Here is a 114,431-nt window from a genome sequence, read left to right as displayed (position 1 = left end):
AGAGTTCATTGTACTATAAAAATTTTAAAAAACATGTCTGCCAAACATCTTGAGTGATCCAAACATCATCTGCAGCCTGAAACTGAACTTTTGGTCAGATTTTAGGAATGAATGCTCTTAGCTGCATAGAAAGCAATAGTATATCCCCTTGTTCCTTGCTCGCTATTTAGTGAATGACTTAACCTCCAGTGTACTGTCTGTCTGTCTGCACTGGTCACAGAAAGCCTCTGGAAGCAACATTTTTCAGCATTTGGATGAACCCATTAACTCTCAGTGTGAAAATGCATAGTAAATATATAAGAATGCATGTACTAATGTTAATAAATAGAACCGTATAGTACAAAAATAACAAAATAAAATATAACAAAAATGATATTGACATGAAACAAAATGACCCACAGATGTGTTAATGCTGAAAGTTATTAAAAATAATTTATATATTTTTTCAACTTTTGAGGGAATAAGATCCCATTTTCCTTATATGTGGAATAATGCGCAGAAAATGAATGAAAATGAAAATTTTTTAAAGTGGCATATCAAATGAAACTAGAGATGCTACTCTTTACAACCAAACTGGTTTCAATCAAAAAACGTAAAGAGGTTTCTTACCAGAGGCACTTTTGTTGGCGCTGCACACATAGATAATGACATAGACTTCAATGACAGTGTAGTGACAGTGTAGTGTTGTGAACAGTATTTAGTCGGTTTTCATCAAGTTAGTCAATCAGAACAGTGGGTGTTTACATTGAAGTCTTGGGCCAGAGAGTTTAAAACTGAATATTTCAGACAGAGGGCCAGAGACAGGGTGGAAAATTATCATATATTATTATTAAATTATTACTGTTTTGGTGCAACAAAAAAAAAACTTTACTGACAATAAAAGTGGACCTCAGGGAAGATAATAAAATGATTAAAAAAAATTTTTTTTTAAAAGAGTATGTCATGACCCCTTTAAAAATACTGTTCTTGTCTCTTGTTGTTTTCCCTACTGTAACAGACAGATATTTAAAGGGGAAGTTCACACAAATATGAAAATTCTCTCAACATTTACTCACCCTCATGCCATCCCAAATGTGAATGAGTTCCTTCTGTAGAACACAAATAAAGGTTTTTATAAAAATATCTTAACTCTGTAGATCCATAAGAATCCAGTGATTAAATCCATGTCTTCAGAAGTGATATGATGGGTGAGAAACAGATCAATATTTAAGTCCTTTTTTCTTATAAATTCTCCTCCCAGCCTAGTAGGTTGCGATATGGATGAAGAATGTGAATTGCCAAAAACAATATAAGGAGAACACTTAGGAGAGAAGAGCGCTTCTTAGGCTGTTTGAAAGTGGATATTTATAGTAAAAAAGGGACTTAAATATTTATCTGTTTCTCACTCACACCTATCCTATCGCTTCTGAAGACATGGATTTAACCAATAAAGTTTTGAGCTTCAAAGCTTTGGACCCTACTGACTGGCATTGTATGGACCTACAGAGCTGAAATATTCTTCTAAAAATATATGTTTGTTATCAGCAGATGAAAGAAAGTCATACACATCTGGGATGGCATGAGGGTGAGTAAATGATGAGAGAGTTTTAATTTTTTAGGTGAACTATTCCTTTAAAGGTGCGTTTAACTAGACTAGTTGTAATTCTGACACTCAAATGTACTGCATTGGTTGCGTAGGACAATCATCATGCAAGAATAAGATTTAACCATATTTAAAGGCCTTTTAGAACAATGCAGACTGAAATCAAGTCTCTGATGGACTAAAATGCCAACCTAATGAAGTCTATCCACTGGATTTTTGCTGACCATGCATACAATCTCATCTGCTCAACCAATGACCATTAGGTTCTTCATTCCATAATAGTATTATCGGTATGTGGTGGGGTGGGTTTTGTGGTGGTTTTTAAGTGTTATTGTATGCCTGCTCATTGAGAGTACTTTGCTTTTGTCCATTTTAATGTTGTATAAGTGCATACTCTGAACCGAGCGTGACATAAGAAGTTACATTCTTGAGCTGTGTACTACTGGGTTAAAGGTTTTTTGTTAAATCCAGCCACATACAATGTACACTGGAGCAAAATGTCTTTTCAATGCCTTGTGATGCATAAAAATGCTTATCTGATACTGTAGATAAATAGATAATTAAAATCTGAAAACTCTGGTGGTATCTATTAGATCCTTTCTGTTAATATCAGACATTACATACATCTTACATTATAGACATTTGTTCATTCCATAGTCAATTACAGGAAATGCAGTCTTAATTGTACTGATCTGTGGGAGTCCTAATGCTGACAGCGACAGTATTGCGCAATATGCCTGACTGTTTTGCAGAAAACAGATTAGAAAAGTTTAAAATGCTAAGTTGAGTGTGTAATCAAACTGTGAAATCTGATTAACTGGGCTACACAGCACTTTAGATCTCATTAAGCTTCTCTGTGTTGCGGATAATTCGAAAATAGAGGAAGGGGGAGAAAGAAGAGAGAAAATGTGGGTCTGAGGACAGAGGAGAAAGAGTGGATTTTGAGGAAGAAGAAGCAGAGTTTGTTACACTGAAGTTATTATGAAAAAAACAATGTCTAAATAATAAAATGATGGGTGGAATTAATACACAGAAATGAGGACAAAGCATGTACTGCTTTTTATTTTATAATAAAGCCATATTAGGCAGTTGTCATAACTCATGTCCAATCATAACTACATTATAAACATTTAAAAAAAAAAAAAACATTCCAGAATGCATTAAGTCAATAAGTCAGTCCAAAACCACAACAGTAGTCATTTGATATTCACAGTTGCCTAAATGAGCATCGCAGCAGTTTAGCTGGTCAATATGCCTCCATTCTTCAATCAATATGACAAGACTCTTTGACCACAGGGAGCATATGTTGTATATGTGCCTGACACTAAAGCTAATATTTTGATTATACAGCCAATTGGTGTTCCTCACAAGCAGATTGCATCAATGCACTTCAGTATGGATTTAAGACATGTTTTGACACTGCCTTGAGAACCCTTTAACTTTTTTATTCTTTCAGCATCAATCCTATTGAATAAAAACACTAATACCTTTGTGCTAGTAAGTAAAGTCTGGAAATAGTTAATTGATCAAAAAATATCTGGCAGGTTGATTGACATCTAATTGTGTTTGTTTGTTTGTTGTTGTTGTGTGTGCGGGGTGGTGGTGGGGGGGGTTAGAGGGCATAATTTATGGACTTCTATAAACAAAGATTTTAGGTTAAAATGTATATGAATGTACAGTATAAGGGGTAGTGTATATCTTGTAGGTCCTGTAACTGGTCAAGTTCGTCACAATTTCTAATAGTCTTTTTGCCTTCACTAGTTCATTTTAAATGGCCCTATTGTGTGACATATGAATATTTAGAAGTACAAATATTTCGTGTAGTCTCTCAATTAATATAAGCTCATAAAAGCTGCATGTATAAATAATTTTAAAACAATTTATCGCTTTTATGCATACCTCGGGTCTTTAGGGACGCGGGACCTCATTCCACCCCCTGCACCTCATCCATTTTTGGAGGTGTGCCCACACCTCTTTAGTCGTCCTAAACCTTGCTCTTCGGAATAGTGTCACAAAGAAATACAAAATAATAATACAAATAATAGTAACAATAATAATAATGTTATAACTGCTTAGTTACCAAAAGTGTATAGGGTCATTAAAGACCCGATATGTGTAATAGTATTGCACTTTTTGGCTACCATAAATCATATTTTTGTGATTATTTCATATCTATATACTGTAAGTTTACCATGACAGGATAAACTGTATATTTCTTTGTTTATTTCAAGACAAATGAGTACTATATTTATACAAATGACTATCAAGTTGATTTTTTGTGTGACAATGTTGAATTACCAGTATCTCATATGCATGTACACATACATATTATACTGTAAATGCTATTTCTTACTCAGTCTGGAGCTGAGGTTTCTGTGATTGACTTGATTTACATTTGAGTTTGCTATTTGACAAAGAAACAACATGGAAGTCAACTACAGCAAGTGTAACAGCATGAACAGCATGATTTGACTATTGTCATTTGGGTGTACTACTGAAATTTTGTAAGTTGTACATCTATTTAGAACTCAATAAGTGCCTAAAAAAATATGTGTAGCTAACGTGTTTGTGTAGCTCAAAATGTGTTTTACAGCCAGTTGCATCTCATGAAATTTCATTGTGGAAGTAATAAATCCTGTTCTACACTGGCGGCCAAAAGTTTGGAATAATGTACAGATTTTGCTCTTATGGAAATAAATTGGTACTTCTATTCACCAAAGTGGCATTCAACTGATCACAATATATAGTCAGGACATTAATAACGTGAAAAATTACTATTACAATTTGGAAAAAATGTTCAGAACTTCTAAAACAACTTCAAAGAGTTCTCATCAAAAAATCCTCCACGTGCAGCAATGACAGCTTTGCAGATCCTTGGCACCTCTAGCTGTCAGTTTGTCCAGATACTCAGGTGACATTTCACCCCACACTTCCAGAAGCACTTGCCTTGCACCTTACAGTCTAGCTGATCTCACAAAAGCTCAATGGGGTTAAGATCCATAACACTCTTTTCCAATTATCTGTTGTGCAATGTCTGTGTTTCTTTGCCCACTCTAACCTTTTCTTTTTGTTTTTCTGTTTCAAAAGTGGCTTTTTTTTGCAATTCTTCCCATAAGGCCTGCACCCGAGTCTTCTCTTTACTGTTGTACATGAAACTGGTGTTGAGCGGGTAGAATTCAATGAAGCTGTCAGCTGAGGACATGTGAGGCGTCTATTTCTCAAACTAGAGACTCTGATGTACTTATCCTCTTGTTTAGTTGTACATCTGGCCTTCCACATCTCTTTCTGTCCTTGTTAGAGCCAGTTGTCCTTTGTCTTTGAAGACTGTAGTGTACACCTTTGTATGAAATCTTCAGTTTTTTGGCAATTTCAAGCATTGTTATAGCCTTCACTCCTCAAAACAATGATTGACTGAAGAGTTTCTAGAGAAAGCTGTTTCTTTTTTGCCATTTTTGACCTAATATTGACCTTAAGACATGCCAGTCTATTGCATACTGTGGCAACTCAAAAACAAACACAAACACAAAGACAATGTTAAGCTTCATTTAACGAACCAAACAGCTTTCAGCAGTGTTTGATATAATGGCAAGTGATTTTCTAGTACTAAATTAGCAATTTATCATGATTACTCAAGGATAAAGTGTTGGAGTGATGGCTGCTGTCTAGATTTGATCAAAAATGACTTTTTTCAAATAGTGATGGTGCTGTTTTTTACATCAGTAATGTCCTGACTATACTTTGTGATCAGTTGAATGCCACTTTGGTGAATTAAAGTACCAATTTCCTTCCAAAATCTGTACATTATATCTGTGCATTATTTTTTTTTTATTTTTTTTTTTTTGCAACATCTCTTTGATATATGAAAAATAAAAACATCAAAATATATTAGAATATATTCTATTATATTATTTTCTAATTGTCTTGAGTGTGTTTTGAAAATTTGACTCTATCAGGGAATTTTGTAGATCCATATATTTGTCATAGATATCTGTGCCAGGTTGCTAAAGACCAGAGGTATGTAATAATGTTTGGTGAAACATCCTTGCATTGAAGGGTTCAACAATTTAAAACAGTTTTATGATGAAGTAACGCATGTCACACCACAGAACTTTCCAAAAGTATTTCATGTCATCTATCCATATTTGCAGTATATAAAGACAAAAATGTTACTATTCGTACAATTTTAAATCATGATTTGAGCAATTGCATATTCTAAGCATCATAGGGCTTTGTTCCTTGTTCAAGTAAGATGTCTCCCTCTAGTTGCAGAGATTGGTACTGCAAACAGTGAATCATGTACAACACTTGACAAATTTTCTACTGTTTTTCTAACTAAATTGGTCTGTTATGAATCTGGTGAACTTTCATAATCGCTAGAGCAGTTGTGCTTGTGTTGGATGGAAATGGATTCAGCTGCTATCCATGGTTCTGAACCAAATGAAGTTTGGTAGAATCGCTGTCCATGGTGCTGAAGTCGGTTTCACGTTGGGTCTTCTTAAATAAGTAACGAGACCGACTGATATTTTTAAGACATTAGTCCATTTAAAGCTAACTGAAGTGACTTTAATAGTCAATATCCAACCCTCCACTATACGTTTTTCATGTAAATGAGGAGCAATTGGTCTTTGATCAAATTCAGCAAAGGGCATCCAATAAAAAGCCTTGTTACTGCCAACCGCGCGCAATAAAACAAGCGAAGGCAAGTAAACTGTATAAGGTTTCGTTAGGTGGTAAAGGAGATCCACTTGACCGCTTTATATCCGGTTTCCTTCTCTTTCCCTCTTCGCCGTGTGTCTCGCGTTCCTTCGGTTTATCGTTGTGGTGATCTGTTAGGCTCATTTAAGCTCATGTTTGTGCAAATGAACAGCATAGGCTACCGGTAGGCTTTTTGTGATGAGATTGGAATTCAGCTTACTTCGCGTCTTACTTTATATGAAGGAATGGGGCGAGTAAAGCGGGGTGAGTAGTGAAATGCCAACTTTGTGGAAACGGATCGTGTTCTCCTTCGCTTCTATACTCAACATCGGTTCTGTGGTACTTCTGGTTGTGGCACTCTCCACCGAGCGCTGGATCACCGGGACCATCTTGTGTCAGACAGGAGTGGATCTGGTGAACGCGTCTAACCCAGAGCTCGAGCAGTTCACAGGATACATTTACTACGGGCTCTTTCAGGGCGGGAAAACGCGGAGATGCGGGCTCGGGACCCGACGCTCCAAAATATATAGTAAGTCGGGCTATATATGAATATGTGTAGGGTACAAGTTCACTGGCTTAAAATGCACGTTTGAAATATTTTCCCTCCTATATATATATATATATATATATATATATATATATATATATATATATATATAGTATAGATAGATAGATAGATAGATAGATAGATAGATAAAAATAAAAAAGTATATATATATATATATATATATATATATATATATATATATATATATATATATTATATATTTGTTTTTTATTTCATATATATATATGAATGTACAACTAATATATATATATATATATATATATATATATATATATATATATATATATATATATATTATTTTTTTTTTTTTTTTTTTTTTTCAAAATAGCAAATAGCAACAAAAAACTACCACAGCACTTTTCTAAACACCTTTTTCATTATGCACTGCAAAAATGTTCCTGATCCATGAGGTCATCACGTTTACTGTCTAGGGTGACTCTGAGGTCATTTTATCAAATAACTTTTAAAACGTTGCCATTTTTTGTAGCTAATGAGAATCCCTGAAATTACCACATTTATTTGAGGACAAAATGCTTATTTGTCTATTTTCAAGTTTTGTGTTCATGTGGTTAATTTCTTCTAAAGAGATACGATCATTTTTGGTGCGAAAAAGATCAATATTTAAATACTTTTTTAACTATAAACCATCACTTCCGGTAAGCTTCACAAGAGGACTGAGTTCACGCGTTCTCTTCTGTGACGTATTCGCGTTGGCATGTTACGGACGTAATCTCACGTTCTTCTCTTGGTTGAGACATCCAGGATAAGCACATAAACGCACCATTGTGAGTAAAGAAACAGATCAATACAGATCTAAACCAAAACCAACTAAGCTGTACAGCATTCCTCCTACTCAGTTGTAAACAGCGCTGCTCTTCCAGATGTGTCAGTTCTCGCGTGAACATGCCAACACGATTACGTCACACGCGCATACCACTGCTGACCAGAAGTGATCATTTAGAGTTTAAAAAAGTACTTCAATATTAATCTTTCTCACACCAGAATTGATCGTATTGCTTTAGAAGACATTAATTTAACTGCTGGTGTCATATGGATGACATTTATGCTAACTGTCTGTGATTTTTGGAGCTTCAATAGTCTGATCACCATCGCATTTTAAAGAATTACTGAGTTAAGATATGCTGTTCAAAATGGGCTCACTTTGACTAATCCAATCACAATGGAGATCCATTTTTATTTATGGAATACTTGAGATGTTGACTTGCTAGATGTGATTAGAACTAACAGGAAATGGTGTAGATGTGGTTTAACTGAATACGTTTCTTAATTTGTTACTTAAAAAGCATCTTGCTGTCTCAAAAGTATTTGACAAATTTTGACCTATAACTATTGCCCATATATCTATACTATATCGCTATATAAAGCCCACTTGTTGAAAAGGCTAAAGGCCCCCCACTAAATCTAAAAATGACACCAGAAACAGAAGGGAGATGCAGAATAACTATTTGTTTTCCACAGGGGGACTGAATTTGTAAAGTTTGCATGTGCAAAGTGGACCCACATTGATGTGGACCAATGTGGACCTGCTCTGAAATATGTCTATTAACACTGTAGCTCCTGTAAGAGCTCTTTTAAAGAGTTCTTATAAAATACAGTACTTTCACTTGGGAGGTTATGAAATGTCAAAAGTAATAAATTAAACAGTACTCAAATATCTTGCTATATCAAAAGTAGTTGCATTTGGTGACAAATTTGGTCATATCACTTTTGCCCCTATATCTACAATATATCACTATAGCGTGTATTTATGTTTACAAACTTGATGACTGTATGGCTATGTCTGTAATGTATAGAAACTTTTAAAAGTGTAAATCCAACAGCAGAATTTCTTTGTGAAATTGATCTCTTGCTTTTTTATTTTTTTTATTTTTTTTTTTTTTTTGGTCTCTCTCTTTCTCAAATTCAGTGTTCCCAAAGCTCATTAAAAAAATCAATGGTGGACTTCACATGATCATTATCTTCTTCATTTTCATCGCTATTGGCTTTGCAGTGGTCAGTTTAGCTTTCTGTATATATAATGCCAGAAAAGTTCCATACCAATCTATCAAAGGACCTTTTGGCCTCTACCTCTGGAATTTCATTGCAGGTAAGTCAGCAAAATTTACCCAAAAATGTAAATTCTGTAATAATTTACTCTCCTTCATGTTGGTCCAAACCCGTGTGACTGTCTTTCTTCAATGGAACACAAAAGGAGATGTTAGGCCGAATGTGAAAGTTGCAGTTCACCCAAAAATGAAAAATTCTCTCATCATTTACTCACCCTCATGCCATCCCAGATGTGTATGACTTTCTTTCTTTAGCAGAACACAAATGAAGATTTTTAGAAGAATATGTCAGCTTTCTAGGTCCATACAATGCAAGTGAATGGGTGCCAAAATTTTGAAGCTTCAAAATCCACATAAGGGCAACATGAAAGTACTCCAGACGACACTGGTGGTTAAATCCATGTCTTCTGAAGCGATATGTTAGGTGTGGGTGAGAAACAGATCAATATTTGGTCCTTTTTCCTTCACTTTCTCTTTCTTCTGTTTTTGGTGATTCACATTCTTCATGCATATCGCCCCCTACTAGGTAGGGTGAAGAAAATGTATGATGAAAAATGATGAAATATTGATCTGTTTCTCACCCACACCTTTCATGTCTGAACAGATGGATTTAACCACTGGAGTCTTATGTATGCTTCCTTTATGTGGAGTTTGGAAATTCAAATTTTTGGCACCCATTCATTGCATTGTATGGACCTAGAGAGCTAACTTATTCTTCTAAAAATCTTCATTTGTGTTCTGCTAAAGAAAGAAAGTCATACACATCTGGGATGCCAGGAGGGTGAGTAAATCATGAGAGAACTTTCATTTTTGGGTAAACTATCCATTTAACCTTAGTCACCATTCATTTTCATTGCATATTTTTTTATTATTATTATTCATTGACAGTGAATGTTGACATTCTGCCTAACATTTCTTTTCATGTTCCTTGGAAGAAGAAAAAAAAATCATATAGATTTGGAAAAACATGATTGTGAGTAAATGATGACAAAATTATAATTTTGAACTATCCCTTTAAGATACAGTGTGTGGCCTACACCCTATTTGTGTCATTGAACAATCAACCCTAAATCAACACTAACAAATTATGGTTTGTGACTTCTTTTCTTTTACTAATTCACACATTTCTTTCCATCTTTGTCTCTCAGCTCTGTTCAGTGCAATGGGCTTTGCATGTTTCCTTGCATCAGTTCAGTGCCATCAGCTCACGGAACATGTGGCCAACTTCCGTGAGAGTCTATTTAGCCTGGTGGTCCTTGAGGAGAGTCTTGGCTTCTCCTTCTGGTTATGCGTTGCCAGTGCGGTTACACATGGAGCTAACATACTTGTAGTCGCCTCCAGTAAAATTCACCTGCCTAAAATACAAACTAAGAAACCAGAGGAACCCACAGCCACAGGCGATGACTTCCTCTATTAAGAAACAAAGACAAGTTGAATAATGTGACTGTAACAGAGGAAGCTATGCGGAGTAGCCAAACAAAAGGGTCATATGCACTGACGACCACTGAACCTGAGGTGATCTATTGGGTTTGGCTGCTGATTACTGGTAAACGCTCTCTGGACACATTACTGTTAAAGCAAAGTTATTTTGACTTACACAGGTTACAGACATCTGCAGGGTTTCCACACTGAAATGTGACATTGTATGTGTCATTGTACATATTTTTCACTAATTCATTAAGTGAAGTTAAATACTGATGTTATATCTCCTATCATTTCAGCACTATTGTGAAATGTGTACAGTATGTCAAAATGCATAATTGCTGTATGATATATAAAAATAGATAAGATTTCTTATCTTTGAAACTAATTTATGACTCAATTAACTTATTATATTGTCTTTTTGACAATGACACACCCTAAACATGCTGATAAGCCATTATCAAAACAGAATAATAATTAAAATCTGCAATGAATGCAATTCCATGTGTAACAATTCATATTACAAGCAGCTGTTAAACAGTTTCCATTAGAGATGTTTATCAACAAATAGGGAGGAGCCATTTGGATAAAATAAGAGCTATAGTTTGTTCTTTTCGATTTGACTATAATAAAATTTTTCTAAACTATAAGCACTAAACTTTGATTGCCTGATTAGGTAAAGTATATTTTACTTAAAGAAAATATTTATAAATGCAGTCATGGAATGATAATGTAACTAAGCTGACATATAGTATAATAAGAAACATGTGCATAAAATTAATAAAAATGTAGGCTACATTTTACCAATATTTTATTTATATTTAATAAGTTTGAGCAATGAAAATCTTTTGTCATTACAGACATTGAAGGAATCACTAATGTATAGACCTGCTAATTTACACATTATTCATCCAGGTCCTATCCATTTCAAATTTGTAAAAAATAAAAAAATAAAAAAATACTGCAGGTAAATTGCTTTATTTACATATAAATATTGTGAGGATCAAAAAAGTATCAAGAAAGTTGACGCATCTATGTGTCTCACACAGCTACCTTGCAAGTATACACCAAATTTCACCACATCAAGACCAATGACTGCATTCCCAATTAGGCTACTCTGTGCCCACTCTGTTTGTGATGGTCGAGTCTTGAATAGAAGGTATCCCCAAAATCTGAGATGGTACTACTAAGAGTAGGGGTAGGTTTAAAGGAAAGGTTAAGTTTACGGTTAGCTTTAGGGGTATAAGTAGGTGTAGGGTTTCTGTGGACCCCAAATAAACAGTAATCACAGTGAATGAATGTCGCCTGTGACTCTCGCGAGACTTTTACAAATCGTGGGTTCCCCTCTATTCACGACCCTAAGCGCCCCCTAGAGGAAGTTTATATTTTGTTTCAGAGTTTGCTGTCGATATGTACTTCACGTGTTTGAACAACAGAGTGCGTCATTGTAGCGATGTAACCCATAGAAATTATTCAATATTTGCTAACGTGGAGGGCGTGAAATGAAACGATTAAATAGGCCTAACAACTACGATAAACCACGCAACGGTAAAAAGGTAAAGCACTTCAAAAGTGGCTTAAAGTTTCTCATGTTTACGGGCAATTCATGATTGAAGAAGTCACAACTGTGGTCAATTTGGCCACCAATGTCACCAAAACAGATAATAATGAAAATGTAAAAAAAAAATAAAGGAAAGAAAGATTAATTTTGATGTAAACTGCGGTTGCCATGAAAATGTTGCCTTTTTAAGCTCTTATTTTATTTTATTTTATTTTTTTTTTTTTTCAGACATTGAGGTGTTTTTTCATCAATACACATTTTATCTAACCAACTCTTACCTACTCTGGTTAAATTAATAAAAATGAGAAAAGAACAAATCACCCCAAAATGAAAACTGTCTCATCATTCACTCACCTTCATGCCATTGGTTTATGACTCTCTTTCTTCTGCAGAACACAAATGAAGATATTCTAAGAGGAATATCTCAGCTCTGTAGGTCCATTCAAAGAAAGTGAATGTGGGCCAGAACTTTGAAGCTCCAAAAAACAATAAAGGCAGCATAAAATGAATCCAAAAAGCACCACTCACAAATTTTATAATATGCGACTATGCGCGTTTACATGCACGCTCTTACACCGATCATGTTTAATGAGCCTTCAACATATGTGATCATATAAACACATTAAACGGCTTTCCTTTATCGTTGTAAGGTCATAAACAGTTTAAGAATAAACCGATCGTCACGGGTAGATTTTGGCCTTTCGCATTGCATGTAAACACCTTTACCGGCGTTCTTATGACGTCAAAAGCAGAGAATAACTTGGTTCCCAAATTTCACGTAAACACAGTTTTCTTGCTTTTTTGGATTTTTTAAATAAGATAATCTTTTGGGAGTTATCAGAGTATTGGTGTGCATGTAAATGCAAATGTGTAAAAACTTTCCCTTGGCAATCGAGGGGAGAATTTCTGTGGGGAGAAATGTATTTTTTGCAGCCTATAGCCTACTGTGTGGGCGAAACACAGGATAACCCACAGCACTTAACCATTAGCATCACACCCACTTTAACATGGTAAATCTAATACCACTGTTTTCTATGACATGAAGTCCCTTTTTGTTTGCTATTGACTGCTGCTCGCTGGAAATTATTGATCACTTTCCACATCTTTTCCTGAGAAAGACAGAGGGAGAGCAAGAGTTAATCTGAGTGTGAGTAAATTTCAGTCACAGACATTGTGAACATCAAATAAAAACTGCAATATCTATAAAAGTGTAAGTAGCGTCTCTCCATTGGTCAGAAAGATTCTAAAGATTTTTGGGGGACCTTCATCCTCCTAACTATTCACACGCATTTTGATGTCACAAAGATAACCTCAATACATAAAATGGTCCTAAACAATTCTGTATAGTTAACTTAAAGACATGACTAGAAGTCACAAAAACACCTTATATTGTGATATTTATTATCCTTTGTTGAACCTGTTGTTTTTTATAGGATATTCAGCCTTTTGGTGTTTGGAAATGATTGGTAGACTTGTTGGACTGTGAGCTTTTGAGCATCTAGGAAATTTCTGTTAGGCTAAACACTGCTTGTGTACTACTAATGTAGACAATATAAAATCTTATTTGATGGACCAAAGTGCTTAAATGTGATGATGGCATAAATGAAGGAAATACAAATGTAGAAACTTCCGTCTGATGCAGTTTTTAAGGTCTGGGCCAACGAAACTGCATTTTGCTTCTCTATATGGTTGGGTGAGCTCTCAAATAGGTGATACCTCGCAAAACAAATGTCCAGTCATTTAAACGCTGATGTAGGCTACATGAATGACAATGTTTGAAATTTAAAAACACAACCACACACATGTTCTGAGATGGAGACACAGCTGCAGTCTGTTACACCCGCAGTGCCTGCCATCTCCCCCGAACACAGCCAGAGGTCGCCATCACCTGAGTTTTAACATTTCACGAACTACATTTCCCATAATCCTCCAGTCAGACTGATTACTCTTCCACCTGTATCACATTTAACACTGTCTATTTAAGTTCCCAGTTGCCACGCATTCAATGCCAAGTCTTGTTTGCCTAGTCTACAATTCTGAGCGTTATTACTATCATTGATTACCCCTGTGTTTGACTCCTGCCTGTTCTCTGAATTCCCCAGCCTTCTTGTGAGTGTTTTGGATTTACTGCCTGTTTATTGGATTACCCCTCTGCCTATTGGACTTACTTTGTTTGCCTTTCTGGACTGCCTATCTGTGTACCGATCCCTTGCCTGCCTTTTGTTTTTGCTCTTTGTTTTGTTACTTTTTTTACTATTTATTTGCCTTATTAAACTGCACATGGATCTTAACACTACTGCCCTGGAGTCTTCGCTACAGAAGACTTCGCCCAACCTAGATCCAGCAGCTATTCAACAGTTACAGGAGCTTGTTTCAGCGCAAGCAGCCATGCTGACTAGTCACCATCAGCAGCTGTGCAAGCTCCTATCCATAACAGAAGAACTCTTCAAATCTGCAACCCAACCCATGTGTATCTCTGAAGGGGGTTTCCACTAGCAGTTCCGCCTGCAGCCCAACACCCTCTACAGCTGTTGTTAATCCTTGACTCTCCCTTCCAGAGAAGTTTGACGGATAACCCAGTAAGTGTCAAGGATTTCTGTTACAATGTGAACTCTTCCTGTTGGAGCTACCTCACATGTATCCCAACGATGAAGCTTGTGTTTCCTTCATTATATCTCTGCTGTCAGGCAAAGATCTAGACTGGGTTACAGCAGTTTGGAGTCAAGAAAACATCTTAAAGCATTCTTTGTCTCACTTCCTAACTCGCTTGCGGGAAGTTTTGAGCACTCCGAGGGTGGTAAGGACCCTGGAGAACTTCTGTGTCTAAAGCAGAATAAGTCAGCCGCTGAATTTGCTTTATCATTCCGCACTCTAGCAGCACAAACCGTGTGGGTGGAGGATACGTTAAAACGGTTCCGTAAAGGACTAAACCCTGACCTTCAAACGGAACTAGTATGTTGTGATGAGGGAAGATCTCTGGATGAATTCATCAAACTCGCCATTCGCCTGGACAACCTGATCAAAGCCCGTCGTCTAGTCCGCTCTCTACAATCACTTCCCTCTGACATCGCTGCTACCAGTCTTCACGAGCCCATGCAAGTAGGTCATTCCTCCCTCACCACCGAAGAGCGACAACACTGTCTCCGAGACTTTGTATCTACTGCGTACAGTCGGGACATTTACTGGCTGCCTGCCCTACTCGCCTCCCCCCCTCTCCCCAGGAAGGGGGGTGCAACAGTGAGTTTTGAATTCTCTAATTTGATTCCTATTGATCAGTTTCAATTGTCTGTCATATTACATGTTCAGAATAGTGAATAGCAGATGTCAGCCATCTTAGATTCTGGGGCTGCTGGTAATTTCATTGACCTGGCCCTCGCCATGAATCTAAGATTGTCTTTTGTCCCTTGTGTCCCATTACAGGTCGCAGCACTAGACGGACGACCCCTGGGCTCTGGCAAGATTCAGCAGATAACTCAACCCATTCATCTCCAAGTTGGACTCTTTCATCATGAGAATTCCATTCCTGGTCACTCGCATTCCAAAACCTGATTGTTCTTGGCTTACCATAGCTGAGACTTCACAACCCTGAGATCTCATGGAGAGATGGACAAATTACTGAGTACCTCCTGTTTCCAGTCTTGCCTCAACCTCACTGAACCCAGCTCTCTCACTCCGGTATGTACCATGAATATTCTCCCAGAAAAGGAGATGTTGACCCTGCCACAATGTTATTCGGATCTCCGGGAGGCATTCAGTAAAGCTAAAGCTACACAACTTCCTCCTCACCGTTCCTGTGACCTGTGCTATTGACCTTTTGCCAGGCTCCTCTCCTCCACGTGGATGAATTTACCCCTTATCTGAGCCAGCAGAATCCCTAGAAAGGGATTTCATTTGACCCTCCACCTCCAGCTTTGGCGGCTTTCTTCTTCGTAGGAAGAAAGGATGGGGGTTTTTGTCCATGCATTGACTATCGAGGCCTGAACTCTGTCACCAAGTATCGTTACCCCTTTCCTCTGGTACCACCTGCACTAGAGCAGTTAAGAAACACCAAAATCTACACTAAGCTGGATCTTCATAATGCCTACAATTTGATCTGCATCCGGGAGGGGGATGAATGGAAAACGGCCTTCTACACACACTGGCCACTATGAATATCAGGTGATGCCTTTCGGACCTTCCAACAGTCCTGTCTTCCAAGCCTTCATGAATGACATTTTCCGTGACATTATTGGCAAGTGGGTTCTAGTCTACATCGATGACATCCTTATTCTCATCTTCCCTCGAACACGTTCAACATGTCAGAGTGGTACTCAACCATCTTATTCAACATTAGCTTTACGCCAAGATGGAGAAATGTGAGGTCTACCATCTCCTTCCTGAGGTATATCATCTCCCCTGAGGGGGTTGCCATGGACTCTTCCAAAGTACAAGCGGTACTGCAGTGGCCCTTACTGGTGTGTATTAAGGAACTACAATGTTTCCTGAGCTTTGCCAACTTCCAACGTTTCATTCGAGGTTTCCGCTTTGTAGCTGCCCCACTCACTTCTCTGCTCCGTGGTAAAGCCCAAAAATTAAACTGGACAACTTCCGCCCGTCAAGCCTTCGATCTCAAGCGTCGCTTCACTACTGCCCCTATTGTCCATCCTGATCCCTCTCGACCCTTCGTGCTAGAAGTAGATGCTTCTGACTCTGGAGTAGGCGCGGTACTCTCCCAGCGACAAGGATCTCCCACTAAACTCATCCCTGTGCATTCTACTCGCGTAAGTTATCTTCAGCCAAGAGAAACTAATGTCGGGACTCGAGAACTCTTGGCCATGAAAACTGCTTTCAAGGAGTGGAGACACTGGCTAGAGGGAGCTCACCATCCATTTCTGGTGATTACAGATCATCGTAACCTAGAATATATTCAAACGGCCAAGCACCTAAATCCTCGCCAAGCCCAATGGTGAAATCGAATCTGGAGAAGAGACCATCCCCTTTCCACCTGGGTCTAAGAACACCAAGGCTGACGCTCTGTCCCGCATTTATGATTCCTCCAGTGACAACTCTGTGACTTCCATCATCCCACCTACTCATTGTTGCTCCCGTACAGTGGGATATCATTGCTGATATTGCCCAAGCTCAGAACCAAGAATCCACTCCTGCTGGCTGCCCTCCTGACAATGTCTTTGTCCCCAGTTCCTTACTGAACAGGGTTCTTCAGTGGGTTCATGATTCGGCCTGCTCGGGACATCCAGGACCTCAAACTACATGCAGGTTAGTGCAAAACCGGTTTTGGTGGGAAAACCTAGCCATTGAAGTAGCTGACACTGTTAAAAACTGCAATGTGTGTGCCACCACAATCTCTTCGACAGCTCCCGTCTGGTCTCCTTCAGCCGTTTCCTGCCCCTCGACGTCCTTTGTCCCATATCGCAGTGGACTTCGTCACAGATCTACCCAACTCGCAGGGTTTCACTACCATCCTAACCGTGGTGGATCGATTCTCTAAAGCCTGTAGATTCATCCCTCTGCCCAAACTGCCTTCATCCATGGAATGTGCAGAGATCCTGTTTCATTATGTCTTCCGCCTTTTATGGCCATCCTGAAGATTGTCTCCGACCGTGGTCCCCAGTTCACCTCAAGAGTCTGGTCCACATTCTTCAAATTAATCAATGTCAATGAGAGTCTAACTTCTGGTTATCACCCTCAATCTAATGGTCAAGTCGAATGGTTAAACCAGGACCTGGGTAAATTCCTCTGAGCCTACTGTCAAGTCAACCAACACGACTGGAACAGTTTCCTACCCTGGGCTGAATATGCTCAGAACTCACCGGAACCACACTGTTCAAATGCATCTTAGGGTTTCAACCACCACTCTTTCCCCGGTCCGGGGAACCTTCCGATGCATCCAGTCGTCGACAGCAGGACCAACGCAGCAAGGCTATCTGGGACCAAGCTCATGTCCACCTACTACATGCCATTCGTCGACAAAGTGAACAAGCCAATCTCCATCGCCGCCCATGTCCCAACTATGCTCCTGGACAATAGGTCTGGCTATCAACCGGAGATCTTCGTCTGCGGCTCCAGTGCAAGAAACTAAGTCCCATGTATGTTGGCCCTTTCAAGTCTCTGTCAAATTAACCCTGTATCATTTAAACTTCAGCTCCCTGCTAACTACCATATTTCCCCTACATTTCATGTGTCTTTGCTCAAACCTGCGGCACCTCCGAGAGAGGTTCTCGAGACCCTCAGAGACTCCTTCCATTCCTCACTGATGGAGAAGAAGCCTTTCGGGTACACAAGCTCCTGGAATCTCGACGCCGGGGTCGGACACTTCAATATTTGGTGGACGTTCCTGGACTAATTCTGAGGACATTCTGGACCCTAATCTCATCACTGAGTTTCACCGCACTTTCCCTCATCGACCCGCTCCCAGAGGTCGAGGTAGACCCCGACATAGACAACTTCCTCACTTCAGGAGCCGTTCGCGGGGGGGCTCTGTTACACCCGCAGCGCCTGCCATCTCCCTCGAATGCCGCCAGAGGTCGCCATCACGAGTTTTAACATTTCACGAACTACATTTCCCATAATCCTCCAGTCAGACTGATTACTCTTCCACCTGTATCACATTTAACCCTGTCTATTTAAGTTTGCAGTTTCCATGCATTCAACACGAAGTCTTCTTTGCCTAGTCTACAATTCTGAGCGTTATTACTATCATTGATTACTCTGTGTTTGTCTCCTGCCTGTTCTCCAAATTCCTCAGCCTTCTTGTGAGTTTTGTATTTACTGCCTGTTTATTGGATTATCCCAATCCCCGAGACTTTGTCTGCCTTTTCTGGACTGCCTATCTGTGTACCGATCCCTTGCCTGCCTTTGTTTTTGCTCTTTGTTTTGTTACTTTTGTTTTTACTATTTATTTGCCTTATTAAACTGCACATGGATCTTAACACTACTGCGTAGCACCTAGCGTCTTCGCTACACAGTCAGTCATAACACATTTAATATTAAACAGTTCTGAGCACAAGTAGTTTCAGTGTTTAATAGTAGTTTAAGAAGCTGCTTGTGGGAGCACCATTGGAAACAATAAAATAGATCTGAGTGCACCTTTTGCCAGTGTTAAATGATCTCCATGCTTACTCACTTTTTGAAAAGCACAAGTCACCACTGTTACATTGTCTATTTGGACATCTTTGGTCTTGTTCCCAGCACCATTTAATGCACATGCCCAAATCAACAGAGTAAACGCTGGAGTACTCCAGGGCTTACTATTCTCTTCCCTCAGATTCACTTGGCAGAATAAAGACAATTTGTCTTTCCAAATCACTGGCAATGGTGTGCAAGTCTCCATATTTCTCCAGTTCACAAAGATGTTCATGTTCACATTTGGTCTCAAGCTACAGCCCCACAACGTGTGCCTAGAAGTCCTGTAAGGGAAGTTATTCTCTGCCAACATGATCAAATGGGAAATCAGCATTTTGGTTCAGAGTTTTTTCTATCCAAATTCAGCCACGATCTGTCGCATTTCAGACAAGCTCCACCATGCAGTGAATATTCAAGTGCCAATATCAACCACACAGTGCCTTTGACGTCACATCCATTTTCATCTCCGGCAAGTGAGATACTACATTTGAAAGTGAAAGAATGCTTTTTTTTTTTTTTAAAAAGGGTTTGAGGTAAATTAATGCAATTATTTCTCAGATGTTTCTGGGAAGTGGATGTGCTGTGCCTTTCACACATCCATTCAAAGGAGACCAGTGAAAGAACAGAGTTGTGAAGGTGCACTTGTGCATGACTTTTTTTTTTTTTTTTTTTTTTTTAGCAGACAAAAATGTCAACCTTTTGTTGCCGATGTTGCATGTGACCAAGGGCACATGGTGTCAGTTCAACAACCTTTTAAGGGTTTTAACTTAGGCTACAACCTTTTAGTTTCTAGCCCAAATCTTTGACCAGCAACCCACACTATTCCAGACTGAAGCGTAGGACTGTTTTAGTTTCATCTGCCAAACTTCCAAAAGTGTTGCTATTGTGACCCAAGGATTTCTAATCTATTATTTATCTCAATGGCAGTTGCTCAGCTGGTGCATACACCTGCAAAAGTATATGACCTAAATGCTAATATCTTTGCTTATTGGGCACTTGCCATTTGCACCTTAGGTGTACATGGCATACGATTAATCACTTTTTGAATTCTTTGCTGCAGAAATGGAAAAACAAGTTTATTACACTGTTAAACACCCTCTAATCAATCGCTCACTGTTGAAAAGTCTACTATAATATATTGACATTTTAGCGATTTATTTGTTGATTCAAAAAAGGTCTAGCTGGTGGACCAGATTGTTCACCAATAAAACTTGGTGAAGCTGGTTGACCAGTGTGCGTTGTTGTTGTTTGTTGTTTTTTTGTAATGCTGGTTATCCAAGGAAGTCTTGCTGGTTAAGTTTATCAAAAAGCCTGGTTGGAGCACCACCACACTAAGTTGTGAACCAGCATTCAGAACACATTTGCTGGTGACCAGCTATGCTGGTTTTATCAGGTATTAGAAGAACACGTATGTATGAAAGTGTTCTGTAGCTATAAATTATGCATCTCTAGATCCGCTGGATATCAAATCTTTAAAAGGTTGATGGACCACAGTCAATACCAGGGCTGTCCCTGCAGAGATTATAATTAGAATGGCCCAGTTAGAAGCCAATGATGATGGAGATTTAAGAGGAAAATGTGTTTTAATAACTAATGATGTATTTTCCCCAGAGCCATTTTAGTACAATCAATCAGACATCTATAAGCTCTTCTAAATGTCAAAGAAGGAAGTGAGTTTGTGTGTACAGTAGGTGTGTACTGTATGTGTGTACAGGTTATGAGCACACTATAAGAATTCACATACTACTAGGTTGAGGGTAAAGAGAAAAGGGGAGAATTGAACCAATTAAGATATGTAAAAAAAGGAGGGGGAAAGGACAGCATGAACACATGGGAAATCAGTGTGCTAGTTCGGAATTATTTTCCACCCAAATTCGGACCAGATGTGCCGAACTGTGATCAAACATTACCAAGGATTTTCCTGTGAAATCAGAAAGAGAAGGAGGCAACCATTCATAAGACATGATATACATGGAAAAATACAGTTGCAAAAGGTGCGCATGTGCACAACTGTAGTTCAAGCTTCAGCCACTGGGGGCAGTTCGGAAATTCGGAAAGCATACACCGAATTTAGCAAACAAAACATTCAACCTACTGTTACTGATTTTCCCGTAAGATCCAAAAGCGAATGAGGGAACGATTCATAAGACATTATACATATGGGAAAATACCTATATGATACTTTTTTTGATAACCTGATAATAAGTCATATAATCTTAAAAGCTGCTGTAAATCAAAACATTACATGAGTTTGGCGCATTGGAGTACTGTTGTTTCTGTGTTTGAACTGATTGTAACATAGTTTGCCTATATGGTACAAATAAGCAATTCCATATTATTTGAGGGATGAAACTTCTCAAATTTGAACAGGAATTCCAATGTAGAGACACAAAGGACATAGAAACACATCTGCTAATTTATTTGTTGGTATGTTTCTGATTTCACCATAAGATATCATAGTCCAAAAACATATTATCTGCTCTTTTTTATTTTATTTATTTATTTATTTTTTATTTAGATGTATACCCACTTTGATGTTGTTATTTAATGAACAAGAACAAAAACATTTGCATGATTTGGAGGTGGTTGTTCTATGATTACTATCTCATAATGTACATTAAGTGATTACTTATTCTTGATATACATCCACAAAAAGTGTCATACAAATACATTTCCATCAAGGTAACATTTATAAACAGTTTTTGAAGATAAAAAAGTATCGCACATATACTTGTATGAACTTAATGACATTTCCATTCTTCGACCAGCTATCTGTTTAGAGAGACCCAATTGTGTTTGGGTTATTCACCATATACATTACTATTATATTAGGTGAAACCTACGAGCAAACCTCTTTTTAACTGTCAATTTGATTTTAGGAATACACAGTAGACAACTCAGACTAAAAGGAAGAAAGAGAGAAAGAGGTTGTGTGTGTGTGTGTGTGTGCGTGTGTGTGTGTGTGTGTGTGTGTGTGTGTGTGTGTAAAAGAGAGACAGAGGGAGGGAGATAAACCCTGCAAACCAGATCCACCTCTGCAAAACATTTTATCCCTCACTTTGCTCTTGCACTCTCTCACATTTAAATTAATTTTCTCTCATTTTGGCACCTGAGATGTCGTCTCTGCTAAGGGAGGAGATGGACAGAGTCTTGTTCAGGCCAGTGGGGCAGAAGCTGGAAGAATTTATAGAAATAGAGGAGCAACAACAGGGACGACATTTCCTCTGTGTTTCTAGTAAGAGACATCTGTGTTTGTGTGCATGATTATTTGAGGATGCATGGTTAACTTCTTTTTTTAAAAAAACACTCTTGGAAGACAATTGGATATAGTTTGTAAAGGAATAAGATTTCTACTGAAAAAAAAAATAGCACAATTTTTCTTTTAGATTTTATTGATAGGACAAGAGGAAGGGATGTAATAAGAAAAAACTTTAACTAATGGAACTAATGTGTGTGTTGGGTAGCTAAGGATAAAGTAGTTCAGATCTCAGTCGTCCGTTGTCGGAGAGCAAAGCAATCACGGAGCAAGAAGCTGAAGCACTATGGGCTGGAGGACAGCTATGAGCGAACAGAGACATGGGCCCTGGAAGATCTGACGATTCTGGATGGTAGAGATCCTGATACGGTGAGCTGAGTTATAAATTCACTCTTCGTGTTTATGATTATACATTACATTCTTTTATGCTAATCAGAAACTTTACTTAATCCTCAGAGACCCTTTACAACAAGTGTAGCATAATTGTTTAAAGCATTTAAAATGATAGTTCACCCAAAAATCATGTTTTTCCAAACCTGTATGTTTTTTTTTTTTTTTTATTCTTTCAAAAGGAGATGTTATGCAGAATGTTAGGGACTGGCAGCCTCATTCCACTTAAACTGTAGGCAAAAAATAGCATTGTCAAATTTGGTTAGTAAATGACAAGATAATTTTCATTTTTGGAAAACGAGCCCTTTTTACATAACACTGATTCTTGGGATAAGGGACAAAACATGTTTAAAATCATGTTTTTATTTTATTTTTTTATTACTAAATTAATTTGAAATGGATATATTTGTAGACAAAGGTGTCAGCTAACAGACCATGTAAGGGAACAGGTTTTTATAAAAAAAACTTTTTTTCTGACAATTGACATTTATTTATTTCATAATTTAACATCATACTGTTATTTGAGTCAACTCCGTTATTTTAAAAAAGCATGCTATTTTAATTTGATCCATCCAAAAAGAGTGTAAAGTTTTTAATTATGTAATAACACCGTGTAACAATTTTTTTATTTTATTTTATTTTTTTGTTCCTGGGTAGTAAGTGTTATTTCCTAATTGCTTATGCCTCAAAAGTATAGAAAATGGCTATTATTCCCCACAAACTTTGCTTTTGTGACCAGGACAGTGATATTTAAAAATTTACCTATTTTCCAGAACATTCCAGATAGATTCAGTGCTGAGTAAACTTGGAGTAACTTCTAGAACTTTCTAGAAATTTCCAGTAATATAAATAGTAGTATAAATACAGGGGCCTTAAGCCCACCAGTTCAGTTTAGTTCCAGCTGCCTAAGTGGATACATATCTGCATTTTTCTGAGATGGCATCAACAGGCTGCAAGCATCCGTCAGACTCATTTTGCTATGTCTGCGGCCAATTTATCAAGATAAGAGCGAAAAAGTACTCCGTGGAAGAATCTGCTAAGATGCGTGAGGCCTACAAGGCATATTTCGGCATGACTGTCGGGAATCAAGACAAACCCTGGGCACCTCATTTCACCTGCGAGCACTGCAAAAAAACTCTGGAAGGTAAGATGGACAAGTGTTGATCGGAATTTTATGTTATAAAATATGTTAATTTTTACAATTGTAGAAGTTTTTAATTTTAAAATGTTTTACAATTTTCAATGTTATTGAAAAAATATATCATATATGAAAAATGTTGCGAGAATCTCTTACACATTAGTAATGGGTGAAATAAATGTATTTTTGTAGGAAGGTACAGAGGCGAAAAGAGAGCCATGAAGTTCCCAAGAATTTTGCGGGAACCCACTGACCACTCAAGCAACTGCTACTTCTGCATGGTGGACCCTTCCAAACGTCGGACTGGCAAGAATGCACCTGCTATCACGTATCCGGACCTTCCTTCATCCATCGCCCCAGTGCCACACTGCCATGAGCTCCCCGTACCCACTCCTCCGGAGAGAGAGAAGCCGTCTTCAGAAGAGTGCGAGGAAGACGTTGTAGACCCAGATGACAATTTCAGAGGTGGAGCTGAGGAGAGAATCCCATACTACCCCAACCAAAAAGACCTCAACGACTTGATTAGAGATCTTGGTCTCACCAAGTCCAGTGCCGCGCTTTTGACATCTAGGCTCAAGCAATGGAACTTGTTGGATGAAAGTGTGCAAGTCGCAGATCAGAGGAAGCGTCACCAACCTTTTTCCAGCTTCTTCACCCGTCAAGATGGGCTCTGCTTCTGCCACAATGTGACCAGTCTGTTCGAGGCAATCGGAATCGCCAGAATGAGTGGCGCCTCTTCATTGACAGCTCATCCTGGAGCCCCAAAGCTGTGCTGCTCCATAATGGTAACAAGTACCCGTCTCTTCCCCTGGCTCACTCGGTGCACCTCAAAGAGGATTACAACAGCATAAAGACCTTGCTGGACGCCTTGAAGTATGATGAGTACATTTGGGGGCTGATTCTTTAAAGTGATTTACAGTATAATCGTAAATCTAAAAAAACTACTCACTTCTAAATCTTTTGTATCATTTTTGTATTACTTTAGTATAAATACATGTTCATTTGGATTCATATGTTGTTTTTGTTTGACTTTATGTGAACGAAAAGACACAGATTCACCCATTTTCTCATTGGAAATAGGTACATTTCAAAATATGACTGTCCTGGTCACAAAAGCAAAGTTTGTGGGGAATAATAGCCATTTTCTATACTTTTGAGGCATAAGCAATTAGGAAATAACACTTACTACCCAGGAACAAAAATTGGGTTACATCATATTCACTAAAGGAGTTAAGTGTTGAAGAAATTGGATATTTTTCATCTTAACCATGTGTTGTACACTGGAGCCTTTTTGTTTTTTTTCCTCAGTTGAAGCTGCCTCTATAAACTAAAATTTCAACATTACTTTACAGTTCTTAACAGAAATTATCATAATGGGATGACAGGGATGTCATGTTGAAGCTTTGACCACAGAGACATAAACATTGTTTGTTTAAAATATGAAAAAATATTCGACTTCCCAGACCACGTGTCCTACTGTTGCATCCACCATGAGCAGGAAGTGGGAAAGGGGTCCTCAGAGTTATAGCTGACCATGACATTGTCTGATTTATTTGGGATTATAAAGAAATCTGACGGAGTTGACACAAAGTGAGGACACAACATTGATAGGCAGTTTTTTTTTATTTTTTTTTTATGGAAAATACCATTTAAAGTTTACTTTATGTATTGTTTGATATCTTACAGATCCCTACATTTCATTTGATATTTATATTTATGAATTTGAAGCATTTTTAAACACTTTGTTTGGCAGTGTAATGTTGTGACCTCTTGTTGAGGACAGGTTAAGTTACATGTGTTTCCAAGTATAGAGCATGCATTTTAAAAAAGTACACATTTCCTTTAGATTGAACTTTTCCAGTATTTTTATTATTATGAATTGCTTGATTTTTAACATAAGGATGACTTTTGTATGTTAGACATGTTTCTTCCCTTATCTCAAGAATCAGTGTTTATTCTCAAGTTTTTCTTTTTTCTTTTTAACCAGATATGGGTTAAAACTACATACAACAACAGTCCCCACCCTGAAATGCATCATAGCAATGAGTATGTCTGGAAAATATTTAACACTTGCAACTCCCGGCATGCCAAAGTCACACAACATGGTCACTGCCAACTGACACCATTGCTGACAGTTTTGCATTCAATTTTAGCAATCTTTGACCTGTAATATTTTTCTCCATATGTTTTCCTAACAGTGGTAACATTTTTGGAGGCTTAAAAACCCAGAGTTGCAATTTTGCAACATTTTCCCCAAATTAAAATATGCAAAAATATCATGATTTTAATAACCAGTGGCTTTCTAAAAACACTGTAAAGGCCGTAAAAAGAAAATACATCCATATCAATGATTGGGTCTCTAAGGGTTTAAAACCACATTTACCATTTTTCAAGATAATCAGACAAATCTGATGTCGATGTGACATAAAAGGTTGTGTTATATTAGGAAACATTATGATGTGCAATTACTGTTTTGCAGTGATATCTCTTTCTTTCCATTGCGTGATACTAATGTTCAGTTTCCTCCCACGCTGCGGTTTCCATCTCTCTGCTGTTTTAGGATGATCCCAGTTTTTTAATGCATTTTGACACTGTACGGACCATCACAGCAGTGAGCTGTGCTGCGAAATACATCCTGGCCCGCTGTCTACTTTCCCTCAGCAGGAAGTATCACCACACAGCACTTAAGCTGCGGAATTTTGACCTGACATACATTCAACCCACCTCTATGTACTCAGACCGTGGTGACTGTATGGTCCTTTCGCAGGTCTGTTTCTATGCCTTTAATCTGGTGTGTCTCTCTCTGTGCCCTGTGCCTCTGCCATAGAAAAAGTGTAACAAAGTGCAAGAATGTGTCAGGATACATATTCATATAACTTTAAACCTTAAATCTTGATGTTTGATGTTGTTGACTAAAGGTTAATGTTAATTACAGAACACTCGCTTGTTAAAAATAATAAACTAAAGTTCAGCTTTCAAGCACTCAGACCTAACTGTAACATAACTCTACAGTGTGGCAGAAATCTAATTTGTGTTGTGCAAATGCACACAAAAGGTGTCTCTGATGCGGTACTCAGTAATGTGGTGAATTTTAATCTTGATACTTTATATTTATTTAGTGTTGTAAATGTAATGTGTGATGGTAAGTGTAACAGTCAACACAGAGCTTAAATGTATGCACAATTATATTGCTTTCTCTTAAAGTGTTTATGTGTAAGTATCAACAAATATGTGAATAACTGCCTTAACAAGAATCAGGATTACTTGAACCTTTGTAAAATATTTTCGGGCAACTTTGCATATGTATGGGTTAATTTATAAAGCAAGAAAGGCCTGCTGTATGTTTGTGTGTTTAGCATAGTATTATTTTTGCCCATATCAAGAAGTGAAACTGTGAGACAAACTGTGCTTATTTCAGCATACTGTTTTATTACTCTTGTGCAAGTTCACTTGATGAAACACCTGTAAATCACATCTCAATGCTATTGTTCTTCAATTGCAATGTACTGTTTATGTGTACTTGCATTTGTAAATTATTAAAATACTAACCAGACAAAGCTATCTATGCCCAATTGTATTAAATTAAACATGAAAGTGACATTTGAAAAATTACAAAATGTTTGCAATGCTTGTTTGAGCTAAATGTGTAAGAGCAATTTCAATCTCACCATGCAGTATTTTAATTTTGGGTCCCCAAAGTGTTACCTCCCAATAAGTGCAGACCAGACCACTAAAAATAAAATGATAAAATCTCAGTTTTATCATGTGATAATATTTCCTGGCAGATTAAAGGAATATTTTGGGTTCAATACAAGTTAAGATCAATCAGCTTTTGTGGCATAATGCTGATTAAAATTATTTCAACTCGTCCGTCCTTTTCTTCGAGGTTGCAGTGAGCCACTTACAATCAGTGTTGGGTAAGTTACACTAAAAAAGTAATTAATTACCAACTACTAATTACATCTTCTACAGTGTAATTAGATTACTGTACTAATTACTCTGTCTGAAAAGTAATTGCATTACTTATTACTAATTACTTTCTAAAACCCTTATCAACCTCGACCAGATGAAAAATACAAGGATAAGACATGAAACTGTTCTTTTAATTCTTTCAAATAAATCATATAAAATCAAATAAATTATTCATGAACTGGCCAAAGAATTTAAGGGGGAAGCATTAAATTAGAAAACATACATTTGATTTTAAATTCACTATTGTATTTATTAGAATTGTTCTATAGTCTATAGCATGTAATAATAATAATAATACCTTTTATTTATAGGCACCTTTCAAGACACTCAAGGACACCTTACAATATAGAGGCAAATTAATAAAATACAAAAGCAAACATACAAACATAAAAAAATAAAAAAACACAACACAAACAATCAATCAATCAAAAAGCTATATAAGTTTTAATCTGAGTTTTAAACTGGGAAATAGAATCCATGGCTAATATGCAGTGGTAAAGAATTCCATAATTTCGGCGCAGAACAACTAAAAGCCCTAGCTTTTAGGGACTTAATTTAAAATTTGGAACAGTCAATAAGTCTGCAGAAGATGATCTTAAAGAACATGAAGAAATGTACAGTATAGTTGAAGAAAGTCTGATAGATAAAGAGGAGCCAAATTATGAGGAGCTTTGTAGGTGAGCAACAAAATTTTGTAATGGACACGATAACGAACAGGAAGCCAGTGTACGTGTACGGCTAACAATCCTTGCAGCTGAGTTCTGAATTAACTGCAGTTGGTGAAGTTGTTTTTCAGGAACACCAAATAAAAGAGAATTACAGTAATCAAACCGTGATTTTACTAGAGCATGTATAAGGACTTCAGTACTGTGTTGAGAAAGTGAAGAACGGAGTCTAGCAATATTACGTAAATGAAAAAATGCAATACGTGAAATATTATTAATATGAGAGCCAAAAGAAAGCAAACCATCAAATATAACACAAAGGCTTTTCACTTGGGTGGAAATACTAACTGGGCAGTTGTCAATAAGCAGAGTAAAAGACTGTATTTTAGATAAGGTAGACCTAGACCCAATAAGAAGAACTTCACTTTTGTTAGTATTAAGCTTTAAAAAATTATTAGTCATCCATATGTTAACATCCTGCAAACATTTAGTAAGTTCAAAAGGAAGAGAGGAAATATTAGGTTTTGTAAATACGTACAACTGTGTAACATCTGCGTAAAAATGGAAATTAATGCCATAAGTGCGAAAAATATTAAAAAGAGGTAAAAATATAAATGATAAATATAAGCGGACCCAAAACTGACCCCTGTGGAACACCGTGAGTAACTGATACTGGCTCTGACTGAACATTCTTAATCTGTACAAACTGTTTTCTATCATTTAAATAGGATGAAAACCAAAGAAGTGCATTATCAGTTACCCCAACACAAGCCAATCGATCTAATAATACTGAATAACTAATGGTATCAAAGGCAGCACTAATATCTAGAAGAATAAAAATAGTGAGCAGGCCAGAGTCCACTGCAAGGAGATCATTTGTGATGTTAACAAGAGCTGTTTCAGTACTTTGTTTAGATCTAAAGCCCGAATGAAAAGGTTCGTAAATGTCATTACATTGCAAATGTGATTCAAGTTGGGTTGCTACTGTTCTTTCAAGAATTTTTGAAATAAAAGGAAGATTGGAAATGGGACAATAATAATTTAGATCACTAGGATCCGCACTGGTATTTTTAAGAATTGGAGTGATAGAAGCCAATTTTAATGATGAAGAAACAGTAGCAGTAGATAGTGAATAATTCATTATAGCTGTAATAATAGGAGAAATTGAATGAATACAAGATTACAGTATATAACACAATTACATCAGAAGTAACTAATTAAATTACTGAAAAATTAAGAGTAATCCCTTACTTTACCCCAATGAAAAAGTAATTGAATTACAGTAATTAATTACTTAGTAATGCATTGCACCCAACACTGTTACAAAGGAAGTGAATTGGAGGGTTTAAAGGCAGAAAGTTTAAGCTTATAATTTTATAAAAGTGCTTACATTAATTCTTCTGTTAAAACTCATGTATTATTTGAGCTGTAAAGTTGTTTAAATCATAATTTTTATAGTCGTTTTAGGATTTGTTGACATCATTGCAACGATGTTGTAAAATTAGTTAGAACTTTACACAGAAAATGTAAGCGATTTTATCACACTAAAATAATGTTTACACATATTGTTTACTACAACTTTTACGGATTGGCCCCATTCACTTCCAAGTGCCTCACTGGAACACAGATTTTTGCTTTAATTTTAAGAAACGTAAGGGCGAGTCAAAATGTTTATTGTAATTAATATTATGCCACAAATGCTGTCAACTGAGCTTAACATGTATTGAAGAACTCTTCGTGCAAAATCGAAATGACATTCAAAGATCCAACAACCTCCGTGTTTTCACCACTGTTAGGAGCGTGACGGTCAACTAGCGTGTTACAACAGTAAGTCACAGTTTGCGGATACCATGCAAATGAATGGGGAGAGCCGTAAACTGACGCCAACCTGTCGCAAAATTGTTCGTGTTTTCTCTTATAAAACAGCAACTTTACCGAAGTAAACTCCACACGTAGTTCATTAAAAAATTATTGTTTAGTGTAAAACATGCTGAAGATTAGTGGACAGGCGGTCAATTCATTAACTGATGAGCTGTTTTCTCACAAACGCAGTTTATTCAGCACACTCAAACACCTCATCCATAGACATCTATTAAAAATGGCCTCTGTTCTCCTCGCCAGTGTACAGCCCACTACTTTATGCATTTACAAGGTAGAACGTCTCTGATTTCAGACCAACCGCCCTTGACGTCAATTGTTTGGGTCCATCAAGGCGGCAGCTAAAAAAATAGCCTGAACTAAAAATAATTGTTAAATTTCTGTTCTTATGCCAGTGTTTTGTTTGTAGCGTTCTTGATATTTCACACAATAAATAAAATAAATAAAAATTCAGAATATATCGAGGACTCTGGTGAATTAGTGTGTTTGTTTTAACTGGTAACTGAAGTCTGTTGATGTTTTTGAACGGCGGAGCGGAAATGCGCCTGGCGCCAAAATTCAAGCTTGGCTGGTAGAAGCGAAAGCAGCGCTGAGGTCTATACAGGTTATTTACCACACAGACTTTAGCGGTTTATAGCGTTGTTATTCAATTTCGCTGTTACGGTGTCTGATCAAAATGTACATAAAGTCTATTGTACTAGAGGGCTTTAAGTCCTACGCCGAGAGGACAGAGATTAACGGATTTGATCCGTATTTTAACGCCATCACTGGGCTGAACGGCAGTGGAAAGTCAAATATACTGGACTCTATCTGCTTTCTGCTGGGGATAACTAACCTATCACAGGCCAGTACTACGCAAATATGTAATCTACATGTCTGTCTATCTACAGTGCATCCGGAAAGTATTCACAGCGCTTCACTTTTTCCACATTTTGTTATGTTACAGCCTTATTCCAAAATGGATTAAATTCATTATTTCCCTCAAAATTCTACAAACAATACCCCATAATGACAACGTGAAAGCAATTTGTTTGAAATCTTAGCAAAAAAATAAAAATAAATAAATAAATAAATAAAATCACATGAACATAAGTATTCACAGCCTTTGCTCAATACTTTGTTGAAGCACCTTTGGCACCAATTACAGCCTCAAGTCTTTTTGAGTATGATGCTACAAGCCTGGCACACCTATTTTTGGGCAGTTTCTCCCATTCTTCTTTGCAGGACCTCTCAAGCTCCATCAGGTTGGATGGGGAGCGTTGGTGCACAGACATTTTCAGAGCTCTCCAGAGATGTTCAATCGGGTTCAAGTCTGGGCTCTGGCTGGGCCACTCAAGGACATTCACAGAGATGTCCCGGAGCCACTCCTTTGTTATCTTGGCTGTGTGCTTAGGGTCGTTGTCCTGTTGGAAGATGAACCTTTGCCCCAGTCTGAGGTCCAGAGCGCTCTGGAGCAGGTTTTCATCAAGAATGTCTCTGTACATTGCTGCATTCATCTTTCCCTCGATCCTGACTAGTCTCCCAGTTCCTGCCGCTGAAAAACATCCCCACAGCGTGATGCTGCCACCACCATGCTTCACTGTAGGGATGATATTGGCCAGGTGATGAGCGGTGCCTGGTTTCCTCCAGACGTGACCCTTGCCATTCAGGCCAAAGAGTTCAATCTTTGTTTCTCATGGTCTGGGAGTCCTTCAGGTGCCTTTTGGCAAACTCCAGGCGGGCTGTCATGTGCCTTTTACTGAGGAGTGGCTTCCGTCTGGCCACTCTACCATACAGGCCTGATTGGTGGAGTGCTGCAAAGATGGTTGTTCTTCTGGAAGGTTCTCCTCTCTCCACAGAGAAACGCTGGAGCTCTGTCAGAGTGACCATCGGATTCTTGGTCACCTCCCTGACTAAGGCCCTTCTCCCCAGTTCGCTCAGTTTGGCTGGGCGGCCAGCTCTAGGAAGAGTCCTGGTGGTTCCAAACTTCTTCCGTTTACGGATGATGGAGGCCACTGTGCTCATTGGGACCTTAAATGCTGCAGAAAGTTTTCTGTACCCTTCCCCAGATCTGTGCCTCAATACAATCCTGTCTCAGATGTCTACAGACAATTCCTTGAACTTTATGGCTTGGTTTGTGCTCTGACATGCACCGTTAACTGTGGGACCTTATATAGACAGGTGTGTGCCTTTCCAAATCATGTCCAATCAACTGAATTTACCACAGGTGGACTCCAATCAAGTTGTAGAAACATCTCAAGGATGATCAGTGGAAACAGGATGCACCTGAGCTCAATTTTGAGTGTCATGGCAAAGGCTGTGAATACTTATGTACATGATTTTTTTTGTTTTTTATGTTTAATAAATTTGCAAATATTTCAAACAAACTTCTTTCACATTGTCATTATGGGGTATTGTTTGTAGAATTTTGAGGAAAATAATGAATTTAATCCATTTTGGAATAAGGCTGTAACATAACAAAATGTGGAAAAAGTGAAGCGCTGTGAATGCTTTCCGGATGCACTGTATGTATCTATCTGTCTGTCTATCTATCATGTCTGTCTGTCTGTCTATCTATCTATATCTATCTATCTAGTCTGTCTATCTATCTACATCTGTCTGTTTATCTATCTATCTACGTCTGTCTGTCTATCTATCTATCTATCTATCTACCTGTCTGTCTGTCTATCTATCTACATGTCTGTCTATCTATCTACATGTCTGTCTATCTATCTACATGTCTGTCTATCTATCTACATGTCTGTCTGTCTGTCTATCTATCTACATGTCTGTCTGTCTGTCTATCTATCTACATGTCTCTGTCTGTCTATCTATCTACATGTCTGTCTGTCTATGTATCTGCATGTCTATCTATCTATCTATCTACATGTCTGTCTGTCTATCTATCTACATGTTTGTCTGTCTACCTACATGTCTGTCTGTCTGTCTATCTATCTATCTATCTATCTATCTATCTACATGTCTGTCTATCTATCTATCTACATGTCTGTCTGTCTATCTATCTACATGTCTGTCTGTCTAGTCTAATCTATCTATCTATCTACATGTCTGTCTATCTGTCTATCTACATGTCTATCTATCTACATGTCTGTCTATCTGTCTATCTATTAGAGCCTGACCGATATGGGATTTTTGAGACCGATACCGATTTTAGAAGGGGAAAATTCACCGATTACTGATATGGTGGCTGATATAGGTCATTTTTGAGCTGGAATGAAAACAGACCTTTTCTATGTGGATTGTGCATCCGATTTTGCACAAATATCACTATGCAAAGGTACTCAGAAGGCTGCTTTCTTAAATATTTTTATCAAAGAATATTTGACATTATTATTATACATTGTCAACAAATTCTAGAAATGAACACTGAGAAAATAAAGAATAAATAAAAATACAATAAATAGCTAAATAAACATCAGTACTGTATGTTTAGTATCAGTCAGTTGCTGACCATTTAAATAAAGAATAAATAAAAATACAGTAAATAGCTAAATAAACATCAGTACTGTATGTTTAGTATCAGTCAATTGCTGACCATTAAAATAAAGAATAAATTAAAATAAAATAAATAGCTAAATAAACATCAGTATTACTGTTTAGTATCAGTCAAATGCTGACTATTTTAATACTGCCAGTCAGTTAGGGGCAGGATGTAAAACAAGAAGCATTTACACCTGCCGAATCAAGAGATAAACAGCGGCAGTGGTGTTACACCGTATTCTGCTATACAAGTTCAGGGGAAACTTTCAACGGTGGAAAACCAGACTTTTAAATATTACATTTTATAAATGCAAGGAATGGAATTGTTTGGTTGAAGGGGGTACCAAACTGAATTCTGAACAAAACAGTTTGGTGAATACATCTCTACACATTAGCTTCCACTCAGCTGACAAGATATCAAAGTAGCAACATTGTTAGCTAGTTAGCTATAAGCTTGTTGTCATGGAGAGAAAAAGATGGACCAGCATTGCGTCTCACCAACTAGGTAACAACGTAGCGTGAAATCAACACTCAACAGACACAATCCACCACCGCACCGTTGTCTGCTGAGCTGCAAAAAGATGCTCTGATGCTAACCTTTCAATCTGCTACATTACTGACTGCACTGACAATCTATAGCTGGCGAACATCAAACAGATGTGATAAACATGAGTGACATGGTTGTCAGGGACAGGGTTAACGTTATATTAGTTATAATGAAAAGGGAAAATGATGGGGTCTTTGTTTATTAACTTTCCAGTATGTATTTCACAAACTAGTTTGCAACTTACCGAGAAGACACCACTTAACACTGCAACGATTAACTCCGCCCTGTCTGCAGAGCCACCGTCATCTCTGCTCTGTAAACAGTGGAGTTGGAGCGTGCTCTGCTGGACAAACTACGTTATGACACCAATTCTAAAGCATTGTTTTCGGCATTATATGTTCTGAAAAAAGTTTTCATATCTGCGCATATCGGTAAACATATACGCCAATATATCGGTGAAAGGCTAATATCGGCTGACCGATATATTGGTCGGGCACTACTATCTCTATCTATCTATCTATCTATCTACATGTTTGTCTATCTATCTTTTTACATGTCTGTCTATCTATCTATCTATCTGTCTACATGTCTGTCTGTCTATCTGTCTATCTACCTACCTGTCTGTCTGTCTATCTACCTACCTGTCTGTCTGTCTATCTATCTACCTGTCTGTCTGTCTGTCTGTCTGTCTATCTACCTGTCTGTCTATCTATCTGTCTACATGTCTGTCTATCTATCTGTCTACATGTCTGTCTGTCTGTCTATCTATCTATCTACCTACCTACCTGTCTGTCTGTCTATCTACCTACCTGTCTGTCTATCTATCTATCTATCTATCTACATGTCTGTCTATCTATCTATCTAACTATGTATGTATCTACATGTCTGTCTATCTATGTATCTACATGTCTGTCTGTCCGTCTATCTATCTGTCTACATGTCTGTCTGTCTGTCTATCTATCTATCTATCTATCTGTCTGTCTGTCTATCTACATGTCTGTCTGTCTATGTATCTGCATGTCTGTCTATCTATCTATCTACATTTCTATCTATCTACATGTCTGTCTATCTATGTATCTACATGTCTGTCTGTCTGTCTATCTATCTATCTACATGTCTGTCTGTCTGTTTATCTATCTATCTACCTACCTGTCTGTCTACATGTCTGTCTGTCTATCTATCTATCTATCTATCTATATCTATCTATCTATCTACCTACCTGTCTGTCTATCTATCTGTCTACATGTCTGTCTGTCTGTCTATCTATCTACCTACCTATCTGTCTGTCTACATGTCTGTCTGACTGTCTATCTATCTATCTACCTACCTGTCTGTCTATCTATCTGTCTACATGTCTGTCTATCTATCTACATGTCTGTCTGTCTGTGTATCTGCATGTCTGTCTATCTATCTATCTACATTTCTATCTATCTACATGTCTGTCTCTCTGTCTATCTATATATCTATCTATGTATGTATGTATCTACATGTCTGTCTGTCTATCTATCTACATGTCTGTCTGTCTGTCTGTCTGTCTATCTCTCTATCTGCATGCACACACAGCCATATTTATACAGCTTTTTTATGGGAATTTAAGTTATCTTTTTTAAACCAAAAATAGTAATAAACTTGTCAAACAAGTTATGAAATGAAACTATTAAAGTAAAGAATAGCATCAAACAACAACAGAGACATATAGCTGTAATGAGATGCTGTGTTTTTTTTTTTGTTTGTTTACTTTGCAGGTTCGTGCCACTAATCTCCAAGATCTGGTGTACAAAAATGGCCTGGCAGGGATCACCAAAGCCACAGTGTCCATCACTTTCGACAACTCCAACAAGAAACAGAGTCCACTTGGGTTCGAGACACACGATGAGATTACCATCACACGACAGGTATTCGGCCTGAGATCAGAGTCCATGCCATAAGACATTTCAAAGATGACCAGCATCAAAAATCAAAGAGTGGGTGATAATGTTATTGTTTGTGTCGTTCAGGTTGTCATAGGTGGACGGAACAAGTACCTCATCAATGGTGTGAATGCCAACAACCTGCGAGTCCAAGATTTATTTTGCTCAGTTGGCTTGAATGTTAACAACCCCCATTTTCTAATCATGCAGGTAACCATCACAAAAACACAGTGATCTAAGACTTCTCCAGTTACTGTATGTTCCCTGAAGTTTTTATTTATGTGAACATGTTTGGTCTGTCAGTGAGGCACTAAATGATAGCAGGCAGTATACTCAAAATATAAGGATTCTTTTTGGATTTTTTAGCTAGTTAAAATGTTAGTTCATCCAAAAATTAAAATTCTCTCATCATTTATTCACCCTCATGCCATCCCAGATGTGTATGACTTTCTTTTTCTGCTGAACACAAATAAGATTTTTAGAAGAATATGTCAGCTCTGTTGGTCCATACAATGCAAGTGAATGGTGACCAGAACTTTGGAGGTCCAAAAAGCATATGAAGGCATCAAAAAAGTAATCCGTATGACTCCAGTGGTTAAATCAATGTCTTCAGAAAAGATACACTCATCAACCACTTTATTAGGAACACTATGGTCCTAATAAAGTGCCCAACATGGTCTTCAGCTGTTGAAGCCCATCCGCCTCGAGGTTCAATGTGTTGTGCATTCTGAGATGCTGTTGTGCTCACTACAACAATACAGAGCGGTTATTTGAGTTACCATAGTTTCTGTCAGCTTGAACCAGTCTGGCTATTCTTTGTTGACCTCTCTCATCAACAAAGTGTTTCTGTCTACAGAATTGCCGCTCACTGTATGTTTTTTGTTTTTGACACCATTCAGAGTAAATTCTAGAGACTGTTGTGCATGAAAATCCCAAGAGATCAGCAGTTACAGAAATATTCAAACCAGCCCGTCTGGCACCAACAAGCATGCCATGGTCCAAATCACTGAAATCAAATTTTTTTCTCCATTCTGATGGTTGATGTGAACATTAACTGAAGCTCCTGACCCGTATTTGTGTGATTTTATGCATTGCACTGCTGCCACACGATTGGCTGATTAGATAATCGCATGAATAGGTAGGTGTACAGGTGTTCCTAATAAAGTGCTCAGTGAGTGTATGATAGGTGTGGGTGAAACAGATCAATGAAAAAAAATATATATATATTTTTACTAAAAATCTCCACTTTCATTTTCTTTTGTTTTTAGCGATTTTCATTCTTCATGCATATCACCTCCTACTGGGCAGGGAGGATAATTCATAGTAAAAAAAAAAGGACTTAAATATTGATCTGTTTCTCACCCACACCTATCATATTGCTTCTGAAGATATGGATTTAACCACTGGAGTCTTGTGGATTACTTTTATGCTGCCTTTATGTCCTTTTTGGAGCTTAAAATTTCTGGTCACCATTCACTTGCATTGAATGGACCTACAGAGCTGAGACATTCTTCTAAAAATCTTAATTTGTGTTCTGCTGAAAAAAGAAAGTCATACACATCTGGGATGGCATGAGGGTGAGTAAATGATGAAAGAATTTTCATTTTTGGGTGAACTAACCCTTTAAGCATTTATGTCCGATGTTTACATTCCTAAACACTCTAATTGTGTGTTTATTTCAGGGGAGAATCACCAAAGTCTTAAACATGAAGCCTCCTGAGGTGAGATTGAGATCCTGAGCTGAGTGACACAAACATCCAATGTCTCGGATGCACAGTTTATATTTTGTTTTTTCTTCAGTTAATACTTGACCAGGATTTCCATGGTAATACAAAACATGAAAATATCAGAAAATGCAGGGTTATCTAGGCCTGGAAAAGTCATGGGGGAAAAATCCTTGAACTGTTTCACAGATTGGTCTGAATGGCTTATTAGCGAATCAGTCTGAATTTGAGTTTTAAAAATTCTTATCCAGTAATCACAAACGATTGAAAAGGTAATGGAAAAGTCATAGAAATTCATTGGTCAAAAATTTTCTTCACCCTGTTTGGTATAATTCTTTGCTCTTAACAAGTGTTTGTGTACAGATTCTGGCCATGATTGAGGAGGCGGCAGGTACCCGGATGTACGAGTGCAAGAAGATCAGCGCTCAGAAAACCATTGAGAAGAAAGATGCCAAGCTGAAAGAGATTCAGACCGTACATACTTTTATTTATTAATTTTGTCGTTCATTTTAGGGTTGTCACAATACCAACATTTTGGTAGTTGAACTAATACTACTAGTGAAATTTTATGATTCTCGAAACCAATTTCGACAGCACAGCAAACGTTCTTGAACATACTCTTATGTAAAATTTTAAATATTAATAAAAATATTTACAAATTAAATTAAAGCAATGGCATGTAGCTATCAAGTATTTCTCAATTAAGTAAACATTATTGTTATTAGTTGAAGTTATTCAAGTTAAGAGTCACTAATAAAGAACGAAGAAATGATTTAAGAGCAGTGACTGGTTTTCTCTTATCTTGTCAATATTGTTGCTTGATTAATATTAAAGACATAATAGGCATGTCTATTTGTTTGACTTTCACTGGAAGTCTTAATGCACAGATCAGATTTTTTTTGTTTTTTGTTATGCCTATTTACATTCACTTAAGATATAACTGATTGTTTAAATTAATTCATTGTTAAGACAAGCATTTTGAACAAGAAGTGCATTTGACCATTCACGTAAGGTGCTCTTCACAGCGCATGCGCAAAATATGCATGCAAATGCTCGAAAACAGCCACCTGTCAGTTAGACAGCGCACGGGTACCCAACTGAGTCTGTACCACAGATACTGCATAAAGATGTGTATTGTTATAATGATTATTTTTAATTTTTTATATCGATTTGGTACTGATATACCGGTACTTTTTGACATTCCAAGTTAATTTTATTTAAATATATTAAATTACCAAGCAATTTCATCTCATGTAGTGTGTGTGTGTGTGTGTGTGTGTGTGTGTGTGTGTGTGTGTGTGTGTGTGTGTGTTTAACAGATCCTGGATGAGGAGATCACCCCTGCAATGGAGAAACTGAAGGAGGTTTGTATTATAGCCGACTCAACTCTGCATAAAAGTGCTCACAGTAATTTTTCACTTATGTTGTGCTGGCCGATTTGGCAGATGTCTTGAACTTGTACTGACACCTAGCTGCGTGGATGCAGCAACATGCAAAAGCAATGATCTTTGTTACTGATGACATTGTACAAATGCACAAAGCCAGCCATGACTAATTTAATCTGCGAGCGAAAGTGTCCCATTGTGGGGGGGTTACCCAGAAAAAATGAGTAGAATTCGGCTGGTCATATGATCTCAAAATAGGAGCCACTATGAGGCAGCTCGGCTCCATGTAAAGCTAAGCTGTACTGTATATTATTTTAGACTTACTTGTTATTTAACTACTTGTGACATTTCTTTCACTCATAATCTTTCACATATCCTTTTCTTCTCTCTCCTCAGGAGCGTGCGTCCTATTTGGAGTACCAGAAGCTGATGCGCGAAATCGAGCACTTGAGCCGCCTGTACGTGGCGTACCTGTTCGTGTGCGCAGAAGAGACCAAGCTGAAGTCTGCTGAAGACCTGCAGGTGATGCAAAGCTCAATCGCACAGCTGCAGGAGAACATGAGACAGAACGAGGCCAAAGTGAAAGAACTGAGCGCAGAGATACAGGAGCTGGAGCGCAGGAGGGACAAGGTGAGCCGCCTTTGGGGAGGCTCAGCCTCCTCTCATACTATGAGATGCTGTAGTCTCATGGAGGGTTGCTTTCAGTGTGAGAGCTCACGAGTTAAAACCTTGCTCGGCTGACAATTAAAAATGGCAACTCAAGGTATGCATGTCACAAACTCGGCACATTTGGTTGGGTTGTATTTATTTTAGCAACTAACATTTATGTTGATAATTCTTTAAAGGGACAGTTCACTTAGGGGCCTGGGTAGCTCAGTGGTAAAATACGCTGGCTACCACCCCTGGAGTTCGCTAGTTCGAATCCCAGGGCATGCTGAGTGACTCCAGCCAGGTCTCCTAAGCAACCAAAATTGGCCCGGTTGCTAGGGAGGGTAGATTCACATGGGGTAACCTCCTCGTGGTTGCTATAATGTGGTTTGTTCTCGGTGGGGCGCATGGTGAATTGAGCGTGGTTGCCGCGGTGGATGGCGTGAAGCCTCCACATGCGTTATGTCTCCGTGGCAACGCGCTCAACAAGCCACGTGATAAGATGCGCGGGTTGACTGTCTCAGATGCGGAGGCAACTGGGATTCATCCTCCGCCACCCGGACTGAGGCGAATCATTTACTCAACCCCCAGGCCCTCCCAGATGTGTATGATTTTCTTTCTACTGCGAAACACAAATATTTTCAGAAGAATATTTCAGCTCTTTTGGTCCATACAATGCAAGTCAATAGGGTCCAAAACTTTGAAACTGAAAAAGCACACAAAGGCAGCATAAAAGTAATCCATACAACACCAGTGGTTAAATCCATGTCTTCAGAAGCGTTATGATAGGTGTGGGTGTGAAACAGATCAATATTTAAGTCCTTTTCTAACTATAAACCTATGCTTTCGAACAGCCCTCCTGAGAGCTCTTCTCTCCTAAGAGGACTTTTGTTTTGGCTGATTCGCATTTTTCATGTATATCGCCACCTTCTGGGCTGGGAGGAGAATTTATGGTAAAAATGGACTTAAATATTGTTCTGTTTCTCTCCCACACCTATTATATCGCATCAGAAGACATGGATTAAACCACTGGATTTCTATAGAATACTTTTATGCTGCACTTATGTGCTTTTTGGAGCTTCAAAGTTTTGGACCTTGTCAATTTTCCTCGTATGGACCTACATAGCTGAGATATTCCTCTAAAAATCTTCCTTTGTGTTCAGCATCTGGGATGGCATGAGGGTGAGTAAATAAGTTTAAGAATAAGAATTAATTTTTATTTTTGGGTGAACTATTCCTTTAATCTATTCATTATTCTTACGATTAAGAGGAAAAAATATTATCTTTCAGTGATATATTTTCACCTATGATTAATTGTAAATTGTGGTGACAATCCCCCAAAATAGTTAGAAATCATACATCCTAAAGAGTGAAAAGATAGCTGTCTAGTATAGAAAAAAAATACTGACTTTTGTCATGAAAAAACAAACAGATGCTGTGTTAGATTTGGGCAGAACAGAGATATTTTATGTGATTTGGTATAAATGAAATGCTGCACCATTGTAAATGTGTTGCGGCAGAGTAAGACTAAATAGTTTTCCTGCAATTTTTTATTTTTTTTTTTACAAATTTTTTTATATACAGTATATATATAGCCTACATGTGCAGCCTCTCTGCGGTCTTTAAAAAGTTTGTGTACATGCATTTTTGATGCAGATACTCTGTCATCTTTAAAGTTTAAAAATTGCTTAACAGTTCTGGGTAAAGACAACTTGTTTATAATGGACTGTGGAACCATGAATGAGTGGTGACTTGTGGCTTAGAAATTGGGTTACGCTGGAAAGAGTAACATCTATATGAACTGGTTTGGTGACAGAGTGCTTGTCCAGTGGAGACTGAAGGTCTGAAATAAAGGGTGGTACGGTGGTAATGGACTGGCAAAATAATTTAATTCTTTGTACGGGAAAACATTTTTGCATTTTTTATGATGCAAATTGATACCTGTTAGAAATGTGTGTGGTTGATTGATTGGATATTTGTGTCTCCTGCTCTTGTTGTCCATTAGCATGTCTCATATCTGTGTCTGTCTCTCAGGAGGTCGGAGGAGTGTTGAAGACTCTGGAAGAGACATTGTCTGAAGCGCAGAGAGTGGACACAAAGGCCCAGAGTGCTCTCGACCTGAAGAAGCAAAATCTGAAAGATGAGACCAAGAAAAGAAAAGAGCTTGTCAAAAACATGGAGGAGGTATTACAGAATGAGAGAGAATTATTTTCTCTTTTATTCAAACAAAGAAAACTCTGCCAAGTGCATAGATGTAAAAGTATATGTTAAATTATTCTTTAAATGTTATATTTATTTTAACTAGGATAAAAAGATGATGTCAGCCAAGGAAGTGGAGGTTACGAAGGCAATGGAGCAGCTGAAGGCGGTGCAAGATGAGGGTCAGAAGGATGCTGAAGCGTTGGAGGTGGCCCAACAGCATTTTAAGGCTGTGTCAGCAGGCCTCTCAGCCAATGAGGATGGCGCTGCGGCCACACTTAACGGGCAGATGATGGCCTGTAAGAATGACATGAGTAAAGCTGAAACTGAGGCCAAACAGGTGACTTTTTTTTTTACCTTTAACGACCGCCGACAATTCCAATAATCACAGTAATAGGAGAATGTTTGTCCATTGTATACTGTTCAACTTCGTTCACTGTAAATAGTGTGTTATTGCAATATGTTGGTTGCTGGATGTATTTTTGAGATATTTACTGATGTGTTAACTTGTGATAGGCCCAGATGAAGCTGAAACATGCTCAGCAGGAGCTGAAGACTAAGCAGGCTCAGGTCAAGAAGATGGACAGTGGCTACAAAAAAGACCAGGACACATTTGAGTCTGTGAAAAAATGCACAGAAAAGCTGGAGGCTGAAATAAAGAAACTCAACTATGAAGGTATGTGAGGAACAGACTGTAATTAAAGGAATATTGCAGGTTCAATACAAGTTAAGCTCAGTCAACAGCATTTGAGGCATAGTATTGATGACAACAAAAATTAATTTGGACTTGTCCCTCCTTTTCTTTAAAAAAAAGCAAAAATCTGGGTTACAGTGAGGCACAGTTGCAATGGAAGTGAATGGGGGCCAATTTTTAAACATAAAAATAAAAAGCATAGCAACAAGACATGAACCATATGCATGTAAACATGATTTTAGTGTGATAAAATCACTTACTAACCTTTTCTGTAAAGTTATAGCCAATTTTACAACTTCGTTATCATGACGATATAATGTAATGTCAACAAACCCTAAAACGACTGTAAAAATTACAATTTAAACAACTTTACAGCTCAATAGTACATGAGTTTTAACAAAAGAATTAATGTAAGTGCTCTTATAAAATTATAAGCTTCATATTTCTGCCTTTTAAACCCTCCAAAAATTGGCCCCATTCACTTCCATTGTAAATGCCTCACTGTAACCTCCATTTTTGCTTTTTTTGTAGAAAAGGAGAGACGAGTCAAAATTAATTTTTGTGGTAATCAACATTATGCCACAAATGCTGTAGACTGAGCTTAACTTGTATTGAACCCGGAACATTCCTTGAAGCCGGAATGCATCCTATGCTTTCAAATCTCATTTGCGGTGATGTACAGTTGTGCTCAAAAGTTTGCATACCCTGGCAGAAATTGTGAAATTTTGGCATTGATTTTGAAAATATGACTGATCATGCAAAAAACTTTTATTTAAGGATAGTGATCATATGATGCCATTATTATCACATAGTTGTTTGGCTCCTTTTTAAATCATAATGATAACAGAAATCACCCAAATGGCCCTGATCAAAAGTTTACATACCCTTGAATGTTTGGCCTTGTTACAGACACATAAGGTGACACACACAGGTTTAAATGGCAATTAAAGGTTAATTTCCCACACCTGTGGCTTTTTAAATTGCAATTAGTGTCTGTGTATAAATAGTCAATGAGTTTGTTAGCTCTCACGTGGATGCACTGAGTAGGCTAGATACTGAGCCATGGGGAGCAGAAAGGAACTGTCAAAAGACCTGCGTAACAAGGTAATGGAACTTTATAAAGATGGAAAAGGATATAAAAAGATATCCAATTGACAAGGTCAGGTGGACCGAGAACGATTTCAGCCACAACTGCCAGAAGAATTGTTCGGGATACAAAGAAAAACCCACAGGTAACCTCAGGAGAAATACAGGCTGCTCTGGAAAAAGATGGTGTGGTTGTTTCAAGGAGCACAATACGACGATATTTGAACAAAAATGAGCTGCATAGTCGAGTTGCCAGAAAGAGGCCTTTACTGCGCCAGTGCCACAAAAAAGCCCGGTTACAATATGCCCGACAACACCTTGACACACCTCACAGCTTCTGGCACACTGCAATTTGGAGTGACGAGACCAAAATAGAGCTTTATGGCCACAACCATAAGCACAATGTTTGGAGAGGGGTCAAAAAGTATTGTGCTCCTTGAAACAACCACACCGTCTTTTTCCAGAGCAGCCTGTATTTCACCTTGTGTGTCTGTAACAAGGCCAAACATTCTTGGGTATGTAAACTTTTGATCAGGGCCATTTGGGTGATTTCTGTTATCATTATGATTTAAAAAGGAGCCAAACAACTATGTGATAATAATTGGCTTCATATGATCACTATCCTTAAATAAAAGTTTTTTGCATGATCAGTCATATTTTCAAAATCAATGCCAAAATTTCACAATTTCTGCCAGGGTATGCAAACTTTTGAGCACAACTGTATATTCAAATTGCCACTAAATTCAATGCTTAAATATCAGATTGCTTTTGGTTTAACACATTAGTCTGTGGTGTTAGGGTAAGATTAGTTAGAATGACTTCAAAATGACTTGATTTGTTTGTTTAGATGGACGGGAGGAGGGTCTGATGGAGCAGAAGAGGCAGTTTTCACGTGATGTCAGTCAGCTCAGAGAAACCTACGAGTCTCTCATGGGCCAATTCCCCAACCTGCGCTTTGAATACTCGTGAGAACTCATCAGCTCATTTTATTCACACTCATTCTGTTTGTGTAGTTCATATACTGCTTTCATTTGGCTAAAATGACAACATTGAGTCAAATGGTGCTGTGTGTGGGATTGTAGGGATCCAGAGAGGGGCTGGGACCGCAGTAAGGTGAAGGGTTTGGTGGCAAATCTCTTCAGTGTGACTGATGTGTCTAACGCTACAGCTCTGGAGGTGGTAGCCGGCGGTCGGCTCTATAACGTAGTGGTCGACAACGAGGTGAGACTTCCCTTACGGAACACACTGGTGAAAATAAATCAGATTTATGTTTGATACAATTTCTGACATCCAATGGCAAAATTAAGTTTTGGTTTTTAACTTGCAAGACTCTTGCCAAAACTGTTTGCAGGTGACAGGAAAGAAACTTCTGGAAAAGGGGGAACTAAAACGCAGATACACCATCATTCCTCTGAACAAAATTTCAGCACGTACCCTCAATGACAATGTAGTGCGCATTGCCAAAAAGCTGGTGAGAACCCTGCTGTTTTATTGATTTGATCATTTTTTCTGTTAGAAACATCGATTGTGTGATTTGAGTTGTTTGTTTTGTGTTGCAGGTTGGGACAGATAACGTGCACACAGCTCTGTCATTGGTAGGTTATGAATCAGACCTGAGGAAGGCCATGGAGTATGTTTTTGGCACTACCCTTGTTTGTGATAGTTTGGACAATGCTAAAAAAGTTGCCTTTGACAAGGGTGTGAGCACCAAAACGGTTACGCTTGGAGGAGACGTGTTTGACCCGCAGGGAACATTGACTGGAGGTTTGTGTGTGTTAGCAAATGCAGAAGATGCAGAACCTTCCAAAAGTGTTCAGACCCATCATTAGTTCTCTTATTTTACTAAACTACAGATTAGAGGTTGGCCGATTGTGGACTTTGCCACTACCGATAACAGCATTTGTGGAAAAGGCAGAGAAGGGTTTAATTGGCTGACAGCATTTGTGGCATAATATTGATTACCACAAAAATGTATTTAGACTCGTTCCTTCTTATCTTTAAAAAACAAAATCTAAAATCTGGGTTACAGTGAGGCACTTACAATGGAAGTGAATGGGGGCCAATTTTTGAATGTTAAAATACTAACTTTTTCAAAAGTATAGCCACAAGACATAAACAATATGTGTGTAAACATGATTTTTGTGTGATAAAATCACTTGCAAACCTTTTCTGTGTAAAGTTATTGCCAATTTTACAACTTTGTTGCCATGATGATGTAGTCAACAAACCCTAAAACAACTGTAAAAATTTCCATTTAAACAACTTTACAGCTCAAATAATACATGAGTTTTAACAGAAGAATTAATGTAAGCTCTTTTATAAAATTATAAGCTTCAAATTTCTGCCTTTAAACCCTCCAAACATTCGCCCCATTCACTTCCATTGTAAGTGTCTCACTATAACCTCAATTTTTGCTTTTTTTAAAGAAAAGGAGGGATGATTAAAAATAATTTTTTGTGGTAATCAACATTATGCTACAAATGCTGTCGATTGGGGCCTGGGTAGCTCAGCGAGTATTGACGCTGACTACCGCCCCTGCAGTCGTGAATTCGAATCCAAGGCGTGCTGAGTGACTCCAGCCAGGTCTCTTAAGCAACCAAATTGGCCCGGTTGCTAGGGAGGGTAGAGTCACATGGGGTAACCTCCTCATGGTCACGATTAGTGGTTCTCGCTCTCAATGGGGCGCTTGGTAATTTGTGCATGGATATGAGAGTAGCATGAGCCTCCACATGCTGTGAGTCTTCGCGATGTCATGCACAGCGAGCCACGTGATAAAATGCGAGGACTGACTGTCTCAGAAGCGGAGGCAACTGAGACTTGTCCTCCGCCACCCGGATTGAGGTGAGTAACTGCGCCACCACGAGGACCTACTAAGTAGTGGGAATTGGGCATTCCAAATTGGGGAGAAAAGGGGAGAAAATAAAAAAACAAATGCCGTCGATTGAGCTTAACTTGTATTGAACCTGGAACATTCCTTTAATGTTTAACCAAAATCCCAATAATAAACTGAAAAAAAGAAAGAAAGAAATGGTGCATAACATGCAGCTTTTAACTATAAACATGCCCAAAACACACAAGGGACTATTATTTTGTAATGATGGAGACTTACAAATTGCTCCATTACAATGCTCTATATTTGAGTATTTACTAAATTAAGCTTTTTATAGCCTGTATATTATTATATATTTCACCAGATGAGGTTTAATGAGGAATAAAGTTTATTATTATTCACAGAATATTAAGTTGGAGACACAATGTTCATGCAGACGGTGCACTTTGCATGCCCTCGCTTCAATTTATAACATTTGATTATCTAACCAAAATTACAAAATATGCATTGTCAAGATAAAAACATGGATCAATATTGTCAGATTTAGATACAGCAAATCCCCATGTGATTGTTTTTATTTCACCTCTACAGGCTGTTGTTATACTGCAGAATCAAGCCGTTCTAACTGTAAAATCCTCCAGCAAACTATCGCAACAGATTTATGCTGGAAACCGATAGTTCCAAAAAGCAGCACCAATTAACTGGTAAAACCGATATATCTGTCTGCCTCTACTACAGATCTGACATTATCATTTCAAAGCACTAAAATTTTAAAATACTTCAATCTGACATTGCTTTATTGTTAAGAAATTTTCTGGTGAGTATATAAGGGGGAATCTCATTAAATCACGTCCGAATCATGTTTTATTCCAAAATCAGAAATAAACCCAATATTCAGGACAATATTCCCACCAAATAACTGTAATGTGTCTGGACGTTTAACTTGTGATTTTTATCAGTCAGGCTTTCTAAGCAACCAGTTGGCCCGGTTGCTAGGGTGGGTAGAGTCACACGGGGTAACCTCGTGGTCGCTATAATGTGGTTCTCGCTCTCGGTGGGGGCGTGGTGAGTTGTGCGTGAATACCGCGGAGAATAGCGTGAAGCCTCCACACGGGCTATGTCTCCACGGTAACGTGCTCAACAAACCACGTGATAAGATGCACGGATTGACGGTCTCAGACACGGAGGCAACTGAGATTCGTCCTCCGCCACCCGGATTGAGGCGAGTCACTACGCCACCACGAGGACTTAGAGCACATTGGGAATTGGGGAGAAAAGGGGAGGAAAAAACAGCTTGTGATTTTTATTTTTAATCAGATTTTTTTCAATAATAATTCTCATCACTGTAATGCAGTAATTTTTACTTCATTCAAATATGAATAAATTAAAGGCAGTGCAACAAATATGACCTTGATGTATAAATACTTCAAGATTGGAATAATATATCCGGTATTGCTATTGACCATTGAAAAACCCATATCGGTCAACCACATAAAACAACCTAAATAATGATACCTTAACTGTGGGGCTTTTCTCCAGAAGATAAACATTTTTGGGGATCTGAATACATTTTCAAGGTAAAAAGTGGTGTTAACTGACAAAACATCAAACTAAATTTACTCTGGAGTTATTTGATCAACTGTTTACGGGTGTGTAGGTGCACGGGCTCAGACTGCGTCTGTCCTGTCTAAGCTGGCTGAGGTGAAGGATATTCAGGACAGTCTGAGGGCAAAAGAGGCTGAACTCGCCGCAGTGGAGTCTGAGCTCAGCAGCCTCAAGGGAACAGCTGAGAAGTGAGAATATCTCCAAAATCCTCCCTGACCAATCAAATCAAGGGGAAAAGGTGGAAGGCTAAAGTGTTTGTTGTCCTTTGGCAGATATCGTCAGTTGAAGCAGCAGTTGGACCTGAAGACTGAGGAGGCTCAGATCCTGGAAACCAAACTTCAGCAGAGCTCCTTCCACAAACAACAGGAGGAGCTGGAGAACCTGCGCAAGACCATTGGTACACAAGCACACACTAGAAGAATGAACTATATTACCTATATTAGCCAAAGAAATGTTTCTTAAAGGAATAGTTTACCCGCAAAACTAATGTGACTGTTCAAACCCTAGCACACATAAACAACATATGGTTGGTTTCAGTGTGGTTCTTTAAAATCCAGGTGCTTTGTTTCCATAGAGGAGTGTGAGGAAACACTAGAGAAGTCAAAAGAGATTCAGAGGAAAGCAGAGGAGAAGTACAAAATTCTGGAGAACAAGCTGAAGAACGCAGCGGCTGAGAGAGATAAAGAACTGAAAGCAGCCCAGCAGAAACTCAACCAGGCCAAGAGCAAAGCAGATGCCTTCAACAAGAGACTGAAAGAGAAACAGCAGGTACTGCGTGTTTACTGTGATGCTGAATCAGGGCTTCAGACTGAAAACAGTACGCAGCCACTGGCCTCTTAAATGGAAACATTTAGGCGCAAATGACTTTTTGATTCTGTAAACTGATGACTACAAATTATTCAGAATGGACGACGTGCACTTCAGTTGATTTAGACAGTTGTTCAGGTGTCATCAGTGCTAAATGCAAGATCAAAAATGAATGTTGGATGCATTAGTAACAACACTTTGGATTCAGTGGCCTGAACAAAAACAAACCATATGGGGCCGTTCAGACCAAACACGTTGTTGCACTACAAAAATCTCATGTTTTTTAAAAGTTGAAGTTCTTGACACAAAATCTAAAAGTCATTTGATTTTTCATAGATCGTTGGGGGGGTGGGGGGGAACGATTGAGGCCTGTCGTGATTATCGCAGTTATTTGATCTAACTGCGGTTATTTGAGATAAATGTGATTATTGTGCATTCTAATTCCACTCACATTTTCATGCCCAAATAAGGGCATTTTAAGGGAATAAACTGTATATATGCCATGAACGGCGCTTTTGTGTGTCATTCGGTTAAACTCAGAATCCAAGCGTCACTGAGCCACACCGCCCACAGATGTCAACCAGCTCCTGTCCGGAGGAGCATGTGAAGCGTTCTGATGCGCGCGCAGTCAAACTCCCGCGAAAATATAAAAAACAAGTATAAACTGTGATAGTGAACGCAAAGTGCTCCGGTTTCACTTTAAACAATCGTGTAAAGGCAAATATTCCTGGTTCATACACGCAGTGACAAAGAGAAGGAGACGATGCACGCTTACTCAATTTCTGTGGTGTGATGAAATAATGAAACAAAATCTCAAAGGTTTTGCTTCATGACAAATAAGGGCTCGTGGGTTTAAACAGAGCATTAAAATAATGTGCGAAAATGAAGAAATTAGGAGAGAAATTTTACTATTGCATAATATATTATATAAATATTATAAATTTTTTATAAAAATATATTATGTAAATATGAGTTCAAAAACAACAACGTAGGGGCCTGGGTAGCTCAGCGAGCAAAGACACTGACTACCACCCCTGGAGTCACGAGTTCAAATCCAGGGCGTGCTGAGTGACTCCAGCCAGGTCTCCTAAGCAACCAAATTGGCCCGGTTGCTAGGGAGGGTAGAGTCACATGGGGTAACCTCCTTGTGGTCACCATAATGTGGTTCTCGTTCTCAGTGGGGCACGTGATGAGTTGTGTGTGGATGCCGTTGAGAATAGCTTGATGCCTCCACACGCACTAGGTCTCCGCGGTAATGCACTCAACAAGCGACGTGATAAGATGTGCAGATTGACGGTCTCAGACGTGGAGGCAACTAAGATTCCAGGCCTGGAAAAGTCACGGAAATTTCTATAGAGTGAATTATGTTTTTCTAGTATGGTCGGCTCTAAAATATTTAATCGGCAAGAAATTGCTCTTTGTAAAATTATTTTTAAGAATCCTTATCTGGTAATTACTACTGACAAAGTTTTGAAATTTATGGAAATTAATTGTTTTAGTTTAGCTTTGGCTTTTGAGACACTTTCTCTCTCTGTAGGAGGCAGATGCAGTAGTCTTGGAGTTGGAGGAGCTGAAGCGAGAACAGGCCGGATATGAGCAGCAGATTCAGGCTGTAGATGAAGCCCTCAAAGCCATCCAGGAGCAGATCAACACCATGACTATAGATGCGTCTGCCAATAAGGTACGGAAATAACATCTCAAGTCTTATCACTGTTTCCTTATGAAGATGGCCAGATGGTGAAAATAATCACTTAACCTCTTCAACTGAGGGGAAAAAATTATGATTTTTTATTTTTACACTTTGTGTGTAGGAAGCGGTGCGTGTTGCACAGGAGCAGTTGTCCCAGCAGAAGGAGGTGATTCTGGGACAGGAGAGAGAGATTAAAGGAAAGACTGGGGAAGCTAACCATCTCCGAGAACAAAACAATGACGCCCAGCTGAAAATCAAAGAGCTGGAACACAACATCAACAAACACAAGAAAGACAGTGCTGACGCCACAGCCAAGGTGAACCAACCACTGATCTTTTGTGAGAGGAAGTCAATGAGACCATTGGGGACCAGTATGTGAATAAATATATGTGTATTTAATGTTTGCATGTGTTCAGGTGGCTCGCATGTTAGCTGAGAATGACTGGATCTCCTCTGAGAAGCATCTCTTCGGCCAACCCAACACGGCTTACGACTTCAAGACCAACAACCCCAAAGAGGCTGGACAGAGACTGAAGAGACTCGAGGAGACCAAAGACAAGCTGGAAAGAAATGTCAACCGCAGGGCCATGAACATGCTCAGTGAGGCTGAGGAGAGGGTATGACCTTTGACCTCTTAGTGACACTGTTTTAAGTTGTAAAAGGTGCTATTTGGGGTGGTGCTTAAAGGGATATTTCACCCAAAAATAGAAAATTCTCTCATCATTTGCTCACCCTCATGCCATCCCAGATGTGTATGACTTTCTTTCTTGTGCTGAACACAAAGATTTTTAGAAGAATATTTCAGCTCTGTAGGTCCATTCAGTGCAAGTGAATAGTGACCAGAACTTTGAAGCTCTAAAAAGCTCATAAAGGAAGCATAAATGTAATCAAAATAATCCATTGGTTAAATCCATGTTTTCAGAAGTGATATGATAGGTGTGGGTGAGAAACAGATTAATATTCAAGTCATTTTTTACTATAAATCTCCAATTTCACTTTCACTATCACATAATTCTTTTGTTTTTTTGTCGATACACATTTTTCGTGAATATCGCCACCTACTGGTCGGAGCTGGTCAAAGGTGGAAATTTATAGTAAAAAAAGACTTAAATATTGATCTGTTTCTCACACACACCTGTCATATCACTTCTGAAGACATGGATTTAACCACTGGAGTCTTAGAGTTTGCTTTTATGCTGCCTTTGTGCTTTTTGGAGCTTCAAAGTTCTGGGCACCATTCACTTCCATTGAATGGACCAACAGAGCTGAGATATTCTTCTAAAAATCTTAATTTATGTTCTGCTAAAGAAAGAAAGTCATACACATCTGGGATGGCATGAGGATGAGTAAATAATGAGAGAATTTTCAGTTTTGGGTGAACTTTTCCTTTAATTGACATTATAATATTTTCATAATTCTTAAATTTATATGATTTATTAGTCATTACTTTTTCCCTTTGATTTTAGGGTGAGTTTTGACATGTTTTTGTGCGATTCCCCTAGTTATAGCTCTGATATTTTGATAAAGGGTCATAACTCTCTCTGTCCTCTTTCAGTACAATGACCTTAAGAAGAAGAAGAGAATTGTTGAGAACGATAAAGCAAAAATTCTGGAAACGATTGAGGAGTTGGACCAGAAAAAGAATGAGGCACTCAATGTGGCATGGCAGAAGGTAAAATACCCACTCATCACTTTTAGACAATACTACATTAAGTAAAACTATTAAATAAAAACAAATGACCAAATTCATGACGCATCATGTTCAGTACAATCTATTGTGGTGTTTTAAGGTCAATAAGGATTTTGGCTCTATATTTTCCACTCTGTTGCCTGGGGCAAATGCTCGTCTGGCTCCGCCCGAAGGGTGTGGTGTCCTGGATGGATTGGAGTTTAAAGTGGCTCTAGGGAACACCTGGAAAGAGAACCTGACCGAACTCAGCGGGGGTCAAAGGTCAGCCTTTGCCAATTCTATTGCTAATCGTGCCATATTGCTTGTTGAATCAATCGCCATTTAGGTTATGGCTCTCCAGGTCAACATTTATACCCACAGATCCATTAGCGCATCAGATCTTGCGCCAGCACTCTGTATATTTCCCAATTCGTATATTGCTCTTTGTGCCCATTATGATGCCTGATGTATTTTTGTGTTTCAGGTCTCTGGTGGCTCTCTCTCTGATTTTGGCCATGCTGCTGTTTAAACCTGCTCCCATTTACATCCTGGATGAAGTGGATGCTGCTCTGGATCTCTCACACACGCAAAACATTGGACAGATGCTGCGCACACACTTTACACACTCACAGGTAAAACACACACTGATGTTCCTGGAGTGTTGACCACTATAATGGTACTGAAAAAGAAAAATTAGTTGTACATACAGTAAGTTGTCCAATGCCTAGCAATACGTAGAGCTTTAACCAGGATTATTAGCGTTTTGTTTGTTTTTTTCTTCCCCAATTTGGAATGCCCAATTCCCAATGCGCTCTAAGTCCTCGTGGTGGCGTAGTGACTCGCCTCAATCTGGGTGGCGGAGGACGAATCTCAGTTGCCTCCACGTCTGAGACCGTCAATCTGCACATCTTATCACGTAGCTTGTTGAGCGCGTTACCGCGGAGACCTAGTGCGTGTGGAGGCTTCACGCTATTCTCTGCGGCATCCACGCACAACTCACCACCGCCCCACCGAGAGCGAGAACCACATTATAGCGACCATGAGGAGGTTACCCCATGTGACTCTACCTTCCCTAGCAACCGGGCCAATTTGGTTGCTTAGGAGACCTGGCTGGAGTCACTTAGCACGCCCTGGATTCGAACTTGCGACTCCAGGTGTGGTAGTCAGTGTCTTTACTTGCTGAGCTACCCAGGCCCCCGAACTTACTATCTGATACTAAAATTAGTTTGTGGTCATTTTTATTTTATTTTAATTACCAGTACTCTTGGAATCATGAAAATTAATTTTAGTTTGTTTTTACGATATATTTTGTATGTTTTCATTATAGTTTTGTTTATTGTAACGCTAAATGTAACATCGCTGTATTTAATCAAAATGGCAATTGAATGTCATTTTTACTTTGCAGTTTGTGGTGGTGTCTCTGAAAGATGGAATGTTCACCAACGCAAACGTGCTCTTCAAGACCAAGTTTGTGGACGGCGTATCCACTGTGACACGCACAGCTCAAACACATGAGGGAAAAGTATTGGCCCAACGCACTCACGATAAAGCCAAGGACAAACGCCAGCGACAGATGCTGGCCAGCTAGACGCACACTTTCTGTTTTACTTACAAATTTGAAGCCTGTTATACTAAAGCTTTTATTACTGTCAGTAATCAGTTGATGTATCAGCTGAAATGAAAAGGTGTATTTAAAATTGGCAGGGCTAACACACTCACTTTGTGCATCTAATACCTGTCAAACAGCTCTGTAAGTCACTTTTTCCCATTATTTTAAAACACTTAATCCTATTGTTTCGTGTCTCTCTCTCAGTCTGTGTACATTGTATTTCAGTGTATTTGTTTGTTGGATGTCTGAAAGACCTTTTTTTTTTTTAACTGATGCTGGCTATTTTATTTGTATAAATAAAAACTTTGTCAAGGTAGTGATTTAAAAAACCATCATGCCCAATGTACGTAAGTAATTTATGAGAACTGAGTACGAAGGTGCTATTTTTTTCCATTTAATATTTTGCCAATAAATATTTGACATTTCTATATTAGATAGTGGATGTCATGGGATATTATAAATGTCTAACCTACACTCATATGTTACCTTCTACCTACAGGGTTCACACAGTCATGGAAAACCTTGAAATATCAGTGAATTGACTGACAACCAAAAAATTATGATTTTCAGCCTGGAAAAAGAAATGTAAATTTCTTAATCAGGTAAATATTTGTAGTTATATGGACCTCTTGATTGTTCAGCCACATGAGGAACATTTTAAACTCCATTTCCTCTGAATCTAAGTATTGAAAATTTGGACTCGCCGCTCATTTATAACTATTAATTCTTCTGTTAAAACTCGTATTATTTGAGCTGTAAAATTGTTTAAATTGTCATTTTAGGGTTGGTTTACATTACATCGTCATGGCAACAAAGTTGTAAACGTAGCTATAACTTTACACAGAAAAGGTTAGTAAGTGGTTTTATCACACATATTGTTTACTTCTTGTATCTTTACTTTTGAAAAAGTGAGTTTAATGCTCAAATTGGCCCCCATTCACTTCCATTGTAAATGCCTCACTGTCACCTCAATTTTTGTTTTGTTTTTTAAAAGGAGAGACGAGTCAAAATTATTTTTTGTGGTAATCAACATTATGCCACAAATGCTGTCGATTGAGCTTAACTTTTACTGAACCCGGAATATTCCTTTAAGTACATTTTTTGCATATTTGTACTTCACTTGAGTAAAAATATTTATGATGACTTTCACTTTTACTTTTATTCTGCTAAATATTACACATATGAAAAGTTCTCCTGGAAAAGTGGGAGACTAGAATGAATATTTAGGCATATAACTTAATATTTCACAATGTTATTAATGTCTATAAAAGCTAAAAAATGTAGTGGAGATAACACGTTCGAGGTTCTGGGTGAATTTGATTTAGATTCTCAAATCGATTTACAAAATGAATCGTTCAGATTGCTTTTGAACCAATTTTACAGATTCAAAAGAATCCAATTAATCAAAAGATTCGAATCAAACGATGCATTCGGGAATAATAGTAGAGAGAATGATTTATTTCAGCTTTTATTTCTTTCATCACATTCCCAGTGGGTCAGAAGTTTACGTACACTTTGTTAGTATTTGGGAGCATTGCCTTTCAATTGTTTAACTTGGTTCATATGTTTTGGGTATCCTTCCACAAGCTTCTCACAAGAAGTTGCTGGAATTTTGGCCCATTCCTCCAGACAGAACTGGTGTAACTGAGTCAGGTTTGTAGGCCTCCTTGCTCGCACACGCTTTTTCAGTTCTGCCCACAAATCGTCTATCGGACTGAGGTCAGGGCTTTGTGATGGCCACTCCAATACCTTGACTTTGTTGTCCTTAAGCCATTTTGCCACAACTCTGGAGGTATGCTTGTGGTCTTTGTCCATTTGGAAGACCCATTTGTGACCGAGCATTAACTTCATGGCTGATGTTTTGAGATGTTGCTTCAATATATCCACATAATTTTCCTTCCTCATGATGCCATCTATTTTGTGAAGTGCACCAGTCCCTCCTGCAGCAAAGCATCCCCACAACATGATGCTGCCACCACCATGCATCATGGTTGGCTTGCAAGCCTCACCCTTTTTCCTCCAAACATAACGATGGTCATTATAGCCAAACAGTTCAATTTTTGTTGCATCAGACCAGAGGACATTTCTCCAAAAAGTAAGATCTTTGTCCCCATGTGCACTTGCAAACTGTAGTCTGGCTTTTTTTATGGCAGTTTTGTAACAGTGGTTTCTTCCTTGCTGAGCAGCCTTTCAGGTTATGTCGATATAGGACTCATTTTACTGTGGATATAGATACTCGTCTACCTGTTTCTTCCAGCATCTTCACAAGGTCCTTTGCTGTTGTTCTGGGATTGATTTGCATTTTCCACACCAAACTACGTTCATCTCTAGGAGACAGAATGCGTCTCCTTCCTGAGCGGTATGATGACTGCGTGGTCCCATGGTGTTTATACTTGCATACTATTGTTTGTACAGATGAACGTGGTACCCTCAGACATTTGGAAATTGCTCCCAAAGATGAACCAGACTTGTTGAGGTCCACAATTTTTTTTTTTCTGAGGTCTTGACTGATTTCTTTAGATTTTCCCATGATGTCAAGCAAAGACGCACTGAGTTTGAAAATAGGCCTTAAAATACAACCAGATGTACACCTCCAATCAGAAGCTAATTGGCTAATTGCCTAAAGACTTGACATCATTTTCTGGAATTTTCCAAGCTGCTTAAAGGCACAGTTAACTTAGTATATGTAAACTTCTGACCCACTGAAATTGTGATATAGTCAATTAAATTTGAAACAATCTGTCTGTAAATAATTGTTTGAAAAATTAATTGTGTCATGCACAAAGTAGATGTCCTAAACGACTTGCTTTGAACTACTTTGAAGATGCTAAAATATAACACAGTTTTGCTTTATTTTGGATTTTGTTTAGTCACAACATAAATGGAATTATGGGAATTATGTTATTCCATAGTTTTGATGACTTTACTATTATTCTAAAATGTGAAGAAAAAAAAAAATATATATATATATATATAAAAAATAAAGAATGAGTGTTTCTCAAAACTTTTTACCGGTAATATATTTTTTTTTTTAAATTATCGGCCAATAAATTGGTTATTAGCCTTTTCCACCACATTAGTTATTGGTATTGGCAAAATATCGGTATTAGTTGACCCCTAGTCAGAACTCTACGTTTTAACAAAGACGTTCCAAAAAATCCACAAAGGGTGAAATAAGATGCAGTAAAATGTGCCTCTTTATGAACATTTGATTTATCCTTTATGGAAAATATATTTTCACACATGCAAACACGGACAAATGCGGGTTTAAGGTTTCAATTTAGTTTATGTTACAAACTTCCCTTTAACATACTCTTAATACCTCTACACCAACCCTCATTTGAGAAAAACTACATTTTTATCTAAAGTTTCATTCAGTATTGACAACTCATTGTTCCTTCTGCTTCACTTCCTGATTCCTCTTCAACAGCACTCAATGGATGAAGGCAACTCTATGCAGATACTGTAGCTCTCAATCACTCAGCTTCATTCAGTACATGCATTAATGAGAGGAGAATTTCTTAAACTGGAGGAAACTGCAGTAGTCACGCAAACCCTTGAGGGTGAAACACAGTGTGTTTGATGCACAGACAGTTCACGCCCTGTTATAAACAAAACAGATTGTAATATGACTCTGCCAAAAGCAGTTTCATATGTGCAACTAGTCTTCTGATTCGTAACCATAGCACAAAAGGCAATGTAAAGTCTCAGCAAAACTATAAAAGGCTTTAAGCCGACATGCCTGCCAGCATATGACCAGACTTTACAAACTCTGATAATTTTTGTGATTTAAAAAAAAAATAAATCAAAACATTTCTGTAGTCTTTGCACATTGGTTAAAAAGTGCAATTCAGTATGGCAGCCTCTGCATGACTCATTAAGAGCAGACACTTTCAATTTCAAACGGTTTATACATGAGAAAGGGTTTATGGCAGATATTAGAATGTTGCATGTAAATGAAGTATGGACATTACAGCGTAATATGTGTGCTTGTAAGCGTATGTATGTGACAAAACTGTGGATTACTACTGGAACTTATGGTGGAGATTCCCGAATAAACCCTCAGGACTGGTTTTGGCCGTGAGAGTGTTTGTGTGTGGGCAGGTTATTCATGGCAGGGCCTGTATTTTTCTCCTCATTGTCTGGGCTTTCTCCTTAAGTTCTGGACGGCTGTCTGTTTCCATGGTGGCTAAAGAACGCTGAAGCTGTTGCCGGCTCTTCTCAGACAGGCACTCCCATTGATCGCTCTCTAAAAACAAAAAACATGTATCTCAATACTGACAGGATTTTACCCCACTCAAGCAAATGTCCTTCACAGAAAAGTGAAGCTCATAATTTTCTAAAAGCACTTACATTAATTCGTCTGTTAAAACTCATGTATTATTTGAGCTGTAAAGTTGTTTGGAATTGGAAATTTTTACAGTCATTTTAGAGTTTGTTAACATTACATCGTCATGGCAACGAACTTGTAAAATTGGCTATAACTTTACACAGAAAAAGTTAGTAAATGATTTTATCACACTAAAATCATGTTAACACACATATTGTTTATGTCTTGTGGCTATATTAAAAGTATTTTAACATTCAAAAATTGGCCCCCATTCACTTCCATTGTAAGTACCTCACTGTAACCCAGATTTTTGCTTTTTTTTAAAGAAAAGGACGACCAAGTCGAAAAATAAATTTTAGTGGTAATCAACATTATGCCACAAATGCGGTCGATTAAGCTTAACATGTATTAAACCCGGAATATTCCTTTAATCACATCTGTCTGATGCAACTACTGTTGCACTGAACAACCAGTTTCTTCATAAGAGCAAAACAACGCTACCTTCAAGCCTTTTCAAAAGAAGTTCAACTGCGGCCAAGGCATCCGTTCTTACTGAAGAATAACTTTTGTTTTCTGTGTGAAGACAAGAATGACTCTCATGAGCTCTGTCTGAATGAAATATATATAAATATATACAGTATTTTATCCTTATGCGAAACTCCACCTAGTGGTGATGTCAGGGCAGTGCAGGTTTCTGACAACATCTCAGTCAGAAGGGCAGCATTCTGATGCTCCTTATCCAACAGCAGCAACCTACAGCGCACATAAATCATTTATTAGCAATTAATAAACCACAAATAAAAATATTTAGTCTGCATACGCTGTAAAAGTGAAACCCTTGTATACAGGTCATTGACAAATAAAATTGTCCGTGGTGATTTAGTTTCAAGTTTTGAAAAACATCTGGTGTAACCTTTAAGTAAAAGTTAATACTTTCCTTGCAGTGCACCTTGAATATATGTGTACACAACTGAATTAAAAAAAAAAATTTCAAACACATTTTTCAAGGTACAATTTATATTTTCTTTCTTTTTTTTTTTTACTTTACACAGTCCTGAGGGTCTAAAGGGGTCCTGTCGGTTTTACAGTTTTTGTCAACATAAACATTTATTATAGGTACGCTGGTATGTTGGTTACACAACATGACTGATTTGGTGGACAAACTTTTTTTTAAATATTAATAATTTTTTAAACCACAGTTTAAAATTGTCACAGCAAAAAAATTAAGAAATATCACTAAAAGATTATCCCTGCATTACTAATGCCAACATGTCTTTGTTTTTTGTTTTTCATATCAGCTTTTAATGGACTTTGATATATATATATATATATATATATATATATATATATATATATATATACATACACACACACACACACACACACACATATATATATATATATATATATATATATATATATATATATATATTTATTATTATTTTTTTAAACACTTTTTTACTGTGTGCACCTATTATAATTTTTAAACGTGCCTAATTTTGTTTTAAAGGTCTCATACAACAGATTTACATGGATCCAAGGTCAAAAAACACTTTAATTTGCTCATAATTTAAATTGCAGCATTACCTTTTTTCCCGTGTCAAAAACGACTCCTTCAATGATCCGTTCTAAAGGATTCATTCTAAACTCCTCCTTTCAGAGAGCCTACTCTGCTCTGATTGGTCAGATGTCCCAGTCTGTTGTGATTGGTCTACTGCTTACAGCATGTGTCGAAAGGAAACGCCCACTACCATATCCGAGTTTCAGCTCCGTCTGAAATAATTTCTGTTTTACCTTACCAATTTGAGCCCGAGTCCGATAGTGATACATCGGAAGATCAACCCGAACCACCATCGCAAGCACGACGAGAACAGGACGTTTCTCAGTGGTAAGTTTATATGTAGTTTGACAATAATGTGAGTTAGCCGGTTAGCAGAGGCTAACAGCTAACAGGCTAACAGCCTGCACTGGCTGTACATGTAAACAGACCAGAGGCAGGTTTTTTGTTACCAAATTACGTAGGTTATTTCAGGAAGTAAATCTGGAATTACTAACGACTCGTTTCAGGTGTTCAGAATCGGTTCTTTCTTTTGGGTGTCAATAACTCCATATTACATGCACTTTGATTTTTGAAACTTTGCAGGCTTTTTTACATTCACAAATAGCTATATAACACACTACATGAAAGGTAATATTTGAAAAACCATAACAGGTGCTCTTTAAGCCCAAGAAAAATATAAAAATGACTTTGAACTCAAAAACTGAAAACATGTTCATCATAGTAAAGATGTATTCAAGTATTTTTTTTTAATGTATTTTTGAATAAATTAAAAGATCTGAAAAAAAAAAAAAAGAAGAAAAAAAAAGAGTGCCACGTCATGGATCCATACGCTGTAAGCAAGTGATGTGTCACAACAAAACTAACCAAAGAGATTCAGTTTTGTTGTGCTCCATTGCTTGCTTCCAATCTATATTTGCGTTAATAGTTGTTCAAATGATTTGACCAAAAACATATTTTCTACCCAAGTAAGCACTGTTATTTCCACCAGGAAATGCTAATCTAGTTTAAAAATACACTTTTCGATGTTCAGAAATTAGTTGATAATTAAATGAGATAATACATCTAATACACATCTCCATTCAGGATTACATTTTATGCATGCACAGGGCATGATAAAAATATATATATATATATATATATATGTCTCCAAGGTATTTAGTCCAAGCACACTGTACCTCTGAAAGAAGACCTTCATGGCTCGCAGGACTCCCAGTTGGACCCTCCATGTGCTCAATTTCAGTCGGTCACACATTACACTACAAACCTCAACCTGGAACTGATCTGCAACACAAAACACAAAAGACTTTGCAACAGAGTTTGTATTACTCTGGGTTAGGGATGCACCAACACCACTTCTTCTCTTCTGATCCGATTCCGATACCTAAACTTACAGTATCGTCCAATACTGATCAGTTTAGAATATATATATATATATATATATATATACATACCACACCCCAGGGTTTAAATTGGGCACCTTCGATTCTTAAAAAAAATCAATCCATTCCATTTCTTGTATTCTCCGATGTGTTTTCTGTTTGATCCATTTGACACATTCAGTCTCTATTTAGTGAGTGTACTTGTTCAAAAATATTTCAAGTTCATTGTGCTTCGCTCTAGTCAGTTGCGGATGCTGGAAGAGGCAGTATATTCTAAAGCAGCACGCGACAAGGCGCACCAGTGTGTAGATGCGCGCTCCGCTTCTGTATCGCACCTTGGTCCGATCTCGGTTTCAAAGAAATCGAATAATATGGAATCAACTGCTGACCTGTTTCTTGTATCCACTGATATGTAGTAGGGATGCTTAGTTAATTAGAAAGCTGTATACTTGAAGGGGTTCTGAATCCGGAAACATATCATACAACTTGAGATCAATAGACCACTCGACCAACACACTCTAAAAGGTTTCAATGTTATTTGTATATTTGTGTTATATATTTTGGTTGATTCAGCATTTTTTCCTTTTATTATGTGTGCGGTTTTTTTCTTTTGGAACTTATTTTTTTTCCTAGCAAATATACAGTGGGATTCACTAGTGAAAATACTTCATGACACAGTGAAGAATTTTAAACTTTTATAATTTAATGCAAATATTTAAATTACAAATGATATTATCAGAATAACAGTTTGAGTAAAAGGTGTTTGTTTCCCTCATTAAGAACAATGTACATTTAGTTTTGATTTGTACCATAATTAGATTTATGTTTAGCATGTTTTATAAGATGACCCCCAGTCTAGGGCAAGAAGGTAATTTTGTCCCAATTGCCATCTAATTTTATAAAATGTATAAAATACAATAAATACCATATAGGTATATTAATAAACCATATAAAAAATAAACAAAAATAAATAAATCCATATTTAGACACCAATGTATTTTATTAAAACTTTATTATTTATCACGTGATTTTAGGGTTCCCTCACCTCCAAAATTACAATTTAACCCCTGCTCACCCCCAGTCACAAACTGATTGGGGGTAAATATATTAATACTACTAATAATACTAGGGGCCTGGGTAGCTCAGTGAGTACTGACGCTGACTACCACCCCTGGAGTTGCGAGTTCGAATCCAGGGTGTGCTGAGTGACTCCAGCCAGGTCTCCTAAGCAACCAAATTGGTGCGGTTGCTAGGGAGGGTAGAGTCACATGGGGTAACCTCTTCGTGGTTGTGATTAGTGGTTCTTGCTCTCAGTGGGGCGCGTGGTAAGTTGTGCGTGGATCGCGTAGAGTAGCATGAGCCTCCACATGTTGTGAGTCTCCGCGGTGTCATGCACAGCGAGCCACCTAATAAGATGCACGGATTGAAGTGGAGGCAACTGAGATTTGTCCTCCGCCACCCGGATTGAAGTGAGTAACCACGCCACCATGAGGACCAAGTAAGTAGTGGGAATTGGACATTCCAAATTGGGGAGAAAAGTTCTACTAATAATACTAATAATTATTATTTATTAACTTTTAGATTTTATTATACAATAGTATTGTATATTCAGTCGTGCTTAATTCTAAAACCCTCAGGCTTTTATTTTGGCGGAATACTCTGGGAAGTCCTTCGAGTGCGTGTACGTAGCCTAGTTCACAGTAGTTTTATATGCTTCTTATTCAAAATCTGGTGAAATGCTCATCCGGTGCGTTTCTCGATGCATGTTATAAGCGAACCGAACTATCGAGCATCTACATCTGAAATGCCATCCACCATAAACCACAGAGCAGAACCAGAAATCCAAACCCTGCTTCAGAGAGTTATTCTTGCTTGTTTTTCGTCCTTATGTTTTATCTAAAGGAGAACCAACCTACAACAATCTCATTGTCATCCTCAATGCATGGATTCTTCTTGCTTTGGTCCTAAATGTAGCTTGGCAAAATAGTTTTTGGTGAGTTATTGGCACCAGTTAGTTGAACTATGGAGCTGTGCCTCCGGACATGTGACCCAAAGCACGCACTTATCGGTTGTGTGACTTACTCTGTGTCTGGATGGTTTTAGGCCAGGCTTTTCCAAGTGTTTCAAATGCACACAGCAGTACTTCCATCTGCAGCTCACGAGCTTTAGCGTCATCATCTTCATCATCATGCCTCGGGGAGCCAGCACCAGCTGGCTGATTCTAAAAAACACACAAAATTATCCCTCAATGAATTCTAAAGAAACGTACCAGTCGCCCCTAAAATCATTACCAAAAACATTCAGGAATACCTTTACACGCTAACTCAATTATGCAGAGTGGCTTTAATAAAGACGTGTGCTTCACTGCACCTTTCTGATGAGAGGAAGCACAACTTCAGTGACTTCTTGAAAACGATCGGTCTCCGTCGACTCCAAGATGTCTGCAGCACTGCGCAAAGCCGCAATTTTATAAACAAGACTCTCCTTCTTGCATTCTTTCAGCACCAGATCCAGCACCTCGCTCACAGTCGGTTGACCCACTGCAGGCTTCTGTAGCTCCACACTACACATACATCACATGTACCAATACAAAGCGAGATACATTCCAGAAAGTCAGCCTTCCATTGTGCATTGCCTGTGTTCTTGTGCTAGTTTTGTGTATACACACAAGGATAAGAAATAGACAGTGGCATCTAACCTGCATTTAGACGATACTGATCCAACAGCTTTCAACAGCTCTTCCTGATGAGATACAAGCCATTATACTCAGTGACCACAAAATACAGAGAGACAAATAAGAAATCAGTCTCAAGCAATAGACAAACCACTGAGATCATGTTTGTCTCCTTACAGAGCAGACACCAGTTTGTATAGTGCCACAGAGCCAGTGTTTACACATTTTGGGGAAATCAACTTGCGAATGGATTTCTTAGTCATCACTACACCTTTTAATATTGTAAAAAATCGCACACGTCACATCATGTGTGTGTGTCCATTTATGTTTGAGAGATATAATTGTGCTCAAAAGTTTGAAATTGTGAAATTTTGGCATTGATTTTGAAAATATGACTGATCATGCAAAAACACTGTCATGTGAAGCCATTTATTATCACATAGTTGTTTGGCTCCTTTTTAAATCATAATGATAACAGAAATCACCCAGATGGCCCTGATCAAAAGTTTACATACCCTTGAATGTTTGGCCTTGTTTCAGACACACAAGGTGATACACACAGGTTTAAATGGCAATTAAAGGTTAATTTCCCACACCTGTGGCTTTTTAAAATTAAATGAGTGTCTGTGTATAAATAGTCACTGAGTTTGTTAGCTCTCACGTGGATGCACTGAGCAGGCTAGATACTGAGCCATGGGGAGCAGAAAAGAACTGTCAAAACACCTGCGTAACAAGGTAATGGAACTTTATTACTTAATTACGGAATTACTTAAAGGTAATTTAAACGTTGCCAAAATTTTCACAATTTCTGCCAGGGTATGCAAACTTTTGAGCACAACTGTGTCTTACCTTCCCAGCCCAGGTGCGTCCTGCGAGCCCTTGTAGTAGTGCACTCAACACCATGCCCAGGTGAGGTGCCACCAGTGAGCCTGTCTGTTGCTTAGCGATAGTTGCCATGGCAGCCGCACCCTGAGCCTTCATCTTCCAGGACTGAGACTGCAGAGCCCTCTGAGTAACGGCTATGAGCTCTGTCATGTACAGTCTGATTCCCCCAAAGCTGCCTAAAGTGAGAGAATGCAAAATACAATATTTTTGAGAGCTGTGCGCTTTCTAGTCCCTTCAACAGGTACTTTAAATATAGAGCTGAGTATTGACACCAACCCTTCAACACCACAAATAATGACATCATTAACAGAAATTGGTCCACTGATTTGATTCAAATCTTGTCCGAGGGTTATATTTCTTAACATACCAGGTACGTGTTCCTGCCAGACCTCAGTCCACAGGTTGGCCTCAGAGTTCTCTCCTTTCTCCTCCTCAGGCTCCTGGTGCATGCCCAGAAATGCCAGCGGGAGAGCAACTCCTGCATGAGCCTTCAGCACATCAGGACTGTAGTGACTGATGGCATGAACCACCAGACAACACGACGACTTATACAGTGCCTCTGAGATAAACACAAAACAAATCACAAATCTACATGACGCAAGGATTAATAAATAATTTACATTTCAGAATGGTGCACCCAAACATGAAAAGTCTCTCATCATTCACTCCTCCTCGTGCCATCCCAGATGTGTATGACTTTCTTTCATCTACTGAACTCAAATGAAGAGTTCTAGAAGAATATCTCAGCTCTGTAGGTCCATACAATGCAAGTGAATGGTGGCCAGAACTTTGAAGCTACAAAATGCACATAAAGGCAGCATTAAAGTATCCATACATGCATGTTTTTTGAAGTGATCCATTCAGTTTGGGTGAGAACAGACCACCTCAGACCAACTTCTTTTTCACTGTTCATCTTGCCATTGCAGCCTCTTGGCACGATCATGATATCAAGCTTGATTAAACTTCCTAGCACTTGACGCATATCACTAGATGGTGCTAGGAAGTGTAATTGAGGTTAAAATCATGATCGCCAGGGAGACAGCTGATGTCAAGATTTATAGTGAGATAAATGGTCTGTTCTAATCCAAAACTGATTGGATCACTTCAGAAGACATGGATTAAACCAATGGAGTCGTATGGATTACTTTTATGCTGATTGTATGTGCTTTTTAGAGCTTCAAAATTTTGGTCACCATTCACTTGCATTATATGGACTAAAAGAGCTGAGAAATTCTTCTAAAAATCTTCATTTGTGTTCTGCAGAAGAAAGTTATACACATCTGAGATGGCATAAAGGTGAGTAAATGATGAAAGAATGTTCATTTTTGAAAGAACTATCCCTTTAAGCCAATAGCTTTGAATATATCTGCGAAAAGGATGTGGAAGGGAAGATGTCAGTGAACTATAACTTGAATTTCAGTTTGTTCCTGACAAAGCTATTGTTTGGCTTAAGAAGATTGGGACCACAGCATACAAGTCAAATGGACTTCAAATGGTGCTTTCTTGTCCTTTTGGTGCTTGACATAATGCTTTTTTTTTTTTTTTTTTCCTGAAAGGAAAGGAGTAGCATGAACACTTTTCAAAATTGTCTTTTGAGTTCCATGAAAGGAAAGTCGGAGAATGAATAATGAAAGAATGTTCAATTCAGGGTGAACTAATCCTTTAATGGGAGAGAGTGTTACTCGTACCCTCTTTCTCCAGGTACCAGGTGTTCAGTTTCTGCAGAAGCTTCTCAACATTGCTGTCTTTGGCTGTCTGATGGGGAAAAGAGTATTGATAGTTTTAGTTTTGCAGCTGCTTTAGGTTCAATGTTCAGCTTGAAATACATACAGTATACATACGTTTATAAATGAGTATATTTATGTTTTCATACCCTGACCAAATGTCCAATGGCGAAGGCAAATGACTTCTGAATGACACTACTGCGGTCATTGATCCCATTCAAGAGTGCACTCATGAGTTTACCTGTTGGGAAAAAACACAAACACACCCAGACAGACATGACATATAAGACTTACAAACTTAACAACAGTAGAGCTTCTCTGATCTGTTAGTGTGTGTGTGTGTTTGTTACCTGAATATGGTGTAAGATCTTGAGGGCACTGCACTGTCAATGACACAATCACACTGGCACATCCTCCCTATAATAGTACACATAACTGTTAGCCTGTGTGTGTAAGTGAGAGTGTGTGTATTATTGACAAAACATGTAGCAGTGTACCTTTGTTCCAAGTCCGACTCCACTCTTGAGTAGATCACAGAGTTTGGGAACAAGCTCTCCTAACACAGACACATCTAAATGCTGCAGACACTATAACACACACAGAACATAAATTAATCACACTTATCAACCGAAAACATCTTGTAAATCCGTCTATATACATATAGATCAGAGTAATTAGTTACCTATTAGACATTTGGAACATGATAAATAACTACTGTATATACTGGACAATATAGGCTTATAAAGCTCTTTTCTCATAGCGCACATGAACATGCAACAGACATTAAAGCATTAGTTCACCCAAAAATTAAAATTCTCTCATCATTTACTTACACTCATGCCATTTCAGGTGTGCATGAATTTCCTCCTCCTGCAGAACACAAATGAAGATTTTTACAAGAATACTTCAGCTCTGCTGGTCCATACAATGCAAGTGAATGGGTGCCAAAATTTTGACGCTCCAAAAACCACATGAAGACAGCATAAAAGTGAAAAGTAATATTATTTGTGTGGGTGAGATACAGATCAATATTTAAGTCCTTTTGTGCTAGAAATTTTTCGGCCTGTCCAGTAGGGGCGATATACATGAAGAATGTGATTCACCAAAAACAATAGAAGAAGAAAGTGAAAGTTAAAGTGGAGACTGACTGAGCAGGGAGGGGGGTGAATTACAGAAAGATCCTAACTTTAGAATCTTATCTTATCAGCTTGGTTACTATGGCAATTTCAGTTAGGATCTCATTTAGGACAAAACCTATTACAGATTAACATTTCCTAAATGCATTATCTTAACTACAGTTAGGATTTGCTTCTGTAATATAAATTTGTGAAAAACCCTAACTTAACTGATCAGATCTTAAAGATATGACGTTTTCTGTAATACGCCCCCTGTTTCTCACCCACAGCTATCATATCGCTTCTGAAGATATTGATTTAACCACTGTCATATGAATTATGAATTACTCTGATGCTGACTTGTGTGATTTTTGGACCTTTTGACATTTTGGCACCCATTCACTTGCATTGTATGGACCAAAAGAGCTGAGAAATTCTTCTAAAAATCTTCATTTGAGTTCAGCAGAAGAAAGTCATACACATCTGGGATGGTATAAGGGTGAGTAAATGATGAAAGAATTTTCATTTTTAGGTGAACTATTCCTTTAAGATTTTCACTGGAAAATGACTAAAATTTCAGGTTGTTCCACACCAAAACCCATCGTATGCCTTCAAAAGACTTGGAATATGACACATGAGTCGCATGGGCTACTTTAATTATACTTCTGAGTCTTTTTTAAGCTTTAAACTGAGGCACTATGAACTGCCATTGTATTGAAAAGACAGACTGGGACATTAAAATTTCTCAGGGTGTAGGTGGTCCTTTGCCATTATCCAGGACACATCATGATGGATTAGCTTTTACATTAAAAATGTGATGTGGCCCTTTCAATAAGGTAGTGAATTTTGCTGATATCGATTACTAAGGAGGTGGAAAGGACCGATTAATTGATCGGTCAATAGTTTTTTATTTTTTGGGATTTTCTCCCCTTTTTCTCCCAATTTGGAATGTCCAATTTGCTCTAAGTCCTCGTGGTGGCGGAGGACGAACCTCAGCTGCCTCCGCGTCTGAGACCGTCAACCCGTGCATCTTATGACATGGCTCATTGAGCGCGTTACCATGGAGACATAGCGCATGTGGAGGCCCACGCCATCCACCGCGGCATCGTCGCACGACTCACCACGTGCCCCACTGAGAGCGAACCACATTATAGCGATCACGAGGAGGTTACCCCATGTAACTCTACCCTCCCTAGCAACTGGGCCAATTTGGTTGCTTAGGAGACCTGGCTGGAGTCACTCAGCACGCCATGGATTCGAACTTGTGAACTCCAGGGGTGGTAGCCAGCGTCTTTACCACTGAGCTACCCAGGCCCCCATGGTCAATAGTTTTTAAAATTCTTTTAAAGTTTTCTTAGTCTTTCCATACTGTGATGGTTAAAAGCATAGAAGCCTAAATAAATAAAATCTCATATGCAGTTTTTTATTTTTATTTAAGTATTTACCAAATGAAGCCTTTTATAGCCTATATATATATATATATATATATATATATCACCAGATTTAATGGTTAAATGAGAAATAAGATTATTATTATTTAAAAGGTATAAAGTTGGAGACAGGGTGTATATGCTGATGGGGCACGTTTCCATAGTCACATTTTTCTTAGTATGCCCTCGCTTTAATTTAGAACACTTGATCTAATTAAAATAACAAAATATGCATTGAAGTGAGGATAGAACCTGGATGAATATTGTCAATGATGAAAGATTTAGATACAGCAAATCCCTACATGATTGTTTTTATTTCACCTGTAGAGGCCACTGTTATACTGTAGAACCAAGCCGTTCTAAATGTTAAATCCACCAGTGATGAAAACAGAGGAATTTAAAAAAACAAAAAACAAACTCCAAAAAGCAACTCTCGGCACTGATAAATCGGTCTACCTCTACTTTCAATTTCCACCATCTGTAGGTTGTGATATGTTTTACCATATTAATAGTTTCCATCATAGGAGAGGACTTGGCTGCACTTAACCTAGCGGCATCCATGGCACTCTGCATCAAAAGACAAAAAAAAAGTGAAAAAAGATTTAGTACATTTAATGGACCATTTAACACAGAATGCAAAGTTTTACTTTTTGGCATTTCAGTGTAGACCAGCAAGGCCAGAGGAGCTGATCACAGAGCTTCTGCTCACCTTCTCCTGCTCTGTGGCTCTCAGACTGAGGTAGTTGAGCACCTGGGGCTCCAGCACGCTCAGAGCCTCCAGCAGAGCGGGGATGAGTCGAGGGGCATGCGGCTTCAGACGGCTGCCAGCTGTCTTACTGATCTTCACTAGAGTCTGGATACTAATAAACAGCAATACTCACACATATACTCTGAATCTAAACATCTAGGGTGTATGGCTGGTGAATGTGTTTGTTCTTACCTGAGAGTTCGCACTTCAGCTACACTGCTGACAATGCCTTTGTCCAGTAGAGTTGGCAACAACACAGCCACTGTCCTCTGAGCAGCAGCATCTGTCGATTCACACATGCGCACACACACCTTTTGGAAAAACATACACATACATCAGTACCTGTGGTGTCTCAGAGAATGGAAAGTCAATGACGTAGTATTAAAATGATTCAATTCAGCAACTCACTTTACTGAGAGTCTTCAGAGTCAGATCTGCTGCCTTACGAACAGACTCCTACAACAAGAATAAGGGTGTCAAAATAAAATGGCTGTATTCTGATAAAATGTTCATCTATAATTTTTTTGGCCTCAGGCTGTTTCAAACCCATATGAACCCTTTTTCTCCCATGGAAAATAAAGAGAGAAATTTAGCAGAATCTTCAAAGTGCATAAGAGGAACTCTGTTGAGCTCTGACAATGCCATAAAAGCATTGTTAAAGTAATCCACACAATTTTTACGTTATGTGTGCACCAAAATTGAATCCATTATGTGCTTAAAAAAGTCGTCCTCTCATATCTCATTCTTGGTTGTCACATGTGAACAGATTACAATGTGGTTAATTTAAGCATGCTTGAGCACTAATGAGATGTGAAAGGTATGGCAGAGGGGAAGATTATCAGCAAATAAGAGTCTTAAAATTCAGTCGTAAAAATCATAGGGCTTCAGAAAACTTGGAATATAGCGCACAAGTCATATGGACTAATAATGGACTAAAGCAAGTCAAAGAGTCTACCAAATTTCTCCTTTCCAGTTACACAAATGAAAGCCATAAGGGTTTGGAATGACAAAGGGCTGAGTAATTGATGACATCATTTTTATAACTGGGTGACCCTTTAAGACAAAGCCTTTTATTTTTTACCTTTATATCATCCAGGACCCGGAACAGAGTCTCCCAGATTTCTGATAGGCGTTCGATGATTTCATTTGCCTGCCTCCCACGAATCAGATCGTTCAAAGCCAAGCAGCTGAAATGATAACCGCCTTGAATATTTTAAAACAACCTAGATAGGCTAGTAAGAACAGAGACACAATTTCCTCCCATCTAGACATATTACCTTGACTCCCGCACCCTCCACATGTTACTGGTGAGGTTGGATATAACATCCTGAAGAATATCCTTCAAATATTTCTCCACCTGTTGAAAACGGAGACGAACTATTCAGTAGCAAATAGTGTAGCCTTTAATACAATTTAATTAACTTTTCTGACTGATATTCCCTTACGATTGTTTTATCCGTGACAAGAGCATCCCAGATGCTAGTCATGGCCTGTCTGATGGCCAGATTTGGGTCAAACTGGTATCTATAGAGGCGGGGAACCAGCTGAGGCAGGAAAGGGGCCAGCTGCTCACCTGCCTTTGCGGCAATGATGTTAAAGCCAAATGCTGCCCCCTACAGCGCAGAAAGACACAACAACCATTTCATAATATCAAAGACAGTTCTGAGCAACTCTCAGAGTGATCAAAACAAACCTGATTAAAGTTATAAGCAGTCACGTTTTGATTAACATTGCATACCTTCCTAGAATTCCACATGGCATGGTGATTGGCAAGATTCATGAACTTATAAACGAGATCTGGTTGGTTTAGGTCACTAGCTAACGCACACAGCTCCTTGTAGGTGGAGAGTCCATGCCTACCAAAGTATAAGATGTACAACATTAAAGATAAAAAAAAAAACATCTAGTCCAAAGATTTCATTAAAGCAATAGTTTAACCAAAGATGTAAATTCTGACTTTCTTCCTTTTGCAGAACATAAAAGGAGATGTTTGAAAAAAGATAGTCCTCAGCACTGAAAACCAACGCAAGCTCTCGCGTGAACACACATGCAGTGCTGGGTAGATTACTTCTGAATTGTAATCTGCTACAAAATTAAAATTGTAATCAGTAACATTCTCTTGGATTACATTTTTAAGTAATTTAATTTTATTACAGCGGGATTACTTCTGACCTAGTTCTTGTTTTTTTTATGTCTAATGGAGGGAGGTCACAAAAACCACGTACGAAGGTAGTCAAACATGCATGTGACCACATCGAATTTGGGGTGTAAATGCTAATCCGCCTGTATGCGTCCTGAACAGCAGTGAAGTGACCTCTCAGCTATCAATCAACCGCTGCGCTAAAACAAGAGTTTAAACTTTGCCAGTTATGAGCATCTTTAAAAAGGAAATAATAACGGTCCGATCAGAAAATTAAAAGCAGATACATGCACAAACACGAGACCTTCACAGGTCTTCTTCAGCATCTAATTTAAACATACATGGTCCATACAGATGACAAGCACACACATCTGAAGCTCCTTTAATATAAATAATCTACTATAATAACAGAATTCTACTCAAAATGTTGCGGTTAGTTTAGATTACATTTCAACTGCATCTAAGAGAAACAGCGCAGTTTTTTTTGTACTTTCTTTGTCTTTTCAGACTTTTTTGCAGTTTATTATCATGCAGTAACACACTGACATAGTGATTGCTGTATGTCGTCTTGAGACCCTCCCCTTGAAATCCGAACACGAATGGTCACAGTAAATGCATTTAAGTGACCAGGTGTACATGGTGATGTGTCTTAACTGATATGACTGAATCATCCGAGACCCATCTTAATATTAGGTGTAAACAGGGGTTGAGTAGGATAAGCTTGTACTATATTGATATAAAGTAAAAAAAAAAAAAAATTGTTCAAAACTTTAGAATTTATTTGATTTTTGCACACGTTTTAATCGCCATTTGTCAGTTTGACTGAAGAAAAAAAATGCTAAAAATGTTCTTGCTCAGCAATTTTGGCAGTACAAACGACATCAATGTGTGGTAACAGATCAGATCAGTTATACTTGTGATTCAACGTCACAAAGAAAAATCTCAAAAGTTGTTGCAAAAGCACAGTCATGTAGATTTTTGAAGGCGAGTCCAAAAGCAAATTACAAAAACGAACTTTACCACACTACAAACTTTACAACATTCATCCTCAAGTGTAATTATAGCTGCTTGCTAGTTTCAGGTCTGTTTGTGCAATTCCACAAGGAAACCCCCATCTCCCTCCATTTGATAAAAAACGTGAAGACTTCTTGAACGTATATCATCTGTAGGCTGATTTAGAATGAAAAATTGAAACTATTTAGAAAGAATACGAAATTAAACAGATGAATAAATTATGAATAATTTAATGCCTCTGCCCTTATAAATATGTAATTGTGTAATCCATTACCATCCAGCACTGCGTGCTACTGTGAACAAGTTTTTCTCATAGAATTCAACATGCACCGTTGAAACGTGCACCGGACAAGATTTTCACTGGAAAATGACTTACATTCTAGGTTGTTTCGCACCTAAACTTAAAATATGCCTTTAGAATACTTATATGCCGAACAAGTCACATGGGCTACTTTATGAAGATGATAATTTTGGGTCCTTTCAAGCTTTAAATTGAGGCACTATCCACTACAACATAATTCTGCATAAGAAAGAATGTCAAACTGGTTTGGAATGACATGATGGTTAGTAAATTAAGACGGTTTTGTAAAGGTTAACTCCCTAAAATTTTTCAAAACAATCTAAAACGAAATTCAACGAAGCAAATCAATGAACAGAAAGACCTACCCATCAGGTGCTTTACCAAGGGACTCCCCCTGGAAGACTTCAGTGTCCTCTGAGACGGCATGTTTAACTCTGAAAACACAAACATCCCACAGCGCTCAAGAGTCTTAAGCCATAATGCACTTCACAGCGTGTCATTCATTATTCTGAGATCTATTACTATGTGACATAATTGATTAGTAGTTAATACAGAGTTGTTCTATAAGTGCCCTGTCTTGTTCGATCATCATGTCCTCCGTAAGCAAAAGCCATATGACCAATCATATTAATGATGACAGGGCTCAACAATAAGAATGGCTTGATGGACCGGGGCCAGTGTGACAGAGGTTTGAGCAGGATGACAGAACAGATCTTGCCCAATTGGACCAGTGCTGCATTGATGTGATCTTGAGTGCGTGTGTTAAATAAGCAAACAATAATCAAATGAGCAGGAGTTAAGAGAGTGAGGACGTGCTTTTTAAAAAGAATACTAATGACAGAAATCAGAAATGAATTGGTTTATAAATACCTTTTACCAGTCATGAGCGTTTCCACAAGGTTTGACACCAGTTCCTGTTGATCTTGTTCTCCTCCCAGCTCATAAACCAACCCGAGTCCTTTAGATGCCACATCCTGGCTAAGTTCTAAACACACAAATCATCACTAAGCTCTCTGGGTTTAGATACTCTGTCAATACGTACTGTAAGACAGCTGAAGATGCCACCCTTTATCTGACCTGTAAAGAGCCGTATCATGAAGGAGCTATATGTCACTCACCATCTGGATCAGACAAGATGGAGATAAAGGCCACCTGTATCTCCTTCAGATGAGACTATCACAGACAAAGAGAGGATAGACATGTTATAATTTGAATGTTTGTGTATGTATGTATTCAAGAAAGCGTTTGTGTGTTTACCTGTATTTCTTTGTGATGGCTGAGTTTTTTGACCAGAGACAGGAGCCATATGCAGGCAGCCTGCCGAACGTGAGGGTTTACACTCGGTATGTATTTAGACAAGACAGAGTTCAAAACCCATGGCACTGCATCATTGTTCTTTATATCTGAGAGAGAGTGAGAGATTAAAGGGTTATTTCACCCAAAAATGAAAATTCCCTCATAATTTACTCACCCTCATGCCATTCCAGATGTGTATGACTTTCTTCTGTTCTGTAGGTCCATACAATGCAAGTGAATGGGTGCCAACATTTTTAAACTCCAAAATCCACATAAGGGAAACATAAAAGTACTCCAGACGACTCTGGTGGTTAAATCCATGTCTTCTGAAGCGATATGATAGGTGTGGGTGAGAAACAGATCAATATTCAAGTCATTTTTCCTTCACTTTCACTTTCTCCGTCTTCTGTATTTGGTGATTCATATTCTGGGTGAAGAATTTATGATTAAAAAATGACTTAAATATTGATCTGTTTCTATCCTACGCCTATTAAATCATGTCTGAACAGATGGATTTAACCACTGAGTCATATGGATTATTATTATGCTTCTTTTATGTGGATTTTGGAGCTTAAAAATGTTGGTACCCATTCACTTGCATTGTATGGACCTGAAGAGAAGAGATATTCTTCTAAAAATCTTTCGTTGTGTTCTGCTAAAGAAAGCAAGTCATACACATCTGGGATGCCAGGAGGGTGAGAAAATAATGAGAGAATTTTCATTTTTGGGTGAACTATTCCTTTAAAGTGAGCCATGTTTGACAGGGTTCCCACTCTTTTCAAGGCACAATTTTCTATGACATTTCCAAGACATTTTATGTGCCACACTGTTGTAATATTTAAGCAAAAACACACAAGGTTGTTCAAACTGCAGTTATTGGAGGATTCTTTTTTAAAATTCCATATTCGACAGTTTATAAAATTTCATCATCAAAATGGTAATCAAATGATTTTGTTAAAACTTCAAATGAAAATATTATTTGAATTAATTACATTTTTAAAAAATGTCACAATTTCTGCCAGGTTATGCAAACTTTTGAGCACAACTGTATGGTTTGTATGTATAGAGCACATGATGATCATGATGAGGTATTTTCAGTGTATGAGCGACCGGTTTCACATATTCATTTTTCATTATGTATTTTATTAAAAAGCAGCCTTTTGCGGTTTAATATTCACACTTGGACATATCGAGATTTCAGTTTGATTAATTGTGCATTCAAACATTAATTTTCATCCCAAGTATGTCAAATTCAGCGACACTCCGCATTTTAGAGCTAATGCAATTTTTATGACTGGATTCAGTGATTCCGTCCACGTTTTCCTTATTGCGGTAACCATAGGACCCTACATGTAGTAACGGTGGTATAAGAGGAATCCGATCGCTCAAGATTTCCAGGATGCGTGGGAACCCTGTTGGACACAAAAGCTCCTTCTCACACACAGACACACACACTCACTGTCAGGGGGGCAGTACTGATCTTCTGCGCACGTCCACACGTCTCGGGCCGCTCCAGAGCAGCTTCCAATTGCAGCATTGGTTAAAGCCTCTCCCACTGTAAACTGCAGCTCCACCTGCTTGGCCTGAAGATATGGGAAGAAATCAAATAAATAAACAACTGAAAATAAAAACATGAAGAGACAGCCACATTATTATTTTATTGTTTCAATTTACTCACATTATATGAATTCACTGCACTATGCCAACAGAAACATGTTTAATTCATTGTTCAGGGTTCCCACACATTTTGAATATGGTTTGCATTGCAAGGGATTGTGAAACTAGGCTAATAACACAGTCATTTGGAAACTAAACTGGCCAAACAAAAAAAGTGCAATAAATGGTCTATAGCAGGGGTTTACAAATTGGGTGAAAGTGAGGCCCCCCCCCCCCATATAGGCTATGTTCATCAATATACATTATTTTTTTTATTAAGATAAACTTTTATTAAGCTATCAACATTCCATTTTAAATTCACTTTCATTTTGAAATAGGTTATATTTTTTCAAACACGATTGTCTTTCTTTTTAAAACAATGTGAACACATACTTTGCAACACATTTTTACCACATTCAAGCAATTGGGAAACTGTTAAAATTATCCTCCACAGTCAAAAAACTAAAAGTATTCTCAACAGCCCTATATCCAAAGAGCCAACAAAATCAGACATAGAACGAAATCAGCACGATGGACAGCTCTATTTTCTGATCACTGAACAGATAACCCTCGACGGTCAAATAACTAAACTGGAAACTTGTTCATTAACAGCCACAGGCTACTAAAGTTATCTCAATTGAATAAGAGCTATATAGGAGATTTTAGGCTACAACATCAACATCAGACATCAAACAACATCAGCAAGATGGACAGTGCTGTTTTGTCACAGTATAAAATGCGTAAAAATCACTTCCATATAGGCCTACGTTAAGCAAAGCAACAAAAAAACCCCCCCAAAAAAATCTGATTGCCGATTTTGCCTCTTCATTTTCATCGCCCCTACATCAGTGGGAACAATGAGTCCAACTTTTTGATGTGCACAGGTGATCGATGCGGGGCTGCACGGTAGAAAGGAATAAACGTAAATCATCCTCCACCTGCAGCCTTGATCGGTATTTGCTTTTAAGCAGGGTCAAAGCAGAAAACCCGCACTCACATAAGTGGAGGTGAAGGGAATCTGCCTCTCCTGTAGACTTTTGTATTGTAGACACTACAAAGCGATCAATTTTGCAACACGCATATGCATAACACGCACTTTAACACGCAAGCTAGCAGGACAGATGTGTACAGACGTGAACAGTTATGTTTTTTCCCAGCGCTGTGCCTCACCAGTTGAAAACCTCTGGTCTATAGGCTTTCCATGTGGTATGCCATGCAGTAAGGGAGTTACAACATCACCTCTACTGAATCCATGAGGCCCTGCAGGATTTTCTTCTGGTGAGGGAATTCTCCATCTCCCACCGGCAGAAACCCAAGAGTCTGGATGGCACGTTCTTTCATCTGACAAAACAAACCACAGACAATCAGTTCCATACAAACCAAAAGCAAAAACCAAAATCACTTAATTTCACTTAAGCAGTGTGAAAGTTCAATGATCAATGCAGAACCTCTTAGCTAACTGGATGAAAAATGCAACACAGCAATAAAACCATCACCCTCACTATCACTATCTGAGCAGGGGTGTGTGTTTTTTGTTTTACCTTGCCGGTCTCTTTGCCAGAGGGTATCCTGGCAAGCAGATTATCCACTAGACTGAGTTTGGTTAAGCCATCTCCATCTGTTGGTATCAGCAACACGCTGTTCCGTCCAATCTCACCCAATGCGGTCACCGCAGCAACAGTCAACAAAGGAGCATCGCTTTCCAGAAATGAACCTACATGTTTAAAAAAGAAAATGTTGCTAAATTGTCCTCTGAAACAAAGTTTCAGGTGTTATTCAAGAGCAGAACATCATACCAATGGTTTTTGTCGCAATGGCAATTAGTTCCTCATTTTCTCTGGGAGTGGCTTCATTAGGCATCAGGCTCCGCCTATTACTCATGTACCTGCCCACCATGTAGCCCAGAGCCAAGATGGCACCATGCTGAGTCTCAGGACTCTGATGTTTCCAACAGTACAACCAAAGGACAACAACATATACATTATGATCTTGAAGACAAATGCCCCCACTAAACTTCTGAATTACCTGTTTAGTATAATATTTAGCATTGTTTTCTTTGTTTTAAAAAAAAAAAAAAAAGACTATAAATCATTCATACAATCATTGAACTGAAAAATCTTTAATATAATAAAACCTTTAAAGTCTTAAAACATTTGTCAATTAATGATCTGTAACATACATGAGTGTCTTTAGTTGTCTTGATCAGGTATTGGACAGCAGTTTTAAGTTCATTTCCAGACATTGTGGAGACAACCACGGCATACAGCTGAGCTGCCAACTCACGCATGTCTTCTTTATTAGTGTTCATGAGACCCTGTAAAACAAATATGATTAATTGATCAAATAAATACATTTTTATACATCAAAAATACTTAAAGGTAGAGGAGATTACAAATGAGGGAATTACTTTTATCCAGTCGATTTTCTCTGCAAACATGGGAGCAAGTTTTTCTGGGCACACAGAGACCACTTCCAAAAGAGAGTACATCACTGGAATACCTGATTTAGACAATATGTCAGGTCACACAATATCATATATCTATAATAATCCACATAATCCATTTCCTTAAAGGGGTCATGACATCAGTGAACCAAAATTGCATGACTTGCATCTTTGATCTTTTAACATATGAGAGGTCTTTGCACTATAAAAACATACTGTAAGTTTCAGAACTCAAAACTTCCTCCTCACAGCATAAAGAGCATATGTTGAAACCAAGCTGCCAAAACGACTCGTTCTCTACTTCCTCCACATTGTGATGTCACACTGTGGTAGACATTTGCATCTGACCACCTCCACTACAAAACATCAACGCCTACTTTACCTTATCACTTTCTGAGCCCCGCCCAGAAGCGATGAGCAGTGAGATGACAAGGAGAGAGATCAGGTCAGTCAAGAGCAGAGAGCCAGTCAGAACAGTGGGCGTTTACTGACAAGTCTTAAAGGAGAAGCAGCACCAAAACAGTGTGATTCTGACAGAGGGTCAGAATGAGGGCGAAAAATGATCATGATTTACAAATATATGACTGTTTTTTTGTGCAAAACAAACTTTTCTAATATTATAAGTGAACATCAAGGAACATAAAAAAAAAAATAAAAAAAATTAAAAAATGCATGTAATGACCCCTTTAAGAGTGTTTTAAATAAAAATATGAGCTTTTTGCATTAAAGCACCAATTATTGCACTTATTGTTACATTATTATTATTTTTGCAAACTATTAATTAGTTTCTGATTTATGCAAGTAGTATTTATTAGAAACTAGAGGTGGGTTGTATGAACAGTTTTGTATAACTAAAGTAAATGTATATCATGTTAATGTAATATTTCATGACATGATAATTCTTTATATCTAAGGAAATTCAACCCAATGCATCTTTAGGTATTACATAATTATGTAGTTATGAATGTATTGTATGTTGTAATGCTTATTTTTGCTAATCCAGTAAATTAAATACAAAAAAAGATACTTACTACCGGCAATCAAGTAATTATTTCATTTTTTTTATTTGGAACTATTCTTTTCTGCTTGGTGTGAGTCTTAACATACCGCAGTATAAACAGTATAGCAAAATTCTACCAGTTTACACATTTTTACTGTCACACTGTAAATACTGTCAAACCGATCAGTAACCAGCCCTATTAGAAACCATCATGTCTATGCTCCCTTACCTCCTACCGCTGACAGCAGCTGTTGCAGTAAGTCCATGTATACTTGAACTGGATTGGTCTCGCCTCCTTTAGGGGTGGAGGAAGTAGGAGCTTCATTGGACATCAAAGACTGAATATAGCATCCAATCAGAGGAGCATCATCCTGCATGTCAATCAGGCTCTGAGAAGTGGGTGTGGCTCCAGCGCTATAAGCCAGACATATTCTAAGATAAAGAACTATCTGAGGAAACAAAAAGGGAAATACATTTGTTCACACCAAGTGTAAATATGTTTTAATCAAATAAAAAAAATTATATATATAGAGAGAGAGAGAGAGAGAGAGAGAGAGAGAGAGAGAGAGAGAGGCAGAAGTCTGCAGAATTTACCTCCCCAAATGTGGCAGGGTTAAAAGGCAGCGTGGAAGTACCAACTATGTATTTCGCAGGTGTCTTCAATCTTTGTGCAGCCTAACACACACACACAATATCACAATTAAGGTCAGCTACTATATTTAAACTTCAAAATATCCTGTAATGGCAAATCAAAACACTGCACCTCTTCCTGAATGTAGCTGACCATCTCAGGGAAGGATGGCATGGGTCTTGATCCCTCTTTCTCTGTCGTCTTCGAAGGGAGAGTCCTAAGAGCACGCCGGGCCTCACCAGACACCTCCTCACGACTATTAACGGAGCCCATGTGATGCATAGGTTTTAATGATGACACTTTATTGAAAACTTCAAAACACTACAGAAACTAAGCATACTATACATATACTCACAGATCTCCAGCAGCCAGCAGTAAGAGATATCTAGAGGCCACGTGATCAGGAGCAAACACTGTACTGGCAAACTTCATTGCTACCTGACGCACCTGCACCTCCGGCTAACACAAAACAATAAGTAACAGGACATAATGTTACACAAAGTATTATTTGTTATGCTGTAGCCAGTAGGGTTAAATAGTCCATTGTATTCTGCCATTAAAATTGAGTGTCAAAAATTGAAAGGCCAGAAACATAAAGTGCATTCATAAAGTATTCAGACCTCTTAATTTTTTTCACATTTCATTATGTTGCAGCCTTATGTTAAAATGCTTTAACTTATTTATTATTTTCACATCAATCTACACTCCATACCCCATAATGACAAAGCAAGTCCAGGCTCTGGCTGGGCCACTCAAGGACATTCACAGTGTTGTACCTAAGCCACTCTTGTGTTGTCTTGGCTGTGTGCTCAGGGTCATTGTCCTGTTCGAAGGTGAACCTTCAGCCCAGTCTGAGGTCATGAGCTCTCTGGGCCAGGTTTTCATTAAGGATATCTCTGTATTTTGCTGTGTTCAGCTTTCCTTCAACCCTGACCAGTCCCCCAGTCCCTGCCACTGAAAAACACCCCCACAGCATGATGCTACCACCACCATGCTTCACCGTTGGAATGGTATTGCGCAGGTGATGAGTGGTGCCTGATTTCCTCCAGACAACACGCTTGGAATTGAGGCCAAACAGTTCAATCTTCGTTTCATCAGACCAGAGAATCTTGTTTCTCACAGTCTGAGAGTCCTTTAGGTGCTTTTTTGCATTTCATGTGTCTTGCACTGAGGAGCCGCTTCCATCTGGCTACTCTGCCATGAAGCCCAGATTGGTGGAGTGTTGCAGTGATGGTTGTCCTTCTGCAAGTTTCTCCCATCTCCACTCATGATCTCTGGAGCTCAACCAAAGTGACCATCGGGTTCTTGGTCACCTCTCTTACCAAGGCCCTTCTCCCTCGATTGCTCAGTTTGGCCGGGCAGCCAGCTCTAGGATGAGTCCTGGTTGTTCCAAACTTCTTCCATTTTAGAATTATGGAGGCCACTGTGCTCTTAGGAATCTTCAATGCAGCCGAAATTTTTTTGAAGCCTTCCCCAGATCTGTACCTTCGACACAATCCTGTCTCTGACCTCTGCAGGCAATTCCTTTAACCTCATGGCTTGGTTTTTGCTCTGATATGCATTTTTAGCTGTGAGACCTTATATAGACAGGTGTGTGTCTTTCCAAATCATGTCCAATCAATTGAATTAGCCATAGGTGGACTCCAATCAAAGTGTAGAAACATCTCAAAGATGATCCAGAGAAATGGGATGCACCTGAGCTAAATTTCAAGTGTAAAAGCAAATGGTCTGAATAGTTGTGTCATTGTGATATTTCTGTTTTTTCTCTTTTATAAATGTGCAAAGTTATCAAAAATCTGGTTTTTGCTTTGTCATTATGCAGTATGGAGTGTAGATTGATATGAATTTTTTTTTTTTAAAGCATTTTAGCATAAGGCAGATAACAACAAAATGTGAAAAAAACTAAGAGGTCTGAATACTTTATGAATGCTTGTGAATGCTTGGCCAATGCATTATGTTAAATATGCATTGGCCTTTTAAGTTGCTGTGGTGGTAACAAACCTCAAGGTGTTTTTAAGAAGGTGACAGAGTTACTTTCTAAATGTCTGTGCCAGTAACACGTATGTGTAATTATTCAGGTAGCTAGCTATAAACATGTAGACTTTAACTTGCTCAACAAGATTAAAACTATTGCTAAGCCATGACAGTAGATGATTGTGACGAGGAGGAGGGCAGGCTAATCAGCCGGGAGGGGGATAAAGACGAGCCGGAGGCGCCAGTTAGAGGGAGAGAGAGACACACTGAGAGAGAGAGCTGTTGTCCGCCAGAGGGCGAAGGAGCAGTTGAGGTACGGGCAACAGCGAGCAAGATTTTCTCTCTCTCTCCTCTCTCTCTCTCTCTCTCTCTGTGGCTCCACCTCGCTCTTTCCCTCCCCTCCCCTCTCCCAGGGCTTCAGAAAGGCGGGGAAGACCTGCCGGCAGGCATGGCCAGAAGGGCAATGTGCTATTCCCTCCAGGAAGGGAGAGGAGTGCGTCATGCCAGGGGTTTCGGGCAATGAGTCAGGCAATGGAGGAGTGTGATGAGGAGGAGGGTGGGGCCGGGCCATGAGGACACACAATCGGCCCAGAATCAGCCGGGATGGGGATAAAGACGAGCCGGAGGCACCAGTTCGAGGGAGAGAGAGACGCATGCGGCCGTTGTGTGTGTCTGTTTGTCTTATGGTTTATGTTTGTTTTAAGTTCACTATCATTAAACTTTACGTTGACTGTTCAGCCAGTTCCCGCCTCCTCCTTGCCCATCCCTTACCCCGTTACAATGACCTGAAAGGCATAACTTCTCATAGAAGACAGTTTACACTAATGTCCGCTTTAGCACCCCATGCAACAGCTCTGAGAATAATGAACTGTGGTCAGACACATTTTAGAATGCAACAAATTTTCACCGCAATCAACATTTCGAATTGAAACAATGGATTCCTATGAAGCCATTCACACCTGGATCGAATATTCGCACGTCAACAAAGCAAGGTCTTTTTTTACAGTGAGAGCGTACATTTTTTATTTCTTCGTCTGGCTATGAAATGCCCTGAAAAATAAAATATGAGCTTAGGATCACGACTTCAAGAGTTCAGTTCAGGAGCGACTGCGGTTACCATAACCAGTGCAACTGGTGGCGTTAAAAATGTTTTGCACCACCTACCTTACCAGAGTACAATTGCTTGTCAATTAGCACAACCTATTGTAAAAGCATAAATGTGCTAATGTAGAACATTCAAGTCACGTTCTATGTTAAATCGTGCATAATCGTGTCACCTCCAGTGGGAAAAGGCCTTTAGTCCCAACATTTGAACTTACTCAAGAGAGTTCAATGACTCACCTTTCTGATATAAGCAGCTACCAGCGCTTCCATTAGGTTCAGAAGCGCCCCGCAAAGGTTAGCATATGCTCCCACCATCATAGACAAGGCCTCCTGAATGGCCAATCGTACATCAGCATCCTCCTGTTTCAGTTGGGAGAAACTAGGTTAGAATTAAACAATAAGGGTCAGGCAGTAAAAACTGGATGCCAAATGTTTAAAATGCTTTTCAAACAAACCTTGCACATGGACTCAAAAAACTGCTGTACCAATGCAATGTCTTTCGTGAAAAGCTGAGGCATCCGACTATTTGAAGCAGAGGAAAAACAGGAAATCAAGCATTTTAACAAAACTATTCTACACTTTTTAGATTGTATTTTTTCCCCCCATAATTTTAGTTACTTTTAAGAGTTTTATTACCTTGAAAGTTTTCCAACTGCTGAGTATGCCATACATAGTAGTTTAGGATCCTTAAAAAAAATAAAGGTCACTTTTAATGGATACTTCAGAATATGCTTTAATCTGAGTGACAAATAAAAACTACAATTTCTCCTACCTCTTTATATTCATTAATAAGTTTGGTAAGCCCATTCAGTAACATCAAACCTAGTGGGTTGTTAGTCTCCGGACACCTACACATATAAAAGACAAATTACAATCATGGCCAATCACAATGAACCCTTTTCACAGACGTGTTATGACGCGTTCCCGCCTTATTTAAAAAACATAAATGAGGCAAACGTTTTTATATTTCCGATTTGAAAAATATTTTTTGTTTATTTATAACATTGAACTTGTATTATATTACCCTGGAGTAAGTTTTAAAAATCGAGGTCCCACAGCTGCGATGAAGCTTCTAACACAGCTGCTGAGGGAGTGACAGACAATTTAGCCTATTTCTCTCTTCTTACTGCTGTTATCCAGCGCTCTATATTTTTATCTTCCTTTGAAAAGCCGTGAAAGTGTAATTGTTGATATTTTCTTTTGCTGTTGGAGCAAACGGGTGAGCAAAAATGTGTTGTGGTCTCCCATTCACCACCATTCAAGTTTACCCAAACGATAAAACATTTTAACTGTTAGAGAAGTTCATTCACACTTACACCATGCAGATATGATGCACAAACTGCAGAGTGAGAGACAGGAGTTTGTTGTTGGTGTTTGCTCCAAAAAGCCCATCATAGACCACCTGAACACACAGATCATCATCTTCATTGACATTCTTTGAACTTGCTTTTACCAAGAAACTAAAATACCTGCTTTTAGAATTACCAGATGACTGCTTCCTCCTTGATTCACCATTTACATTTAAAGCAGTAGTTTTCCCAAAAAACTAAAAATCGTAATTTTATATCCTTTTAATTTAACTTAACTTTTTAAAAGGAATATTCTGGGATCAATACAAGTTAAGCTCAATAAACAGCATTTGTGGCATAATATTGATTACCACAAAAATTTATTTTGACTTGCTAATCCTTTTTTTTTTTTTTTTTGGATTTTCTCCCCTTTTTCTCCCCAATTTGGAATGCCCAATTCCCAATGCGCTCTAAGTCCTCGTGGTGGCGTAGTGACTCGCCTCAATCTGGGTGGCGGAGGACGAATCTCAGTTGCCTCCGCATCCGAGACCGTCAAACTGCGCATCTTATCACATGGCTTGTTGAGTGCATTACCGCGGAGACCTAGTGCGTGTGGAGGCTTCACGCTATTCTCCGCGGCATCCACGCACAACTCACCACGCGCCCCACCGAGAGCGAGAACCACATTATAGCGACCACGAGGAGGTTAACCCAACGTGACTCTACCCACCCTAACAACTGGGCCAGTTGGTTGTTTAGGAAGCCTGACTGGAGTCACTCAGCAGGCCCTGGATTTGCCAATCCTTTTCTTTAAAAAAAGCACAAACCTGTGAGGCACTTACAATTGTATTGAACCCAAATATCCTTTAAATGTACTCAAAATTTTCAGAATTTTTTTGGCTAAACCTTTCCTTAAGGCATTAGCAGGCTCTTATTCAGAATGACTGCGTTTTAGTGACACATACAAGACTGTTGTGATCAACCGATGTCATGCATGTAATTTAGAACCTTATATGCCAAGAAGTGCTATTAGTATAAAAACACCTACTAAATAAACCTCCCATATCAAACTCCCAGTTCTCTTTCTTACTGTTTGTCTGCCCCTCTCGGTCTCTCTCAACATGTTTTTCGGCTGCATTTTCTTTCTTTTTGTCAAATGTTCTCTGACCTGTATGTTTGCAGGAAAGCATTCAGCAGCCAATCTAGAGCGGAGAAGATGAGGCAAAATCTTGAGCTTGACTCTGGTGCTGACCGGCTCATGTTTTAGTTCCTGCTTTACCGTGGCACCCTGTAAAAAAAAAAAACATCCACCATATTCAGAATACTGCATAGCTATGATGTCTAAACTGATATTGGCCTGATCATGAGTAATGCATATACTTACTTTATTTTTAAGTGGAATATCACCCAGGTACACTTTATACATTTTGTTGATGATGAGTGGATTGTTCCAGTCAATAATGCTGTGATACAAAACATAAGACACAAAGATGAGTCTCAATATCAAGAGCTCATGGTGTAATTTGACATACCACTGATCAAAGCCTCACCTTTGCTTGCTTTTTAGTTCCAGATCAGCTGCTGTGGCGACACTGTGTCTGGTGTCACTTGAGGCAACAACTAAGTGAATGACTGTTTCAACTTCAGGGACCTGCTCTGCTTCTATGAACTTCACAATCCCCAGCTTACACTGCACACAGAACAGGTGCATGTTACCTTGGCAGTCAGATATCTTAAAAATAGTTCCCATAAAATCATGGAATACCCATCAGCAAGTTTAAACAACGTAATCTAATCATGAAGTTTACCTGCTCAAGTTGTTCTGGGGTCCACTGAGCTTCTCCGATGACTCTTTTTACAGCGTAAATGCTCATTCCTGGAGGAGGCTGAGGGAGACCCTGTGCAGCCACAGCTCCAGCTCCAGAACCCCCCTGTGGAGAAGAGGGGGCTGGACGACTGGGTGGCTCATTTAACACAAACCTTGATATTAGATGAGAGAGAGAGAGAGAGAAAGCTGATGAGATTTAAGAAAACAGAGTAGGAAAGAATGGTTCACCCAAAAACGATAATTCTCTCATCATTTACTCACCCTCATTCCATCGTAAATGTGTTTGACTTTCTTCTGCTGAACACAAATGAAGATTTAGGTCCATACATAGCAAGTGAATGCTGACCAAAACTTTGAAGCTTCAAAAAGCATATAAAGGCAGCATCAAAGTAATCCATATGACTCCAGTGGTTTAATCCATGTCTTCTGAAGAGATGTAATCAATTTTGGGCGAGCACAGACCAAAATATAACTTCTTTTTCACTGAACATCTTGCCATTTCAGTCTCTAGGCACAATTATGATTTCAAGCTTGATCACACTTCCTAGTGCTTGATGCATGCACAGAGCGCTAGATGGCACTAGAAAGTGTAATCGAGCTTGAAATCATGATCACCAATGAGACTGCTGAAGTCAAGGTTACTAGTGAAAAATTTGTTATATTTTGGGCTGTTCTCATATAAGATCGAGTGGATCACTTCAGAAGACATGGATAAAATCACTGGAGTCTTATATATTACCTTTATGCTGCATTTATGTGCTTTTTGAAGCTTCAAAATGTGTCTCCATTCACTTGCATTGGTATAGACCTACAGAGCTAAGATATGCTTTTCTTAAAAAATATATATATATATCTTTGGTTTTTGTTCTGCAGAAGAAAGAAAGTCATACACATCTGGGATTTCTGGGTAAACTATTACTTATAGGCAATCAATACCTTTACCAATGTAAAAATATCTCCAAAATGAAAAAAATAAATAAATAAATCTAGCACTGTTGGTGGATGAAAGGAGTTTCCATTCTTAGTAAAGCGCTTTAATTGGAAGTATCCAGAAAAAGTGCACAACAAATGTAAGGAATTATTATCATTATCCTTAACTACAACATATTAAGCTCATCTATCTGACATACCCATAAGGCATCAGGAGAACATCAAGCATGAACTCTAGGAGCAGCTGTACAGTTTTGGGCCTCTCCGTTAGGACGAATGGGGAAGCTTTAGATGGCTTTGATGGATATTTCACGTGATACAATGTAGGAATCAGCAAGTGCATCAGACTAGTGGAGAGAGAGAGAGAAGAAAATTTTGTTGAATACTGATACTCCATTATTTTTTCAATAAATATGGTGTTACACAGCCAACCCCACTAGATCAATCAGCAGATGCTTTGATCAAAAACAACTTACAGTACACTTATTAATGGTCAATTCCCTGCACAGCAAAGTTAAGGCTGTGATCATGATCTGCCCCTTGCGAAACTGTTTCGCATTAAACAGAGCTGGAACTAACCTGTCCTGTTGGGGCTGAGGTTTCCCCTCCATTGCTGTGAGTAGAGTAGGTGCAAGCTCACACTGTTTGGACACCTCCAGCCTGGGATAGCCCATCTTAATGTAGATGATAGTGAAGTTCTGCAAGCCAAACACCACCCCCCCACCCAAAAGAACTCACTTTACATACAATAAAAAGTGAATGTGACACTTTGGCAGACACAAATTAATCAGCAATGTTTCTGGTGATATTAACGTGTATGTGCGTGCGTTCATACCGTGACAAAAGATGCAGCAGCAGGATCCTGATACTGAACCAATAGTGTCTCTACAGGCAGTTGTACCTTTGGTCGACTTTTTATCCTTTTGTTCAAGTGTACCAGCAATTCCATAACCTGTACAGGGCAACAGGCAGATCTTCTTTATTGTGCATACTTTAGGCGCTGTTCCACTTAATTAATATGTGTCTTTAACCTTCTTAAACTGTTCGGTCATTTTTGACCGATATGAACACAGAAAAGAAATTTGGACTTCATTAAAAAAATAAAAATAAAATAAAAAAAAGACACCTTTATTGTTTGCGGTCAAAATTGACCGACCATTGAAAATGAATGAGAAACTAAAAAAACAGAGCAAATTTTTTTATTTATAAAATACAATAATGAACTGGTGACACTAAAACAATTGTTTTGGATTTTGTTAAAAAAAAAAAAAAGAAAATCTATTAATCAGCCACAATGCAAAACACACACACACACACATACAAACATAAATAAATGGGTGATATTAAAAAAAGCTACTTTTTCTCAATAACTCTTAATAATAATAATGTTCATTGCGAACATTAATTATGATAACTACATTTTATAATGCTAAAGAAAGTATGTTAGTTTAAAAAAAAATAATACATGAGAAATGTCACGAAAATTGGAGAAAATTCTATGTTTTACACATTTTCTCCATGGACCACCCTTGCGTAACTTTAGGGAAAACCCTGGTTCTTCAATATAGACAATTTTCTTTTTCTCGAACACTTACTTTCTTGCGAACCCCTTGAACACTGGACAGTTTGAGGAGTACAGGGGGCAGGAATTTGGATATAATATCCTGCAACTGCTCATCTGTTTCAGCATGGCCCAAACGCATAAACACACGCTCCAATTGATCTAAGATGAGAGAAACAAAGGAAAAATGAAAGGAAAAGAGAGTTAAAGAAAGAAAGCATGCATATAAGTGATAGAGAGAAAGACAGTTCACCACAATGAAAAAGAAAGGACTTCTGGTGCCCTTAATTTCAAATGGATCTGAATGGGAAGATTTTCTCAAATGCTTACTGTATAACCATATTATTTACATGTTATTTCACAAACAACTGCAATGCATCTATTTCCCTAACATTGAGTATATTTCACCAGCTCTCTGTGCATATATCACTAATCAATTTGCAATTAAAATATCGCACAGGCTTGCAATGAACAACAGGCAATAATACACATTGTAAATACAGGAATATTGTAAATGAAGACTGGTTCGTTAGCCTGTGTGCTGAATAGCCTGATTGCTAACTAACGTCACGCATGTTATGTTTTATTTACTTATTTCAGACACTGTTAATGAATGACAGCAAGTGTTGGACCAGTATGCAGATAATTGCGTATTAATCTTAGGATGTTATGTTCTCTGTTTCAGACAAACCCAAGAGGAGTACTTTCATTTTGGAGCATTACTGAGCATTGGGCCTCTGTAGCACAAACTAGCCGGTTAGCTGCCAAAGTGAACTTCACTTTACACATTTCCATTTCCATAACTTCCGGTAAACATACAGCCAATACGGTGAAGTTAATCTTCATGTGAATGATCTATAATGAAGGGGATATCAATAACTTACTGAGCTCGTCCTGTGCAGCCATGTTTGAAGTGAAGTCACCACCAGCAACACAGCCACTCCTCTATCATACAGACAACAGCTCTCTCTCTCTCTCTCTCTCTCTCTCTCTCTCTCACTCACTCACACACTCACTCACTCACTCACACACACTCACTCACTCACTCACACACACACACACACACACACACACACTATCAATTCAATTTCAGTTTCAGTTTTAAAGTACTTTATTGGCATGATCGTGTTTACGTACAATATTACCAAAGCATTAATACACAAAACAGATAATGACAAGATATATAACAATATACACTATACAGTATAAAATAAAATAAGCATTTAACAAGACATTATGAACATAAAATAATAATAATAATAATAAATACTGTGACTGAAGTACATTAAGGCAGTGATTGGTTTCTGAGGGTGTGCAGCTCAAAAATGAATTTTGCTGCAACTGATGCATGATTGTCCTCCCCCAGTAACACCTGCATTTGATCTGTTTCAAATCTCTCTCTCTCTCTCTCTCTCTCTCTCTCTCTCTCTCTCTCTCTCTCTCTCTCTCTCTCTCTCACTATCTCTCTCTCTCACACACACAGGATTTTAACATTTTCAATGCATTTTGTCAACACTGAATGGCCATTATAATGTAACTGGTGAGTACTGACTTGTACTCTTAAAGTGATAGTAATTCTGTCATCACTTGCAAACGTTTATGATTTTCTTTCTACCGTAAAACTCAAAAGGAGATGTTAGGGAGAATGTATGGGGGGGTTGGAAATAGTGACAGTGCATGGTGACTGGAACTTACATTCCACCTAACATCTCCTTTTATATACCACAGAATAGCGAAAATCATACAGGTTTTAGGGTGAGTAATGACAGGAATGTCATTTTTGGGTGAACTGCCCTTCAACTAACTGTTAAAGTTGTTGTTAAAGGTATCTGCCAAGAACAACATCATAAATGTAAGTCAGCACATGATTGCATCACGTCTTGCTGAGAAACAAGTAACTGAAGCAGAGGACCATAATTAGGCTATATACTTTAAAAATCATTCCATCTCAGTAAAACTAGAGGTAAGAATTGTAACCTCCGTGAGATTTAGGTAAGTTGTTGTAAATGTTCAGATGTCATTTTAAGCTATTCCTCCACCGACATGCGTAAATACGGGTCCGGCGTTGCGTGCTAGTAAACGGCACCGCTGCTGAAAAAATCCTTGGGGAAACACTGCATATGTTCATTCTGCTGGAGACATGTTTGTGATGGAATGAACCATCTGCTTAAGCAGGTGCAATATAACAATTTTCCAGTGACAAATAATTTTTCTGTCTACACTAAAAGTGAAAATGCTGCTAATCAGAACATATTTGATGTTTGAACAAAGTGATCAAAGTACTGGTGGGATTTTTTTTTTTTTTTTTTTTTTTACCATGCATAAAATAACCCTGGCAGTGTTGAGGAAGCTACAAGCTACTCATAACTTTAAGTAGTTGAACTACAGTCAAGCTACTCTTTTAAAAAGATAGTTAGCCACACTACAAACTACTAACAAACAGAAGATAACTACATTAAAGCTATTCATAAAAGTAAATATTTTTAGAAATATAACAATTGGATGATATTATTTAAATCTGTAATCCAAAGTTCTGATTCCAGAATTCAATAATATCACCTGATAGTTACAGTGGCAAGAAAAAGTATGTGAACCCTTTGGAATTACCTGCATTTATGAATAAATTTGTCTTAATCTGGTTTGATCTTTATCTAGAAAACCACATTAACCTAAAAATTAACCATGGTTACAACTATCATGGTTACTACAATATTACTGTACAGTAGTAAAACCATAGTTAATTGAATCAAAACCATGGTTTGTGAGAAAAAAAAAAACTATAACTATGTTACTATAATATTTCTATAGTAAAACCCATGGTTTCTGCCAAATAACATGGATGCTACAGTCACTGTTACTTCAATATTACTGTAGAAAAACAATGGTTAACAGGGCTCAAGTGAATCAGTGAATCATTAATGGGAACTAGGCCGTTTACATGAACTGACTCACTAAAATGAATCAGAGTTCCTAGCGCTAAAAAGGGGATTGTTTATTTTAACAGGTTCAATTACATGAACTGTCCGAAAAAACAAAAGAAACAAAAAACAATTCACTTAAATGATTTGGGTTTTCCCAACGCTACATGAGAGAGAGGATGGTTTGATTACTCCCTCAGCTCCATTGCTACGTTCGCAATACAATGTGGCAAATGTAGTGTTTTGTGACACTACAGTGCTACTTGTTGGAAATATAGCTTGTTATTGGAAAAGTACTAGTAAAAAGTAATACACTATTGTGAAAATAGCTGAGCTACTGTCACACTACTGAAAATTAATTAAGTAAGTAGCAATGCTGCTTTTAGTTAACCACTCCCCAACACTGGTCCCTGACAGATAACACTGAATAATGTTTCCTGAGAAATCACACCTGTCTCTTTTACAACCCTAGGCTCTGAAACCGAAAAGAGTTAGGGGGTAATTAGCCAATGCTTTTATAGCCAATAAGAAACACTCTCTCAATCTTTTTGCACATTTGGGATTGCTGACATGTCTTTGGAGGGCAAGTCTCTGTGAAAAAATCACTTACAGCACCTTTAACATCTTGAGGCCCGAGTGTGACTGCTGTGGGCATTATCCATTTCCCTTTTTGAGTTGTAACTAGTAGCACTTAATAAACAAACCACAAAAAAAAAAAAAAAATCTAGAGCAAATAGTTTTCCTAAAAATGTATGTCCACATATGTGGACAGCGGGGCTAAGTTGTGAAATTTTAAATAATGGCAAGCTATAGAAATTCAGATATTTTTTTCATCAAATCATTTATTATGTTTCCAGGAGTTATTCATGTTTTTGATATGTTAAAGACATTTTCTATAAAGCTGAATAAATAATTCTGATTAAAAGTAATGGCCAGCATCATCCAATCACTGCCAATCATGTTAAAATAAAATTTTGCATTATAAAATTCAGAATCTATGTACTGATTATCATTGTCCCATGTCTGCCAAACATGTTGAGTGGTCCAAACATAATCTGCAACCTGAAACTGAGCTTTTGGTTGGATTTTAGGATTGAATGCACTTAGCATTCTGCATAGAAAGATATAGGATGCTCCCTTGCTCCCTTGTTAGTGAATTACTTAACCTCCAGTGTGCTATCTGTCTGCACTATCTGTCAGAACAGTTAGAAATGCACCTTATTTTCATCCTAACTCCATATAAAACCTCTGAAAGCAGAGACGTGGGGTTGTATTGTCACGTCTAGATGTGTTCATGTTCATGTTTTGTGTTTATGTCTTTTATTTTGAAAAGTAGTTCCATGTCATGTTATTTCCTGTTTCCCTGCCATGTCATGTGATTCTCTGTTTCCATGTCAAGTCATGTGATCATCCTGTTTCCCTCATGTTCTTTGTGTCTGTTTCCCATTGGTTCATAGTCTTGTTATTGGTACTATCATGTCATTGGTTTATGCTCATTGTCTTGTTATCTTGTTTAGAGTTCTATTTGTTCATTGGTTTATGTTTCCCATGTCCATGTATTTAAGTCTCATGTTTCCATTGTGTCTAGGTCAGGTATTGAATGTTGGTGTAACGTCGTGTCGTGTCGTGTCGTGTCGTGTCGTGTCGTGTCGTGTCGTGTCGTGTCGTGTCGTGTCGTGTCGTGTCGTGTCGTGTCGTGTCTAGTTCATGTTTCTGTTCATGGTTTTTGGTTTTCACATTTATGAATAAACTGCACTTGGGTCCTTCACATCATCATCTTCTTCGTCTACTTGTCATTGCCAGCACACGCTACATGCATGATGTTAATATGGAGGAGATAGGATTGATTGCTTGTCGCTTTGACACACTTGTTTATGTCATGGTGAAATCATGTTTTCTTGTTGTCTTTTGTAGGCAACAAAGGCTGTGGAATGTGGGTTATGTCCTCTAATTTACCTCAGTTCACTGGAAACTATATTACACATAACCGTATGTATGGGCTGGCCGTAATCTGCCAGAAGGACACAGAGTCTGGAGTGAGCCAAGAGGTCTACCGCCCTCTACAGGAGAGAGACAGAGGAGTGAGGCTTGCAGAGAGGGACAGAAAAGGGCCAGACAACTGGGGAAGGAGAACTGATGGTATGGGAAAGCGATATCGACAGCGAAGATGAGCGCTTTTCCTCTTGGCGGGCAATCACAGTTGCTCTGGTTGAAAACAACTTCATGAGCCACAATGGAGGTCAGTAACTTTAAAAGTACACTCAGTCGGGGGCCTGGGTAGCTCAGCGAGTAAAGACACTGACTACCACCCCTGGAGTCACGAGTTCGAATCCAGGGCATGCTGAGTGACTCCAGCCATGTCTCCTAAGCAACCAAATTGGCCCGGTCGTTAGGGAGAGTAGAGTCACATGGGGTAATCTCCTTGTGGTCGCTATAATGTGGTTCTCGCTCTCGGTGGGGCGCGTGATGAGTTGTACGTGGATGCCGCGGAGAATAGCGTGAAGCCTCCACATGCGCTATGTCTCCGTGGTATGCGTGATTGACGTCTCAGATGCGGAGGCAACTGAGATTCGTCCTCCGCCACCCGAATTGAGGTGAGTCACTACGCCACCACGAGGACTTAGAGCGCATTGAGAATTGGGCATTCCAAATTGGGGAGAAAAAGGGGAGGGAAAAAAAAAGAAAATACACAGTCATTTTTCACTCATTAAAAGGTTTTACATTAAAAAAGATAGATAAAGTAGACAAAATGTCATGTTGGCTTGACAAAGCCTTGTCTGAAAGTTGAAACATGTTTTGAAGGTTTGAAGTTTAAGTTTGAAGGTTTATGGTTATACATACATTACATTAAGACAGAGAGAGAGAGAGAGAGAGAGAGAGATCAACTTAAAGCAGCTTAACGATCTTGAGTGGGTTTGTTTATATTTGAATTTTTGATAGTTGGTGCTTGAATACACGAACATTCCGATGGCTTGTTTGAACATTCTGTCAGTGTAAGCCTATGGCCACGTACACACTGCAGCTAAATTCAGTTGTCAGTTCACTTTTTAGTGCTTAATCCTGTTCACGCAGTTCGGTAAAATACGGGAGTGACAACTAGTAGTTAATGAAGTGATCAATGGCGCGTGTGAGAGGTGTCGTTCTCCAGGTGTAAATCACACAAACAGGAATGTTTCTTCATTCATTCATATATTCCAGTCAGTATCTCACTGTAGTTTCTCTCATCAGCCCTGCTGTCTCGGAGTAACATGTCCATTTCAGTCCAGAGAGCATGCGCTGTTTAACATCAGCCGTTTAGACACGCATGAACAAAAAACAGCGATTCTGTCTATGGCAGCTAACTAAACATTGTCAGATGATAATACATCTGTGGTGGATAATCTTTGCTCCAAAACAGCGACAAAAAAATGGGTTAAACTAGTGGCATTCATGTTGCACAGGCGCAAGACGGTGCAGCGTTGCTATGGCTAAACTTGTCAATCATCGCAATTGCGGGAGTCAGTCCTGTATTCCGTACACACATGGAACAATAATTGAGGGGATTCACTCCCACATTTAAATGCAGTTGTCACTCCCGAAACTTTGTAGTGTGTACGTGGCCTATGGGCATTTTTTTTTTTTTTTTTTATCGTCCGCAAAACCAAATGTTTGATCAATTAGAAAAGATAGAGCATAAAAATTCAAAACAGTCTGAAGGTCTGTGCAATGGTTTATGTAGCTGTAGGAGAGGTTACTCTTTATAATTTTGGTTTGGCTTAGGGATTTTGGAAAAACCCTACACCTTGTCTGAAGAATCACAGGATGTTGGCTTTGTCAAGCCAACACAATAAATACTACTTCTGAAAAGTAAGTTAAAAATCATATACATTCAAATGAGATGAAGACTCCAGCTATATCAGTAGCTACTAAGCTAGTATTAATAGCTAATAAAAGCTGTTGTATTTTACATGGATCAATCACATCAAATCACTGTATTGTCACTACACCATATACTGTATATGAGTGTAACAGTGAGTAAAACCAAAGTCCCTTTCAAGGCAAGTCAGTCTGCTGTCGCCATCTTTGGAACACTCCTGGGCAACCATTTTCTAATTATACAAGCAGCATAAAAGTATAGCTCCTATCTACTTGAATGGTGAAAGACCGAATTTCTACAATGGCTTTGGTAACTGAAAACGTTTACTTTTGCATGATATTGTATCCACGCCACTTGTTGTCAGAATAAGTCCTAGAAAACTGCCATATCGGCTAGCATCACATAAACATTAATTACTCAGTGCACATTTAAATAACACATCTCTTTCAACTAATACATGCTCCAGACTCTGTGACATTACATCTCACACGACTTCTCTGTCTCCCACTCTTTGTCTCTCCAGCTGTTGGAATCTATGTGAAGAGCAGTGAGCCTTTGAATGTGGTGGCTTACATGGTGAACAATAACAGAGGAGCCGGTGTGTCTATCATTCAGAGCGCTCAGCTGACACGCTTTGTTGTCAGCTGTGTCCTCTGTAATGGCTGGATGGGCGTGGCCGTAGATAGAGAGTGCCGAGTAGAGCTGCGCAGCAATGGCATTTACGGCAACGGTTGTCGTGGCATTTGCTTCAGAGGCGATGGGTTGATTGTGGAAAATGATGTGGTTGGAAATAAAGCTGTTGGAATACGAGTGATGGACAGTGCAGATGTTAAAGTGGGTTTGCTGTAGCCTGTCTTTAACACGATTGAATAAGTAATCGGATACAATGTACTGTATGGTCTTTAGTCATGAAAAGGGTACTGCTATCAGCCTCTGACTTTGATTTTATTGTTTTCTACAGGTGTTGAGGAATCGAGTTCAGGCGTTGCGAGGTTATGGGATTTCTGTGAAACAGCGGGTCTGAGGCATTGTTCAGGAAAACCTGGTTTACCAGGGCCACCCGACGAATACTAAAGCCCCCATATGGACAAATCCGCAGAACCTGGAGTGTGTCGTACTTGACAATACCCTGCTCACACCGAGGCTAGAGACAATCACAGGTTACAGGCATGAAACATTTGTAATGCAATACACATGAAGTATTAGGCCTGTTTCACACGTCCTGCATATGCAGCATGTAAGCAAGCAGCAGCGTAACTGCAACAGCAGGCGAGCGTTGAACTTCTACACTGACAGCTCTTCTGCTGCTTAATAGAGCTGCGTTCTTTAAAGAAAGTGATTTCATCATTTGCTCACCCTCATGCCATCCCAGATGTGTATGACTTACTTTCTTCTGCTGAACACAAATGAAGATTTTTAGAAGAATATCTCAGCTCTGTAGGTCCGTACAATGTGAATGGTGACCAGTGGTTTAATCTATGTCTTCTAAAGCAATCCAATCTCTTTTGGGTGAGAACAGACCAAAATCAAACTCCTTTTTCGCTTCTTGCCATTTCAGTCTTTAGGCTCAATCATGACTTTAAGCTTGATTACACTACCTAGTGCTTGACACATGGCGTTAGGAAGTGTAATCGAGCTAAAAATCATGATCGGCAGGAGACTAATGATGTCATGATTTATAGTGAAGAGGGAGTTATGTTTTGGTCTATTCCCACCCATAATTGATTGGATTGTTTAAAAAAAACCTGGATTACCTTTATGCTGCCTTTATGTGCTTTTTGGAGCTTCTAAGTTTTGGTCACCATTCACTCCATTAACTTCCATTGTATGGATCTAAAGAGCTGAGATTTTCTTCTAAAAAATATATATATTTTGTGTTCTGCAGAAGAAAGTAAGTCATACACATCTGGGATTCCTTTAGGCATTTCCTTTCATAATTGCCATACATTATAAAATGGTTAACTTAATCGTCATGAAATCTAATTTATAGAAAGAGTGAGATCACATTTAGATCCAAAATGTTAATAACTGACACTGAACATAAACCCCAAAGTGTGGGCAACAAACTGCTTAAATTACCTGGATTCAGTCAGACTTAATAAACAAACATTGAGCAAGTAGTTAACTCCATCATTTTATGTTGCTTCATAAAAGCACATAGTGCAAAAGATTGTTGATAAACAGCTAATTTTCACCAAATTCAGTGTTCAACACACAGCAAAAATAGGCTCAGTGCAGAAACTGGACTTGTAATGCTTACACATGCCGTGTAAATACTGCAACCTGATATTATGGCTGCTGAATTGAACATGCGCTGCTTACGTGACTTACTGCTGATGCAATATGCATGAAACATGCCTTACAGTTCATTAAATATTTGGCGTAATATATATTTTTTCTCTCCATACTTTCCCTGTCATAGATCACAAAGCCTTTGGGCCCTGGAAAATCCACCTCCTCGTCCCCACAATATTAACCCCTCTAGCGTCACCCCCTCAACCCACACTGCTCACCTTGCCATCACCATGACAAACAGAATTACTGCTTCTGTAGAAAGTGGTTGCCATAACAACGGTAGCATCTTCTGCTCTATTCTATGAGGTACGGAGTTAGATGGCCTCATAGCTCAGTGACATCAGATAGACATTTGTAAAATTGATCCCTCAATGTGAGTCCTTAAAGGGATAGTTCACCCAAAAATTATGTAATCACTAACCCTTATGTTGTTCCAAACCAGTATGACCTTTTTTCTTCTGTGGAACACAAAAGGAGATGAACAGGCAGAATGTTAGCCTAAGTCACCATTCACTTTCATTGCATCTTTTTTTCCATTAAATGAAAGTGAATGGTGACTGTGGCTATTTAATATTATAAAGCAACTTAGCTCCTTTAACCAAAGGTCACGCTGGAGGTATACAGGTCTTGAAGGGTGGGCAGGGGGGCACCAATAATCCTCTCAGCAGTCCTGAACCAGTGGCTGAACCAAACCAGACAGTTATTGATGTACACAGGACAGATTCAATGATGGCTGAGTTGAACTGTGTCAGCAGCTCCTTTGGCAGGTTGAACTTCCTTAGCTGGTGAAGGAAGTACAACCTCTGCTGAGCCTTCTTCATAATGGAGTCTATGTGTGTGTCCCACTTCAGGTCCTGAGAGATGGTAGAGCCCAGGAACCTGAATGACTCCACTACTGCCAAAAGTTCCACTGTTTTGAGCATGTTAAGCTCAAGGTTGTTGTAACCAGACAGCCAGCTGATCAACCCCCTGTCTGTATGCAGACTCGTCACCGTCACGGATGACTGTGGTGTCAACTTCAGGAGCTTGACAGTGGAGTCTTTTGCAGTGCAGTCATTCGTGTACAGGGTGAAGAGCAGTGGAGAGAGAATATGAGGATGTGAATTTCCCCCAGTCTCACTAGCTACTGCCTATCTGTCAGAAAGCTGGTGATCCATCGACAGATTGGGGTGGGCATGGAGAGCTGGATCCGTTTGGTTGAGAGAAGATCAGGCATGATGGTATTGAAGGCTGAACTGAAATCCACAAATAGGATCCTTGCATAAGTCCCAGGTCTGTCGAGGTGTTGCAGGATATAATGCAGACCCATATTGACAGCATCATCCACAGACCTGTTTGCTCGGTAAGCAAACTGAAGGGGGTCCAGCGGGGGTCCAGTGATGTCCTTCAGGTAGGCCAAAACCAGTCTCTCAAACTGCTTCATGAATGCAGACATGAGAGCGACAAGTCTGTAGTCATTAAGTCCTGTGATTTGGGGTTTTTGGGGACTGGAATGATGGTGGAGCGTTTGAAGCAGCAGGGAACTTCACACTGCTCCAGTGATCTATTGAAGATATGTGTGAAGATAACCATTATACTACTACTGCTAGTAATAATAATGTCTGTAGTAACTGTATTATATTTAAGTAATATCTCACATCTGTGATGCTCTATTATGCAGGACTTTATTTGACAAAAATAATACAATTTCATGTTGAAAATTAATAGTAATACTTTCATTTGATTAAAGGTTTAATTTATTTATTTAAACACAATGTTGATGATAAAACTGAAATAAACTGCTGATATTGAGTTAAAAAAAAAAACAACAACAAAAAAAAACAGGTATAGGACTTTGTATTGGCCAGTACTAAAAGTATCGGTACTCGTACTCGTTCTCAAAAATAAATAAATAAATAAATAAATAAATAATGGAGCATTCTGAGATGATATTCTTCTAACCACAATTGTAGGTGTGTGGATAGCAGTGATGTTAAGGAAATTATGAAATTAGTAGGTCCTCATGGTGGCGCGGTTACTCACCTCAAGAGCCATTCCTAGGCCATTGCAATGGCTCTGGGACCGGCTGACTAACGTCTTACTTTCAGCCAATCATTTGCGAACGTCACGTAACGTAGTTAATATTCATGATCGAATTCTTCTTCAGATTGCCAATTCCGGAAGTCAAATGTAGAAATGTTTGGCAGCGCTTATTGTTTAAAACTAGATAATTTGGCTTTGTGTGTGATGACCAGGCAGTGTAATGGAGTCGGAACGCACATCGGCACATGGCGTGCGTATAAACACCTTGTTTACCTCGATGTTGTTTCCTATATGTAAATGGCAGTCAGGAAAGCTGATGTTAACAAGCTACTCCTGTTCAAATCAGTGTCCTTGACATGACAGGCTTGTGTTTTGTTGTGTAAAGGTTTAACTCAGATCTTAAGTATCACAATGCATAAATGCATTTAAGGTACAAAAGTGTGTTGTGTTTGTGGTAGCTAATTTGTGTGTTTATGTTTGTTTGGTGGCAGAATGTACAATATAGTCAGAGTTAAGCCTTCATGTAACAAAAAAGCTAATATTTTGACCCTCTTTCTAATGAGGCTTCTATAATTGTCACTAAATGTTTCTGGTAATGGCGCTATTCTCTAGGTCGTTCAGTAGTCATTTTGAGGCCCTAATACACGTTATGTTTTAGTACTTTGAAATGCATAGTTTCAAAGTAAATCTAAAGCCTGAAAAGTAGCCCTCGGGTAATTACTAAAGAGTGTGCATGCTATGACTGTGACGAGGCACAATCTAAACTGTGTTTGTTCTGTTTGTGTGTGTGTGTGTGTGCGCGCGCGCGCACAGAACACAAATGTAGGTTTTTCACAAAGCACTGACGATGACCCTCTCATTGATGGGCCATTCCTATCCGAAGATGCACTGGAGTCATCGATCAAGAAAGAGTTTGAGAAATTACCCACTAATTGGGCAGTGGGGATACTCACATTTTTACATGTGAGTATAAGAAACAGACTCTGCCATTACATACACTGGTTTTAAATGTTGCCTGACACAAAGGTTACAACATCCTTTTGGAGTTAGGAATAGTTGACCCCAAAATGAAATTTTTTTTAAAATTCTTATTCCCACCCATGTTTGCAGTACTAGACCCAAATGCTGTTTTTTTTTTTTTTTTTTTCTTTTTTTTTTCTCCATTCATCCAAAAAAGAGCCATAAAAGTAGTCCTTGTGACTTATACACTAGTTTATGTGAGGCACAGACTGAAATTAAATTGTTATTCACTGAAAATCTTCCCCTCCGCTTAAGCTTTATGAATTTTGTATTAAAAAGAGCTGAGAAAATATTCTTCAAATTTTCTACTTTGGCGATCCACTGAAAAATAACAGCATGCGAGTTTGAAACAACATGAAGGTAAATAGTGACAGAATTATCAATTTTAGGGGAACTATTCCTTTAACAAGGTTTGCTAAGAAGTCAGCTTACTGTGACGTAGTCCTGTTCTAGGAGGTGGAAAGTCATATATACAAGCAGTTAATTTTGCACCAACTGTCCACCCCTTTATTTTGATGGATAAGCTTCATATTGAATATTTTGCCAACTCACCCAAGCCACATGCTGAATAAATGAGCTCTGTGTGATAATTGTGTTGAATTGTTATCCACAGAAATAATAGCATGCTACAAATACGTACAATTTCAACTAGATTGCACACACACACAACATGAGCATTATATTCACTGTGTGCTTTTTGTGTTTTTCTGTTTCTTGACTGCAGATGGTGTATGTGGTGTTGTGTATTGTAATCACAGTTTTTTGCTGGGTATCTGATGAGCACACTGCTCAGTGCAATGCTGCATTGCAGGGGATCGACTCCAAGACTGTGGTGTTGCTGGGAAAAGTCGCACTGTGGGTGCTGGTCTTTATATATGATAGATTTGTCCAGCATCACCATAGCGCTGTGAGACGGAGAGGTTACCTGGACTTCTACAGGATGACCAGAGGAATAAAAAACCTTCCCTTGCTCGTTCACTCTGCAGGTGAAAAGTTGTTTCACACCATAATAATGCCATAGTCCCTCGTTTTTCATTCTTACCACATATACAAACAATTTCAATAGCTGCAAAGATGTTGTTCTTCAACTTGAAAACTGGATCTTGATTAATAACTTAATGCAAGTTGAAGTACTCTCTTTAAAGGGATAGTTCACCCAAATATTCTCTCATTATTTACTCACCTTCATGCCATTCCAGATGTGTATGACTTTCTTCTGCTGAACACAAATTAAGATTTTTTAGAACATTTCAGCTCTGTAGGGGCATACAATACAAGTGAATAGGTGCCAACATTCTGACACTCCAAATACCATAAAGGCAGCTTAAAAGTAATCCATATGACTCCAGTGGTTAAATCCATATCTTCAGAGGTGATATAATGGGTATAGGTGAGAAACAGATCAATATTTAAGTCCATTTTTGCTAGAAATACTTCTTCCTGCCCAGTTGGGGATGTATGCATGAAGAATGCGAATCACCAAAAATGCAAGAAGAAGAATGTGAAGGTTAAAGTGGAGATTGACTGAGCACGGAAGAGAATTTATATAAAAAATGTTGATTGTTTTCTCACCCACGCCTATCATATCACTTTTGAAGACATTAATTTAACAACTGGAGTCATATGGATTAGTTTTTTGCTGACTTCTGTGATTTTTGGAGCTTAAAACTTTTGGCACCCATTCACTTGCATTGTATGGACCAAAAGAGCTGAGAAATTCTTCTAAAAAAAATCTTCATTTATGTTCTGCTGAAGAAAGAAACTCATACACATCTGGGATGGCATAAGGGTGAGTAAGTGATGAGAGAATTTTTCATTTGAGTGAAATATACCTTCAAATCACATGCAAATACCAGTGTAATATTTGACAAATGACCACTAGATGGCAGCACATACGCTATTAAAAAAATTGTGCTCAAATCATCATTGAAAAAATTGCAACCCTAGCTAATGGTCATTTGGTGAACTGATAGAGGTTTTTTCAATTACCAATATTGACATCTAGAGAGCAGGACAGTTGATGGGTAATATAATGTTGATATATGGATAATACAATGCAATGATGAATGAATGAGCTTTATTGCCAAGTTTGCTTACACACACAAGGAATTTGTCATGGTGACAGAAGTTTCCAGTGCAAATGCAACCATATATACATACATACAAACATACATTTAAACATGTATACTGTACATATAGTGACATAAAAATAAAAAAAATAAGATATAACAGATGAATAAAAGAGAAATATACAATAGATCAATAATGTTGTTAGAATATTTTATATACAGATATACAGTTATGTGCAGGTGATGTAATGTATTGAAGAAGATGTAGGATATGTTAAAGAATATAAATGAAATATGGATATAAGTAGGAACGGATGGATTGAATATTGGACATGGCAAAAGGAAAGTATTTGGGGCAGTTTTAACTGTTCATGAGGTGGATGGCCTGAGAGAAAAAACTGTTCCTGTGCCTGGCTGTTCTGGTGCTCAGTGCTCTGTAGCGCCGGCCAGAGGTCAACAGTTCGAAAAGGAATTGTGCTGGGTGATTGGGGTCGAGTGATTTTACCAGCCTATTTCGTCACTCTGAATGTGTACAGTTCAAGCAAGGTGGGTAGGGGAGCACCAATAACCCTTTCAGCAGTCCAAACTATAATTTGAAGTCTTCTGATGTCTGACTTGGTAGCTGAACCAAACCAGACAGTTGTAGAAGTTTAGAGGACAGACTCAGTGACTGCTAAATAGAACTGTATCAGCAGTGCCTGTGGCAGGTTGAACTTCCTCAGCTGGTGGAGGAAGTACAACCTCTGCTGGGCGTTTTTCAAAATTGAGTCTATGTGGGTCTCCCACTTCAGGTCCTGTGAGATGGTAGTGCCCAGGAACCTGAATGACTCCACTGCTGCCACAGTGCTGTTCAGAATGGTGAGCGGGGGTAATGTTGGGGTGTTCACTGTCCACTGTCATCTCCACTGTTTTAAGCGTGATCAGCTCTAGGTAGTTTTGACTGCACCAGGCAGCCAGCTGTTCAACTTCCCTTCTGTATGCAGACTCATAGTCATCCTGGATGAGTCTGATGACAGTAGTGTCATCTGCAAACTTCAGGAGCTTAACAGAGAGGTCATTGGCAGTGCAGTCATTTGTGTACAGGGAGAAGAGTAGTGGGGAGAGTACACATCCCTGGGGGGGCACCAGTGCTGATTGTACATCTGCTGCCTGTCGGTAGGAAAGCTGGTGATCCACTGACAGATAGAGGCAGGAACAGAGAGCTAGGTTAATTTAGTCCATAGGAGAGCGGGGTTGATGGTGTTAAAAGCCGAAATGAAGTCAACAAATAGTATCCTTGCATAAGTCCCTAATCTGTCTAGATGATGAAGTATGTAATGCAGTCCCATATTGACTGCATCTACAGACCTGTTTGCTCGATAGGCAAACTGCAGGGGATCCAGGAAGGGTTCAGTGATGTCCTTCAGGTGGGCCAACACCAGTCTCTCAAATGACTTCTTGACCACATGTCAGCGTGAAGGGTCTGTAGTCATTAAGTCCTTTGATCTTGTGTTTCTTTGTGACAAGGATGATTGTGGAGCATTTGAAGCAGCAGGGAACTTCATACTGCTCCAGTGATCTGTTGAAGGTCTGTGTGAAGAAGGGGGCCAGCTGGTAAGCACAGGATTTTAGACAAGTGGGTGAAACACCATCGGGCCCCTGTGATTTTCTTGTCTTTTGTTTATGGTAGACCCGGCGCACATCCTCTTCATTGATCTTAATTGCAGGTAAATTAGCAGGAGAGTGAAGAGGGGGGTTGCAGGAGGTGTAAATGTTTGTGTGCTGTGAAGGTCAGAGCAGGTGTGGGGTGTGAGACTGGGCTTTTCAAATCTACAGTTAAACACATTTAGGTCATCAGCCAATTGTTGATTCCCTACAGTGTTGGGGAATGGTGTCTTGTAGTTGGTAGTCTTTCAGGCCTCTCCACACTGATGCAGGGTCGTTAGCTGAACATTATGGCAAACGAGAAGCAATTACAGACCCAAAAAAGGCTAAAATGAAGTAAACGCTTATTTTACACAATATTTACTCAAATGTACTAAAAAGAAACTGTCTATCATCTATTGACAAGGCTGTCTGGAGATTGGAACTGACACAAATGGGATTTAAAACTTAACATTGTTAACAGGCCAAGCACACCGTTATTGGCCAATGTCAATAATATCAAAATGGCCAAATGTAGTCCGATTAATATCGGTCTACATGGATATCTCATAAGCTGAATCTGTCTCTCTCACACACAGGTAATGCAGCGATCCTGACTGTGATTGCTCCATCCTCTCTGCTGGATGCAAAGGTAAAGAATCTTTCTGTATATCTCCTGCTGGCCATCATCTGTCTGGAGCTACTGCTGTCTGTTATATGCCTGCTGAGATACTCAGGTACGCACACACATAGATCGTATGCTTCATTCTGAATCATACCTCTAAAAGAAGCAAAATACATAAACACTCAACATCTTATCTTTTTTTCTGCTCTCTCATACGCACACAAAATACACTTCAATATTGTGAAGTATGATTAAGGGTTAATGTAAAATCAGCCGGTCATTATCACAAAATAAACCCGGACAGGCTTATCACAGGTGCAAAGCGGAGGCATCTTGTACCACCCTAAAGGAGTTTATTTTGCAATAATGATCGGTTGACTGTACATTATCCCATTTATTACATGGCAACTTGCCAAATAAACAAATAAATGGACATGAAATATTGATTTGGGTTTAAATGATTTGATTAAGGAAGAACAAAGAGACCAAGGAGTGCTCTAAGAGACATGGCACTGTATAAGCAAATGGTTGTCAAGGATAATGGTCAGATATACAGTTTAGCGATTATTATAAAAAAATATTTTATTCCAGAGAGCCACGTAATAGTTCAGAAAACTAAACTAATAAAAATAGAAGGGTATTTTTGCTTTTATTTTACAAAGGAGTGTACATGCGCACACACACACCTCCCCCAGCAGCTAACTCGCATGCATTACAATGCCCAAGCTCCTATCTTCTCCCCCTTCAGAAACACATCAGGCAGCTGCTGTCCCTTCTCACTGTCTCTCTGTGCTTTATTTTATGCCTTTTTGTGCTCTCTATGATAAAATAAGCAATTCTCTGCACTCCTGAGGCCATTGATGGAGAACAGAGAGAATATTTGAGAGAATGTCAAAGAGAGAGGAAGAATGTGGGGAAGAGGCTTGTTATGGACCCAGGGCTCATCTTTGTCAAAGGCAACCTGAGGCCACTCCACCCTAATACACCATGGCATTGTCTTTACTGTTGACACACACACACACACTTACACACATTCTCGTATCAGTGCCTGAATTCCACAGATGATTAGTGAAGTGAAGCTTGACCATTTTTATCTATAGAGACACACCCTCACTCGGTCACTTCATTCTCAATGAGCCCTATCAGCTGATATCACCAAGTCTCATATATCACTCTCTATGAAGTATTCATGGGGCAAGGGTAACATTTTAGATGCCTTTTTTGGGTTTGTTTTTGGGCATTTCTTAAAGTCTACAGTATATAGCCTAGATATTATCCATGCATGAAGATAAATATTTAGGAAATGCATCGATAACTCTTTCCTGTTTCATGTGTGTCAGGTTGATGCCCAAAACAAATAAAGCTAGATTTCCTCGACAAACCCTTTTGATTTTACCGCACACCTCCAAATCCTCATTTATATTGCTAACGAGTTATCTCTATCCATTTACCTGCCATTTATCTCCCCCTATCCATATATCCATCTTTCTGGCCCTCTTCCTTAAGGAAGGTGCAGTTAGGTCAGAGTCTTTGAAGTCTCCTCTGTGATGTTGTATCTCTGCTTCTTTCTCTTCATTTGAACATGAATGCAGCATTCTGTATGGGCCGTATGCCCCCTCTGCACTTCAAAGGAAGTTTAGGGCCCTTCAAAGGGGGCGAGGGAGGGGATTGGGACCTGTATTGTTTTACCATGATGCACGGAGAAGATGTACATGGCCCCTGTCCTGTCTAAATGTGCTGCCCCAGAGTGGAGATGAAGAGAATGGAATTAGGTGTAGAGTTGGAATGTGGAGTTGCATGGATGCTATAACCGGTATATAAGAGTGGAGTGGAGAAATTTGTCTGTAAACAGGGAACGTAATGAATTTAAGGTCATTTTTAAGTTAGAAATTGACCATTATGCATAAACAATTTTTAGTGATTGTTTTATTTCTGCTTTTAGACACAGTAATGACTAAATTGTTCATCACTAACCTCTGGAGGTAAATAGCCAGCTTCATGAGATTAAAGGAATGTTCCAGGTTCAATACAGGTTAAGCTCAATCGACAGCATTTGTGGCATATTGTTGATTACAACAAAAATTAATTTAGACTCATTCCTCCTTTTCTTTAAAAAAAGCCACATACAGTGAGCCATTTACAATAAAGGTGAATGTGGCCAATTTGTTGAGGGTTTAAATGCAGAAATGTGAAGTTTAAAATTTTATAAAAGCACAGTAATTCTTCTGTTAAAGTATTATTTGAACTGTAATGTTTAAATCATAATTTTTACAGTGGTTTTAGGGTCTGTTGACATTACATTGTCATGGTAACGAAGTTGTAAAATTGGATATAACTTTACACAAATGGATAGTGAGAGATTTTATCACACTAAAATCATGTTTGCACACATATTGTTTGTCTTGTGTCTTTACTTTTAAAAAAGTGAGTATTTTAACATTCAGAAATTGGCCCCCATTCACTTCCATTGTAAGTGCCTCACTGTTACCCAGATTTTTTCTTTTTCTTTTTTTTTTTTTTTTTTAAAGAAAAGGAGAGGCAAGTCAAAATACATTTTTGTGGTAATTAACATTATGCCACAAATACTGTCGATTGAGCTTAACTTGTATTGAACCCGGAATATTCCTTTAATATTGTACAAAGTCAACAAAGAATTAATTTAAACTGCATTATTGGCAGTATGAACTTGTACAAGGCTCTTCACTTAAGAAATATCAGGTAAATTTTGTTCCAAAAGTCTTTAGTAATCTAAGACTTTGCACAGTTTGTCTTTCACTATGCGAGTTCATCTTTGTTTTGACTTTATTGGTAAGCCTGATAACCGGGAAAAGTGTAAATATAGGTATATTGATCAAACTGATAAATTTACATTAGCTATTTTTAATTGAGAATGACATGGCATTCAATGTCAAGAGTTCTTACGAGAAATATTATATAGCACAAAAGCGATACAATCTTTTTATGGTTTTAACTTCTGTGTTGCAGCGTGTTAGGCTGCAGATGTCATGAATTATTGAATATTGACACAATGTGGTAGGTTAGTTAGTTGTGTGTGTGCATGCATGTGAATGTAATTTAGGTTTGGGTTATTGTAATGGTGTTTATTTTTATGGTGTCTTTTGTGGAGGGAAGCACTACTGTTTAACAGATATATGAGGAATGTGACACGTATATTAGAAAGCCTGTCACTCTCTTTAAAAACATTCTTTAAAAACTATTCTTTGTGTGGTGACAGAACTGTCAAATAACCCTTAATAACCCTCAAACATTACATGCCTCAACACATACACTCTATTTTATCTCAAATAACTGCTTAAGCTTCATTCTCTCAGTTCAATTGGTTGTATAGATGACACTTCTATGGCACTTCAGAGTGAGAGAAAAGGTGTACATTATCTCTAAAGAGGGAATCCCTGACCTCCTTCCTACTCAACTCAATGGCCTGTTGGCCCCCATTTCCTGCAGGCGATTGAAGAAAGAGCGGTTTTATCTGATTGGTGTGTTTGTGATGGGTTGGGCAGGTGTGGGTCAGGGACAACGCTGGGAATTTAGTATTTTTGTTAATGTTTTAGGTGATTAAGGTGTAATTAGAATGTATTCAGACACCCTGAGAGATCTTGATATTTTTCTTCTACTTTGATTTCTAGAGCATTTTTAGATGTTAAAAAGAAACCCTCATGCTTTTAGCACTCTTGATAGCACAACCTATAATGTTTCTTATGTTTAAAGACCTATAGTTGAATTAATATTGCTTTCTTTTTGAATGTTTCAGCGTATGTAGCTGGACAATAGTATTGTTAGCAGGCTGTAACCAACATAGACATTTAGATTAGTGGTCGATCAATAAGGATATTTAAAAGACTGACTCTTAAACTTGAATATTTGCTTAAATCGATGCATTTTGAAGTTTTATTTAGAACTTAAATTCTTGGCTGCATGCTGTGATTATTGTTACAAACACAATTTGTGCAGGTTGCTTTGGTGAGAAAGCCTGTGACAGGAAGCCTTTATCATGGTCTTAAATGCACACTACCGCCAGTGCCTCTCGAAAGGCTAGGGCATACTTGTTTGTCTGTGTGCCGTTCCGTCTCGTGAGTGGTCGAGCGCTTTTCCTTTCGAGTATGTACTTTTTTTCAGCAAGGCCATACAAACGCAGTCGACAGTTGCACACTATGACAGCTTTGTGATACTTTATAGTCTGTGCGTACTGATGATGAAGACATGCGGCATGCAGAAAACCAAAGTATTCTTTGGACATAAAACTTACAGATTTACCGTAGTGTCCTGCTAATAAATGCATTCCTCTGTTTAAAATTAAAATAATAATTCATGTTCAAGTTAAACTCATTTGAACCATTTGTGGCATAATGTTAATTACCACAAAAAATTATTTTGACTCTGTGGCGAGCAGGGCGGGGCCGAGTGGCGTCTGGGCAGAGCGAGGCTGGGAAGATAAGTGGTGAATGAGGTCCACCTGTGTGCCACAACAGTCTCATGTTTCAGTGAGGGGCGGTGGGAGTATTTAAGGAGAGGAGACAGCAGCAGACAGAGAGAGAGAGAGAGACACATGAAGCTGTGTGTGTGTGTTCGGCATGTTTGCGGAGAAGCAGCACATGAAGTTGTTTTATGTTTGGCTTAAGAAATAAATGTCTACGTGTTTGTCAAGCCGGTCCCAGCTTCCTCCTCGCCCTTCGTGTGAATCCGTTACATTGGTGCTGAAACCCGGGAAAGAGGAAGGATGCACTGTCATGGAGTCCTCCCCGCTGCCTTCTGCCAGGAGGAGGAGGAGCCGCTGCCGTTCCGGCAGGAAGCGGAGGAGCTGCTGCCGTCCGCCATGGGTCAGTGCAGCTTAGGACCAGTCGACGTGTCTGGAACCGGCGAGCCCATCTCTCTCTCTCTCTCTCTCTCTCTCTCTCTCTCTCTCTCTCTCTCTCTCTCTCTCTCTCTCTCTCTCTCTCTCTCTCTCTCTCTCTCTCTCTCTCTCTCTCTCTCTCTCTCTCTCTCTCTCTCTCTCTCTCTCTCTCTCTCTCTCTCTCTCTCTCTCTCTCTAATTCCCCAGCCTGAGTTTGGCGATGGGGGTATGTGGCGAGCATGGTGGGGCCGAGCGGCATCTGGGCAGAGCCAGGCCGGGAAGATAAGTGGTGAATGAGTTCCGCCTGTGTGCCACACCGGTCTTGCATTTGAAAACAGTCATGATTTTTGCAGTTTCATCTGGTGATGCTAGTGGTGTGAAAATTACACACTTCACCTGTACGTATTTAAAACTTAAACATGCGCTGAAAATGCTTTGGCAAAGTATTCACGTCTGCTTAGATTATTCTTCTGGCTATTGAAGTTTAACTTGCCCGCTACATTTTCTGTCTGCCCTCCTTTTAAATTCATTAAGTTTACATGCACAGTTATAGTCAAACCCTAACGGGTTTTTGTGTAGTTGAGCTATAGTTTTCATTTGTCTGTCCAAGTATACATGACGCAATGCGTAATCGAAAGTTTGAAGGAAGGACCTCAAAATCAGTCTGAACTGATCTGAGTTGGACTTAAGTGTTCACATGACATTTTAAAAAGAGGAATTATTTTTTAAATTGAACTTTTAAAGTGCATTTAAACATACTGATTGTGAACTGGAATCTCTCGTTCAGATTGTAATTTTAGCTACTGATTGAGTCTGCTTGAACTTGCTGATCAGTTGCACTGGAAAGAGTGAAAGCTAGCTGGTTGAAAGACACTTTAAGGGTGTAAGAGTAGTGACATGTGAAGCCACACCGTTGCCCTGCGTTTCACGCATCTCCTTGCACGAATATCTGGAATGAACACAACTCTTGGTAACACACACATTGAACTGTGTGTCTTCACACATCTAGCTCACGTTAAAGGATGTCTTGCACCATCAGACACACTCCACAGCTATCAACATTTCTGTCTGGCTCATTTCTGCTTATTTAATATGATAAATACTCTCACCGAGCACTTTATTAGGAACACTGTGGTCCTATAAAGTGCCTAATGTGGTCTTCTGCAGGTGTAGCCCATCAGCCTCAAGGTTCGACATGTTGTGCATTCTGAGATGCTATTCTGCTCACTACAATTATACTGAGGGGTCATCTGAGTTACCGTAGCCTTTCTGTCAGCTTGAACCAGTCTGGCCATTCTCCGTTGACCTCTCATCAACAAGGTGTTTCCGTCCGCAGAACTGCCGCTCACTGGATGTTTTTTTTTGTTTTTGGCACCATTCTGAGTAAACTAGAGACTGTTGTGCGTGAAAATCACAGGAGATCAGCGGTTACAGAAATACTCAAACCAGCCCATCTGGCACCAACAATCATGCCACTGAGATCACATTTGTTCCCCATTATCAGCGTAACAATTTGAGTGAAATACATACATGAATTTGAATGTACTTATGTATTAGAAGTACAAGTATGTCCCCCTTGCATTCACCTGAGCTGGCACGGACTCCACAAATTTGTGCAAATCCTGATAATCCATGTTATCCCTGCATAATTTATAAAAACATTCCAACGAGCATCTTGTGTGCTTCAATGGAAGCAAGGAAACCTGACATTTGATAGTGACCTAGAAATAGTACCAAATATGTCTTCATTTTACATAACTTTTCTTTGTTTTAAATTTTAGTTTATTTCCATGTTTAAATAGAAAAATCATTGGACCCCACTGTTCAGTCTTATTACAAGGTTGGAAAAGGCAATGATTGAAAAAAAACTCTTTGTATTCCCTGCGTTACAGTGCATGTGGTGAAGTTCAATAGCAAGAAGCCACATCCTGATATAAATGAAGAAGAGCGATCTCACGGCTGCTCCACTGATGTGCACGCTGAGACAGGCTTCAGGTAACACACCCACACAGGGACTTCTTAAAACGTACCAAAACAAGCACCAGAGAGAACTACATTTCTCTCACACTTGACTTTTCATAAACACTAACTACTGTTAAAAGAAGAACGCTGCAATCCAAGGAGAAAGTCAATGTATTTATGTTAAGCGCATTCCTAGAAGTTGTCTGTATATGTCTGTTGTTAAGGTAATGCACTTTTTGCTTAGATTCTTGGCTCCTCCCTTTTTATGTAGCCACTGTCTCAGGACATTAAACAATGTTAAGCATTTTCCTTCTAAAGTAATACAATAGGACTAACAACATAGAAGATTAAATTTTGTCCTTCCTGTTTTGATTATGGGATTACTCTTTTGGCTATAGACATTGTTGACCACAAAGCTTTGAGAGGAAAATCTGCATTCCAAGGTTGTTGCTTTGGTACGGTATGCAATGTTAAGCTGTTCTTATAGTGGATTTCAATAGGGAAGAAAGAGCTTATCGTAAAAATAAGGTTTTATTTACTATCCGTGAATGTGAACAAATTTAGATGCATACTCACCTGTTGTGAATCCAGCGGAAATTTTGTGTTAGACCTTCACTGTGCACATACTTAAGTTGTGCACACAACTTTTATGCATTTATTAGTGAATGAGACCCATTGTTATTTCTCCTTGTATTATGGTGAAATGTAGTCCTCCCTGCCTATTGTAGTAGTACATTAAGGCACAATTTAGAAAGTACCCCCAACACACGTGACGTAATTGTCAATTTGTATATGTAAATGATCACAATTGAAACTTTTTTTTAATACAATGCAGCAGTCTTTTGCTGACTGGTGTTTTCATAGGCACACAGACACATTCACATTTCAAGACCATGTGCTGTGGACAGTTGAAACGGGTGCAAATGTGTTGTGTGGTTTATTTCACAGGGATGGCTCCAGTCTGGAGGAACTGGTAGAAAAGCAGGCAGACCTGATTGATTATCTCAAACAGCACAACAGTCATCTAAGCAAGAGAATCCTCAGCCTGACCGGCCAGCAGATCAGAGACTGACACCCACACACAGCAAGAGAGAGAGTGACTCAGAGTCAGAACTGTTAGTGGAAATGATGGGCTCTGAAGTGATGCGTGCATGCGAGTATGTGTGCGCGTCTATCTTGACTGGAATCGGCAGCCGCGGCTGACTGATCAGAAGGCTTTTGGTGGGAAACGATCCTTGGTAACCTCTCTAATGATGCTCTCATGTTTCCATGACAACAAGTCTGACTAGACAATGGGCGGAATTAGGAAGTCAAAAACTTCTCCTGCAGAAATGTTCACCAAACATGCTCATTATGAGTTTTGGGGTATTAAGATCTTATCAAATCAAAATCTTTAGCATCTTACTGATCTGTCTGTATGTGTTTGTAATATTGTGTATGTCATATGGTTTCTTTAAAAAGTAATTTATACCTCAGCTTTGTGGTTCAGTGCTGCTTTTGTGTGTAAAGATTGTGTTGAAAGGATATTTCAGGTGACATATTTGGATTAAGTCATTCTCAAAATTATTTGGGACATACTGACCTTTTTAGTCCTGATGCTTCAAGTAAAAATCTTTTGTACTACTATATTTTTATGTACAATAATGTGAATAAAATGATTTGTCTTTTTGAAATACGATTTCAATAAATTTTGAAAGTAGGTGTGCTCTTGACAGATATTGAGTTATATCATTTTGATTGTTAAACATGAACCAAATAATCAATAATAATAACATGTTTGAATATCCAAATCCAAATTTCTGTCTGGTGCTCATTACAGGGTTTTCATGGTCATGGAAAACCGGAATATCAAGAAATTTGAAAATTGCGGTTTACAGGCCTGGAAAGTTGGGAATATTAATATATTCTTAAAAGTCGAATAAAATCTGTAGTTTATATAAATTTTAATATACACCAATCAGCCACAACATCACAACCA

General features: G+C 38.6%; 5 protein-coding genes across 5 annotated transcripts; 4 read left to right on the top strand and 1 right to left on the bottom strand.

The window, feature by feature from the left end:
• Window positions 1-6,553: 6,553 nt before the first annotated feature.
• LOC127445402 (clarin-2) lies at window positions 6,554-10,328 on the top strand. The gene is made up of 3 exons (XM_051705452.1): window positions 6,554-6,806; window positions 8,773-8,952; window positions 10,060-10,328. Exons 1-3 carry the CDS (start codon window positions 6,554-6,556, stop codon window positions 10,326-10,328), a joined length of 702 nt encoding a protein of 233 aa, XP_051561412.1.
• Window positions 10,329-22,130: 11,802 nt separating this feature from the next.
• Window positions 22,131-26,627, top strand: LOC127445544 (exocyst complex component 1-like). Its single transcript, XM_051705698.1, has 3 exons — window positions 22,131-22,251; window positions 22,481-22,641; window positions 26,361-26,627. The coding sequence occupies exons 1-3, from the start codon at window positions 22,131-22,133 to the stop codon at window positions 26,625-26,627; spliced, it is 549 nt and encodes a 182-aa protein (XP_051561658.1).
• A 4,235-nt stretch (window positions 26,628-30,862) lies between these two features.
• Window positions 30,863-54,530, top strand: LOC127445008 (structural maintenance of chromosomes protein 2-like). Its single transcript, XM_051704717.1, has 24 exons — window positions 30,863-31,159; window positions 36,088-36,237; window positions 36,340-36,462; window positions 37,935-37,973; window positions 38,340-38,450; window positions 39,296-39,340; window positions 39,758-39,991; window positions 42,044-42,193; window positions 42,315-42,548; window positions 42,725-42,884; window positions 44,836-44,953; window positions 45,071-45,209; window positions 45,340-45,459; window positions 45,548-45,752; window positions 48,476-48,611; window positions 48,696-48,820; window positions 48,998-49,191; window positions 50,768-50,911; window positions 51,042-51,236; window positions 51,337-51,537; window positions 52,476-52,592; window positions 52,711-52,871; window positions 53,074-53,221; window positions 53,995-54,530. Exons 1-24 carry the CDS (start codon window positions 30,992-30,994, stop codon window positions 54,175-54,177), a joined length of 3,600 nt encoding a protein of 1,199 aa, XP_051560677.1. The 5' UTR covers window positions 30,863-30,991; the 3' UTR covers window positions 54,178-54,530.
• Window positions 54,531-57,334: 2,804 nt separating this feature from the next.
• On the bottom strand, window positions 57,335-90,172 carry LOC127445007 (proteasome adapter and scaffold protein ECM29-like). The gene is made up of 49 exons (XM_051704716.1): window positions 90,096-90,172; window positions 89,246-89,373; window positions 88,486-88,602; window positions 88,230-88,348; window positions 87,851-87,997; window positions 86,701-86,872; window positions 86,443-86,582; window positions 86,277-86,355; window positions 86,061-86,180; window positions 84,920-85,005; window positions 84,376-84,451; window positions 84,240-84,289; window positions 84,059-84,125; window positions 83,841-83,963; window positions 80,881-80,984; window positions 80,658-80,781; window positions 80,489-80,569; window positions 80,124-80,343; window positions 78,859-78,950; window positions 78,631-78,765; window positions 78,248-78,389; window positions 77,993-78,165; window positions 77,691-77,792; window positions 76,255-76,378; window positions 74,757-74,902; window positions 74,618-74,672; window positions 74,370-74,484; window positions 73,865-73,933; window positions 71,783-71,900; window positions 71,490-71,657; window positions 71,322-71,401; window positions 71,126-71,231; window positions 70,453-70,500; window positions 70,237-70,355; window positions 70,006-70,156; window positions 69,798-69,863; window positions 67,249-67,338; window positions 67,102-67,168; window positions 66,901-66,992; window positions 66,716-66,782; window positions 65,395-65,586; window positions 64,992-65,203; window positions 64,167-64,210; window positions 63,839-64,031; window positions 63,551-63,689; window positions 61,265-61,370; window positions 59,193-59,281; window positions 59,030-59,101; window positions 57,335-58,447 (listed from the first exon to the last, which is right to left on the bottom strand). The coding sequence occupies exons 1-49, from the start codon at window positions 90,115-90,117 to the stop codon at window positions 58,308-58,310; spliced, it is 5,487 nt and encodes a 1,828-aa protein (XP_051560676.1). The 5' UTR covers window positions 90,118-90,172; the 3' UTR covers window positions 57,335-58,307.
• Window positions 90,173-100,390: 10,218 nt separating this feature from the next.
• On the top strand, window positions 100,391-114,215 carry LOC127445397 (transmembrane protein 192-like). The gene is made up of 6 exons (XM_051705445.1): window positions 100,391-100,552; window positions 101,116-101,265; window positions 102,047-102,308; window positions 105,614-105,751; window positions 112,384-112,486; window positions 113,402-114,215. The coding sequence occupies exons 1-6, from the start codon at window positions 100,523-100,525 to the stop codon at window positions 113,523-113,525; spliced, it is 807 nt and encodes a 268-aa protein (XP_051561405.1). The 5' UTR covers window positions 100,391-100,522; the 3' UTR covers window positions 113,526-114,215.
• Window positions 114,216-114,431: the final 216 nt, after the last annotated feature.

Source organism: Myxocyprinus asiaticus, chromosome 8 (assembly GCF_019703515.2).
Source record: "Myxocyprinus asiaticus isolate MX2 ecotype Aquarium Trade chromosome 8, UBuf_Myxa_2, whole genome shotgun sequence".
Classification (NCBI taxonomy): domain Eukaryota; kingdom Metazoa; phylum Chordata; class Actinopteri; order Cypriniformes; family Catostomidae; genus Myxocyprinus; species Myxocyprinus asiaticus.
This window is presented reverse-complemented; position numbering and strand designations above follow the sequence as displayed.

Coding starts and splice junctions, on each gene's coding strand:
- LOC127445008 (XM_051704717.1), top strand. CDS start 30,992: ATGTACATAAAGTCTATTGTACTAGAGGGCTTTAAGTCCTACGCCGAG. Junction 42,885..44,835: donor AAAGAAACTCAACTATGAAG/GTATGTGAGGAA, acceptor TTGTTTGTTTAG/ATGGACGGGAGGAGGGTCTG. Junction 45,460..45,547: donor TGCGCATTGCCAAAAAGCTG/GTGAGAACCCTG, acceptor TTTGTGTTGCAG/GTTGGGACAGATAACGTGCA.
- LOC127445544 (XM_051705698.1), top strand. CDS start 22,131: ATGTCGTCTCTGCTAAGGGAGGAGATGGACAGAGTCTTGTTCAGGCCA. Junction 22,252..22,480: donor ACATTTCCTCTGTGTTTCTA/GTAAGAGACATC, acceptor TGTGTTGGGTAG/CTAAGGATAAAGTAGTTCAG. Junction 22,642..26,360: donor ATGGTAGAGATCCTGATACG/GTGAGCTGAGTT, acceptor CTGCTGTTTTAG/GATGATCCCAGTTTTTTAAT.
- LOC127445007 (XM_051704716.1), bottom strand. CDS start 90,117: ATGGCTGCACAGGACGAGCTCA. Junction 84,452..84,919: donor GTGCATCATATCTGCATGGT/GTAAGTGTGAAT, acceptor TTATATGTGTAG/GTGTCCGGAGACTAACAACC. Junction 71,232..71,321: donor TGGAGGGTGCGGGAGTCAAG/GTAATATGTCTA, acceptor TTATCATTTCAG/CTGCTTGGCTTTGAACGATC.
- LOC127445402 (XM_051705452.1), top strand. CDS start 6,554: ATGCCAACTTTGTGGAAACGGATCGTGTTCTCCTTCGCTTCTATACTC. Junction 6,807..8,772: donor CCGACGCTCCAAAATATATA/GTAAGTCGGGCT, acceptor TCTCAAATTCAG/TGTTCCCAAAGCTCATTAAA. Junction 8,953..10,059: donor CCTCTGGAATTTCATTGCAG/GTAAGTCAGCAA, acceptor TTTGTCTCTCAG/CTCTGTTCAGTGCAATGGGC.
- LOC127445397 (XM_051705445.1), top strand. CDS start 100,523: ATGGAGTCGGAACGCACATCGGCACATGGC. Junction 101,266..102,046: donor GGATACTCACATTTTTACAT/GTGAGTATAAGA, acceptor TCTTGACTGCAG/ATGGTGTATGTGGTGTTGTG. Junction 102,309..105,613: donor CTTGCTCGTTCACTCTGCAG/GTGAAAAGTTGT, acceptor TCTCACACACAG/GTAATGCAGCGATCCTGACT.